The following is a 144,179-nucleotide window of genomic DNA, read 5'->3' as shown; positions in this document are numbered from 1 at the left end:
CTTCTGCAAGTCCGTTTTCACCCCGTGGAACTGCTGTTATCGCTCCCTCACAGGCTTTGTTTATTTTGTGCCCTAGCATTAAAATAGCTTTATAGAAATAAAGGCTGTTCTTCTGCAACAATTCAAATTAAGATCTATGTTGGAGCATGTAATTATCCTACATGTGTCTGAAATCAAGGAGAGTCAGTCAGATGCCTATCTGTAACAGTATGTTATTTTTACAGCATGTAATTTTCAGATCACGCACATCAATATTATAATTGGGTTATGGAAGCAGAGGGTATATTTATTTACATACATTTCTTTTAACTCAGAGAAGTGCTATAATTTCTCTTCTCCTTAGTAAATATTTTTCTCTTAAAACCTGCGTCACGTTAATGACTGTATGGCTGCATTTTGTGTTGGAGATGGATGGTCCATGGCTGTGAAAGCCCTGCTTGCTACAGAGGTGATTTCATTTGGTAAATTAATCCTAACTGCAGGCGTATTACCTGCGAACCTTGTTGGATGGAAACCTTGGTAGATTGAAATAATTTTGTGATTTTAATCAGAAAACATTCCAAACTTAAACATTCACAATTCCCAGAAATATAATGAGATTACCTACTTTAAAAAAAATAGGGGAAAAAAAAAGGAAAAAACTACAAGACTTGCAAAACAGTAACACATACTGTTTTCAGGACCACACAGTTTCAAGACCCAATAAAGTTTTGTTTCGTATTGATTTGTATCTTGTGGTGGACTGAGAGAGATACCATTGGAGCCTTTTCCCCAGCTACATTGATCAAGCTTGTCAAAATAGGATTTTTGGTGTCTAGTAAAAATCCTTACTGAAGTCTTGTATTTGGGTTGGACTTTTCTAGCAGGTTACGTACTTCCATCTGCTTAATTTCATGCAGTATGTACCAACACAATCATTTGTGAGACTTCTGCTCTTCTTCCTTGTAAACTTTGGTTGGAATCAGCCAATGAGTTTTAAATTTATAAACCTATGGAGGAGCAGGAGAGAGGCAAAAAGAGTTTTCTTTAGAGAAAAGGTGACTAAGATAAATGCACACTATGACTTCTTTGTCCTCCAGGTACAGAGCTGTTAGAAAGTACTCTAGTCATGTTATCAATTTGTTTTCAACATCAAGACTTGTTATTTTTTTTCTTGTAAAAAATGCCACCTTAGATTCAAAAGCCTCTGGAGCAGGATTTCAAGGAAAACACACAAGAAGCTACAAAACAATTGACCTCATTATTAACACTAAAATAAGTGTCATACTGGTAGCAGTTGTGCATACCTAATACAGTAGCCACAAGCTTGCTCAGCTAAAAGGTGAGCTTTATTTCTGGTTTTGTTCATGTCTTAGTGCTGTGGAGTCTGAGACTGTTAATGTCAGTGTCAGCAGAAAGCATGTGCTGTTTTGGTACAAGGAATAGTCATTTATTGGGAACTGGTTTAAAATTGTTTTAAACTGCCCAAGAAAGCAAAATAATACAAAATAGGACAAAAAGTAAAGATGAGCAGGATGTGATATCTTTTTTTTCTTGGCAAACCAGCTATACTGAGATTTCTGTGTGATTAACTTCAAATATAGAGGGGTTTACAGGCTTGTCTTCATGTTTTCATTCCAGCACCTATGAAAACCACATGTGCAAAGGAAAACATAATAAATGTGAAGTTGGGGTTCTTTTACTGAGTACCAGAACAATCATTACTTGCAATTCCAGATGAATCCATTATGGAAGATTTCCTCACTATTTTTTTTTTTGGTTTTCAACTATTCTGCTGATATTTCATTGAAGTTCGCCCCTGACTTTTCTGCAATATGTTCCTTGCCTAAAGAGCTTTCGGCTCACTAAGTTTTCTAGACTGACCTTGCTGCTGTCCTTGCCACAACGTCCGTCTCTCACAGAGGAGCCCGTTGCTCTGATAATGCCATTAAGTAGATCGCTGGGCTCAGTAAACGCGTGTGTGTCTCGCGATGGGGCAACTCCATGGAAACTTTGCCTAAACAAAGTCTTCAAGATTCAACCTATGCAGAGCACCTATCCATCCACAAATGCAACTGTTTCATTTCAAGAAGTAATGACTAATAATAATAAAGTGAATCAGTGATCTCTGCTAGACTTTGGGAAACATTATCTTTGAGAAACAACATCTTTTGGCAAGTTGTCTGGTTTGTGAAGAATAAAGGTACTTCAAATCATGTCACAGAAGCGTGCCTATAGTGCCAAGTCCCATGCTGAAAATAAGAGCAAAAACCTCTTTTGAGTAGTCTAAACACCTCCACCAATGTTCTTAAATAGACTTGGATTTGTCTTTCAATTTCATGTGGCTTTTCACTTACAATTGTCCATTTTGTTTTCTTTTTAAAAAATGTTCTTGCACTCAAACTGAGACCTTCCATTTTAGTTTGACTTGAAGCTGGTTTTGAAAATTTTTTAAATTATTATTATGACATTCATAACTGCCAGTGAGCTGAAAAATAAGTTTCCAAACAGTTCTGAATCACTTATTGTTATTCTGCAAGTCTGGCTATTACAGATGTTTCAGAATTTTCCGCTGGGAGTCTCTGATCACCAGAATGAAATGATCAATTGCTCTAATTTAGCTGTTAAACTGAACTGAATCAGATTCTCTATGATGTCCTTGTTCATGGGTTTTCAAAACCCAGCCTCTTAGAAGAGGAGGGGGAAGGTACTTATAATAAGAGGTGGCTGCAACACAGCAGGCCAATTTCCTGCCATTTAACATCACAATAGTGGAGTCACTGCTAATAACAAATTCAATTTATAAATCCATTAAAACAACAAAACAGCCTGATTTGCTATATAAAAAGTAATGGGTTTGCCCTGGAAGGAAAGATGTTTGTTTCAATAAGGCAGGGAAGAGAGTTGCTCTTGTGATCACTGTCCTTTTTGCCCCCTCTACTTACACAATACACAAGTAAACGTTCTTACTTCCAGCAGCTTTCCAGGGCCAGTTTCTGCCCTCAGCTGTTCTCATGAAAACCTGCTTAAAACAAGAATTGAACCAACATCTAATTGAGGGCAGAAGCTGACCCAGATGTGTCCAACCAAAAAGACTCAGGGGCTCAGCAGGAATTCAAGCAAAAACGGGAATGAGAAGTAGCAAAGGAGGGACCCCATATTGCCAAAGCTTTGCGCTTCCTTGCTTGCCTTGCCCAAACCCAGAGGGGTTTTGCCCCATCTGAGCTGCCAATGCCACGGGCTGCAACCAGTGCTGGATGCACACAGCTCCTGCAGGCATCTCATCACCAGATCTTCTCTACGGTGCATAACATAGTAGTCCCCATAGGTAGGGCATGTAAATGTTTCTGTAATGCCGATAGCAGTACTAATAGTGCAACTGTTTAGAGCCAATTACGGTTATAGATTTTGACTGCAGAGATTCTGTATTCAAAACATCGCAGTAAAGATTTTGAAGGCAAATATAAAAAACCTAGATCATTTTACATGTATTTCAGCAGAAATCTTTGAGCCTTGCAAACCAAATTACAGGAATGATGTCTGAATCACACAGACATTTGATCAGGTAATTATTCTTAATTAGATTTTGACACAATCTTTGGGAGACAGGCATTTGAGTCATAAGAAGAGATGTTCTCATATCAAAATTCACAAGAATGACAAAGTTACTGTGTTGAAAAGCCCAATACAGCAGTGTAATGCTAAGAGAGATGATTGCACACAAGTCTTGCTCGGTGTCTGGCACCTAATGACTGGCGAATATTACCAGAACAGGACAAGCATATTTTTATTCAGTAAATCTTTTTAGTGCCCAGAAATCCATAGTATAACAACTCCCTATGCACCTACATCTTTTTTTATGGAATTGTTCTTGATGGCCTTTTTGCCATAATTTTTTTCTAATTGTTTTTTTAATGCATTTATACTTTTTGAGTTGGGAGATTGCATTCAGCATCAGATTGCCAGCTGCAGTTGGTGGCACTCTGGCATGCCAGTTTCTACCAAATAAGAATCCATCCCTTAGAAAAGTCAACATTAATATCACAACTGCTTCAACTTCATAAACTTTTTAACTGACTCATCTTTCAATGTAAGCATTTTTTCGTAATGGAAAAATAATTGTGTGCTGAAATCTGGCATTTTGATAGAGTTTTCCACAGTGATTCGACAAATTTTTGGAAAAATAAATCATCTTGAAAATAACTTTGAAGCTTTCTAAACCAAATGGTAGATTTTCTAGATCTATATATTGCAGTATATAGGAGTCCTGAAGTAAGGAGTAAGGAGTCCTGACGCCACCTCAGCTCTTTCCATCCCCGGGAAGCCTCTTCTGGCCCCCAAGGAGTGCGTGTCCAGTGCAGCAGCAGCGCTGCCTTCCAGACTCCTCCCTCCATCCCCTCTGCCAAACACCCTATGGATATTTCAGAGTCACTTTCCCATTTTTCTCACAGTTCCATTTCCTGCTATATGGCCTCCTCATCACGGTTTTGGTATCAGTCTGTACCTTACCCCACCTTAAAAATGGCCTACTTCCTGACACCTGCAATAAACCAACCCAAGCGCTCAATAACAAGGACGATAAGAAGAAATTCCAGGTGGGTGCCATGTCTTGTGCTGCCTGTCCCACAGACTGTAAGCTACCTGCAAGAAGGGCCATTGCCACCTTTTCTTATAAACAGCAGAGAAAAGACCGTTAGCATATAACAGAAAGCCAGCAGGTACTCATTTCTTGGACTGGACAAACAGACAGGGAAAAACAGAGGAGGAAAAGGCAGATTTTAGTCAGAAAATTAGAAGTAAGAGAGAAAGGTTTGAGCTTTCCTTCATCCCTGCCTGATGGCGAGGAGGAGTTTACCACTTTTTCTTCCACTAAATAGAACCATAATTCTACAGAAACTAAAAATAGATTTGACCTGTTCTTTGCTCTTTATGACTGCATATTCTAATTTTCATTTTCCTTCCTTTATGCCTTTTGCTTGAATAAATTGCACAGAGTGGTTGGCTTAATGTGTAGTACAGAGATGTTTTCCCTTCTTCATGAAGATCCCTCCCCAGGGAATACAGCCTCCTCATCTATTGCTTTTTTGGCTTTGAATAGCTGAGAGCCACATTAGCATCCCCTTGACTGGAGCGTGGACTGGGGCATTGCTTTGCTGGTTCTCACTTTCTTTTATCTGCCTCCTGAACAGCCTTTGGTAATCCTTCTACTTGAAACTTCCTTTTCAAGTGGTTGAATTTCCCTTTAACTCATTCACGCTATCTGAGGAAGATTAGCACCCAGGAATCAGCCACGTTCCCTCTGTCTCTCTTTTTTCTCCTGTCTCCCTTTAGCACTCCTGAGTCTTAAATACATGTCACTGTTTTTTCACTTCTGAGTATCCCAATGGTGTCCATCAGCTTCCTCCCACTTTCCACACTAAGGAGCTGATGGGTACCTCATAAACAGCACTTGTACCATGGTTTTTTTATTCCATTAAATGTGCTTTGACCAGACCAGAAGCACCAAATTGTAACCTCACGGTAAAGGCACCTCTGACTGAAAGGCTCCTTCATGTTGGAGAAGTCCTGCAGGCAAAGCACACATCCAAAGCTGGGTTTCCCCCAGATCTGAAAGCGATACAAGCTGTATGTTCAGAAGCCAGTTAGATCAATAATGTGTGATTATTTAGTTCTTCATTTAATGAGAATATATCTGTGTGCGTGTGTGAATATATATGTATTTGTTACCAAATAATTCTCTAGTGACTCCTGTGAGAGGCAAGCGCGCCAAACACACAGAAATAGGAAAGAGAAAAGCAGGTCCCTTTGCTCCGCACTTGGTATGTAACAGAGCAAGCAAAACTGAAATACTTGGAAATCTAGACCTTCACCAAGGCCGCCTCTGGTTTCAGACTGGATTTCCAGAACAAACAGGCTGCTTTCCAGAACCATCTTCAGGCCTCTACCATGCAACAGATGCAAATATCCTACTTGTAGGAAGCATCTGGAAAATAAAGTATCATCTATGTACATACACTTAAACCTTGAAACAAATGAGCCAGTAATCTTTCCACATGCTGCAGTGAAATAGGAGAAATTTTATCTCCTGTGATTAAATTAGTGCTTCACCTGCAAAAAAGTTGTAGCGTATGATTTCCCTGGCTTACTTCTGTGTAAAACACTTTTCTTATTTTCTCGCTAATTCCTCAGTTGCAACTAGACTCCCATTTTGGGAGATGACCATTTACACATTTCACTCTGCAGATTACATCATCTCCAAGAGTTCTTAATTCATTGCAGCTCTCACTTGTATTTTTGTTTTCTAATACATTTTGCTGCTGCTACCTTAACATATTGGGAACCAAATTATCAAAGGTAAGTAGCAATGGGGACAGATTCAGGTGTGTGCATTTTCTCAGATTTCCTCATTTCACAGTAGGAGGTCCAGTAGATAAACACATACATTTTTCAAGAGATCAATAGTCCTATATTATTGTTTGCTTGCATCCTCAGCACAGTATTTCCATCTTATTCCCATAGCATACACAAGGCTCAATTCTTATTTAGGTACCGCAGAGCAACAGGTGAATGTTTATGCACAGGCTTTGAGGAGGTTTAAAATAAGACAAAACAAACTCTTCTCTGACAGTAAACATGGAAACAATAAATGGTCTTAACACAGACCAGTGGTCATGGCCAGTGGAAAATAATGAGCATCTCTGGTTTTGAGGGATTCCCTAGGGATGCTATGTAACCAGCAAACGCTTTTTTGTCTAACCGAGAAAAATCAAGCTGCGGCCCTGTCAGCCTTTCTTGTAGAATAAATGAGACAGAAATACTGAAATAGCAATTATCAGTAGACCCATGAATTATTTAAAAAGCAGAATGTTGGCAGGTCCCCCATTCACTGAAGTGGACTGTTTTGAATGCACTACCTACCATAGCTGCTCCTGCATGTAACACATAGGACAAGCACCTCGATAGTCAGCCTAAACCGCACCCTCCACTGCTGCAAAGGCAACCTGTCCCCCGGATCAAATGTGCCCGATAGCTGTAGCTGAAAATCTGGCCCATCGTATTTAATGGGATTACACATCTGTCTCCCTGCTACGTCCCAGTGCCAGGCAGGAAAAATGACAGATTCAGTGGAGAGCTAGAAAAATTATTGGGTCTGCTCTTTGAAACTCTGAAATGCAATTGCCCAGTTTAGCAGCAGACTGTCAGAAAAGGGCATGATTTAGCCCTTTCTGCCCCATGGGTAAATCTACTGAAGTCACGGCAAGTTCATTAAAAGGGAGTAGCTTGAGAGCAGAGCAATATCTTGAGCGAATGGGGCTTGGAAGGAGTTTCGTGCTCCTCGTTTACAAAGACCGTTACGGAGCCAGTCCCGTTAGCTGAGAGCACCCCTGAAGCAGGGGCAATGCGAGCCTGAAGAGGATACCTGCCAGCACGAGCCTGCCCCCGGAAACAACACACTTTTCTTACAAAGCTTAGTCACTGCTTTATTCTAATGAGTTTCAGACACCAAAAAAAAAAAAAAACACCCCACCCCCAAAAAACAAACCCAAAACCAAAAAAACCCCCACCAAACCAAAACCCACAACATTTTCCACCTTTGTCATCATGAAAAAGGAGATTCCGGGTGCAATGGATTCAGATTCAATAAATTGGTATAGGACTTTCAGCATAATGCAGGATAAGCGTGGCTGCAACGACACGGCACGAGCTTTGCCTCATTTCTACGTCCCAAAACTCAGTGCTATGTCTTCCTGACTGTGCTGGCAAACCCCTGGCATGGCACACGATGCCAGCGGCTGCCTTTTGCTGCGTGACTGGCAGTTCAAAGGAGTAAAGAGCTATTTCTGCACTAACCTGATTTGGGGCTGGGATGAATTATATAAGGTTTGCAGATAGATATTCATCAGTGCAGGCTGACAACATTTGATCTTGCACAATTCTATAGCAGAACTAATGAGAAATTTAAGAAAGAAGATGAAAAAGAAGAAAGGAGATAGAAGAGACAGATGTATTGTTTCTGAAAAAAAAACCCAAAACAAAAACAAACAAAAAACCAAACAATAAGCAGAAGAACTAGAAAGTAAAAGAACGAACATTTTTCTGAAACCCTTCGGCTCTTTTGTTCCCAAGGTATATGTGCTGGTGTTTGTCTCCCCTGAGTTTTCTTACCCTTCTCACCAACTCTGCATTATCAATGCCTCTAACTGCAAAGAGCAAAAAAACAGAGTACATTAAATCTGATTTCTCCTTTCAGTCCATTTTCCCAGTATACCTTTGCAGACTGTGTTATTTACCATCAAACAATTTTATATTCAACACTTCAGGAGGCGTTTTCTTCAGTAACAGTTTTGTTTGTCACTCTTAAGATGCAGCTGCTGACTTTAAAGCATAGGGGATTTTAACAGCAGTCAGCAGAAATGTCACTAGGTATAAGTAACTCTTCCATAATAAATACAGAAAAGTCTATTTAATTGGCACAGCTGTGGTAGAATCGGAGAGGTGGCAGCTAAGGTGTAATAGAGGGACAGGGGAACACGTGGCAGCCAGTGGGAAGTGACAGGAGGCTGTAAAGTCCACGTCACACTGTTCATCTGTTACCCTATCGCACCTGTTACAGAGATGGGGGGTAAAGGGCTTTATTGAGTTCTTTTTCCTCTATGTCCTGAAGCCATTGTTGACCAGGGAGGAGAGAGGCCATGAAGTCTTTCAGGTACGTTTCTTATGGTTAGAAGCTCAAGTTAATGATGTCAAATAATAATACATCAATAACTTCTGCAAATGCATCTCTAATACCCTTGGCTGAACCTGTTTTGCCTTTAGTAACCTTCTCTCATGCTGACTTCGAGATGCAAAATGCTGCGCAGTTTTGGGTCCCAGAGGACCAGAATGACAACAGTATTGTAGAAAGGAGAGCAGGAAGAGATCCTGCAAGGTCAGTTACTCCCTTCCCTTCCCCAAGGCAGGATCAGCTCTGCTAAATCAATCCTGACAATATTTGTTTAAAGTGTTCTGAAAAACCAAACAGCAGACCTTAAATTTGCGATGCCAGAGCCTGATCTTTAATACCTCTCCCGTGAGTAACTCTTTTTCCCCCTACCACTCACTGTGTGCAGCCTTAGCGTTAGCTGAGGAGGACAGCAGTGGACCCCCCCTGCAGCAGTAATTTTCAGGTATTTGAGACTTCAAAGCAGGATAACCACATGGTTCCTCTAAATACAGGCTCCCAAACGAGGCTAGGCATTTAGGACTTACAATTTGCATTCTGTAATTTTCTTTCCATACTCTTACAATGATTTTATCATTTCTCTGCGAAACAAGGAAATGCTTAATCCTTGGGTTAACCTTCTTTTGATATTCCTGGATTCTCATTTATTTCGGTCCCTCGCAGCTCAAAGGCAACAGTGAATAAAGCCCCATGGAATACTCTTAATGAAAGCCTAATGAATTTAAACTAGCCTCCATCCTACGAATGCAATATAAACCACAGGATTTACGTAAAATATCACTGGGCATATTCATGCAAACGAAGGTTTTGATTCATGCAACACTTTCACACTGCAACAAACTGTGTTCACGTTGCAAAGCTGAAGGCAGGGGCTGATGTGCGGGAGCTGGAGAGTGAGAAGAGTGTGTGCCAACCTCTCCCCTCTCCCACTTCTTGGTTTTCTTATCACAGCTACTAACTTGATTTGGAAAGAACCGAAAAACTCTTTTTTCCACCACACCAGAGCAATGGCTTCTCCCAGTGGCTGCACACATGGAAGGTTTTCAGAGATGCTTAAGTCCCAAGAAGACTTAAAGTGATAGTAAAAACAGAGAGAAGGGTTCAAGTCAAGTCATATTTTTCCACTGCTGTGTTATGGCAGTAATAACTATGTCTTCAAGGCTGCTAAAATAAGAGCACTGATTTTTCTTGAAAAAGAGCGGTGCTGAAATTTCATCTAAAATCACCCAAAACACACTCAGTTAGAGGTGATAAGAAGGTTAAAAAGTTAAAGCAGTAAGAAAAAAGCTGATGAAAAATGGAAAATTCGACCAGCTGTTGCTAAAACAAGTCATTCGTGGTATATCCATGGACAGAGGAGAAACCTTGTGTACTTTTGAGAGAAATCATAATGTCCAAACGTTTGTGGACTATTTTCAATGCTTTCCATTGCCCCTTTTCAAAGTGACTTTGAACCGATGCCTGCCAGGGAACAGGGTTAACTATGTTCCTTTGGTCAACAGGGGGAAAAAAGCAAGTACCAAACAGATTTGTGCTCCCAAGTGCTTATGCATTAAGCTCTTCAGTCACTTGGACATTCACGAATATGTTATCCCACTCTTCTGTAACAGTATCTGTTACATTATCCTGCCTGTCCTTGTAAGGGAGTGAGCTTGGACAGAGGCCAGCCACCAGCTGAGAGCTCTCCTGGGCTAACTCTGTCAAGTAAATTGATTTTCCTCCAAGACCCTGGGCCCCTTGGAGCAAAAAGAAGCCATTTTTCATCTCCTTTTTGCTCAAAGGTCTTGGAGCAAAAATCTCAAATCTGGAACAGAGGACACAAAGCGCCACCCAGGGACCGCTGGTCACCTACAAAACTTCTGGACGTGGCCTAAGTTTAGGCCATCTTGACAGCACAAGCCACTCGCCCAGACAGTTGCACTGGCCTCTGCAGCTGTGCTGGGCCGTGGTAAGTTGTCCGGTCACCTGGGGGCCCAGAGATGTCAATCAAAGTCCAAAAAGCCTCCTATTCCTCAAAAGTATAGTCAAAATCCAAAGTACAGCATATTGCACAGCAGCAAGTCAGGAGCGAGGTGAATCCTCATGAATATGTCTCCCCACGCTGAAGACGAACTTTGCTATAGAGCCCCATGTCTGCTGTCCCAGCTGCTATCGAGCCCATGGTAAGCAGCATTTTGGGAATGTCTAGCATCTTTGCTCCTAGAGCTGAAAGCTCGTGTGGACAGCATTGCTGTCCGGTACCAGTGGCAGCCGATGAAGGATCGGCTGTGAAGGATCTCACTCACTTCTGAGATACAAATGCATCAGTCTGTCTGCTTGTTCTGTGCAGATACTTTTAAGGTACTGTGCTTGAGGGTTTTTTTTATTTTCCTTTCCATCATACAGCTGTTCCTCAGTTCATAAACAGTTCTGGAAATCCATAAAAATTAGTAGACTTGTAAAAAAGTAAATTGAGGATACTTGTTGCACCAGGATAAGCTATAACATATCACTCCAGTGCATCGTTGCCTCAAGTGACAATAACTAGGGAAGATTTATTGTGTACCCTCAAGAGCAGTGGAGGAAATAAAATCTGAAGCCAAAGGTTTTCCACTGAACATACCTACGTTTCTGCCTTTGTACAGGCAGCTCTTGTGACTGAGTTTTGCAAGAAGGGAAGCATGATAAAGACAAAAGCTTTCATAACATTAGAGACATCACATTTCTGGTTTAAGAACATATTACACACCAGCACTTCCATACAAGCTGTGGGGAGCTAATTAATGTAATTTCTTTCATGCAGTGGCTATCAGTCCCATGTTTGCAATCACTCCTCACCCTGGCCAGGGAGCGACCCCGTTCCCCAGGTCCTCAGCAAAATCCTCGCCCCACCACAGCCCTTTGCTCAGCAGCACCAAATGGGTAAATAATAAATGAGAAGCAGCCTCGTAGCAATCATGTTATTTTTACCATTTCAAAAGGTGTTGTGTGCCTAGTCCTGGCACTGCTCAAACTTTGGAATAACCTTTTCAGTCCTGATATTTCACATACAGCTCTTCTTAGCGATTGATTGCTGGGAAAAAAATCTTCCTATAGTCTTAATGTCTTTTTAATGGAAGTCAATGCTAAACACATAACGTTTTAGCAGAAATGTATCTGCCATGTAAGAAAGGAAGAAAACTAACCTCTGCAAACTGTGTTTGAACTCTAAATGGTCTTGTTTAAAACCTAAATGGTTTTGTTTTAATTACAATTACTGTTGCCAATTTCATTAGGACAATCCCTCTGCCTTCCCTGACTTTCATCTAGATTTCCAGAAATGGAAGAAACAAATACGTATTCCAGTGAACCGCAGCATTTCTGTGGAGCTTTCTTCACTTTACACTGAGTTCTGTCTGAGAACTTCACTTCACCTCATTCATGCCAGACAGGAGAATAAGCTATGATATAATTTACTGCACTTTGAACACCGCCAAGCTTTGGATCCAAGATTTTGGTTTAGTCTACGCTAAAAACCAGCTGTGAAATCTAGGTTTGCATCAGGGCTTAAATGTAAATCATCTATAGGGAGAGAGAGGGGAAGGTCATTTCATCTCAGCATTTTATCTTGGATTTCCTACCCCCTCAGCTGGAACAGCAACCTGCTAGGTGTGATCAAAATCTTGTTTGGAAGCACTCAGATAAGAAGAATCCATCGCTGTTTATGTTACAGACTTAAAATATGATAAAGTATATTGTACCTTAACTCTCTATGGCTTAACAGAAGCTCTGATATTTCCCTTACTGAGTGTAAATCCAATCCCTCTGATTTTGCCTTGCCAGGGATAGTTCAGAGTGCTCCAGGTCAAACAGTGTAATCGACCTCAGTAACACGGTTGCTCCTGAACTCCAGCAAGTCCCTCAAAAGTGGCGGTGGCAATGGTCAGGAAGGATTAGGGACCCATGCCTAGGCTCTACCCTTGCACGAGTACTGAGGAGAGCCAGTCATGCTTTGCTCATGTGTAATTTAGTGCATCGGCTCCCCAGGACGCACACACTAAAGAGAGTGTCATACAGACACAATATTTTCAGCTTTTCTATGTAAGAGCCAGGCTGATTCTTTACCCCATCAAATTTACATGTCTGTCCATGGTGGCCATGGGGTAGAGGAGTAATTGGGAATGGTGAGAAATGAAGATCTTTTTCTCAGCTGCAGAAGGGAAAAATTCCAGCATGAAGGATGGACATAATGTTTCTCACAGCCAGTGAGCAAAAGCACTTACAAACAGCCCTGCTCGTCCTTTCTGTACAGGCCCACAGCTCCACCCAGAAAGTCACCACTGGCCTTGGACCAGGAATGAAGCAAACTTCTTCGAAGCCCTGTTCTCCTTCCTGGCCCAGGACAGACCCCAGCAGTGAGCAGAAGAGCTTGCACGCAGCACCACTGAATCCATCCTCTGTAATATTGTAATTTTTTGTTTCACCTCTCCTGTTTTCAAAAGCCTTCATCAGAAAGGCTTGTTCGCATTAATATGAAAATACAAGGGCAAAGGCAAGCAGGTTGTTGGTGCAGAGTAACACTGCCTGCTGCCTGCAGAAGCTCTCCTTATGAGAATATGCAGCAGGAGATGGATTTGTGGTGCTCGATCACCGCATAGAGGCTAAGCTCAATTACCAAAGTGCACAAGCACGTAAACAAAACCAATCACCTGGTGGACAAAGCAACTCCAACCCTTCCTCCCACACTTGTACACCACTGCCACTGTTCCCAGTCATCTGCAGACCCCCAGATCGAAGTAAGGACCGTCTAAATCTATTGCAAGCATTCAGCTACGAACAAGATGCTTCCCTATGGCATGGTAACAAAGAGTTGGATACTGCCAACACAGCACAACATCTCCAATCTTTCTCCTTGGAGAAAAGACTGCTAATAAAAGCAGGAAAGCGCCATGAATTTTGTCTGCCTGAGAGCAAGAGGCACTACAAGTGTAGTGCATCCAAGAGGGATGAGAAGAAAACAAACTTAGACAAATGGTCAAAAATCCATGGGCCGGATCTGCTGTTAGCAGACGTGGACAAGTTTGTTTCCACCCGTGTATGTCAATGCACTATTACAACCTCGACAAGAGATGGGATGCACATGAGGTTGTCTTCATTTCGGGAAACTAGTTGTGGACATAAAGAAACACCAGCACAGATGGAGTTCTGCCACGGCTGAGTTCCGCAAAAGTGCCTTTGGGTAAGATTCATTGTGGCTTTCTGTAAACCAAAGGGGCAGGGATTGCACGCAGGGGTTGTGGCTGCTGCTGGCCCCGTGTGATGAGCTGGTCACCCATATGATGAGCTGGCCACCTACATGATGAGCTGGCCAGTGTCCCTCCCATCAGGGCAGCCCTGCGGCGCAGCAGCGCAGGTCTCGCATCACGCTCCAGTCTCCTGGTTTGCATTTTCTGGCACGAGTCCGCTCTGCTGCTGAATCCAGCCAAAACACTGCCTCCAACACGTGTGTTGCCAAGTGTGTGGGGATCAAATAGTTTTTGCGATATGCTCTGTAAAATTAGGTTACATTGTCGGGTGCATTTGATCATCTCTTACTTGAAAACAGCCATAGCTTTCACAGACTGTGGTGTATTCCTTGGCCTGGGAATCACCAGCTTTCTGTGCTCGTCTCAGGTAAGAAAGCGCTATTTCCATAACCACAGGAGTGTCAAAGCAGCAGGAAAAGCAGAGCACTTACACGTAAAATACAATCATCTGCAGGAAGAACAAGTATCAATGGGTGTATCGAGTGATTTCAGCCATAAAGGTGACGCTCTTTGCTCCCCGGCATGGCCCTTCCCTCAGAGCAGCAGGCGCCTAGCCCCCTCCAAGACCGTCACTTCAAAGCCACGCATCTTGTGCAAGCACCGCATCACTTCCTAAAACCCACCACACCGCCTGCCACCAGCTCCGGAGGGTTAAAAGCCATTTACAAAATGTGCTTTTTCATGTGTAGCATCCTAAAGCTCTTAGGTCAGATACATTCCTGGCTTGTATGTGGGGGCAGTTGACGCTCCCCGCCTGAAGACTGCAAAAATCCCCAAATCACCTCTAATCTTATTTTCCCATTGCATTGGTCATAGCTACCTGAGCGCACACATTAATTTAAATGCAAGGCTGATAGCATTAGTTTGCCTTAAAAAAAGAGAACTGCTATAACACGTCATTAAAAACGGCCGTCTGAACTGCGAGAAAAAATTGGCAGAGATGTGGAAAGCTTGGCAGAGCAGACTTGCACTCCTCACAGCTGGAAACTGGGTGTGCTGCTAGCCCCAAATCCACTGGGACTGCAGGTCAGAGCACTGCAAAGAGATTTCCTTGAGACATCCTCTTTTCACTTGCAAAGGGAGAACATTTCTGCTGAGAAATAGGAGTGGCATGATCCAACCGGTCAGGAGTAAGCAGCATCCCTCTCCTAGTGCCCCTCGCAGACACAGATCCAAGCAGAAAGTTGATAATCATAGAATCGTTTAGGTTGGAAAAGACCTTGAAGATCATCCAGTCCAACCATTAACCTAACATTACCAAGTCCACCACTAAACCAATTAAGGGTAGAGTAGCAATTTCATCAAAGATTATTTCCTTGACACAGCAACGCAAACACAGTATATGACCCTGGTGCAGAGAACCCCGTTACGTACACATTGCCCTGCTATCTGCTGTTTGCGGTGCCCAAATCCTGCAAGCGCGCCAATGACAGCAAGAGTCACAGCAGGGCAAATGGTGAGAAAGCCGGAGCAGAGGATGATCCAAAGCCACAGAAGTCTGTGGGAAAATCTCTGCTGCCTTCGGTGCACGTTGGGTACTCCAAAGCGGAGTGTGCAGGTAACACCTCGGCGTAATTCAACCAGCCCCTTCACAGCACCTTCGCTCTAAAAATGCAACTTCTAATGGGCAAAAATGCATCTGACATTTTAACCAGCAATCCATAACAACAGGAAAGATTGAGGCAAACAGACCTATTTTATGCTTGCATTTGAGTAAACACACACAATTTTAAAAGCATCCCTTTGCTGTTCTCTAGTGCAAATGTTATTTAGCCATTTGGTGGAATATCATACAAATTTCCTTTGCTCTTCGTCTTCAGAAGGACCCTATAGCATACAAAGGAGGAGGTAAAATATTTATAAAACACCACTGGTTTAACACTATCCAACAGGGATCTGATTTGATGCAGTTTGTAGTGTGCCTCATACTTATTAAATATGAATACAAATAAAAGTTCTTTATTTTCTGTTAGATAACAGCCTCTCCAGAGATAACCTTCATGAACCAAGGCACAGTTTACCATACCCGACACCTCAGTAAATAATGAGATTTTGGTTCAAGGTGATAGCTGTGTGTTTGCTCTCAGGAGGGCAGGAGCCAGCCCAGACCCGCTCCCACCAGCCGACACCACGCCACTGACAAGCGCAGCAGATCCAAGTCTGCCTGGTGCTGGTTTACAAAGCAAAGCAAAACTCCATCCAAGTTTGCCAGCATGAAACACCAACTCATGGAGAATTCAAACCAGCCCAAAGCAAACTTTTCTTTCACCGCAGAACCTCATTGATCTCTGAAAATCAACTCCCCAAGATGGCAGAGGTCAGCAGCTGGTAGAAACAAGAAGGCATTTCATCTGAGAGCAGCATCACACATGGACCAAAGCTGCTGCCCTGCGGCACAGCACTTCTCCCCTAGAGATAAAGAGCGTACGTATTTAACAAGTGGCCTCGCAGCCTGGGGTTCAAAGTGCCTGCTTGCTGCCATCCAGGGAGGCTGCGAGCAGCACTTTCACCCTCATTTGGAGCCAAAAGGCGTATGAGGGAATCAGGCATGGAGGCGCAGAGCAGGGTATGATTATGTTGTTTGCCTGGCTGCTATGAATCTGTACATGGGCCTCAGGTCTCCTACAGGCACCTCCAGCTCAACGTCTTTTCTGCCTTTTGGGAATTATGCAGTCCCATTCGGCAATACAAGGTTGTCATGGTTTAGCCCCAGCCAGCAGCTCAGCACCACGCAGCCGCTCGCTCACTCCCCCTACCCCGATGGGATGGGGGAGAGAATCGGAGGAGTGAGAATGAGAAACACTCCTGAGTTGAGATAGGAACAGTTTAATAATTGAAATAAAGTAAAATAGTAATGATAATAATAACAATATAATAATGATAATAGTAATAATAATAAACAAAGCAAGTGATGCCCAATGCAATTGCTCACCACCCGCCAACCGATGCCCAGCCAGTTCCCAGCAGCGATCGCTGCTCCCCGGCCAACCCCCCCAGTTTCCATACTGCCCATGACGCCGTATGGGATGGAACAGCCCTTGGGGCAGTTGAGATCGACTCTCCTGGCTGTGCCCCCTCCCAGCTTCTTGTGCCCCTGGCAGAGCATGGGAAGCTGAAAAGTCCTTGACTGGCATAAGCAGTACTGAGCAACAACTAAACCATCAGCGTGTTACCAGCATTATCCTCATCCTAAACCCAAAACACAGCACTACGTACACCAGCTACTAGGAAGAAAATTAACTCTATCCCAGCTGAAACCAGGACAAAGGTACAGTACAGAAAAGGATTAAACCCCAGAGCCAGGCAGCTGCTACCTATCTGTACTGATGACATTTCTCATACTGGCAAGTTGCAACATGAGTGTTTGTGGCCAAGTTTTACAGAGCTTTCTCTGAAGCACCAGGTATGGCTGGTTCTGGATGGATGCACCAGTCTGGGATCTGAGGAGGAGGAGCAAGCAGGAAGCATCCCAGAGCAGCTGCTGTCAGGATGACAGCCCCTTTTTCTAACCCAGGCTCAGAAACCAGCCCATCCTTTAGGCCACCCATTTGCCTGGGAAAGGCATCCCAACTGCAGGCAGCAATGCTTGCAATATGCATTATTCAATGGACAACACAGAGGGCAGTTGTCCAAACCCAAGTGCTCTCTGTCCAGCGCCTGTTAACAGAAGGACATTCAGGTTGGGGTAAAACAAGGCAATTCCTGTGCTTCCCAGGTAATGACAAAAGTCACATGTAAAAATCACCTGTAAAAATAGGAGGGGAATGGAATTGCTGACAGAAGTATGGAGCCCAGGCACTGCAGATTCGATGTTTGGGGTGGGGGGGGGAATCACTGTACAGCATTTTTCTTTTTTGCTTCTCAAAAATGTCAAGACCTTTCTTCCCAAAGTATTCTCCAAGAGTTTTTTGTTTCCAAAAAAGAAAAAAAAAGATTTCCACAGACAATTCTGTAGAAAGCTCATCACTGTCTCACCCAGCAGAACTGATTGCATATGCAATTAGTATTTTTTCCTTTCTTCAGTGACTGCAAAGGACTCAATTTCTTACAAGCCTCATGCCATATCAATGGCTGTGCTGCAGGAAAGGCTTTGCTGAAGCCCACAATCAACTATGAGTATAGATCCATGAGCAATCAGGCTTCGTTACTTCCCGGCTCAGGTAACCGCTCCTCATTTAGCTGCCTTTGCAAAGCTGAGCCGAGCCCAGTGCAGTTGAAGCTGTCTTTTGAACATCCCAAAGCTTCACTGATCTGCCATCCTGACAGCCCAGCATATTGTTCCCACTGTGGTGCTCAACAGTGCAGTTTCTACCATAGGCTGTCAGCATAAGGGAAAAAGTCAGGAACTCAACAGATTTTTAAGAGGTATATATTTGGCTCAAAATTATTGTTTTATTAATGCACTTAATTTTGCATATCTGTGCGTGCCTAATGCATGTAACCTTTTGCTTTGAACAGTGAGAAAATAAAGAACATAATATCCTGAGCTTTGAGAATTCACTAAAAAAAAAAGTCAATTGTCAAAACTCTACTCTTAGGGAAAGGTTTATTTTCATAGTCTGTTGTTATAATCAGATCAGCGTGTTCATCTCACTGCACTATGCCTACATTTTGCCTTGACAGTAGACAGTAGTCACAATAACAACACGAGTCAGAAAGACATCAAAGATGACTCAGCGGTACAGCGCAGAGTCTGTCCCCAGCGTATGGCGGTGCCCATCTGCTGCGACTTCAAACAAGCTTCCCTGGGAACTCCCTGCGGAGGAGCGGCTACACTACCAAGGCACACAGATGTATTTTAAAAATCTGAGCTTCATCCTGAAGACCAATATCCCTAGCTTTTGTGGGTTTAGACCACTGGTATTATCTTAACGTGCTTACTGGTCTTGAAAACTTGTGGGAACATTCTGAAAGTGCGGCGCAATTGATTTGATCTCCTTCAGGTGGATCGTGCCCAGTCTATTCACCTTCTCTTTGGAACATACTGGCTTTCAGTGGTTGCTAATATGCCCATTGCTGCCAGGCCTGAAGTACCACAACACAAGAAAACCAGCACAGGAGACTCTTAGAAGATCAATTTCTGTGCACTTCCCTCATACATTGATTACCTTCTGCCTTCCAGGATAGCCAGGGCACCCAGCATCTCTTTATACACCCTGGGGCAGCTGCAGAATGTGACTCGAGCAGCCTGTAAATTTATTTTCTTGTTTCTATGAGGATCTTCCAAGAGAAAAAACCCCATCCATTTGGTTTTCTTATAAACCCCCCACCATTATAGTAGCTGCTGGCACCCAGCCATCCTCACAGCATGCCTACGAGAGGTGAAATCCCTAGGGACAAGTCTGGAGCCAAGCCAGTGAATTCCCCCAGTGCAGGCTCACCGTGCCTGCCAGCTGTAGGAGCCCATGTATTTCAGCAAGGTCTATCCTTATTTTTCAAAGTGCAATAGAAGAATTAGGCCTATTGTTCACAACTTATTGCTATTTTTTCGCGCTCTGTGAGATATGCCTTCCTCTAGAAAGCATCTTCTTTTAAACAAAGACTATTCTTTAGCAGAGTTTCCCTCCGATTCATCATTTTCACCACCACTTGTGGGTTTATAAAACTCGTACCACCCTTTAAACAATCCTTTTGCCACCAGATCCTGAGAGGCTCAATCAATATTCCTCTCAGTCCCTTACACAGCTCGCTCTCTTTTTTTAAAGCATAGACCTCCAGAAAAGATATTAGCTTAATGCCAGAATGGCTTGACCTTTCCTCTAGCCTGGAGCCAGCTGATTTCCAGTGGCAGCTGGAGGATGCTGGGGAGGAGATCAGCTATCCCTGCACTGAAATGAAGCTAACAGAGGCAGAGGTGCAACTCTCATTAAATCTGGCCTCCTTTCATCAGAGGTATTAAGGATTCATCTTCAAGCACTTATGCTCTTTTATTTAATCTTCCCTTTTCTCCCAAGTGGTCCTAGAGCAGCTTCTTTGAATTAATAGGGCCCAGTGCTAATAAGCTCGGGAATAGCTCTGGAGCACACTGTTTTGGAAAGGCCGTGCAAGAGGCTCCTCGGCCTTCTCCCAAAGCACCTAATGAAATTGCTTCCCTTCACAATGCAATATCCACAGATTCATCTGCTATGCACTCAGCAATCAGTTAATCAGTTGAAAGCAGAGGACAAACCAACTTTCAGAGGGTGCGAGTCAGGGGATACTAGTCCCATGGTTGGCCACCACGCTGGATGGGAGCGAGGGCAGCACAGTCCGGTGCCACAGGCTTGCAGGGAGCGAAGAGGCTGGGTGATCACTCACAAGCTCGTGCCTTAAATTACGTAGTTACTGGAGATCTTCAGCTGATGCTTTTACTTCCTTCTGTTGGGAGGTGGAGGTGGGGCTGATTTTTTTTTTTTTAGCTCTACGCTTTTTTTAGGCTGCAAGGCTGCAACGTTTCTCTGCACTCGCACTGGGACTCAGAAGGAGATTTCCTGGAGCCAAAGCTCTAGTGAAACCAGTAAATCTCTTGTGCTGGTTTCTTGCCTCTATTATTACAAGCTGCCTCTCTTACAGCTTGAGCGGGAGATCCTTGCGGTATTACTAAAGCAATAAAGAGTTGGAAGAGAAAGATGAGAAAGGACAATGTGGATTTCTGCACGGGGAGAGAACAGGACGGCAGTGCTGTCCTGGCAGTGGAATGAGACATGGGAGAGTGTCAGGAGAGCCACAGCGGGACATTTCGGGTATGTCCTCACTGTGCAGGCAGCCCAGGCTGTGAGCCAAGTTTCATCCCAGTCCTTCTCCCGTCCACCTGGATGCTCCTTACTGTGGTTTTGGAAGTGCCTCGTTAATGTACAAATATTAGAGCCAGGTCTGACACTCTCCTTTTTCTCAGGAAAGGGGAACTCATGTTTTTTTGCAAGTTAATGCAGCTGAGTTGGGGAGGGTCCTGGATCCTTCCCCAGCGAGACACCATCGTACCCTCCACCAATGCGACTGACCAACAAAAATCGTACATCACAATCACGATATACACACCAAAAACTCTCAGGCAGCTGCTGAAATAGAGAGGACATGATAATTTAGGAAGGGTGTTAGTACATCTACACTCACACCCAGGCTACCTTCAGCAGTTAATCAGAGCGCATCACAGATAACTGGAAGGGAGCCCTACCCACAAGCAGTAAAATATATTTATTCTTGGTTTATCTTTCTACAAAACCTAGCACAAGAGAGTTGTGTTTCATGGTGAGGGTTATTCTGTACTGTTGCAAAAGAAATACTTTAAAATAGATTTAAAACTCACCATCTACAAATCAAAGGCACGCCAAAGGTGTGCAGAGCTGAGATTCCCAAGCAACGTGGCCTTGTGCTCTTAAGAGAGCCTCGTTCTTCCCCTGAATGTAAATGGTAAAGAGATCATATAACATGGAAAAGAATGAAAAAAACCCTTCATAACACAAAAAAAACTTCCAGTGACTTACTGGCAGGCTTAAGAGATAAGAAACAGAAGATAAGTGAAGGCAAGCATCACAATAGTGTTTTCCAAGTGTCAGATGCTATACCCAGACTAAAAGAAGAAAATCTATTACTCTTAGGAAAAAGAGTCACAGGTTCTCTATTCTCTCCAAGCATGAAAACAATGAACAATATCTCAAGACAGAGTTCATACTGCTTCGGAGACAGATGGGATAGATGTTTTGCCATTTTTTGGTTGAACTTTTCTCAGCAAAAATCACTATTTTACCAACAATTCTCCTTTTTCCTAGCATTCGTGTTCTGACCTAATATAGAAAAAGGATTTGTAGAAAATGTGAGAACACAGAGAGTCCTTTCAGAAGTAATCATGCAGCATTTGACTGGGCATTGCATCTCTGCAAAGATTGCAGTAATAATAAAAATGAACATACCCAATGCTTTCTTCAGTGCCTTCCAAATATGTTCCTACACATACTCATGCTACATGAATATCCCATCTGAGACAAGGTATAACTGGTTTAGTAAGTAAAGGTGCTAGGTAGTTGTGAAGGGTGTCTGAATTCACTGCTAACCTGAACCACCCAGAAGCAGGGCTGTTCACAAGCCAGTTTGACAGGAAAAGGACAGAAACAGCCATCCAAATCCCCATTTCTAGACAAAAGCAGTAAGTCACGTGGCAGAAATCCACAGGCTAGGATGGAGTGGTCTCTGAACGTGCAAAAATATACAATTTAACTAAACCAAACCTTCTCCAGAAAAATGTCCTACTCCATGCCACATGGATTTTCTTAAGCAGAAATGGAAATAAACAGTTGACTAACCCCAGATTTTGTACAGCTTTAGTAGGGCTTCTCAGCCAAATTCCAAGAAAGAGGATGCTGAATTAAATGCCAGAAAAAGCAATGGAAAAATTCCTGTTACATTGAAAGGGTTTTAGATGTGGGCCATCTACTGCGTTCTCTTGGCAGAGCTACTCATATTTACACCACTAAAAATGCCCACAGTTTGGGAAATACCCTTTTTGTGCCTGTCATAACGTTATGTTATCCCAGGTACACTCTAGAAATACCCCACATTGACCACAAAGCATGTCACTGAAATTGGAGTCATTTAGGCAAGTTGTGCCATCACCAGTGCATCTGGAGTCCAGAATAACTTCCTTTATCAGCTCATCATCTACTCAGTAAAGCAATTAACTCTCCAGCAAGTACATCATCACCTGCATTTCCACATACACTCCTGGGCATTTGAATAGAAACCAATGCTGTTCTGGAATTCACTCGCCTACGGTGCAGCTCATAAATTGGTTGTTTATTTTACAAGTATTCAAAACACAAGCACCTAACATTTACTAACAAGGATATTATAGCCAACAAAAAATAAGCCCTACTATCTCCACACAAAAACCCTGAAAGCTGGCTCCTTCGGTTGTTCCCATAATTTTTGACGACCTGATTTTATTACCAAGCAGTTGAAATCATCGTCCTCACTGGTATTTATCTCCAAAGTGGAGCCACCAGCTCACCCCATGGCCAGCTCGTACACCTGGGACTGTACCTGGGGCTAGGAGCAAAGGCTGGTCTCGCACTGGTAAATATAAGCAAGGTCCTGAGGTTTGGGAAAAGATCTTTTCAACTCTGATTAGACTGAGATACTTCCAAATGAGAGACAACAGTGAAACAGTGCCAAAAATACATGATGGTTGCAAAATAGGAATTCAAGCAGAGGGTTGTGAAGAATTCCATTTTCAATCTATGAAAGGGAATTTATTTCACAAGCTAGTTGCTAGTTATGGCCAAATCAGCACTTTAAACACTGAAGAGATGGCAGGAGGGGAGGTGGAGCAACAGACACATTTGATTTTCATGACATTTTAGCCTCATTTTTTGTTAGGCTTCAAAATATTGATGAAAGTGTCTATACATTTAATTTTAAGTATGGGAGTAGCCCAATATAATTCAGTCTTGTGTAAAGTTAAGCACATATATGCAGGATCAGTTTATCTTTATTTCGAAATAAAGTAATTGTCCATTTTTTAACCCAATATTAGACCTTCTCAGAAGATGCTTTCCTTAATGTTCACTACTAGAAAGCATAATATATCTTTTTTTTTCCCTTTTCCCTGAAGAGATTAAATGCAATTATTGCTGGAACTTGTCCTACTTCTCTACTGAACTGTTACAGGAGACAAATAACATTTTCACTAGACTTAATTAAAACTCATGTTAATAAGCTAAAGTGTAGTGAACCAAATATAGCAAATCTTTTACTATAAGAGAAGTTATGTTATATGTTTTACTATATTATCTATATTTATTACATATTCACTATATGTTTTTATTTACTATAAATAAGAATGTGTGGTTATTAAATATAAACATTAGGTGTGTATATATACATATAATAAATATATGTGTTTAAATGTAAGCAAATGCAACTAACAGCAATACTTTCTAAGTTACATTGCTTTCCCTTATGGTAGGTAAAGAAATTACTTACTGATTCATCATATGGCTAAAACCAATGTGTGGAGGCTCCGAGCTTGTAAATGCGTATTTCTGAAGTCCCTGTGCTATCACTGGGCACCCAGTGCAGCCTGCGCTATGCTCTGTCCAACCACTGATTATTTCTTGCAGCACCTGGAAGGCAATTAAGGCAGATTTATTTGAACCCCCTGAAATGCAAGGCTGTACAGAAGTACCACGAATTACTAAAAGTACAGCAAATTATTCTTGCTGAGTATATACCTGCTTTGATCGGGAGACGTACAGGCTTCTCATAATTTGGCCCAGTTTTCACCATGTGTACAACAAACGTATTGACAGCTGGCAAAACTCTGCCTGGGTTGCAAACATATTTGCTTTTGAAGTCAGTACCTCACGCAGATACCATCTGCTCTGCAGCGAGGAGTAAGCAGCACACAATAAGCAGGTCTGGGATAACCAGCCAACCTCCTTCCCCGTACCTATTAGCTGCAGCTTGAATTACTCCTAGAAGGAATATTGTCTCTGGCTTTAAAACCTGGTTTTTGGAGTTAGCGTGGTGTCAGAAGGAGCAATCACTCCTCAGTCTGGTTTGTCAGCTCACCCTCCTCTTCTGGCCCAGGCAGAGAACTGCACATGACTTTTCTTTTTTTGCATTTGTTTGCATTTGCCATCCTTGTTTTTCTCCAGGTTCATTCATTCCACAATATCAAGATGTAGTTCCCCCCAGTAAAGGAAAAAAGGTACAAAACTTCATTTGCAGCAGAGATCTATTTTCCTGGTCAAGCACAACCCACAGGAAGCCAGGTTTGGTCTCAGTCCAATTAAACACCACAGGAAAGCATGGATTACATGATCTTTTTACCGTTTTGCTGATTTGACATCACTATCCATCAAGTTTGTAAAGCTCGTTCCAACTTCTGCCCATCACATGGACCAGTAAAACAAACTAAAGCAAACACAGCCTCGTGGTATTATGGTTTGAGGGAATATAATGATATGACAGAGGTGTATTGTCAAGAAAATCTATATTGTTTTATTGGACATAAAGGAGAAAATGTGCTGTAATAAATTGTAAAAGTTACGCCTTTTAGCATCTAGATGGCCACTTTAGAAATTTAAGACCTCACCTTTAAAAAGAGAAACAACTAAGCTATAATTCATATTTATTTCACTCTTCCACTTCCCCATCAAAGATTTTCACTGCACGTACACTTTTTTCAAAAAGCTGTCAAGAATGTAAGAAATTTTGCCTTGAAGACAAACACACAACCGTCTCTTAGTGTCCTAAGATATAAAAGCGTATGTTTCAATCCAGACAGGGTTGCAGCAATTACATGTATGCAGATTATATTTCATGAGATTCCATCAAGGCAGGGAATGATTGTTTTAGAAGAGAAAGGCTAAAGCTCCAGAAAGGATTCTGGAACCTAAATGTTCCAGGAAGGACCCAAAGAGCCATCCCATCCTGTAGGCTCATCTCCTCCATGAGGCTGAAGCAGCCTCAGGGCTAAGCTTATCCGCTTCAGCCTTTCCAAAAGCGTAATTTCATGGTTACAGAGTGCAAACATGTAATATCTTGTTCAACTAATTTCTGAGCACTTTGCACTTCGGTTCAACATTGTGGTTATTTTGCCATTTCTTTGCTCACATTTTTGGTTCTCCAGGCAGAGGAGCACCTGAATCACGGACACCTCGAACAAGCAAAGTCACACCTCTCTTGGACCAGCCCCAGCGCTTTTCATTTCTGCAACAGCCCATTTTTATTGCTGGCTGCGTGAAATGTGTTTTTGACAACTCTTGAGTATCTCCATTTCCCTACAGAGCTTATACAGAGATTTTTACTAATGCAAAGCAAAACAACAGCAAAAGTACAGGTCCTTCACTCTTCTTTTTTTTGGGAAAGCAGAACAACTTTGCAGCTCCTTCACCTCGGATGATGCAATGAATGTCTCTCCTGCTTCACCCAGTTTAACCCTGCAGAAGTTTATTGTGGTGTATAACACAGGTTTATTCCTGTGAGCCTGCAAACTCCTGTGAAACGCTGAGTGGTACCTATTTCTCTTGACCTCAAATTAATCCAGGGTCATGCATATCTTTAAAGGGGAATTAAAGCTTTTTAGGACCCCAGCCCTTTGGGTTCAGTTTTGCCTTGGGTAATGGAAACTGCCACAGAGGATATGAGCTTATGCAGTATTTTATGCTTCCTCTAGCAATCAATACACTATAAAATACATGCTGAGGTATATGCTGAGAGACAAAGTTTACAAAAAGTTACAGCTGCACAACCCCAATCAGCCTCACAGCATCGAAGCAGAGGCTTTCAGCAGTACTTCAGCTTCCTTCATGCCTTTTGCCTGCAGAGTCGGTTCCTATTGGAACCTTCCTTTGTCCTATGGAGGACAAAGCTAAGTCATTGCAGAGGGTTGCAAACAGGCGGCTGATTATAATGCACAATTAAGAAGCAGCACGCAGGCCCCTGCAGATTGGTGCATCACGTAACTTTCCATGCTCAAAAAGTCAAAGAAAATGAACGAGTTGGGAAGTTGGATTCCTGTCACCTGGGAAGCTCACTGCAAGCAGATTCTTGTCTTTTGGGGAATGCATGTATATACATTTAGATTTAATTGCAAATGGCAAACCAGTGTGCCAACAAGATGACAGCGAGCTAGCCTACTGCAAGCATGTGAGCTTCAGTCACCAGCCCAACCCAGGAAAAAAAAAAAACAAACCAACAAACCCAACATTATGAGCCTGGGAAGGTGATAAACTTTTCTACAGGGGTATAAGAATGTTCCTTAGGTGCAAGTGTGACTTGCATATATTCACTGTCTTTGAGACATCTGTCTCATAAACACAGCCTTTACACCATGAGTCTGACGTGGCTTTCACTTACACTACATTTGCAACACTTTTCTGCTGAGTTTAATGATATTCTAGTTTGGAGAAGCAAACCTCCATGTGAGTTTTCAGATCTATGCAATTTAGGCATGCTCTTCCATATTTTAGATCACTACCTGAAATAGAGGCTTACCAGATTACAGCCCTATGTGAGCAAACACAACCAAAGAAAAGAGAAGTGAAATGGTGAACACACAGTTCTCCCTAAGACAAGCCCAAGTGTTTTTCATTCTACCTGCACACCCCTGGTTCCAGCTGCTACTATAAGAATGAAAACTGAGGCTGACGCTACAAACCTCACAGGTTAAATTTTGTCTCCGTAAATAAAGCCAGTGGTATTTTTTCTCCGAACAACCTTTAGCAGTTTGATCCTACCTCTGGGAATGATATTTCCCTTCCAGAAACCAGTCTGAAGGATAATTCACACAGAGCCACTAAATGCTGAGGAAAACCACCAGAGAGAGCAGACCTTCTTGCTCTGAGTCTGCCCCGGGAGGTGAGTGCCACTCACTTTGATCTGCAAATCCTTTGGCTACTGGTGTGATCCAGCGTAACCTAACATTTTTGCTCCATTTCTGCAAACTTCTCATGCCAGCATCTGACCTTTGCTAGAATCACTGTACGTTCATTTAGACTATTCAATGAATAAAGTTATATACAATTTCTTTTCATCCCTGTGTCTTCAAGGGGTGATTTTCCTGGGTTTGACAGAGTCTGTGCTGGTATTTGGGCCATCTGTTGCCAGATGCTTAAAACTGCAGAGTAGCCCAAAAATCAAACTAGAAGTTGGTGGGTTTGCACAGTCTCACCAGAGAAAGACAGACTGATGCTCTTCAAAATATTTCCACTGACACTTTCTTTTCTGTCTCAGAGGAATAAAGCATTTTTCAGTGAGGTTGAATTTCCCGTTTCACAATGCCTTCGCTGGAGAGGGAGCGCTCTCTTAGGCTCCAGAGACAAAAGATTAAAAAAATCTTTCACGTCTAATTTCAGTTTAACTTCTGTTATGACTCCCTGTCTCTGGCTCTATACCAGGATTTCCTTTGCCATCTGAAGCAAGAGTAAACTCAAGTATTAAACAAAACCTTCTCTTTAGAAAGAAAACAATTGAAACTTTTCACATGTAAATGTACACATTTGTTCCAGAAATTTAAACTTAATCCATCATCTCAACATCTCTATCAAAAAATCACGCTAAATAAACCTGGGATTTTTCTCCTTTTGTTGTCCTTACAGTGAATAAATTCAAAACAAGAGACAACTATGCACACACAATATAATAGAGTTATAGCAACTGAAGAGTTAATACTGAAAAGCTGATTTTCTATTCATTTTCTGGGCCCAAGTTCTTCTCTCATGCTTAAATATCTGTATTGCACTATAATTGCACACAGACCAGAAAAGCACTCGCGAACACCAATCTCTACGTGGCAGTTAGGCAGGTCGTGTACGAGCACGACATGCTGAGAGACCCTCTGGCACAAACCGTACGAAGACAGTTATAAAGTCAACCTTCAGATCTAACAATGAGAAAATAGGGACCTGAAACAAAAATGAGAAGATTTAGAATGAAAAGATAAGCTGAGGACACAGCACAGCCTTGATCTAGAGCTGATCTCATGCCCTCAACACTGCTGGAAGCTCTGACTGGAGCACAGCAGGCATACATATACCAGTCCCAATTTTATTTACTTTGGCTCCACTGGTAGCAGAGGCGTAATACAGAGCAAAAAAACCTTAGGAGTATGTTCAAGCCAGCTGAGGTACCCCAGGGCGAGGGGGATGTCCCCTTACATACACTGAGATGTGGAAACTGAGCTGCTTCCAGCCATGCTGAGAGCACTCCATGCCCATGGCAGGGATGTGGGCATAAAAATAGCAGATCGTAGAGGAACAGATCAGGCCAGTGAGACGTGCAACCACCATCAGTCACTGCAGCTGCATTGCTGCTAAGTTTGTTTAAAGGAGATCAAAAACCATACCCCATTAATTATTTTTTTTTCTGGAAGTTGCAATAATTGTCGTGTGTGTTATGTAAAAATCATAACGATACACTCCCCTGACATGCATGGGGGGGGGGGGGGGGGGGGGAATCTTTTCTACTACCTAGGACCAGAAGTATACAGAAAGAAGTTTTAAATGCAGAAGCAGATGACCAGTAAAACTTGCCCTATTCGTTCTTGCCAGAATGATGCTCCAAACTCCCCGAGAAACACATTTCCTTACAAAGCACAAGTGTTATTTTCAAATGAGCTTAAGACCCCACAGGGGCTCAACAGACACACATATGCTCACAGACACAAAGCCACATAACGCCAGGGGAAACTCCAGGAAGATTTCCAGTGTATTTTTGCTCACATTTTTGCTCATCATATGCAAAGCCCACAGCCCGTTTCCGACAACACTTGTACAAGTGTTGAGCCCCACTCTCCCATTGTTATCCACAATGTGGCAAGTCTGGCTTCAATGGGGTACTTAAGTTACTGTGGAAGCAAAAGCCCAACACCCCTAACACGTTTCCTTCCGGGGCAGAAATCTGGTGTTATTCCATAAACCACCTTAATCGTTTAGGTAATAACGGTCCAGAGCCAAGCCCCCAGCGGTGCATAGCCCCAAGAGCAAGGGCGTTGCAGGTACTGAATACAGGGATATGGCATAAAAAAGTAGTAACTTCTGGCTGTGTAATTATAAGCTGCATCATTATGCATGTGCACGACGGAAGGAGAGGACAATCTGAGGTCACCCAGCAAACTTTGATGCTGGCGTTATTTCACCTCCAAGCCTCTGACTTTGCAGCTTTAATAATATTCTTGTCATGAAGGGGTTTTGTTTAATTTATATATAGATTATGGGTTGCTGTCTATTGGCAGACACCCGCAGTATTGGCCGAATGCAGTTTAAACCAGCAAACCTTCCCTCTGTTGAAAACACCTGCTTTAGCTGGAAGACGATTTCATTGCAGGTGTTACTTACACTTCGAATGAAATAAGAGCCTCGTTTTGATTCTGTGATATGCCCAGCATTAAATGATGACACCATCATTTAATGTATCCATCAAAAGTTACTAACTTGATCGTAATGGAATGGGGAACAGTGCATCTGACCTTTCTTTTAAATTACCCTCACAGACTTTTAATGGGTTTCTCAAAAGTTATTGTTATTAATATGAATATTACAGGAATGAAATCAGCCTGTTTAAGCCAGTAATCGCAATGCTTAAACAAAACTGACACCTGCAAATAATCTGCTGCGGTATCAAGAACTGTCTTGTCCCTAAACAAAGCCTAGATTGAGACAAATATATTGACTGGTAAAGATAATGATAACGATATCAACAGAGTTAATCAATTGTTTTACTGAAAGTAATAGAGATAGTGAATTAAATGGGACAGAATTGAAGTGGTGCTATGAAGTTGCTTTACAGCATGTCCTGTGGTTAATAGGCATAAGCTGATCTTTTGCATCTTCCACACTTGGTTTGTTCATGATGGATATTAGCTGTACAGTGCAGGGTAGTGACCTGTTACGTATGCTGTGAACCGGCAGCTATTATCATGTGAGATCCTGCAGCCACGTATTATTATTAATGTCAGATTTGCAGGCAAGGTTAGTGGGCAACACAAAGGAACAAATTCCTAAGCCACTGTTAAGGTCAGTGGTAACTGAATCTTTTTGAAGATGCTGCCTTTTTATTCTTCTTTCTGAATTAGGAGGAATAAACTGTTCAGTCATTTAGGAGGAAGGAAAGAAACCTCAGTCATAGCTAACTCTATTAGTTTGTTATTAATCTTTCTTTAGTACTCCCAACCACCAGGATCAGTGCTCCAATGGGTCTCAGCATCTGCTCTGTATAGATCACTTTTTTTCTCACTGGAGGAAAAACTACAGTAGTGGGTCTGGAAGATGTCTACTTATTCATGGAAGAGGTGCAATACACACAGCAGTGATAAATACCTTCCTAACAATCTCCTCTATAAGCACATCTCAGTCCCAGGCTGAAGGGACTATCTCTAGGTTCAAGACAAGTGTTTGTGCTTTGGCCTTTTCTGCTAAGAAAACGGACAGGTTTTATGGTGTGCAGATTTTTTTATTATTTCTCTCATTTCTCATGGTCCTAGTAAAGAGTTATCAGATCACTGCCAGTAATACCTAAGCAGGAACAGAGCCCTGACTGCCCCATGTGGTCCTTTGTCCAATATTCCTCTGTACTTGCTTTAAAATGCTAAATGCCATCTTGTGAGCTAAAGTACCATTTACAGAAATCAATGTATAACTAAGTTACTAAGCATATGAAATTGGCTACAAATAGCAAAGGCATTCTTCCAGTGAGGATTCAAATTTTTTCTACCATGCCATAGTTTCCAGCTATTATTGCCATTTCTTAACTATAATTATATATAGCTGGTGCTCAACTGAGTTTACAACCTTCTGAAATTCCCTGTTCTCATTTATTTTTCTGCCCCAACAAGTCTAACTGCCAATAACAGGAAATATCCACCCCATTTACAAAAAGAAAAACATTATACTTAATTCCACAGATATATCAACTTAAATACCATAAATTTTAATACTGGACGTTGGAAAAAGACACTTAGCTATGTACTATGCTATCTACTCTGACTCAGTACATGCGATGGCTATGTAATACAAGTCACCAAAGACACCGAAAGCTATTGGAAATGGAGCATACAGGGCCCTGCAAAGCACCGTGCCAACAGCTATGCATTATCTGCCTTAGCATCCAGCCTTTTACCTGGCGTTTGGCCAAACCTGATAATACTAATTACCACGAGATGGTTTTTTACAAATGGAAATACTGCAGTTAGCTACAATCCGAGTGCTCCACACTGAGCACCGTGCATGAGGCGAACAAATGACTGCCAACTTTTTTTTCCTGTGGAGAAAGCGGCTATTTGCTCCCACTCGCTCCAACAGAGAAAGTCATAGCTCTGCTCTCTGGATCTGCTGTGCCTGGGAGACGGCAGCAGAGAGGATCTGCCTTTTACCATTATGAAAAAGGAGATTGTCACAGTGGTCTTTATTGAAACACTTACCTGCAGATCCCCTTTCATTATATGCCATTTCTGGTTGCTTTTTGCAGATCACATATTCACACATCCTTAATAATGTTACCACTGCTGAGTTTCATCTAGTCAGGTCCAACATGGAGACACAAAATTCCCTGTTATAGAGAACCCCACAGACTCCTTCAACGCAGCATTTATATAAAAGCTTTCTGATAATCATACATCCTCTACAAGAGCTATCAGGTTTCACATCATAGCTGATCATACGGCTTACAGCCTCGCTGCAACTTGCTTTCGGCACATGGCAGGGGGCCACTAGCGTGACGCAGGGTTCCTGGCAGGGGGAGCAGAGGCACAAGCAAAGCTGCTAAGCAGCTCCAGTGCCTCCAGCCATTGCCCAGGATCTGCAGCCACCACCACAGCTCAACCCGGTCTCACAGCCAGGACTGTGTTGGCACCACACGCCAACTGTGTTGGCGCTGCTGCTATTTGCCCTGACCCTCTGAAAAATTAGTGGCAAAGGAAATGAAATACCAACAAGAAATAAGAGTCTGTTTACTCAGGATGACAAAACCAGGCAGGTTACTTGACTAGGAGACAGGACATTGACCTGTCTCCTTTGCAGCTGGTGATATTTTAGATGACACTGAGAAGCCATTTTCACTATTCCAGAGCTGCTCTGCTCTCTTTGGTCTGTGACTACAGACAACACCTTCAGGGCTATCAGATACAGCTATCCCATCCCAAGTTCCTATACAACTCACCTCGACACCATCCAAAACTGTATGTATGACAGCAAAGTGGCTGCATCAACTCTAGTCTGCTACGTCACCCAGTGCCTGAATCCAGCCACGTGCTTCAGAGCCTCCTGGGTTTGGACTGGGGCTGCCCACTGCTCTTACTTGAGAATATTTACTGGAAGGTGCCAACACAAGAAATTTCAGTTTTTTTGCTTCTTTTCCTTAGTCATTTCCCACATCCTAAGGGTCCTGCCCTGAGCCCTCCTGGGGATCCATCAGAGACGCATGCTCTCCTGTCAAGACTAGCCCAGGAAAAAGTGGCTGGTAAAAGGCAAAAGCGATCACACAAAGTAAATGGCAAATTAATAGCAGTGTTTAGCATAAGAAAAACAGTGAAGGTTCTTCTCCTTGAATGAGAGGATCTGCATCTGAAAACGTGTATCTGGCTGTAGGGAGACAAAAAATATTATGGTATAAGGAAGGACACACAGAAAGGCTCTCAGGGATGTTTTTGCCCAAGAAGGAATCTTTTCCCGGGAGTCTACAAAAAACATTTTTTGCCTCGCCTGCTGCCCCGTTTACTATGCTGCTGTACAGGTCAAGAGAAGTCAGCTCAGAGTGTTCAGGTACAATTGAGCACATTTTTCAATCACCAGTCTCCAAAGGAGCGCAGGCACCATGCTGCCATGGACACCTTCGGACCCAGAGGCTCGGACCAGGATCTGTCGCTTCTGCAAGATTTCAAGGGCGTTCCCTTCCTCTCCCTGCATGGTACAAACAAGGTTGCCTGAGCAGATGACTGCACCATTTTGGAGCACTTTTTCCACTGCTGCGGGCATCTCTGCAGGCTGTGAGTACTTGGTCCAGAGTTTTCACCAAAGTCATACGAATTTTGAAACACAGTGACTCTGCAGCCTTGGCCAAGGATTTCAACTGCATGCCCCAAGCGTTATGCCCACTGTGCTAAAAAGCACCTGCAAAGCATTTCTTTGTGATATTTACTTTATAAATTAAAGCACAGGGAGAAAAAAAAAAAAAAATCAGTTTCTTTCTGCTATTCCTTAGTTTGCATAAGCAGTCGATTGTAAATGTCGAACACCAGTGCTGCATTAGAAAAGCATCGCACCGAAAAATTCTCTCTTGAAGGCCAGAGCCCGAACTCCTCGCCAGCCCCAAGACTGCTCTAATTTCACATGCAACATCCTACATTAGGACCATGTACGGTAATGCCCGATTTAGCCGTCACAACTCCAGTAGTGTGGGAGTTAAAGAGACTCCGACAGCACGTGTGCAGAGGGTTCACCCTATGCTGAATTTTAGGCAGTGCCCCTCTTCTTCAGATAGCTCTGTCCAGGTTTGAAGGGGTGAACAGGGAATATTGCGAGATCTGAGCTCATTAGAGGAGCAGGTGGGGATGTCTGCAGCTGAATAAGCAGGTTGCTTTGGGAATAACATGAAACAGATGTCCTGTCTTTGCACTCCCTGAACATTTTCTTCAAATAAATTGCAAGCACAGGGTTTAAGGCTGAGGCTGTCATTTATCTCTAGCAACTCCTCTTCTGTTTTCTCCTGCCTGTCTTCTTTCAGGGTAGCAAACCTTTTCTGTAAAAGGATGACTTTGGAAGCTAGGGAGCAAAAAATACTTTTTGATTGCGCAAGGGAAATGAAGCGCTCCCTGCTAAATGAGTTTACTGCAGTTTCAGGTAGAGAATACCGGGAGGTGCTCAGCACGTGTTACAAGATAGGCACATAAACAGTGTCAAAGCTCATTGAGGAAAACCACATACTAGGCTTTACTAAGGGGATTTCCCTTCAAGATATTTTCCCAGCAACATTTATTGTTCAGGTTGGGGAGGGAGTTGGGTTTTTACATATGCTAAGTATAGCTTGTGGTTTGTTCTTTCGGCACAGCAATGCACTTACTTGTATCAAATGTCTGAAATAGATGAAGGGGCACTGGTTCCAATCACATACCTGAGTCCAAGGTCTAGAACCACTAGGCAGGTCTAGAACCACTCAGAGAGAGTTACCAAAAACGTGCTCACCAATGTGCTTACCAAAAATGTGCTTTAAGTAAGAGACTACTTAAAGCACATACAAAAGCAAAGGAGACTCGATTCTTCATGCATGAAGATTTTACTCTGAAAGACCAAAGCATCCAGCCTTCTACAAACACGCAATGATTTGGGACATCTTCTTTTTGGAGACACCACCCCAGTCTCTACCAGAAGGCATCTATTGATCATCAGAACATCCCTACCACTCACCATCTAGAAGTGCCTCAGTGACATTCCTTCAGGTTAGGCAACAAGCCCCCTTTGTCAAGGTCCAGGATTTATATTTAAAAACACATTGTGCAGGTAATGTGCAAGGGACTAAAACAGGCAACAAACTTCGAAGACATATTAGTGGGAAAAAAATGGGATTTACAGGTCCACTGTCTTTGATTATGATTGACAACTTAACCCACAGCAACACAGGAATGCCATTTACTGTCTACTCCACTGCCTATGCTGCTGGGATAAGCTTTCCTATGTGCAATGCTCTTCATAATGTGCATAACTCAGAATTGTGGAAAAGAAACTTCCAAAAATCTGCACAAGGAATTAGTTCAAGTCTCAAGACAAGGAGGCAATAATTCTCCAATTCCATGAGTGCTACCACAAGTTAATGCAAAATAAATTCCATGGGAGTCTGCAAAAATGTCAGATGACAATAATACCTGAGTGAGGCAGAGCATATTTTATGCATCCTGCTCATTAGCTGTAAAGCCTGCCTGCATGACTGTTTTTTCTCATTTGAATTAATCACACTGTATATTATGAAGAGACCCGCTGAGCCCTTTAGTACATAAAGCATTTAAAAGAAGTTATTAAAAAAGTTATTTTGGAAATTTGCAATTACGGATCTGTTTGTACACTTGCATTTATTGCTTCTCTTACTGTCAGTCTGCGTCAAGCTAAAGACATAGGAGTCTGTTTACAGATGGACATTTGGAGCCATTATAGGCACACTTACAAGAAAGTAACAGTATTATTCTTCTGAAAGGCTATAGATTTCAAAACACAAAGTACAGAGCAGCTGTTTGGCACAAGTCCATTTGTCAAACTATTCCATATTAAGTTTATACAGCATCTCAACTTTGATATGCAACCCAGTTCCAAAATCAGGGACCCAGAAAATCCACGTTCAATCTTGGCCATGAATAGTGCCAACAACCTCGAAACAATGCCATGTCCTGAAGCTCCTCTATGTGCAGTATCTCGGTTAGTCTGGAGCCTTAAACATTTAAGGCACAGAAAAAGCCCTTTGCAAGTCAATGAACCCAACCGTCTGTCTACCGATGTACACCTCCTCACATGAACTGTCAATCTAAAAAGAAACTCAACTTTTTGCTTCACCCTTTATAGTAAGACACTTTCGCTAGCTTGAAGCTCTCTTCCAATTGATAAAATAAATGCAGCCACTGCTAGTTTATCCCCATTTGCTCCTGCACCAGACACCTCTTCTCCCTCTCCGCTGTTCACCCTCAATCTATTTATAGACAGCAGCATAAAATGGCCAGCCAGCCCTGAAAGTGAGACTTGGGCACTGATTTTTGGGCTACAGGCTTCAGTTTTGTGTGCTAGTCAGACAAGAATCATTTCTGTATACAGGGGTCTTCACTCTGCTAACATTATTAAAAGCAGGAGAATAACAGAGTATGAATTTCACAGCCGTAACAATCTTACGACATTTGTGAAATACAACAGACAAACAGGTTTCCCTCAGCACCCACAGACCATGATGGTAAAGGTTGACGCAAGGGCATCGGACCCCAGCGCTAAATGGACAAAATGGCATCCCCAGCAGCTTTTCTCCTCATTCATTATCAGTGCATTTTTAGAGTCACCACATAACCCTTCCCACCATTCCCCACAGGGATATCAGTACTGAGTCATTCGTCAGCAGAATATTGTCACATTTTACAATATCACCCTTAAATACAAAAGCCCTCAACAGGACAGTGCTGGAGGTTATTGATTTTGAACCACTGACGCAGCAGACAGCATCCCCCCAGCAGGAGAGATGCCCAAGGTCAAACACCTTCTTAAAATATACATTTGGCTACCAGGAATTTCATTAAGTTCAATAAACCATCAGGTATTGACTGGCAGCACTATTTATAAATAATCAGCCTGTACAGTGCTGATCCCTTTTTTATTTAATGAAATTTGTTTTCTCAGTGTCAGGTATTTTGAGTTAGCGAAATGCTGTGACCTCTCCCACGCTAAAAATGGAACTGTATATAAAGACTGTCATAAAAGCCCAGCAGTAGCAACAGCTCCCGGAAATAGCATATATCTATTTAGGTAATACAAACAAGATGTCAAGTCTTTAAAAGCGTAAGCTGTTAAACTAAGCGCCAAACCATCCATAAACGTTTGCATACCACAGAGCGCGAGCGAGCTCTCTCCTTCATTCAGCCTCTGTAAAATAAATAATATATTATGCACGAGCAAAATTGGTGTTATTGAAGCAGTGACAAGAAGTCATCCTGAATCAAGACATTCAAGAATTAAAGCTCTCCCTTGCTGTGCGTTTCCTAAAGGGAAAGCATTTCCTAAAGGCAATATTTCTTGCGCAGGAGCTGCGATGTCCCGGAGCGCTGTGGGCCCAGCCGGAGGGCACTCGCCGGGGCTGAGCTTCAGCAGAGCCACCCCGCTCCAAGCTCCCAGTGCGGAGCCAATGTCCTGCTGTGCTCAAGCCTCAGCTCCTTCTTAGTTCAGCATTGCTTTCTCCTCCTTATCCCAGAACTGGCAGGAGCTTTATCTACCCTAGGCTAGCCAAAAACTCATTTTGAATTAATGGTCCTTTACTTCCTTACGGACTTTCCTTATTTCTAGTCTTTATGCTGCAGTGGTAGAGGTAGGGACCCCTCTTCCTCCTCCTGCTCCTGAGCTAGTTTGCTCACCTGACCTTTAAATTCTCCTGCACCATCCACAAGGGTGCGTGTGGAAGGGAAAGAACAACAAAAAAATCCAGGAAACATAAGCTTGTAACTTCAGGCCATACTATATTTAGCAGTTCCCTGGTGTGCTGTTGGTTTTAATTGCTGTTGTCAGACTATATGCGGAAGAGATAGCTGCTGTTTTATGAAATAAGAACCCTTTATACCCGGGTGTTAAGTGCCTGACTGTCATCCGACCGGTTAACAGGAGCACGAACTGTCAGGGTCAAACACAGCACCCAAGCCGCCTTATTTGCCTAAGGCACGGCTCTGTTGTTCTTGCCATGAAAGTTGGTTGCTTTTGTTTCTGTGCACATGCACACCCATTCGCACAGGAAGGGGTGCATTTTTGAGGTATGTATACATATTTATACATACTCTACTGCATCATGATATTTTGATTTGCAAGCGAGCCATGTTCAATGATGCAACACTTGTAATGTATATGGGGGATGGACAGATACAGAGTTATTATAAGACAAGATTAAAACTCTTCGGTTGATCTGTATCGATTTTATTTTTGCAGTACTGTCTGCCTGATCATACATCTTCCCATTTCCATCCCGCTGCTGGGTGGGAGGGCGTGCACGATTCGGCTGAGACTACAGAGCATGGCATATATCTATGTAGCAGAGAAAAAGCCACCAGCATCCCTGAGTGGTTACAAATTACAGACCTCTCACTAGGGGACCAGACTGGAGCCAGGATCCAGCTTTTAGTGTGCCAAAGCCAAATACAGCTAAATTACACTCTCATCTGCTTTACCAAACAGCCACTGTGGCAGACACAGTCTCCAGCAGGTCCTCACCCCGTGGCCGGGGCCACCTTGAGCGGCCACCGTGCTGCCACACGCACAAAGCATGGAGGGGCCGTGCTGCAGGGGGGAGACCCCATTCACCGTCTGTCATGCTCAGATCAAGTTTAGCCCTTGTACCAGTGCATGCACGCATTTAACAGCCAAAATCACCTCGGGAAGCAAAAGACAAGCATTGCGCAACACAAGAGCACCGGCACCTCCATACCCAGCAGCCACGACTTGCGGCAGTGGTGCCTTTGCCACTGCACCAGCACAGAAGTCCCTCCCTCCCTTTGCAACCCAATAAAACTGATCCAGCAGCATCTCCTGCGTGACCAACCATTCCCCCCCCTCCTTACTGACTGAAAAGCAGCAGATTATTTGAAAGCAGGAAGCAAACACACCCACACCGCCTTTTAAACCTTGTTAGCATTTGCCAAGCGTCATTTCAACCCTAACATTATAGATGTTTAACAGGTCCATACTGAAAGCCTTTGAAGCGTGCAATCAATACGACTGAGCCACTGCACAAAATTTACCATTGATCCATGTTTCACTTCATTAAATGTTAGTTTTACAAGGTTCAAAACAGGTCTGCTTAAAATTGTTTAACAACCTGTAGTTGCATCATCAGCTCTAAATGGCCACGCAAAGACTGACTGCAGGCAAACCTGCCAGTTATTTATTTCTTGCCCTACAACACTATCAGTTTGGCAAGCTCACTTTTAGAAGTTTGTAACCTGTTCAGCAATATTCACTGTAAGCTCAAGTATGCTGACAATACCGCTTAACGATACTCCTTTGGGATTCAGACAATGCAACATCACATCCAGCTGTCCCCCATGCACACTCGACTCTAAGTGCTGCAAAAGCGATGCTGCAATTACAGATGCTTTACACCCCAAGAAGCCGCTGTCATACCACCTGCACTTCAGCTGTCTCCCCCATATTAAGGAAGGAAAAGTCAGTACAAAAATGGGAACAGGATGGTACCAGGGTATGTCCCTAGCTCAAGCATCGCACAGGGGCAGGACCGTCCATCTGACGCAGAAAAGAGTTGCAGGATTTGTGGGTGTGTTGCAGCTCGCCATGGGTGATGCAAGCTTCAAGGCAGCAGCACGGAGAGAGAGACAGCATAAATGATAAAACTTAAACAGTGGGCCCACCTTCTTCTTTGAACACCGTTGCTGCCCGAGATCTGCTGCTGCCGAGGTGCCCGCCCTGTGGGCCCCAAGGAGGCACTCTCTTTAAAATTCTTCAAACTTTCGATTTTTTAAAAACATACCAGCTCCTCTGAAGTGGGCTGTGGCACATGCCATTAATCACTTAAAGACCATATGATCCTGAAGTGGACTGAGCCATACAGATTTGCAGCAGTATTAACATGCATATGCAGCAAATTAATAATCAATTCTGCTTTTTGGCAGAATTTTGTGTGAAACACAAAATCTTAATCTATTCCTACTACACCAGGATGGCTGAGAGCATCTATCAAGCCCTTAGTCCACAGGCAACATGCTGCACGGGATAAACTATGAGGGCTGATAGCAAACCATCGCTCTCCTCCCGCCACTAATAAACACCTTTATTTATCTTCTGGACAAGTTTAATATTTTAGTGCAAATGGTTTTATGTACTAGCATTTCCTCATTTCTATGGCCTTGGGTCACCAGCCTCTGTATTTTTCAGTTCCACAGCCAACAGCTAGCACTGGAGAAAAATATTGTACATTCATTACAGAGGGGAAAAAAAAAAAAGTTCCACGTCAACGTGATTCCTTTATGCTCTGGTTAAAGGTTGGACCTTCCTCTTTATTCTTGTCTCCTGTAATTTATTAAAACCTCTGCCACGATAAAACTAATAGTGAATGTTGGAGTAGGTGAAAATCTACTTATGCAAACAATTCATATATTGCACAAACAGTCAGGTAAGAACCAGCATTCTTTAAAAGTAAAATATATGTATTTTTAAAGCATATCAGCTGCTGAGGAACTTCGCCACCTACCACTTGCAGATGTGCCAGGGCAGTCAGCCCCAGGCAGGGGCCTCCTTGCTGCCCCCCAGCTGGGAGCTGCTTTTGCAAATGGAAATGCAAATGGAAATCCAAACCCAAGTGTTTTGGCAATTGCTACTCACTTTTGCTTGTGCTGAGAGCCAAGGTGGCAGTCCAGCAACCCGGAGCCGCGACAACGCCTGGGTGCATTGCTCCTCTCGGCGCAGCGCTGTGGCCTCCAGAGGAAGCATTCCTGTTTAAGAATGCGGTGTCAGAGAATTAGGCCAGGTTTACCGCCCAGAAATAGCAGCTCTCCAGTTCACAAGGCAAGTAATTAGACACTGCAAAAACCATAGAAAGTGTCGGGTTTACACTGGTACTCCGTATTACAGAGCTGTGAACTGCCCGATACCAAAATCTCCCAGGTGCCGTTTCTGAGGTGTTACACTTCACTCGTCATTCGTTCCCCCTGTCAACAAATGGGCACTGCTAAGTTTTGAGGGAAATCTCTTTTGGTTGCTACAAGCTCCATGGCCAGGAGGGGGACACACGTATGCATGTTCAGATTTGGAGGGCTGCACGGCACACAGGGATCAAAACCACCCCTGCAATTACAGCACGAGGAGTTTCACAGCGCCCGCTAAAGTGGCATTAGCAAAGGCGTTCAGAAAACTTGCGTTATTTCTCTCCAGTTTTGCTTTGAGCGGAGAAGCCCCACCAACGGCAGAGATGGAAAGCGGTCCCTTTGACTTACAGCTAAAGCATCATGCAAGACAATGTTTTTATTGCCACCGTCTGCAGGATAAATGGTATTTCTCTGAAAGACTGAAATTTATACACAAAATAAACAGATACTCCTACAGGATAAAAGGAGTGAAGAGCCGCTGTGGTCACAGATCAGCATAATTTTGCAAGGCCAAATTGGCTTGGCACAGCCACAAACCCAACTCCAGCATCAAGGCAGGAAAGGAGAAGGACTGAAATCGGCTCTCATCTGCAAAGTTTTATTCCTCTGAGCATCAGCAAGATGCAGATGGCCTTTTCTCGGAGTGAAGACGATTCTGCACCTGGAAAACTCAAGTCGGGAAAAAAGACCAGAAGGCGAAGGGGAGAAATCCATTTGTACGAGCACTTTGCTTTGCAAACTGAGCCGTACCCCTCTAATCAGCAGCAAATGTTCCTGTGCACGGCAGCACTATGTGCAAACCAAATGTGTCTCTCAAATAGATGAAAGCATTTCTTAACATGTAAGTAAATATTTTGCATTGACTTAAAAAAACCCAAAACAACAGGTGCCTGTTGGAATTTTTAAAACAGAGGGAAAAAGTGTTAATAATAACGGTGTTAATAAGGCTGATTGAGATCTGCCTTTCTTTTCTGAAATTATTTTGAAGGCACAGGGGTTAAGTCAGAAGCGCATTGGAGGGACCTTCCCCCAGAAGCGGAGTTCAAAAAGCAGTATTTGTCTGAGCGGCGTTCCCAAGGAAGGGCCATCAGGCACTCGCACGTATCTCCCAGTGCTACCACAGAAAACGATGCCACGCCACATACTAAGATAAACACTAAGCTAAGACCAAATAAACTAAGCGTGCGTTTTAGCACCAGGTTCCACAAACCCGGAGTAAACCCCACACAGACTCACCTGTCTCTACCAACAGCTTACTAAGCGCCGCCGCTGAGCATGTTCACAGGGTTATCCTTCAAGGCGTAACACATCCCATCTGACAAGAAGCTAACAAGAAGCTCTAGCAAAGCATCCAGTGAATCACGGACCAACATGAAAAGAACTTAAGTTCTCAGGAACACCTTGTCCTGGCTGGTGCCTTATTCATGTAAAACCACCCCTGTTATATCTCCGCTCCCTCATCAAGTTGTTCTGAGATGCATAAATTAGTTACACAGGAGCAAACAGGAATGGGAGATATCTGATAGATCCTGTAAATTCCCTGAAGCCCTTTGAAAATCTAAGCTTCAAAATGAGGAAAACATCTTTCAGAACTCCTTTAAGCTGTTTTTTAATTGCAAAGTATAGATCACTGCACTTCACCCAGCAGATTTTTTTTTCTTTGTTAGAACATGGCTGTATTTTGTTGTAATTCACCTAGAATTGTAGTTTGTCAAGTACCATAGCCCTGTCCTTTTGAGAAATACCTAATTGTTCTACTAGAGCTCTACTGTAGTTATTTACGAGAGCAAGAGCACCTGCAAAGTACAACCATTTTTGATCACAACAATTAGATTTCTACTGTTTCTGGACCAAATTTTCCTAGGAGGTACAGAGGGGGAAAATCCACTTACAGCTGAGGTATATCAAATAGCATTAGTTCGGGAGCTTACCTAGTGTATTTATCTTTTATTGGAATACCTTTGTCACTTCCTTTCAACACGCTTTATCATTTTTACCATAGTTACAGGTTTACAATCTCTGGTTCCCTTCCTGGGCCTTAGGCCATTCCCAGCAGCCGCTAAGGATGGTGATTACCAATGGTCACAAATGATGGACATGTCGTTTCCACCAATTGTGTAACTATTGCTTCAAGATGAAAGCTGCTTAAGGTGTTTTCACCACAAGAAAGGACCTGCAAGGTTAAATTGAATTTTATACCTTTTTAATTACTAAATTTGACAGTTTCCACGTAGCTTATCTGCTCCTCAGGAAATCACAACAGAGGCACCAAGACAAGAAGGGAAGATGCATCATTTTGAGATAATTTTCCAGTCATTTATACCCATGAAATCCCAGTTAACAGGACTGTGTCTATAAAGCAGCAATAGAAACATGAAGGGAATCAGGTCCTTTCTTTTAAGTGAATATCCGCTAAACCAGCGCTACCTTTCCTGGTGAGTTTAAAGACTGCATGGATCGCTCAAGTAATTGAATACAGAATTAAAAAACTGGATTTGGGTGCAGTTATAGTTCAGCTAAGACTCCAGCACTGCAGTCATACTTTTTCTGCCCTTTGGTCATCTTTATTTCCCTGTAAAGGAGGGAAACTTACAGGACACATCTGAACAGAGCGTTATTTTTGGATCTGTTATACAGCTCTCTTCTAATACCATCCCTTAACTTATATAATTCTAGCTCGTCTTGTTCAGGCCACCAGAAGTCAGAGCCTAATAACGTGTGAAATAGGGATTACAAATGTGGTTAATAGGCAGTTTAGTCAGAAATCTTTTAGGGAATATATTTAATTATTCCTAGGGGAAAAAAAAAATCAAAACCAGTCTGCCTAATATTTCCTCCCCATCCGAACGAAGAGCATGGGATAATTAGACTAAATATCTTTTCCTCTTGCAATCGCTCTGATTTATGGACTTTGCCATTTATAGTTTCTATGATGACAGAAAACTAAAATGCAGCAAATGTGACTTAGAACACATTTTTTTATAATGCGCATTCAAAAAGTTTTCCTCAGTCTTTGACACCGACAGCTGCTGGGAATGCAGTTAACCACGGGCACCAAGCGGAGGAACAAGTTATTTATGTAGCTGCTGTTGTGCCCAAGGAAATAGCCCTTTCCCTCTGACACAAAATGGCGGCAAATCTCCAAATTCAAACCCATTTTTCCCCCTTCAGACTCGCACAGCTCGGTTGGCGGGGGGGACGGGGTCATGCCCTTGCACGCACAGTTACAGGGGTCTCAGCACTTCTCAAATCTTAGCACCACCTTGGAAAAACACTCGCCAAGGGGGACAGTTTGGGGAGGGAGCAGCTGGCCCTGCCCACGGCCCAGGCTGGGTGCCGCAGGGCCGGGCACCGTGTCCTCCATGCCTGCCTTCGGGGGGACGGGGAGGCAGTTCAGCCCCCCCGGAGAATGCAGAGCGTGTTGTGAGACTTTATCTACCCCTCAATGTGAAAATAAAAGCGCGATTTTTTAATATATATCACGAGTACCTGCATTGGGTGCGGGCGCCCGGGCATCGGCTGCTCTGTGAGGAGAGGCGGGGGCTGCCCCCTGCTGGGCGCAGCTGGTTCTGGCCGGTTCCGGCCGGTTCTGGCCGGTTCCGGCTGGTTCTGGCCGCCTCAGCCTGGCCACAGGCACCTCAGGGGAAGCGGGTTTAAAACCAGGCAAAATCCCAGCTGGCAGTGTGAAGTAAAAAAATATGAAAACCAGCCCCGTGAGACCAGAGCGGAGGGGACCCCCAGCTGTGCTGCCCTGCCCAGTTCTGAGGTACAGAGCGCAAGAGAGAAACGTGGCCGGAGCAGAGCTGGCACGTCCCATGGCAACAGGCAACGAGACACGGCCACCAGCCGCGCAGACCTCCCAAAACCACAAAACCTCCGCCCCGCAGGACTCCCCCTTCTCAGGGTCAGTGCTCAGGGCCTGCTGACGGCTCCCTGGGACGGAGCTGCGGGCAGGAACAAGCCCCTCAGTAACAGCACAGAACCAAAACCGAGGCGGACATTTTTACCTGACACGTGAGCATCGCTGAAGGATGCTGAGCATCAATTATTTCATCAAGATCAAAGATAAAACCTTGTCTGCGCTAGTCTTGGCACGGCTCAGTAGCGGAGCGGCTCACTGTCTGAACGTTATCAAAAGCTATCTTCTCTATTGTTCCCTCTTCCTGCTAAGGCAGGGATATTAGCAGGGAAAAAGTCAAGTATATGGTCACACGGATCTTTCATCTGAGAAAAGGAAGAGCTTCAAAGGGCCGAGGGAAGCTACTCAGATAGCCTGAAGTAGTCACCTTTTTTTTATTATTATTTTGTTGAGGCAACCGCCTTTTTTTTTTTTTAATCTGAAAATTTCTCCAGAATAACTTTAGAGCAGCACATTTATTGCACGCTGCTGGCACATACCTGCCTTGACATCAATGTCAATTTTCCATTAACACTTGCAGAAACATTTTGCTGGACACAGCGACGACATTACTTAACATAGGGATTATGGATGCTATATATGAATATTCCTGCAGTTTCCATTCTGTCAGGGTACCAACATAGCCTTTGTCGCCACGGTATGATAGGGTTTATAAATAGGGCTGAGGGAGGCAATCCTTCCCCCCTGCTTAGCCCTGCTGAGACATCTGGAGCGCTGGGTCCAGTTTTGGGCTCCCCAGATGGGCGTGGACATACTGGAATGCATGTACGGAGGCCACCAGGACGGCCAGAGGCTGGAGCACAAGGCGTGTGCCTCTCCCCAGAGATGAAAGGATGAGAGAGCCAAATGGGAACGCAGGAAATTCTGGGCAGATATACGGAAAACTTTTTCACGACGAGGATGACCCAACAGGATCCAACGCAGAGCAAGGCTGCGGGTGGTAAGGGGTGACCAACGCATGGGGATGAACCCTGCACATCTGGCACAGTCTAGCCCAGGAGCCTGGTCCAAGCAGCTGGCACTCAGCCGCCGGGGCATGCCAGGGCCAGCGGCAACAGCTTCCCCTGCAGATGATTGCAGGCCACTCCTATCCTGTTTACTTGTTATGAATTGTTTCGGCACGTTTTCCGAAGCCTGATTAAATTGTGGTAACAGCTCGTCTGTTCGCAAGCGGCTTGTCGAGGTCCTCAGGTGCCTGACCCCTTTCCTCTGCTGTCACACACAGTCAGGCCCTGATGTGTAATCACCGGGCAGACCCGCTCTGGCAGACAGCTTAATTACAGCCACATGCTATTGGGGTCAATGCAGAATTTAGAGACTGAACTCCAGATAACATATGGCATAATTTACAATTACAGAAATATACCGGTGCCTTCCTGCCTTTCTCCCTGTCTGCCCAGTTATGCACACGGCTGCAAACCGCGTGCGGTGCATCAAGCCCAAACAGCCCTTTCCAAGTGGGAAAAGGATGGTGGCAGCTCTGCTTTGCCACATCAAGCCCTCGGTCTGGGGACAAGCTGGCCAGGCTCTCGCCATGGGACGCAGCAAGGGCACACCTGAACTATGGGGACTTCTGGATGGTCTGTGGCACCTTCGGATACAGAGTGGACATTTTCCTCTACAGAAACAAACAGTAAGGTGCTAATTCTGTAGCTTTGCTCTTCTAGTGAAGCCATCTCGGAGTATAACACCTTCAACATCTATTTCATTTTTCCCCTCATGTTATTTAATGGGATTTATGGAGACAAGGTTCAATCATTCAGCATTATTTTACCTTTTCTCCCCCCTTTTAAAGTTGCTAGCAAAACAATTAAGATTAATGTTTTAACAAAAATTTCTAGCTATAGATAATCTCTGGGAGGCAAAATCTTTTGGGTTTTTTAACATGTAGACATAATTTATTTACTGTGATTAAATGAAGAAGCTTTAGAGTCCTCTTAGCTACAGGTCACCTCGTCTGGATGTGAGGTGCTCTACCTGTCCGCGGGGAGCAGACCATCCCAAAGGAGCATGTTTTACTTCAAAACCACTCATTCAGATGACACTGAATGCCAAGATACAAACAAGCAGTTTGGCTACAAACCTTTTAAGCCTTTGATTTTACTTTGGGTGCTCATTTTAACTGTTTGGTACCAGTACACTGATCAGGAAAGCTAAGAAACTGTGCTGGGAGCCCTACCAACAGAAATACACTGCCTTTTGGGCATTATAGCAGAGAGCAGATTTTGCTCGGAAGAGCACAACATCCCATCTGCAACACCCTCTAACCGCACCACGCACCAGACCATAAGCTAACCTAAGTCCTGTTTGTTTCCACGACCTTCAAATAAAGCCTGGCATGCACGCATGCGTACCTGTGTGCAGACCCACAGAGCACGTGTGAGCACCTGAGCAAAAGGGAGGCTGTACCATGCTACATATTGACCCTGACAACTAGGAAACTAATAATATCTACTATTCTCTTACTATACTGTGCATAAGATCAGTGCCAGTTCTTTATTCATGCATCATTTTGAGAGGCTCAATGGGTATGATGTGCCTTTTTTTTTTTTTCTTTCAGCATTAAAAGGCATCTAACATATGCTCTCCTCCCAGCCCTGGAGACGTGTTGGCCATTTAAGGCTGCCAGCAGTCCTGCCAGCGAGGCGCGGTGCCCAGGCACGGAAGGGTGACACAGTGTGCACCAAGAGACTAATGTTTCTGCAGGGAGCTGACGGATGGTGGTGCCGGGAGGCAGCTAAGCAAGGACAGAGGGGTTCGTGGTTCAGTGAGACGGAAACTAAACTGCAAAGCCTGAGATTTAGAGGTCCTCATGCTATTTGTGACATCTTGTTCCCTTGGAGAAAAGATTTCTTCCCATGCTGCGGAAGATTTGTCTTTCTAGATGGCACCACCCCGAGCAGAAGGCTCCCAAGAAGCAGTTTTTGCAGTTATGCATATTCAAAGCTTGATGCAAAAGCAAGCAAAACCAGAGCAATCTCTAGGGCCCGTTACACAACGGTAAGAAGCAGCCTTCAACCCCAGCCAATTCCTACTTCATCTTTTCACCCACTTCCTACAAACTTGGCCACACACACTTCTAAGTTCCTCATTGCTCGCCTTTTCTGAGGGGCCATGCGGCCACCTGGTCTGAACATCAGCGGCTCCAGTCCAGCTGCCCAAGCATGGAAGGTGGTTAACCAAGCCTGAGGACAACTCGTATTCAGTATCACAACTTCTTCCTGCCACTTTGGTTTTTATTTGTCCATGGCTACAAATGCTAATATTCAGGTAAGCTGCTCTGAGACACCTGCATGCTGCAGGAGAAAAGCATAGGAGGAAAATAAAACCTCCAGCCAACGTTTGGTAGGCTATTGGCAGCACAAAGCGAGAGTGCCCAAGTGACGCATCCAAGCCCCAAAATACCCGGTGCAAAACTCCAGAATCTTTAGTGAGAAGCCAAAGGGATGATGCTGCAAAATGGCCATTAACAACAGGCTTAAAAAATACAAAATGAGAGGAAGCGTGAAAGTCACAATGGAAAGAAAAGAATGCACTGCTTTAACATCAGCGTAAGGTGAGAACATACAAGACTGTTTGTAAAGAAGCCTTTGAAATTAGTTTCATCATCTGCTGTGATTGAAGGAAAGGCCTTATTCAAGACATCATTCATGTTAATTGTAAGCACATGTTGGGGTTCCAGCCTGAAGCAAGGGGTTAATCCTCCAATTATTCCACAGGATTAGAACTACATTTTTTTTTCCCCAGGAAATGTAGTGTTATTGTGAAGCCCATCCAGACATGGTATTTCATAATTAATACTAAATAAAAAGTGAATTCTCTCCTTTGTCTAAATAGTTTGCTTTGGCTCAGCTAGGAGCGGCAATTAGCAAGACAGCCTCCCTGAACCTATTTGATCTGCTACAGAGTTTCCTGCTGCGTATCAGAAGAACAAACCTGATTTCACACAATCCATGGGGTTTATGTTGGCTGGATGTGCTATAATTAAAATGATCTTCCCCCCCACCCCCCCAAGGGCTTTGTTTATATGCTTGTGGTTTTTTGTGGGGAGGCACGCATGTACCTAATTTAGCAGTTTTGTTGATTTACACTTCTGCTCTTTACTGGTTCCCTTTGTAGCAGTCACTGTTTGTAGTTTGGTGCAGAAATTGGGACCTGTTATCATTTGTGTTATAGGTCCATTTTATTAGCAGAGGTAGAGGAACAGTTCCCATGGAAACGCTTCCGTGTTTCATGGTGCGCTTTTCCTGGGATTTTCAAGGTTGTGCAGGGTGGGCGCTGGGGTGCTCTGGGGCTTTCTAAATGGGCACATGCAGCGGTCTGTCAACACTTCCCCTGCAGCAGGGGGAGAAAAATAACGTGTCTTTAGATTGCGTATTTCCTCCCTTACGAAGTCTAACGCTTGTGAAAACAGCGGCTCGACAGCCCCACGCCACAGATTGATGTTCAGGCCAGTTCCCACCACTTTGACAACAAAACAGATCCTGTTTTGAAAGGCCACCTCAAACCTAGAGTATTTTCCTTTCACTCTCTGACCTTTACGCTTAAGCTGTGAGTGATGCTACGGTTTAGCAGGGCTCAGCGCGCTCGCCCGAGCCAAGATGTCCTTGTGTCACTAGGGACTTTCAGAGCTTCTTGAAAAAAGCCATGCCATCAACGCCCTCCTGCTCTGCAGGTGAGGTGTTCAGGCCCAGGGAACACTACTGCTCATGGGCCAACCCTGTCCCCTGGCATTTATCAAGACTGATACTATAAAAAATAAAAATTATCACATGTGAAAATGTTAAACCACCTTATTTCTCACACAGCCTTTCTCTGAGTCCCTTATGATGGCCATAGGCACAGGTGAGCTGCATAGCAAATGGGCTGTACCGCTAGTCACGTAAACACCGCAGCAGATTCACCTGCAGCCTGGATCATGCCAGGACAGGTCCCCATCCCCCTGCACTTTGTCCTCTTTCTTTCCAGAGTCTGGGGATGGGTTCACAATGTTATTCTTCCCTTTACTTTTTCATCTGAAGACTTGTAAATAAATTATTTTAAATATTTGCTTCAACCTATTCACAGTAGTGGGGAAAAACCCACCAAAGAAACTTCAAACTTCGGGGCAATGGCCACTGCACTGAGGAGAGAATTATAACAAATTCTTACTCAAGTGGAGAGTAATTATCATCATCTAACAAACACATTAAATAATTCATTATTATTATTTTGGCACTTCTTTGTGAACCAGGTGTTTAGGAAGCTGTTTCAAATGGAAGCATGTAATGAAGTCCCTGGGGTCCTTCCCCACCAGCCAGGAGCATGAGAAGAACCACAAATGCTTGGACAGGGCTGGAGCTACCCAGAGCTTGGCTCCAGCATGGCCAGCAAAGACCACATATCAATATCAGAAGGTGCTATGGTTTTATTTATTTTTCATTATTTCCCATGAATATTTCTCAGTTTTCTAATTACTCCCAGGGAAATGTTTCAGCTTTCTCAGTTAAGAAAGATTCAAGTAAGGTTTATGTCTCTGGTCCATGTTTTCTCTTAAGTTTTTAAAACACAACGATATTTTTATTTATGTTCGACTCTTAAGAACTCTATTTTCATTCACAGTACCATTTCGACCAAAGTCAGCAGGAGTGCCCAGGAGCATCCCATGTAGTCTCATGTTCCTTCAGCAATTACTAAGCCTTCCCCTCCTCTCGGATCTTTTTGTGAACCAGCCTTCACAAAAGCATTTGGCTTTTCGTAACAACTCAAGTTTCTCTTGCACATATTGAAAATCTCAGCCACACCATACTACTTCTGGTATAAAAAAAAAAAACATAAAGAGTCTGGAGTCACCAAGGAGGAGGGGAGAGAGGTTCTTTTTTTAAAAAAAAAAAAAGTCATTACCAGCAAGATGATTATTCTGCATGTGCTAGAAAGTACCATAATCATGAGGCAGCCCAGCAAATGCCTGTTCGCCAGTTGATTAAATAATGCAGCACCTCTATTTATTAAATCCAGGCAGAGCTGCTATTGAGTCAGCTGTTCTTACCTTCAGGTTTTTGGACAACTCGGAGTCGCAGAGCTAACTGCTGGCTGGAGGACATTCACAGCTGGGGTCCCTGTGTACGTGGTGTACCCGAGCCTGGAAAACACAAGTGTGGAGATATAAGGAGGTCTTGGCCTTATATAGCTGGCAGCTGCATTTGCTACTCTGTTCTGCAGGAATTCACAATAAAGGCCAGTCTCATCGAGATTTTTCCTCCCTGAAAGCAGGGAAAAAAGTGGCTGAGCCACTTTCTTTTGTATCAAACGGGTGAGATCAGTATAAAGAATTCACAGCACCCTGGGACTTCAAAAACGTATAAAGAACTCAATGAACCGGTGCCCTGGCAAGAGTAGTATTTGTTGGGGAGGTACTCGACAGCAACACGGAAAGCCTGTGGGGCATTTGGTGTTTGAGAGGTTCGGAGAGCACAAAGGAGCGTGGGGCCAGGTGCTGTCCCCACGCCGCAGAGGCTGTTTGGGCTGGCTGTGCTCCAAACGTTAAAAAGGGCACACTGGCTTCGTGCAGTGTTCATAAACATGTCCATCAACTGCAACCTTTGGGGAATGGGCTCTACTCAAACCATTCACTTGCTGAAAAACAAACTGCCATTCTTTACCTTCCAGCCCTTCAGCCAAGCAGCTTTTCTCCACCCCAGACTGTAAAATCCACTCACCACATCCGCTACGTGAGTGCTGTTTAAAATTCACTCGCAAAGTGAATTTTATAGGTCATTAATGCTCAGCTCAGAAGCTGGGAATGGCCCTGTAACAACACGTGCAAATTTTCGACTGAAGCAGAATTATGCTAAAAACAACTGAACGAGGAGTCCATGAGGCTTGGCGTGATTACATTTTACTGAAAAACGCCTAAGCGTGCGGGCAGAGAGCAAGAGAGATGAGGTGAAGGTCCGTAACTACTACAGCAATTTTTATTCATTAGCACAGACGTATCAGCAGGCTACAGGACCCCTCAAGAGCACTGACCCTCTTGTCCACGCACTGCACGCTTTGTCCTCTTAGTAAGCTGTATTTTGAGGAGCCCCCACAGGACTTATTAGCTTCAAGATACTGACTGTACCAAGTATTTTTTTTCCTAGAAAATTTAGTGCAAGTTTTCTGCTCACTGGCACAAGCAGAAACAGGCAGCCCTTTTGCTGCACTTCCCCCAACGCACGCAGCCCGGTCCCGGGGCAGAGATGCAGTGGGCACAGGAGGCCACAACCAGCCCCCCCCAGTACCACCAACATGCCCGCAGCTCTTACCTGAGCGAAACGGCTCCAGGAGCTCCATGTTGCCCTGTCCTCGCCTCAAAGCCACACTGTGCAAGAAGAGGGGAGGAAGGGCCCCGCACAGGTGCCCTGGGGCTGCCCTTGCAGCAGGGCTGGGGACTTAATGCATCGCACCTGGGGCACGCAGCTGGTGGCAACCGGGAGCTGCCGCAGGGGCCCCCCGCTGCCTACGCAGGATACATACAGTAGCTACCGCAGCATAAAAGATATAAGCAAGCCCACGTATCTGGGATTTTTTTGAAGACACCTGGAGAGAAAGCGAACAAAAATCCACAACATGCATCTGATTTCTCAACCTAGCAGGAAAAGTTTCAAACCGCTCCTTCAAAGCAAACTGCATGTGAGCCCAAGCACCTCGCGGCTTTGGTCATTAAAGGAGAGCAAACAATGGTGGGATTCTATAATTTATTACCTTTGCTAAGATGAACACAGATACTTGATACCCAATCGTATGCAGAACTGTAAAAAAATAGTTTTAATACAGTATCAAAATTTACACAAGTGTTGTGTCAAAAGACCAGTGTCCCTCAAATTAGCCCCTGCACATACGTACTGCAGGCACAAGTACATGTTTTACATTTTTTCATACATATATATAGATATATAGGAATACAACAATTGAAGTTTAACTACGCAAACAATATGTGTGGGAGAAAACAACATGTAAAGGCAAGAGACAACTGTTTGGGCTGGGTAATATATAAGAAAGTACGCAAGAGTGCAACGCTTCAAAATGGAAGGCCCGATTCTGCATTTCCAACTCAAGGAGACGGAGCGAACAGGAGTTTTGCCCAAGAAAGCAATGCTGGATCAGAGGCCTTACGTCAAATGGTACCAAGTAAAAATAACAACAGAAACCAATATAATTACTGCTGCAAATTAACACATTTTTTTCTGAAGACAGTTAGTAGATTTACATCATACTCCTATATAACAAAAGATTGTACAGCAACCGAGCTACATTCCACTGCAAATAGCCCACGAACACAGCACGTTGCAAGCTCAGAGAAAACAGAGGTTCTGACTTTGGCTCAAATCTTAGTAACCAAGAACAAACCAGAAATCCAGGAATTGTTGCATTCCTATTTTTTTGTTGTTTTTAATTTTATTAATCTTCTTGATGCTCAGCTATGGTAAAAAGTTAAGCAACAGCATTCAGTCACAAGCCTGTTGCACATTCATACATGAAACTATCATTGCTTTTAGATATACACAAAATACCTATCATTGCAGTTCAATACACACAACTAGGATCATACACATAGATAAAAATAAACTAAGCACATCTAGGGCGCCGTCTGGTCAAATCTCAGGCAATCTGAACAAGAGCTTTCTGCCTCATAATAATGAAAGACATGCTCCGAGTATAATAAAACCTTTTTCTTTGAAAGAATGCTACAGTGGCAAGAAAAGCTTTTTTATAATGCAGTGCAATCTTTTAGATCCCTACAGACTCTCGTTAAATAAACCAGCATGTCTCTAAATTAAACAGTAGAAATTAGTATCCTGACAATTGGAAAATACTTTCCAAAAAAAACCTCTGATGGAAATTCTGATTTGAGACCTGTAATAGCGATACCTAAGTATTCCGTTCATTAAAGGGCTGCAAACATCGTACACGTCTTCAGAAGATGTGCATCAAAGAGAATCGAAAAGAAAGCTATCTTTACTTTCATTTAGAAAGAAATTGTGTTTCACTACAAGTACTGTAGTTATGCTACACTACTGGCTGGTTAGGAGACTTTATGGTCTTTTAGCACCTCCAAAGGCAGGTATTCTACCAAAGCAAAAAAATCATCTGGAAATTGCCTAAGCACCATTAACCAATATTTTACAGACTGAACTGTGAGTTACTAAGAAGTGACTTTCTCAAAACTGTGGAGACCAAAGGCACAGTTTATCAACGTCTTTCCAGTCGGGTGAAAAACCTCTGTTAAATCCAGTGGAAAATTCGCTCAGACTTACTAGAGATTGACTGTTACTAACCAAAATAAAACTTATTTCACGTAACTCCTGCAGAATCCCAATTATCTTTTAGTTAGGATGGAAATACCTCAGTGCTTCTAAATGTGGTGTGTTGAAGTGGCGATGCGGCGGCAGCGTTTCACTAGCCAGTATACCGAAAGAGCAGTAGTAGGGGGACACTGACAACACGGCTCCTCTGAAAGACCTCTGCGCAGAATCTCTACTGGTTTCCAACGAAGTCTCTTGTAGTGCATACAGACACCCTGTCGTCAGCTGGGAAGTCACTGTGGACGCAGTCAGTTCTTTCTCTCTTATCAGCAGTTCAAACTCTTTCTCTTCAGAGAGAGGATTTGCTCGGGGCCTTTTACATAGGTCCTTTATACTGATTTCCTGACAAATGTTGTCTAATTCCAGGGCACGACCCTGCAGCATCTCCAAGTTTCCTCCACACAACCTAAAGGGAGGGATGGAAAGAGATCTCATTACAACCAGTTAAGACGTCCTGGTGTTCATACAGACATGCATCTGGAAACGCCATACGTTCATTAAGCAGACCATGCAGCACACGTAAGGACAGAGGGGAGAGACACACAAAAGGAGAAGAGAACGTTTCTCCAGGGATACAACATTCCTTCTGAACACAGAAAGCACATGCTTCTAGGTAAAAATGATCAAAAACAGAGACAAATGAGCTAGCACGTGCATCACCAGGATATTTTGTGCTTCAGATACAAGACTGAGAACATTTACAGGCCTCAACTGAAACTTTGTTCCAAACTATTTCCCAAACCGCATCTCTGGCAGAACGCGATTCAGAAGCACGAAGCTCAGTCCAGAGGATTCTAAACATTTCTAGTTTGAAAAGCACAGAGCAGTTCTCCCCTTTTTTCAAAGAATTTATTTGTTCTCTTAAAATCAAGCAAGGCATTACAAGTGTGTGTTTTATTTCACTTGTTCTTCCTTGAGATCAGAGGAATCGAGCATGTAGTCACTGTCTGTACGTGCTTGTGTGTTGTGTGGAACCAGAGCAAGATCTACAATTTAGTAGAAGTTAGCATTTTTTTTTTCTTAGTGCAGACTATAGGTTATAAAGGTTTCCTTCCTCATACTCACATCTACTCCCATTCATGATTATGTAACATCCGTGTTACAATTATGGAATTAAAAATGCACAGAAGTTATAAAAAAAAGAATTAGGAAGGTATTTTATAATGATTTATAAAAAGATTGACCGATTGTAAGCAGGAGAATCGGTAGCTTGTGTTGTATCAGGCATCTCTTCCAGGGGCCACTGGAAACAAGAGTGGTGATTACCACCATACTGTATATTGCAATTTAAGATTATTTCTGTTTAATAATAATCAACTAGCAATCAACTAAAGTATAACTGATACTAAACCACTCATTACTCTCTGGAGCAACAGTAATATGACTGTCGAGAAAGGCAAAAACTGTTTTCCATTGTCATTATTTATTATTTGTATTTTAACAGTGCCTAAAGCCCAGGAGTGAACAGAGATTGCATCAGCTGGAACTGAAGAAACACAAAGCAGCTGGATCCCGGGAAGCTGACACCCTGAAAAGACACCACCAGCCCCGGGTCCTACAGCTGATGAGCAAAGGCAGAACAACCCCAAGTTCCTGCTGTTACTCTGTGCAAGAGGTGGGGAAATAATCCAGTTCCTCTGAGCCTTTGCTGAAGAAAACGTGAGTATAAGCATGAAAAACTGGAAGCAATAAGACTACAGTCTTACTACACAGGGCCAAACAAATTAAAGTCCTTTAAAGGGAACTGTCTTTAATACTCATGGGTGGGCAAACCAAACCCTGCAAACTTTCCATATGACCAGAATCTTGCAGCCTGAAATCAGAAGGAAAACGGCTGGAATCATGTTATCATCATAAAAATGTGCACGTGTTTTAGCTATGTCTGCTGTATTGTGAAACACTGTGCCATGGTGAAAGCATGAAAAATGGGTTTGCAGTGAAACCTCCCAAAGCAGCTGTCTATGGCTGAGCCATCAGAAACAGTGGAGGGCTGGATTTGAAGAGACGGGTGTTTCTTGCCAACGTTTGGTTGCTGATGTTAACTTCATATTGTCAAGAAGTAAGACCTCTTGGATAGCTTTTGTGAGAAGGCACATTGTACCTACAATTTCAACATTTTTTCTGGTCAATAAACATTAGACAATATTTACCAAGCAGCTAATGCTGACACAATAATAAACTAAAAGGTGACGCTTCCCAGAGTCCTTTATTTCCAGGTGAACAAATGACCCCTGATTGCTAGGAACGGACAAACGCACACAAGACAACCCTGGAAAGCCAACATCCTCAGCAGAATTGACAAGGTGGGGTCAAAAGGAATACTCATGCCATTTTTATGGGTGGGAAATCGAGAAAATCTTCATCAGCAACCACTTTTGCTTGTGCATACAGGGCAACAGATACCTGGGTCTTGAAGGCATCACAGTAATTTTATTTGCCTCCTTTTCACAAACACGGGATGATGTAGGCTAAATTTCTGCAGCTTCATCACCAAACTCCTTTTGTCCTGGCAGTTGTTTGCACAGTGATGATAGCTGTATGTATCTGTGTGTACATAACGCTGCGTTCTGCGCACATGTGCATTGTATGCGCCTTTTGGATTTGCATATAGGGTTGTTTTCTTCTCAATTCTCTAGTTCAACACTAACTTGTCATAAGAAGCGCTAATGGAATTACTTTGCGTTTACAAGCACTCAAGAGAAAATGTAATACTTAGGCATTCCTGAATGTGTTTTAAATAGTTATGACAGAGTAAAAACCCCAGTACCAAAAAACTTCACTCAAAATTTCAGCAGAAACCTTGACTGAATAACGGACAGCTATCAGGTTCACCATACAGCCGTGGTGATTCATTTCTAGCTTACTTCCAACACACCGGAGTGAAAGGATGGAGAAATCTCCCTGGAAGCCAGGCAGAAACCTGCACCCTAACTGCAGATGACAGCAGCTACATCACCTGCTGGCTGTGGTAGCGTTCAAGGCCCGTGGTACTTCATGTGCAGCATGAAATACGGAGATCTCTGGGCTTCCTGACCCCTCCTGCCCAGCTACCCCACCAGTCCCACACGGCACATCCCATCTTCCCTTTGGCTCCCAGCCCCAGAGAGCGTGCTGCGGGCCTGCGAACAAAACTTACCAGTTGCCTGAGGAAAATCATGAAGAACAAACCTCCAGACTTAATCCAAACATTCCTGTGCTTTGAAATTACCTCCATGCTCACTAATAGGTGATAAACTACCTCTAAACCCGCTGCTACGTATTGCCTCCTTCTCCTAAGACAATGCAAGTACATAAACACAAAGCAAAAACATTCCCAAATATGTTGGTGATGAGGTGGTACCAATACCATATGCACATCCCAAGGAGAGAATTTCCACATCCGTTACCTTGATAAAATATCAACCTGAGCATACAACACCGTAAAGTTCATACGACATGAGCTATACATCCAAATTGCATTTCAGTACCAATTAAGACTATGCACCAAAATTATAGTGCCCAAAGTGAAACTTGTCATCATTCCACTGTTTTCAAAGGCAAAACGATGCCGTGGCAAATGTTTCAAGTAAAACACCCACAGCGCACAAAGCTGCAGCAAAACAGTGAGCTACAAACTGGAAGGAACTGCAATGAGAATGCAAAAGAAAAGAAACATTGTAATTAGTTCATCACACATCCACTGCGCTTTTAACATGGACTAGATGAATACAAGAAAAAGTAAAACCGGAAAGGAAATAACCAACTATTATAAAAGCATAATATGTATCAATAGTCAAACCAGACATAGATCATAGAAGTCAGAAGAAAAGGGAGCATTTCAATGCCAGCGGCAGAGCTGTGAATGGCTGGGGAACAAAGAGACAAGGCAGAATACAAGTATATATTTGGGATTTACAAAAATTGATAATGTCAAATTTAGTATTTGTAGTATTTGTAGTATTTAGCATTGTAGAAGTAGCATTAGTTACGTCATGAGAACTTTTATGGATTACTATTAAATATGTATTACTTAGAAACCACTTTTTTATCCATAAATTGCAACGCAATAGTGTAGGCAAGAAAACACACAGGTGCCATTGTACTGATGGGGAAACTGAGGCTGCCAGACTTCATCATACTTGCCAAATTTTATTCTTATGAAGGATAAATTCAGGCCAGCTGAGTCATGCAGTGCTTTATCCCAGATATATTATCACACATAGATTTTTCTAATCAATACTGACCAACATGTTAAAATTATAGTGTTCCTAATAGAACAGTAATTGCATTACAGAAACAGTAATTGACTTAATTTCCATATAAAATCTTCAAGGGCATATTGTCAGCATTTAAACAAAAAATATTTTGCGTCTTCAGGTGTTTCCAGGCTCAATATGGAATATAAAATTAAACACCTTAAGCTTACACTGCACATTTCTCCAGCCACAGTTTTTTCTGTCTCATTAAGGTACTGGTAAGAGTCATTAACAGCCTGCTGATTTATATTTTCCTGAGCTTCCAAGACAAGGGTATATTTAAAAAAAAAGGGGGGGGGGGGTGGATTTTATTTATTTTACAAAAAAATCTGTTTTGCGGCCACAAATAAGTGCAGGAGTACATTTAAGCTTTCGTGGGTCCTTCCTGAGTATGAGCATACACATATATCTGACCAATTGCATTTAAAGACAGACTGATGACAGTGCTCTGGATTTCAGGGCAGGAGGGATCATTAAATCTTCTTGCCTGACCTCCTGGGTACCAGAGAACACTTACTTTTCTGCAGCAGCTCCTATACTTAGCCTCAGACCTTGTCTTTGATTAAAGCACACCTCACTTTAATTTGTAGGTGGCAAAGTGGAGCTTCCAGTAGGTGATGCTGAAGTCAGAATAGGAAAAACCGATGCAAGTTTCGCAGGTAAGCCTGTGCCCTTGGTTATTGAGGCAGCTGGACTAGGTAACGATCATCATTCCGTAAATATAAACCCTGGTCTGCAAAGCAAGCCTGGGTGGAATACGCGCATCTCCATGCACAAGCACGCGGTTTGGTCCTATACAGCTTGCAAAAAGAAATAAACACATCCTGCCATATGAAATAACTGCTTCTGTATCCCTAGTGATACCACTTGCACGTAGGGAATGATCCCATAACCCCCGGCAGGGTGGGGAAGATCGCCAGGTCCTGGGCACGGGGACACACACAGGGCAATTTCTTCTTTCAGCCACCCTGCGTGACCGATCAGGCCATGGAAGAGCCTCTATCAGACCAGCTCTTCCCTCTCTTTCACCGCTGTCTCCACTGGTGGGAGAATCACAGGTGATTTTTTTTTTTCTTTTTTTTAAAAAACTCTCCTCATAACTCAGGAAAACAGCAGCACTATTTTTAGCAATGATCTCCCTCTGTTTTCTTATGGCTCTGTCCTTTTAAAATACATTCCTCTCTTTAGATTTCTTGCTGTGCAGAAGGGGATTGCACTAGCAATGAGGTTTTGTAACAAAGACTGTTACTTTTTGGCAGGAATTCCAAATTGCCAAATTTGTAAAGAAAAGCAGGCTCCTTACTTTGGCTTGTTCTTCCTCCTGCATCTGATTCCGCTAAGTGATGCAAGCGGGAGCTTTGCATTCCCCAGAAAGGCAGGAGCAAACCCATATGCTTCCCTCTGGGAAACAGCAGGGTCTCCTCCTTGGCTGGGGATGGGGAAGGTTGGGCAGTCTGTTTAGCTGACAGCTCACTTTCCTCATTTCGAATATGACAGTATCATTTATATCTATTTCTGCCTGCTGCAATACCTCCTAGCAAACTAAAAGCTGAGCTTTCACATCATATTGAACTAAATTCCGTGTATTTCTTATCAATCCATTTCAGCTATCGGCCATTGTTCAAATATTTCACTTACACCAACCAGCTAAAAAGCACGGCGTTAAATGTCCCATTCAGGGAAGTGTCTTTGCCAATGGGTATTTTAAGAGAACTACAAAAAGCTTTTTTCGATAATTACGCATGATCTCTTGACAAATTTACTCAGCATAGCTTTATTTTCTTGGCAACAGCAGGTGAAATATCTGGAAGGTGCGCAGAGGACCTTGAGCCCTGCTGAACCAGGCACTGCTCAGGAGCCGGGAACGGTGGGTCATCGTACCTCTCCTGTACGAGGGCGAGACCAGCGCGCTCACGGGCACAGTGCTGCCGATGGGGACGTGGTCAGGGTGGTCATTAGAGAAGGGACCTGAAACTGTGTGCCCGTGGAGAGGGGCTCAAGCATTCTGCTGCTGCTTCTGCCGTTCGGAAGTCAGAAAAACAGGCGAGGTGGCTGCGGTGAAGCCCTGCGCCTGGGTTTTATGTTACAGGAAGGGATGTGATTGCTGTAAATTTGTGCACAGTTCACTTGCATAAACCTATTTCCTCAGGCTTCATGGAAGAGAAGTCAATGTCACCCAGCCATGCGGAAGACAATCACCCTGCGCGTAAACGCAGATATCCAGGCAAGTCAACAGCACTACTGAGCTCTTACTGTGCATCTCCACAAAGCTCAAAAACAGAGCAAATGTCTACAAAAGTCCCTTCCAGTTCTCCCCTGAAGGAGTGCAACCCTACCCACTCCAAGTAACCAGTAGGTCCCTGCACCATCTCTGTAGGTGGGGAATAAACACCCACTTAGCCGAATGAATATTAAAGCAGTTTAGCTAATGAGTGAAGTAGAGGAGAGAAGACGTGCACTAAGCACCAGAAAACAGTCATGTCAGAGCCGGCGTTAGGAGGCAGGAATACAGGGTCCCTGCTCCCTGCTCAGCTCACCATTGGTTTTGAATCCTCTCCACCACACAGCTGGTGCCCATGCTGCAGTGGGACTCAGCCACTTGTTGATTCAGCTCACCTGATAAACTATTGCATCTTGTAACAGCTTTCTAAGTTTCATTAACTGCAACAGTTTGACTGTTGACATAGGTAAGAACTGGCAAATTTGCCCCTCTGATTGCTTGTGTCAATTGCTGTTTATCAATGCAACACAGGTCTTTGCAATCCAACCCTGACTTCAGAGTAAATCACATCTGCTCTCAAAGCAGTGTCAACACTGACCTTGGGATCATGATGCATGGTCTTCAGCCCAAAGTTCTGCTATTTTTATTGTGAATATGTCATGTGCATTGGCTTTATTTTTGCATTAAGGTATTTCTCTCTGCATGGGTTACAGGAATCCATTATATTCCACTGGAGAACAAATATGTATCCTAGATGAAGTAGAAAGACTTCCTTATTTAGAAAAACACCGCTTTCAGCTTCAAAGAAAACCTGTGCAAGTGTAAGTAACTTGGAGAGCAGCCGCGGCTGGCATCACCCCCATCGTAAGGGCCGGATCTCTGCCCCGAGAAACACACAGTCCACAGATGCAATGAGTGACAAACAGAAAAACAATCCCGCCCACAACAGTAACATCCCAGTGGTGTCCACAGGAATGTTGCCAGGACAATACGACACGTGTTGAGTAACAGACATGACGTTTTGCATGGACTGTACCGGAGGAGCGTTACCTTCAGAGCATTTACCACTGAGTCAGACTGCTGAGAGGCTGAGCCATGTCCACTGACGCTAGCTGGCTCGTTTGCAGAGCAGTAACTCCCCTCCGCCCCTCCTGGCATCCTAATGGGATCCTTCACAAAAAATTAAAAACTATTTAATAAAGAAACGGGTTGGTAACTAATTAAAACAGATGTCAATTTTTTAAAAAAAAAGCTGAGAAGCACTGAAGGCATGTTTCACTCCAAAGTCGCCCCCTCTTTCTGTGCCACAGTAACCGAGATCCACGTGAGGTAGCTCAAGCGCTACCGTTGAGTGTCATCCAAACACTCTGGCCCTCAAGGGTGTCTATCTGGAAAATCAGGACATAGTAATAAAATTTCTTATGTATGTACCTTGCCTCACAAAAGCGCTGCGAGGTTCAGAGAGATGATTTCAACTCCAGAGGAACGTCTGGCAAATTTCTAATTTTATCCCAATAATTCTGGAGGTTGTTTCTTCAACAAAACTCACGTTTTTAAAAGTTGCCGCAAGGTTTGCAACGCAAGCTCAGATGCAGCTGACCAGGGAAGAAGCCAGGAGCTCCGGGCTACCAGCTCACTCCTTCCCTGCCTCTGGCTGCTCCGGTGCAAGGGCACGTCCCCCCGCTTGCCTGCGAGATGTCAGTTTATACCCAACAGGGACAACCTGGGGGGCTTTTTCCTCCCAGTGAACACCTGGAAGGGGTCTTCAGGACACTGCCAAACAAATGCAAGCTACCTAAACTCTTACAGCTCAGTCACCTCAAACTTTGCAGGATGTAAAGCATCTCCTGGAGCAACTGCAGTGCCGTGGTAACCTGAGCAAGCAGCCTGCTTGGGAGGAGTGCTAAAAATACCCCGGCTGCATTCGTGGACAGCAATGTGATAGCTGCAGCGCCAGGAACGGCACAAGTAAACGCTTCCGAGGTGCTTTCCACCTGCCCTGCTCTTCACTGTCGTTCCTCATGCAGAATTTTGTTTAAAAAAAAATGAGAAATATAAAGAAAAACATTTCAAGGATTGAGATGAAAAGTTCCTTTCTTACAGAGTAAGAAACACTGTAGGAAACATTAAGAAACAATGTAGCAGTAATTCCTGCTAGATTGTGTGGGAAATGCATTGCTGAAGGAAAAATAATGACAGTGGAAAGAGCCTCTGATCAGAATCAGTGCCCCGATGTGCCGTAATTTACCCCGCTGAGCGAGCACATAGCACATGGCAGTCTTTTTGGGGGCGTCTATAATCTAAACAATAGGAAAGATGAAGGTGGGTGTGGGAGGAAAAGGGCACAGAGGGATGACATGAGGCTGCACTTCACAGACCTGGTCTGCCCGAAACCATTTAATTGAGAAGTACCCCAGTGCACAGCAAGTTTATACGCCGTGCATGACTCTGTCAGGATATGCCCAGGATATGTCAGGATATTCGTAACCAGCGCTGCACAGCTCACAGCAGGGCCCAAGGGGCACATCACAGCGAGAACCCTCGCGACTACCGAACACGTTAGACTTGAGCCCAGCAATCGCCTGCAGGACTGAACCTCACATATTAAAAAAAACCCCTAAAAACAACAACAAAAAAAGAGAATGCTGCGTACGCTAAGCCCACGGAAAAGGTACCTTGAGCCTGAATATGAAACCCCGCTTGGTACACGAGCTCGCCTCCCAGCGCCGCCCTCCTGCCAAGCAATGGATGCAGTGTAAACCGCAATAGCAGGCACTAATGGGTCTCATAACCAGGCTGACAATACCGGCGCGCACTTAGGGCAGCGCGCGGTGTATCATCCTGCAATTCTCCGCAGCAATGACTATTATCAATTTGCTGTGATGTATGGAGGGAGGTTTAGGACTTATTTTTCTCTGAGAAGGATTTATAGATCTTTCTGTGACTGGGCAGACTTAATGCTATACTTTGGGAAAGGAAATGAAAGAGGAAGGAAAAGGGGTAATAAAGCAGATTGGAGCAATTCTGGTTTAGGATAAATTCCCTCAGTCAGCTTTGGTTTTTTTTATAAGTCAAAGTATCCTGTTTCTTTACTGACTCCAGCACCAGCAAAGATTTTGGTCAGTTTTGAATGGTAAAATATAAATATCGCTATTAAAAGGCTGGGAAAATTAGTACAGATTGTAAATCTAAAGCCTCCTGAATATGAGAAAATTAAAAAAAATAAAAAAGTCCTGCAAATTGTGCTGCTGTCAGAGTTCAGGCCTTCCTCCAGGCAGCTGTCCTCCACAGCCACTTCTGTGCCATATGCAGCACGTTTTTGTCTCCCTTCACAAGAATGAGAAACTTGTGAACACGCTGCTTTAAGCAAACAGCGTTCTCAACGCATGTTGGTAGGAGATTGAAAATCACTATTTCCCCTGTGGACATTCTTCTCCCTCCTCCCTCTCTCCTTGGTAAGAGACATAAGCTTTTCTTAAAAAATAAGGCAGGTTTTGCAGCCCTGAAGCCCCATCCTCCAGCTCCGGGACTTCTCATCTCAGGTGAGGCCACTCTACAGAGGCAGTACAGCCTCTGCCTTCTTTGGAGGAAGCTCATTCCAGCAGATGATGGGGATGGGACCAGCCTGAACGTGGGTCTCCTGTTCCTCGGCAAGTCCTGCGAGCCTGAAGAGACTTCAGCACTACCGACTGCATTATGAGTTTCTGAGGCAGTGAAGCAAAACAAGAGGAAAAGGCACTTTGCCAAAGTGGCAGTGTCTGAAAACAAGGTGCCTTAGGAGACTAGAAAAGCGTGCTTTTCAGACCTATCATCACAGCTGCTGCTTGCCCACGTTTAACCTTCCACCAAAACTCGACCTGAGTTGCCTTGCACTCCATCCCTTCTCTGCCACTGCCCAACGCAGATGACAACTGGATCCTGAGCAGAACCTTGAGGACAGGAGGAGAAATCCTGTTCCCTTCCTCCTCTTCTCTAGCTCCACACACAGCACTTGCATTCAGCTACTCAAAGTAGAATTCCCATGTGTCCACATGTTTTGGACAGATCTTTTAATTTATTATCCAGTAACAAAGTTGCAGAAGTGGAACTAAATCACACAGAAGGGATGAAGTTGTGGCTCTGTAGTGCTGAAATCTGTATCGACTTTGAAAATCTTCAGGCTTGAGAGGTGGGCCTGCGCGAACCTCATGAAGTTCAACAAGGCCAAGTGCAAGGTCCTGCACATGGGTCGGGGCAATTCCAAGCACAAATACAGGCTGAGTGGAGAATGGATTGAGAACAGCCCTGAGGAGAAGGACTTGGGGGTGTTGGTTGGTGAGAAGCTCAACATGACCCGGCAATGTGTGCTCGCAGCCCAGAAAGCCAACCATATCCTGGGCTGCATCGAAAGCAGCGTGGCCAGCAGGTTGAGGGAGGGGATTCTGCCCCTCTGCTCTGCTCTCATGAGTCCCCACCTGGAGCACTGCGTCCAGCTCTGGGGCCCCCAACACGAGAAGGACACGGACCTGTTGGAGCGGGTCCAGAGGAGGCCACGAAGATGATCTGAGGGCTGGAGCACCTCTCCTACGAGGACAGGCTGAGAGAGTTGGGGCTGTTCAGCCTGGGGAAGAGAAGGCTGCGGAGAGACCTTATAGCAGCCTTCCAGTACCCAAAGGGGGCCTACAAGAAAACTGGAGAGGGACTTTTTACAAGGGCATGTAGTGACAGGATGAGGGGTAATGGCTTTAAACTGAAAGGGGGCAGATTTACATTGGATATAAGGAAGAAATTCTTCACTGTGAGGGTGGTGAGGCACTGGAACAGGTTGCCCAGAGAAGTTGTGGGTGCCCCATCCCTGGAAGTGTTCAAGGCCAGGTTGGATGGGGCTTTGAGCAACCTGGTCTAGCGGAAGGTGTCCCTGCCTATGGCAGGGGGTTGGAACTAGATGGTCTTTAAAGGTCCTCTCCAACCCAAACCATTCTATGATTCTATGATCTTGAGTAATTTTGAATAAACAGTGCTGCACAATGTTGATGTCCAAGAAAGAATTGGTTTTTTTGCTCATCCTACGCTGCTAACCTTCCCTACTGCCCCCGTCCAGCCCTTGTACCCAAGGTAAAGCCTGGTTTGCATGTTGCCTCCTCTGAGTCTAATGTGTACTGTGTGCAGATTGTACTGCTGCAGAAAGCAGTGTCTGAAGCAAGTAAAACCGACATAATATCTCCTGTACATTTTGCCACAAAGATGATAGAGGGAACTGCAATCACTAAACGTGCAGATCCATTTTCTGTTGCAAGTAAATCTACAAAATATCTAATGCCAACATGCGACTCCAGTGAATAGAAAGCACAGGAAATCTGACTCAACCCCATAATATCACATAACAAAAAAAAAAAAAATCAGATGAATGGAAATTTAGCATCTCCCTCACATTGACTGCAAAATGTTAAGGATACTCAGGCTGTTATCCCATAGCGCCCGAGGCAAACCCTGCACTGTACTCTGGTCACGGTCAGAATAAAGACCCCTGTGTAGAACAGGATGCTCTTTGATGGAGAGAGCTAATCATGAGCCTTTCTACTTGAGCCAGGAGAAAACATCATTTTTTCAATCCATACTGTTGATAAGGACAGTCATGAATGAAAACCACTGTAGTGCAAAGCACACTATGTAGCTCGAGTCAGTGGCAGTTTATCTGCCAGCCCCTCTGGAGGAAGTGTGCTGCTTGCTGCCTGACTCGCAGCCTCCCCACGGCACGCAGGGATAGCCGAGGAGGAAAAAATGAGTCCATCTCTGCCCCAAGGACACTTGCAGTCACCTCACCAAAGCTTCTGAGAGAACATGATTTGCCTGTTCACTGGGCACTGCTCTGTTCACTCACCATCAGAGACCTACCTCAGCAAACGCACAAGACCTCCTTCTCCAACTGCCTTTTATCCCGGGGCAAGTGGTTTACTGGGAAGCGTATCCTTCCTGCTGGGTAACTGCCATGCCAGTTCAATCACTACCTGATTTTCAAAGCTTTTTTCTGATTTCCCCAGCCCTAAATTTCCCCGTTAGCTCAAAAGAAAACACAGGCAGCGTTTGTCAGCTTGTTTCAAACAGGCAGGAGAAAGGAAAAACAGAAGGCAAGAAGCTGCAGTCTGCTGCTCTGCTGGATTAATAATGCACTAAACAAAGCGGCAACAATTTTTTTAGGGAACATTCCTGTCAATTAAAATACACAATTTTAAAAAGCTGCAGTTATTCTCCGTAATTCCTGTTCTCAAAGACTTCAGTAGAAACCTCTACTTCTGCATATTGCTCCCGAAATCCACATACCCTCCTAGCATATTTGAAGCATACTCAGATTTCCAAGTGGCCAAAACCACTGCTGGCTACACATGTCTAGAAACAACCATTTTCAGCAGGCCCTTCATAAACCTCTTTTGCTAATGAACCTGTAAGAGAAAAAGGCTCTGGGCTGTAGCACCTCCAAATCTTGGAGGCCCCACATATAAAGACCACCACTATTTTAAATCTGGAAGATTCAGTGGACTCTACTAGAAAATCCTGAGTACAAAGTAATTCCAGACTTTTCAAAATTACTCTGGAAAAATAATAATCTGCCCTTCTCTCTGAACTGCAACTCTTTTTGTACACTAGTTTTTTCTTGAATTTGTATCTTTGTAACATCAAGCCCATAAGCTCTTGCCACCCAGCCTGCCCATGCCAACCAAGATGGAAGCGCTACGCGCAGGGCACCCCGAGACAAAGACTCTGGCCAGAACCTCAGCTGTTGTAAACTGAGGTCGCTCCATTAATGACCTATTAATTTAAACTGAGGATGAGAGCACATGAAAGAACAGGGTGGGTGGGTGGATGCTGTTGATCTACTTGCAGCAAATATTTGATGACATGATTAGGTAACATGGGTTTGTTCAATCAGTTTTAATTACATTTTGGTTGAAGGATTCCCTATTCTTCTGCACGCTAGGGAAGGGAGGAGACAATCGTTATCGGACTGTGAGTGACACAGATTTTAGAAAAAGAAAAAAAATACTAACCAAACAGTTCCCATCTTCTAATTAGATTTATAACTCAAACCATGCCATGCAGAGGGAAAAGACACAGATCTCAGCAAAAAGGTTTTTGAAACATTTGGAAATGGGTTGAAATAAAATGTGATAATCTAACGGAAGGGGGAAGAAAGAGGGAAATGGAAGGTGTTGGAAGTGTTTAAAAATATAGGGTGTGCCTAAGGGTCACACCTGCCACTTCACACTTAAACCTACCAGGAGTGGAAAAGGCTAGCAAGGATGCAAAACCCCAAAAAAGTGCCTGAAGTAAGAGTGGAATTGAAAGAGAAACAACAAAAAGAGATGGAAAAGGACCAAACGACTTGTAAAGCAAAGAATGAGGAAATGGAGGCAGAAAAGCCCTCATGAGAGGGAGCAGCTCCGGTTCAGCCCTGCTCTGCTCCACACCTGCCTCATGGCTTTGGTGCTGCAATGCTCTGGAAGTGGGGAGCCCATCTCCCTGCATCCAGCCTCCGGCCCCGCTGGCCCATGCACTTTGTTCGCTCAGAAAGCGGCGTCCTGGCAGTATTTCCCTTCCCCTTCATTAAAAGGTAAAGCTAAATTACAAGGACAAGAGTTAGAAGGGGGAAATGTCTGACAATTCTCCATCTCTGCCTCTTGCTCCCTCCTCCCATGAAACAAATAAAAACCAAAGCAATTTAAATTGGGTGGCTTGCCAAGCATATCTTTTGCAAATGCATTCACTGTCGTTATATGACAGATACCCACATTTCCATAGCGTTTCAGCTACGCTTATCAGCCCTGAAAAAAATACCCCTATGAAAATTCAGGGATATCTTCAGTTAATTGACATGTGCGTGCCAGATCCTGATCTCGCTTCCCGCAGCATAAGGCACGGATAGCAGTTACGCACCACATCAAGCCTGGGAGGACACTCCTGTTTTCAGTTAGCTGAAGTTACTCGCTGGCGTAACAGACCTGTCACAGCCCAGGAAGCTGCAACTGGGGTCTGAATCCATTGTTTGGTCCCTACACGTTTTCTTAATTATTGCTGAGTATCCTCATTACAATATGCACAGACACTATGTTCTGGCTAGAGCACCGACCATACTATCATGGGGGTTTTTAATTTTTTTTTAATGTCAGTGGCAAAACTCAATCCACAGTGATGCTGTAGTTTCACGTACTTTTTGAGGCAGCAGAAGGCAGCGGCACTGCCAGAGCCCGTGTGCTGCAGAGAGCTTTCCTGCCCCAGCCCCACCGGGGAACTACTCTGGCCTGAAATCCATCCAGCAAAACAGAAATGTTCTCGCTCAAATCCTTTCGCCTCTACGCACTGCTGTCACGCACCCTTACTTACAGGAGCATTTGAGAAGCACCAGCACAAGCGGCACACCCCTTGTCTCGGGCCCAGCCGGCACTGTTTGGCATTCTCAACAGAAGACCCAGCTGCATACCATAAATCTTGGAAAGTATCTGCTTTCTTGCACAAAAAAAACCTATTTGTGGCCAGAAACTGAAAGGGTCTGGATCATATCTTGTTACATGCTATCTGAGAGAAGGAAAAAAAGAACAGCGAAAAAAAGAACAGCTAATTACAGCTCTCACCAACACAGCAAACCTACAACCTGTCTATGGCTTCTCATAACTCTTAAACCCACTACTATGCTATAAACCACCACCAGAACAACCGTGCCGCACAGGAAGACACTAACAGGCTTAAGTGAATATGCGCATTTTTATACCTTTTCTATTACCTGATCAAACTAAAGTATTGACTCAGTGGTGGTAGTGCATTTCCCCTGACAAAGAAGCCCTTCAGTACAGCAGAGTGAACTAAAACTCAGATTCCATTTGAACAGTGATGGCAGCACTTAAAACCATTTTCTCTGGAAACTTCCTCACCACTAAATATTAATAAAAGCTTTACATTAGAGATCTGTGGGGTTTTGAAAAGAAAACTAATATGTATGGAGGGAGACAAGCAAAGCAAAAGAAATTGGAAAAGAACCACACCTAAGTGGTAGTTGAAAGGAGTGATTTATCTGAAGAGGGTTCCAACAAATGTGCCGGTGCATTTTTATGAGTGACACATAAGCAGAAAAGGCGAAAAGAAAGGTTATTGAAAGCAGAGAGGAAAAAAGAAGAAAAGCGTGGCAGGAGGAGAGAAAAAGGCCTCAGAAAGCAAGGCAAGGACTCTCCAGTAAAGACCTAGCAAAGGTGTCACACTCACGAGTGCGAGTCGTCACCTCTCATACCAAGTGCAGTCCTGCAACTCCCCAGCCCTCCCAGTGCTCCAGTACGCCATCGATGAGGTGCTAGGCAAAAGGCACTCGACTGCTGAAGCACTGGTGAAATTTTGAGGCACCACACTGCACCTGAACAAGAGCTGTGCCAAAAACATTCATCAGTTGTGGAGCTCATCGTGTATTTTCAGCCGATTTGTCAAAGCACTCAGTTTGGCTTAACGTCCAACAAACTCCCATTCCTCCCATTAAATGGGCTCGAACCAGTGCCAGGAGCTCGTGCATTTCCATCCCACATCCTTGTCTTTGTGATGGGGCCTGATCACCGCTGATAGCATGGTCAGGGTGTTGCACACAGGAACTACCACCCCCAAAACGAACTCATGCAAATGTAATGCCAAGGTGATCGAATGCAAAGTCGGAATAAGTTGGTGTCTACATTTCCTTCCTCTCCCCAAAGCAACGACTTTCTTCAGGAGGAAAGGTGAGTGAGACATGCCAGGAAACGTGAACCCTTGTCAGTCATTATTTCTTAAAATAAAGTATCCAGAAATATTAGGAGATTTTTCAGAACTTTACTACAGATCCTTGTGCCAACAAAACAAACATAAGACAAACTCTGACCTGTGTATTTAAAAACAAAAAGCAGTTTGCAGGCTTGCTCACCTAGTTCTTCCCCTTCAAAACCCCACAATCAGCATATTTCGTTACAATTACTTTTGCAACAGCTATGGGCTTAGGTGCTACTTTCACAAGCACTATTTTCTGGTTTTGGCAGCCCATTTAAGATCCTCTCAATGAACTCAACGCCCACAATGTGGGTGCTCCAGTCTTTGGCAAGATCTGGTAATGCATTTCATGGGACTCCACCTGAGCACCTCAAACCCCAGACAAATAAAACATATGGCCACTTCTAAAGATTTTGCCCACAAAGAATGTTGTGCAGAATTTATCCCCCAGTATTGTTCCAGACCCAAGACAAACCACAACAGTGTTTTTCAGGCAGGTTTATTAACATTTGCCCTGAACACTGTTCTTGACAAGAAAATAATATTCTTTATCACCAAAGATCAACCTTTGTCTTTCCTATTGAAGACCGTATACGTGTTAATGGACGGACATTTAACCATTCTTGCCGTCCTCCTTTTGCAGATCAACAAATTAGGGTACAGAGCAGTTACATAAATTGCTCAAGGTCACTTAGCAAGTCAAGAGCTAAACAAGAGCTAGAGAGGCCCTTCCAACTGTCATATTGTAGGTGAGGAAAAAACCACCACACTTTACTTAAAATCTGCCTTAAGAAAGGAAGTTGTTAACCCGGGGCTGAGATCTTCTAGCTCATCTTGGCTTATACAAATGAATAAATCGGAGCCAGTGGATTTTACTTCTTACTACATTTCACTGCTATCTTGGCTTTTACATTCAAATAACAGTACTGTGTTCAATAAAAAGCATTTTTCTTCTTCAGACCAATGTCTTCATTTAAACTAGTGTTTGTTTTAAACAAAATGCAACTTCTTCTTTCTTCCTGTGGGCAACTTCATTTGGAGACTTTATGGATTTTCCTAAGGATTACTTAACGAAATATAATAGAAATATGGGCTGGTCTGTATGTGTATATATCAAAAAAATACAAATGTCTGATTCATTCTTAATGACCTTCAGAATTTTTCACTCTTAAAAACATATTGGGAAAACTTTCAACTTCATGTTTGCTTATTTATTCAATTTAATTTCAGTCTTGCATGTATGTATCAAATATACTCCTCAAAATAGTAAAAATAATATAACCCAATTATTATTACTGAAAACATTTGTATTTTTAAAGCAAAATATTTTGGTTCACTATAAAAAGTACTTGATATTTTAATAACAAGAAGCTCTTGGAATAAAACCAGAATGCAAAGGGTCAGTTCACTGTGATTTTCAACCCTTGAATTAATTAACTATAAGTAGCAGCTCCCAGTGAATTTTTCTTAGCAAGGTATCAACACCTGCAAAGGAGAAAAATTAATGAAAGCATTGTCATAGTCTTAAATAAATACCCCACTCAATCACGAGCAAGATGAACAAACAGATGTGAGTGCCTCTGATTATCCGAACGATCAGCCTGAGTGTTCAAATGCAGTAACGTCAAATGTCAAGTAATACTGGTTTTATCTCAAGCACGAAGACTCGAGCATTGCTGTCTAGCTGCCGGCTACTGTTCCCACCAACAGAAGTCACCCACCTGGGGCAGCATGCGATTTTCCTCCTCCAGCTGTCTTACTCTTGCCTCCAGCTGCCTAACATAGGACAAGGTTGATTCTAAAAATCAAAAAGAAAAAAAAAACTCGTATTATCCACAGAGATCTGCTTGTGTATACTAGTGCGAGAGCCTGTGCCACATTCTGACTCGTACTCACAGCAGATTGCCTCTCTCAAATGTCGATTAAACATTCAGCTCTGCTCCTCTTGAGGGCAGTGCAAATAATGCTGATACTAGAATTAATCCAATTGCTTGTTGCTTGTGATTCTAAACCGCTGCGCTTTAAGGTGGTCCCTTTCTCAGACACGAGGTATCTTACAGAAAGGCAACACAGACTTGAGTTCCTCCAACCCATTCCCCAAGCTCTGTGAGCTTGTACTGTATTTTGGAAATACTCCATGAAGGTAACGCATTATCCCACCAAGTCACCACTGAAGAGCCCAGAGAATGAAGATAGTCTTCTGCAGGAAGACGCAAAGAGGCCCCTCTACCGTGGAGGTCCGGTGGTGTGCACACAGCCTCCCCCCGCAAGCCGTGCTCTCGCCTGCGGGCAATACAGCAGCTTGCTGGCACGAAGGCTCAAGCCTCAGCCCCTGCTAGCAATCAGACGCGTTGTCATGCCTTGAGCCTGTGCTAGAAAGCAGATGTGTGCCCCCAGGGCCCTGAGAGGGTTTGGAGCCTGGTCGATAGCACGACAGCCCGGGGCACAGCGCTGCTCACAGCGAGCGCTGCTCACAGCGAGCGCTCCTCGCCCCACGCACACCAGGGCAGTACCGCACTAGACACGCTCTCACAGCGCTGCTTTGCTATGTGGGCTTGGTTGAAAAGCAAAATCCTGCCCACTCTATCCACGAGTAATCTCACTGACCTTCATAAGATAATTTGGTTGATTATGGACAATTATGAGTCACTCCTAGTCTGCTCTGTTCCCAAGAACTTCGTGTAAGACGAGTAAATCCATGACCCACCCCTAAAAGCATCCGAGAGCTTTCTTATCACACATTTCTCGGGTCGCACAGAATTTCTGCTACTGAAGTCCTCTACCTAAGAGAAATACATGCCTGAGAAAGTAGCACTCAACTGCAAGAGAAAAAGATATCTTCTCAGTCCAGAAACACTGCTGTGACTCTTGTACCTCCTCGTATGTAGATGGAGGTCCACCACATACTCACTCCTGACCCAACGATCCACCCTCAAGTTTCTCCAAGATGTCAATTCCAGTAACATACTGGTACTCATACTACCACGTAACTAGTAAAATTACATCTCTGATGATTAATGGTACGGAATCCATGGGTATCACGGCAGTACTGTCAGTTGATATAACCCTGCAAAGCTGCATTGGCAACAGAGCTGTTCACTGGTTTAAATTGACAGATGAATTTGCGCACCAGTTTCCTCTGACACCTGATCACCATGCCAGCCTGCCCATAAAATAAAGGTGATTGGAAAATTAGGTGTCACTTACTCTCTAATGAGACCGCAATAGCCTCAAATATACACACACAGATAGTGCATGGGAATTTACACAACACAAAGTAATTTGTCAAAAATTATTAATACACAGCAAGGCACTGGATTAAAAATAGCATTGTACAATAAAAGGGAAAGAGGTGATCTGAGGTTCTGCACGCTCTGCTGCGTAAGGATTTTCATAGCTAGTGATGGGTGCATCTCTGGAGAGTCGCTAAGCCTAGCTCAAATGAGCACTTAGAAGATGAACAGCTTATTCAATTAACTACAGACGACAGGGTCCCTCCCATCAAATCAGCTTCCTTCCCAGCAGCAGCACTTTTGGGAGGAGCCGCAGAAGCTCCCCTCACCATTACAGGCATTACCAGAGCCAATAGCTCCCAGCACATCCCATCTCTTCTCTTTGTTGTTTTCTACATAAGATGGTTTATGCGGAGCCATCATTTTGGAGGGACTGAAGCAGGCGGTCTCTTTGGCACTAGCCATCTCTAAATTCACTGGTTACAAGTCCACTGTTGTCTTAGCTTGGGCTCGGACTTCACGCTCGAGTCTGACTTCCCAGCTGTGCCCACCAGCCCACTTCATGCAAGCTCCTTTCTGGATTCTCTTCAACTCTGGGTCTCCTGTAATTTTCTGTTTCACCATTTATTAGCTCCTCATGCAGTGTATAGCTCTTGGCAAAGTTTGCCTCTCAGTTTTATTTCTTCACTTGTATGTTGGGAGTCCAGAGCTGAGATCTCTGCTTCTTCAAAACACACGACTCTGCTGTCAGTTCACACCTTCCCAATGCCAGTTCACACCAGCTGAGGATTCGGTCCAAAATGTCTGTGCCTGTTAACCCTTCTAAAGCATGAAACATTATTTAAATCTCCTTTTGTAATCTGATTAAAAGGGAAAATTAGGTCATCTACCAAAGGCTTGATCTAGCAAATCCTTATTTATGTGAGTCTGCTTGACACATAGACTAGAGATGCATATATATTTCAGTATCTGTTAATATATTTATGCTGTGATGCTATGAGCTTAGAGGAAAAAATGAGCAGAAAGGCTAGTCAAGGACGTAAGAGATGGAGGAATTGAAAATACAGAAAGTGAAACACTGTCACCAGCGACACCAACAGCAAACTTCAAAAAAAAAAAAAAAAAAAGTTGCATCTGACAAGTATTTATGAGAAGAACCATATGATCCATCTATTCTTAATCAGCCTGGAGACCAGTAAAGAGCTCTAAATAAAGAGCCAATCTTAAAATTGCCACCCAGAAAATGGTTACCTGATACCACTCCCATTGTCATTCCAGGCAAATTTTCACAAGACAATCAAGCAATTTAAAACTGAAGCAGAATGAACTTATGATAGTAATGCTTCAGCTTCAGTATCTGAGCTGAAAACAAATGTCTCCCAAAGGGAAAGCAGTAGAGAGCCTTAGCATTGCTTCCCTAACATTACTGTTGTCTTATAATAAAGCATTTAATAAGATGCTACAGTGTGTCAGCAACCACTGCTCTGAAACATAACCTGCGCAAAGGTGATCCTTAGCTGATGGCGCTAGTCATAAAACCTTTTTGTGTTTTATCCTTCCCCAAACAGATTTATCTAACTTTGCTCATTTTCACAGAGCTGCAAGTACACAGAAAAGCCCTCCCTTATTTGCAGAATCTTAAACTTGAGCCGTAGACTGCTTACAGATAAACTTCCAAACACAAATCTGCCAAGCTTCCTCTGCCCAGAACACAACCGGGGAAAACCAGCATCTGTATTAACACCAAAAAACCTCAACTACTATGTTCTGGGTAATAGCTCAGAAACCGTTAACTACGTTAAGATCAAATGCGTACTCAAATGAAAACAGCAGTAGCCAAACTACCAGTTTCATCACCTGTGGGCTTCTTGGTTACTTTATTTCCACTCCTTCCCATCTTCCTTCGCTAGGCACTTCTATGGGAGTAACAATTTTGACCAACTCCCATTCTCAGGGATGGATTCCTACCAAATGCGTTTCCCTACCTGAGCGTCCCGTGCTCTTAGCATCATTAAAAATGTCATCACCATGTGGTGCTTCCTTCCAGGGCTGAAACTAAAATTCTTTTCCAAATTATTAGAGGCACATTAATATCTTGCTTTTAGGGAAATTCAGTGATAATCCACCATATCTCCACATCCGTCACTCTAAGACGCTATTAGAGAACATCAATATTTACGTAGCTGATCTCTTTTTCTTTTGACATCCACAGTTGAAGCTAGTAGAAATTTTGGGGTTATGTCAAACTTTAGCAGATGCTTACATTGCTGCCAAAGGCATATTCATGCCTTAGCTTTATCCGTTTTTGTGTCACTGCGCCTGATCTCAGTCTACCAAGTAATTCATAATGTTCTTTAAGCCAGATTATCCTCTGCTATTTTAGAATGGTTGAGGATGTCACATTAAATTCTGATACTTTCCTTTTTTCCTGGGTTTGTTTTTTTGCAGAGACTAGAGGGTTACAACTCACAGGCAACTGGGGTATCACACTGGAGAACTTCTTAAAGACTGAGGTCCTCTACCTGCCTACTGGCTCCCTGCAAAGCAAATAGATCAGAACCCCACAGAAAGCAAAAACTCAAGGGTTCAACCTACACGTCTACTTATTCAAGCTTGAGCTTGAGTAGCAAGCACAATATGTCAGGTGGAAGGGATTTTATCTAACAACCAGAGGAGTATTTGAGGTAAAGAAAGAGTAGGAGATGCAACACCTCTAGTACTGATATAAACTCAGGAAGTAATGCACAAGAAGTGCTTTAACTCAGTGACTAAAATTCCATTTTTCCGTATTTTTAAAAAATGCTGATTGCAAATTATAATAGTTATCTGCAAAAACTGAGCACAGGGATTCCACAGACCTCCTTTCGACTGACTTAAACCCATCAGTGCAAAAGATGCTGCTTGCTTCATGGAAGTTAAAAAAAATGTATAGAATCTTTTAACTTTGGAGAAAACGGGTAATACAGTGGATGAGCAAAGCAGACATCCCAGAGGAAGCAGAGCAAAATCCTCCAGGATGAAAATACTTAGAAGGCTGGAGGTATTAGGAGGAAAGAGTATTACTGTTTGCCTCAATCCCTAGCCATTAACTTATGGCCAGCATGAAGAGAAGATGCTACCCTGGACAGAAGGCTGCTCTGAAGCAGCAACAGCCAGTCCTTACATCCTCACGGCCAGCAAATGGAAAAACACGGTTTCATCATAATGCAAGCATCACCTTGGCTCTGTTAACATCAACATTTTCTGCTTCCACTGGCTCCACTCTATTTGGCATTCATGTTCCTAAAGGAGGTCACCAGAATCTGGAGAGCTGTCACATCCCAATACGCATAGTTTAAACGCTTACGGTATAAATGAGGGAAACTGCCAACGATTTACCTCAGCAAAGAATTTAGCATGTTATGTGTAGTGATACTTTGATGTATGGCAATGAAGGGTCGCTTAACGTATATTCATCTTCAACGCGGAAAGTTATTTGTTATGCTGCTCTTCCCACACTGTGTTGGCAGGAATATAATAACTGCAGATCAGATCAGATTTCGGTCATTCAAATCCACACCCAGCATCCCGCAATGAACACTAAATAATCTTTCAATAAATGGAAGATGAAAAACAAGGCTGTGCAAGGGCTACTTTAAACCCTCCTGTAATTAACTGACAGCTCCATACGTTTATGAAAGGGTTTCTATGCTAACTGGGGAGCAGATTCAATGACACGCAAAGTATCTCCCTGTCCTATAATTCCTAGTCATCTGATTTAATTACTTCAATATTAATATTCATGACTAAAACATGTTATTACTGCAATCCATCCCCTTTCAGCTACCTTGTTTGAATATAAGGAAAAAAAAAAAAATCAGGCTGCTGGATTTACACTAACGTAAATTTACACCACCCACACCTCCAAATTGGTGAAGCTGCTCAGTGTTTACACTGGCAGCGTCCAGCCTCCCTGCAGCAGGATCAGACGACCTCCAAAGGGCATTTTTAGCCCTGTCTTCTATGATTTTCTATTATGGTTGCACATCTTGCATAATGCTCCTATTGAGTAAGTGCTGGGGAACTTCTTATTAAAGTGCAGGCGAATTCCCCTGCAACGCAGTGACATTAGGATTAGTGCTATCATGTAGACAGAAAGATGTTTGCCTAAGGCAAAATTTTATTAAGCTCACGAGAATGTTTAGGAGCTGTTTACCACTAAGGTACATATTCTCAGAAAGTTGTGGGACAGCGAACACCGTAGCATTAGCATTAAGATAGGGTTTGCATTTCTCAATATTGCTGTTGTCTGAAATTCTCCCACCCCAAGCTGAGATCAGATCCAGCACTTCTTGACTTCTTCCTGTAATTAAAAATATAATTAACTAAGCTTAGCTAGTTCACCGAGTATTTCAAAACTGAATCCTAGCAAAGGGAAAAGCGTACATATGCTAATTCAAACATCCAGAATGCAATGTTACCCCTGCCACTTAGCTTTATTTGTCAGTCAACATGTGCCATGTTTCCCCTTTTCCACACACATTACACACAGACATGTGCTAATTACGTTATCTCTGTAATCAGACGTTTTTACACAGATTTCATACAAAAATAGTGCTTTCTCAGTTGCAGCAGCTTTTAATCACAAATTATGTATTTATTACAAGAAAAAAACACTTCTCATTGTCTCGAGGCAGCCCTAGCCATGCCTTTAATGATTCACGGATGCTGCCTGACTCAGATTGCCAATGTGTTTGCATTTGTCTGGATTTAAGTGCCACTGTGACGCTGTGGATTATGCAGTTGTAGTGAGCAGGTCTGCGCTGACCAGGCTGCCGCGCACACGCTTGCCCATGGTGAGGCGCAGGCATCGCTCTGCTGCGGCAGCACCCGGGGCTTTCACTCTGGCTGAGGCCACCCAAGGAATGCCCGAGGTCACCCCAATGCTGCCTGTGACACAACCTACTAAAAATATAGCGTTGGCTTCCACTTAAGAACTTCACTGATTTAGGCTTGCATTTGTTGGAGGGTTTGTTGCATGTTTATGGTGCAGCAAAATTTCTAGTTGAATTAATCCACAAAAAAGCTTAAAAAAAGTTTAAAAAACTCTCATAGAGAAAGAAGATTCGACTACAGGCATACCTAAAAATGATATCAGATATCAGACGAGGTAAGCTTTTGTTTCCTACTTCTCTGAAAGCTATCCATAACACTCTTGCTAACAGCTGGGTAACACTGTCACGCTAATGGTCTGCTGTAACACTAACCCTGGTTCGTTTGGGGTTTTTTTGGTGCTAGAGGTGACAACGGCAAAGCTTTTCTTGCTGGCCTGTTTGATATCCTGTTAGCTCCATTCAGCCTGTGCTAAATGCATTTGCCACGTTATTGATGAAAACTGAGAAAATCAAATCCATTATGCTATTGCTAAAACCTTTCCCACTGGCTGTTAGCTTGTTCTGGTATTGATTTCGTGTGTTTCATGATTGGTAAAACCCTTATTGGCTCCACTTACTTAACTGCGTGGGTTTGTCCCCATGCCACCGCACTCTCATTTGCTCATTAGGAGTGTCCCCCAACCGCAGGCACGCCCCCCCAGACTGAGCGCAGCAGAAGGAGAGGACGGGCGTTCAGCAGGCTCCTGGGCAAAATCAAACGGAAGACTGGAAAAGGCAAGCCTAAGAATAGCTCTGCTTAGGGAAGGAAGGTAGATGAGGGCACTGGCTTGGAGAGATAAGTAAGGGAGGGTTTCGCTACCGGTCCATAGAAAGAAATCTACAAAAAGACATTTCGACCTTACGCCAGTGCCTCCTGATCACGTTGATTTGCATCTGTTAAGCGGTCCCTTGCTGAAAAGGCCCTGGGTCCCCTGCAAACACACGGCCAGTGTGAAACCACGCACGTCTTCGTGGCCCCATGCATCCACACAGCCACCTCCAGCTTCTCCCACTTCTGCTGTGCCCATGTTAAATGGCCATTTGCGGTAGAATGAAATGAAAACAACAATAAATGAAAATATAAAGCTTCCCAGCACGGTGGTATTAGGGCAAAAAGCAGAGGACCAGAGGGTCAAACTGACTGGGATGGCAAATACACGCACTCAGGGTCCCTTAGCATCCCCACAACTCCCCACAGATACTCACGGCCACTTTTCTTATCACATAGAATTGTATTTTTCAGGCTCATGTTGAAGAGACATAATGTAGAGAAGTAATTTGGTTGAGAATTTTAGTATTTTAGATATTTTAGTACAGCAGGCTCTGGTTAATAACAATATTGGCTTCCACTTGGAAGTCTGCAATGTAGGCCAAAACTGAAAACTACATCTCCAGGAATTCTGCATCAGATCAAACCTATGAATCATTTTTATGCTCGTCTACTGCCTCGTTAGGAGGCAGTTATCCAACCCGTAAATTCCCTTTTCATGGGTTACTATTTGTGTGACTCAAAACCAAATTCAAATGATGCTCCTGAGAGAGCAGAAATAGAAGCTTTCACATTACTTAAGCCACTGAACAACAGCGCACACAGTTTTTCCTGCTACAACTACAACATAGATGCCAAAACTCAAAACAACGATCGATAGCCACGTGAGTATGTGGAGGTCTAACCAACCTATGCTCTTCCTCCTCGGTAAGGCATCTCCTTGCTCAAGTGAAACCAACAGTTCAAATTCTGGGTTTATGTGGGGCAAATGTGGATGGAGAGGAAAGGTCTGGGAAGGATCCTCTGCACCATTAAATGAATCGGCCACCACGGACTGCAAGTATACGGCAGCAGGCTGCATCCTACTGCCTACAGGCTGCAGACCACAGCACATAGCAAGTTGTGTCAGGGAGTCCTTTCCTCACCCCTTACATCTTACATCATTACATGAGGGAACTGGGGTTGTTTAGCCTGGAGAAGAGGAGGCTGAGGGGAGACCTTATCACTCTCTACAACTACCTGAAAGGAGGGTGTAGTGAGGTGGGTGTTGGGCTCTTCTCCCATGTAGTTAGCGATAGGACGAGAGGAAATGGGCTCAAGCTGCGCCAGGGGAGGTTTAGGTTGGAAATTAGGAAAAATTTCTTTACGGAAAGGGTGGTCAAGAATTGGAAGAGGCTGCCCAGAGAGGTGGTGGAGTCCCCATCCCTGGAAGTATTTAAAAAACGGGTAGATGTGGCACTTTGGGACATGGTTTAGTCTAGTCTACCCTTGATTGGCTTAGAGTAGACTTGGTAGTGTGGGTTAATGGTTGGACTGGATGATCTTAAAGGTCTTTTCCAACCTAAACGATTCTATGATTCTATGATCTCTCCTTGCTCAGAGAGGCCTCCAGTGAGGTAGTCTCACCTGGGAGAACCTGGACAACCACCCGATCGCAGCTTCAAGAGATATTTGGGCAGCAGGCAGTGCCACAAAGCAAGAGGGGCAGTAAGGCCACTCTCTCAGGCTCTGTTTCTAGCTCCTTGGCTCACTTCTGATCCTGCCGCCGCTCCATTTCCCGCAATAGAAGCATCCCGCGGTGAACCGTGGTGTGCAGACAGCGACACGGAGCCTTGCGTAAGCCCTGCCGGAGAGCCAGCGCAGCGACGGCATCTCCCACGCGCAGAACAATGCCGGCACATCCGGTCTTCAGGGGAAAAGAATCACGTAATAACAATCCGAGAAAAGAGCAGGATTTAATACAGCTATTATCTGTGAGACTGCTGTCTCAGGGGTACAGGAAAAGCTGCTGAGAGGGTCAGCAGTCTTTTACATTCACTCTTAAACTTACACGTGCAAAATGACACCTGTCACGTCAAAGATCAGGAAAAAGCAACCGACCACTTACAACGCTGTTTGGGAAACAACTTCTTAACTGCATTATACAGCCCTAATACAACCATTTTTTCAAACTTTTTGTGGTTTCCCTTACTTCCGACTGTTCTAAACTATTCCCGCGACACAGCAATCCAGACGGCAGAGAGGCTTTCGGAATGCAGCATGCTGGACAAAAAGAGTAGCTTTTACATTTAGCAAACACAGGAGGGATAACAACTGTCTCAACCAAATGAAGAAATCAATTCCTTAACCAATGTCAGAGAGGAGAAGGAAGAAGAAGGAAAAAGCAAGCCGAATGCCAAGATGCTAAATTTAGACCAGCTCTTATTCCCACTCGGCAAGTATCCACAGACAAAGAACCTTCTTTGTATTGAGTTGCCATTGCAGCTCATGCAACCTAAACCTCAGAATTAAAGCACGCATCCCACATACCGAGTAAAGTTACAGTGGCAATCAGTTCTGCACAAACACACCAAAATACATTGAGCTACGTGAATTAACCAGGTAAATTAAGAGACTAATATCCCAGATGTTCTTACATCGTCTCCCAACTACATGCAAAAGTAAAAATATGAGAAATTTTAAATGGTTCTGCCACTTGAGCTCAATCAGCGCTCAGGCGGCAGAATAGAAATTCTCCTACATCCAGCCATCTCTCTCACACACACATCTTGCAGCCAGCCACTAGAAAGATTATGATCCTTCATTGAGAAAACCAAGTCAGTACACAGCCTGTATGCCATAAAGGAGAGAAGAAATTTAACGTATTTATAGAAAGCTTTCACTTTATTTGTAATAGGAGACCTCAGAGTCTTTTCACAATATTGTGGTTATGAAATAAGCATATCCCAGTATTTCATGAATGATGAGAGGTCGGTAAGGGACCTCATGATTCAAATACACACACAAGATAAATGTATTTGATAAATAGTGATGAACTGCAGAGATGTTTCTCTGTGATGCTTTGAGTCCTTACTTCAATTCTCAACCACAGAATGGAAAAGAAAAAGGAAAAAACTGTGGGGGGTTTGTTGCCAGAGCTGTAAACATTTCCAAGAACATCTTACTAGCTGTGTTAAAAGCTCTGCCAATATACAATTTCTTATTGAAATAAGGAGTTGTGCTTTCTAATGAGCACGAGATCTGATTTTGAGTTTCAGACCTGTCCATCAGCCTTCTCCCAGCTACACCCCCTGCCTGGGGCACGAGACGGACGTGCCAGGTAGCACTCCGAGGGAACGCATCGCTTGCTAAGTGGCAAGAGAAGGCAAAGGAGGACCACGCCTCTAGAAACAAAGGCATCAAAACACCCAGCACTTCCACACGGCTGCAGGCATCCTCTGGCCCAGGGCAGGCTGTCTGCGTGACCGAGATAGCCGTCCGAGCGGCCGGTCCCTGCAGCAATGAGCACTTGGCAGCAGCGCGGCATCTCCTCCGCAGGCAGAGCATCAGCAGGTCACCGCCGCAGCACCGGGACACTCCGCCCACCCAAAAACAAGCGGGAGAACGTGCTCCCCAAAATCCTGAGTGTGTTATTACAGGATGGATATTCACTGGGAAACACAACAGGGGACTATGAAAACAGCAGGACTCAGAAGGAAAGAGAAGCTAGATTTATACAATTATCCATCTCTATGGATGAGCAATGAGGAGCATTCCTGCATCAGGCAAGAGCAGAAGCTGAGGAGCTGCCAAAGGAAGACAGGCTAACGTGGGCAAACACAGCACAGATTCAAAATTATCAGGATAAAAGGTGTTTTAGGATTAATTTCTCTACACAGAGCGATTTAAGACGTAGGACAGGCTATTGAATGTAGTAAAAGATGTTGCAAGATTAAGTATGTCCTCTGGACCGAAACCGCCCTCTTGCTTCCCACAGCCCATTACAAAGCCACCATATAACAACTCCGTCCTGTCCCTACTGAGCCTGGTCATATCTGAAGCAGGAAAAATGACCATTTTGTAAAATCACTCCACCAGCAATCTCAGCACAGAACCTAATTCTGAGGAAAAATTAACTATCCATTTCATGCTGGCAGCTACATGATAGCAGAGGAGAAGGCTGGCTGTACAGCCTCCATCTCTTCTGTAAGACTTTTTTTGGGAAGGGAGCAATAAAAAGTCGTATTCAAATAACATGGCTTTTAAGCCAAAATCTGTCAGTGCAAGTCTGTCGCTACCTATAGGTACTCCATCTCCAGCAGTCTGTCAGGCCACGTAACACGAGAGCCGGGGCTGCTTCCTCCTCAGCTAAAGCATCCATGTCTCCAGACAAAACCCCTGGCAGGGGAAAGCACCAAGCAGCATCTCTGGGATCAGGAATCAGTCTAAATATCCAGCTCCGACTGAAATCAGCACCTTACCAAACTACTTCAGCACTTTGGGAAACTCTGCAGACGTCTCCTGCATCTTCTCGGTACCTCAAACAAACCTGACCTCAGGGGCACAGAGACGCCTGTACCAGAGCAGACCAGGCACCCACCCAACGCAGGATCCTGCCCCAGCTTCACCTCTTTATTTCCTTAATTTCTGGAGATCTGACCCGCTACCCCTGGGGTCCTGACCTGATGCCGAGATCATACGATTATTCCAGTGAGAGTCTCAGCAGCCATTGCTTCTTCAGAAGCACAGCAGGGGCAGTGACTGCCAGGCAGGGGGACTCGGGTGCTGCATGCCGAACCCGGCCACATTGCATTTTTAGGTATCCAAGCTCTCCCAGGGACAGGGTTTAGGCACCTTTTACACATTTCCCTATTCATGTTGTCAGACCTAAGATTCTCTCCACCCTGAGCCCACATTTTTCCCTGCCCCGCTGCCTCTCCTGCCTTCCCCAAGACCTCTGTGGCTGTATCCTATACTGCTGCTGGGCCTTAGAACTAATCAAAGTGCTTTTTTTTTTTTCTTTTGTAAAATACACAGACACAAACCCACATCACGAAGTGATTCAGAATAACAACACTTGTGAGAGGCATAAAACATGGGAGCCTGTGTTTTATCAGGGCTTCAGAGGAAACCAACTGCACCACATAGACACAGTTTTCTGGTTTTTCAGTCCCTTTCCACAGTTATTTCCCTGCGATCACAATATGCTGCTATTATATTAACATGATGCTGATTAAGACATTACTAATTTAAAAGTAATCTCAAACGCAGGTAACAAAGCACAGCATATATCATTACTGATCGGCTGCACTATACCCATTTATCTGCTTTAAAGCTATCAACTTAATGACTGTATAAAGATACATCTCCCAGACCCAGCAAATGGCGGCTGAGCCCCTTGTGCTCTCTTTCCCTTTTAGCTAGCTGTGCATCTGCAATGCCTTCGTGGCAAAACCAGCCGAGATTTCCTAAGTCAGCATGTTCAATAACCAGCTGCCCAACTCCTGGCCAGCGTAAGCGGTTTCTTCGGTGATCCCGTATCGGCTGCGTAGGTCCCAGGACAGCAGACGTGGCAGTTCCCTTTTAGGATGCTACTGCCTGTCCTGTTGGCAGCCCCTGCACTGATGTGGCTTTTCACCCGTATTAGTGAAGTTAATCCTTGGGCTTTAACATCATGTGATCACCTTCCTAATCGAAGAGGTTAATGAAGTGCTTTCACTTTACTACACTCCCAAAGCATTTAGGAGAAAGATCCAAATATATCTCCAAGCAGCCCTAAATAAAGGGCAGTAAGTCTCCCGCAGAACTGCCCGCACGCCTTTGCTGTTAGTGTTGCCACCAACCGCCCAGCAAGGCCATTTTGGATCTGCGCTTCTCACCCTGAGCTGTCTCAAACACATGAAACGATGCCACGTTGCCAGCCGCCCTTGCACCTTCTCCTTCTACGTTTCAAGTACCATTTAATTCAACAGGGATGAAATCAGTCAAATACAGGACGTACTCTAGAACCTGAAAACGGTAAACAGTTGCAATAATTCTGCAAGTTTTGAAATCATCTGCATTCATCTGCAGGGATATAGTACTTTGGTTGGTTGCACAAGGGGCTTCGATATCCAGACAAAGCTTAAAATGATTCACCGAGCAGTCAAACTTGAGAGCTCTCACAGCTGCTTATCTACACCATCGGAACAAAACAAATATTTTAAACAAGGTCTCCTCTGTTTATTTCCTGGTTACTTCACTAATGGGAAAGCAATTTACGTATTTCCTCTCCCTAAATATATAAATAATTGAGAAAGGCTTTTGGTTACAAAGGCTACTGGAAACCGCCGTGTCGGTCACGCTGGGATTTCCAGCGCCATTGGTTACGAGCGCTTCTTACGGCAGCGGGCGAGGGGCTGCTCCCGAGGGCCCTTCCTGCCCTGCTCAGCACCGGCTCCCTCTTAGGCTGCAGGGTGCACGCAGAACAAGGAGACAGACCCCAAAACCAAGACTGCTCCTGTTTCTGTGCGCACGTGCATGTGAGGCGAGAGTCTTTTTATTCGCTACCTGCCTTAGAGTTATTAGGATTTCATTCCGGCCACATTCTGAAGGCTTTTTTATAGGATTACAAGGACTAAAAATTTGCTTCTTCAGCAGGCAAAAAGACAAGAGAGATTTTTGCTCCTTAGCTGAGCGTTTCCTGAGGAGGTACTACGGTACAGTCACAGTTATCCTATCTGATTAATACTAAAACTGAAATATAATAACGTTGTGAAATATAATAAATTATAGAAAAATAAAAAAACCCAACATTTTACTCTCCTAGCAGCTGCAAACTAGGACCGTATCTCCTGAGACTTTCTAGAATGAAAACAAAAAGACCTAATTATTCCCTGAGTTCTGAGCAATAAAAGATGTACGTAACTATAACTACAAACTGAAGGAAAACTAGAAGTAAAACAGACGGGGGAAATTACAAATCAGATTATATTACGTACATATGACCACTGCAATTCATGTTAAAAAGACAACAAAACCAGACTACCTGCTATTTTATTACACAGGGATGAGCTCAGATACTATAGCGCTGAGGGCAAGGAAGGTAGAATAAGTGTATAAATGAGCTGTCAGGGTAGCTGCCGTAACAAAACGCAGACAGCATCCTGAAATTTCTTAAGAAAATTGAGAAATATAGAGAGCCTCAGAGGCTTAAGGCTAGAAAAATGCCATTAAAACAATGCAGCCTGGCTTCCTGCCCTGCAGAGACAAAGGAATTTTGAGAATAATTCCAGGAATGCCTGGTTTCCTTTTCACTGCTGGAAGGGGATACCATCAAAAGAAGTCTGTGGGCTTTTTCCTCTACAGAAAATTTTGGCAAAAACGGAAAAACAGCTGGACCAAAATTAAGTTTACGAACATTTTTCACATGACGGAGGTCATAGCGATAAATTATTGCAGGAGGGTTATATTCTCCATTTCTGTGGGTTTTGTGAAGCCTGACAATCAGTTCCAATCCATCTGCATCGCTTCCTGCCATTCACAGGGACAACCCTGCTCTCACGTTCACCTACGGAAACAGCAGGAGAAAACCTGTATTGCTTACCCTCCGTCGCTTCATTTACACCACGTTGCGTAGGAGAAGGAAAGCCGTCCACCGCAGCTGGCAAACCACCCGCCGGAGAACATCCCACGATGCTTCCTCCATCCTCCTGCTTCTACAGGAGTACCGGAATAGGGACCGCAGCACCAAGATTCGTCATGCTACAGCTCAGTGTTCCCAAAGTCCCTAAATACAGTGAGCAATCTTACACAGAAGATGACCCCCAGCAACCCACGGCTATTTCCTAGATGGTAACAACTATCTGGCCTCCACCGGAGTTTACCAGACCCGTCCTTAGCTCCTCCCTGGCAGAACCCAGGCCTTGCAGCGCAGGGGCAGGCGTTGGGCAGGGCTTGTGCCACTGGCCATGGAGAAGGCAAGGTTTCCCAAAAAGACCGCTGCTCACAAACTCCACAGAAACCCCCAGTCTCAACGAAGACCAAAAGAAAAATCTCAAAGCACGGGATTGGAGAGTATAAGGAATCTCCTTTCCTCCCATTCTTCTAATAGCGGCAATTACGACATAGTGACTCCAGAAACAGTTGACACACAAAACAACTTCTTCCTGGAAGCGTGCCAGGAGCTCAGGAAAATTATAAGCTTGCCTTTCCTGTAGCATAAACACATTTCAATGAGGCTCCGTAACAACAGCAGCAGCAGCAGAATTATCAAGCAGCGCAGCAGCTAAACGCTACACGCCTCTCTGCTGACAGCCGCCAGCGCAGCCGGGCCAGCCGGCACTTCCCAAGGAAAATGGCATTTTCTCAGACAGTTGAGATAACCTTTTCCTGAGCACTCAGGATCCAACGCTGGCGGGAACTGAACTCTTCCAGCGGAGTGGCAAGTTCCATCATTTCTCATCAGAGCAAACAGAATTTGGTAGACCAAAACACTTGGGCAGCAAACGGAGCTAGAGAAGTAGTCATGGGAACTGCCTGCTTTCTTTGCTACATTTTGGGTTGGGTTTGGGTTTTTTTTTTTGGGGGGGGAGGGGTCCCCCCACTGTTACAAACAGGGAGAAGGAAAAAAGGCATTTAACACATCCAAATCACTTCATAGGCTAGAAAGTGGTAGTGAGCTGACACTTCTTCTACCTGTGTCTCCTCCTGTTCCCACACCTGCTTGTTACAAGCAGGTCTGTGGATAAAGTCATTCCACCCCAATGACTCGCCATAGTCCTAGGTTTCATTTTCACCCTTCATTAAGGGAATGCTTGCAGGGGCAGCCGACATAGTTGGCTGAGTTTTGCTGAGAGTATTTGTTGTATCATGACCAGAGGCCTGGCTCCACAGACCGCACGCAGGAACAATTTACACTGTACAGGACAGCAAAAAAAGTGCTACTGTCGCAGAATACGCGCGGTGACTAGAGGGGGTTACTAAAAGGCCACGGGCTTTTTCTGGTTTGAATGAAGTACTGCAGTAAATGATACAAGGATGCTGTGAAGGGTTAACTTTGCTGAACAGAGTGCCAAGCTAGCATTTGATACTGGAGATGGGCAGAAGGATTTGGTTTCTGTATTTCCCATGGAGGGAATTGTTACCTACTCTTACGACAAGCAGAGAGTGCTCTTGTGTTTTCGTTTTCTATAAATTAACTCAAATTGCTCTAAGAGGCAAACTCTGGATTTCTCAGTAATAGCCACACTCCCAGGAACCCTGACTCCAAGGGCTGCTTCCCATGCTCGGAGAAAAAGGAAAAGCCCAAGATTCAACAACAGTGCTATACCAGGCTTACCCAGGTATACGGCTTTGGTAACCATGGTGGAGTCCGTAAGTAAAAAAGAATTAGAGCTGCCTGGCCCACATTTTAATGAAACATTTATCATTGTCACTTAAACATCAAGAATGTTATCTAAAATGTCATCTAAACATGACCAAGTGCTGTTGCAGTGGAGGGCACCGCTTGCAGCTGGACGGAGAAGAGGCACAACATGGAGCAACGCCGTTTCCTCTAAGACTGATCTGCCCCTGGTTTTGCCCTGACACAAAAACTTCAACCACAGACACCAAAACCAGTGATGATCTCATGACCAGGGCAATAAATGATCAACCACCACCCTTTTATTTCAGACTCGTCACTGAACAGACACCAGCTTTCTGTACAAGAAGTACCAGTAACGAAAAGAGCCTTTTGTCACCTTCCAGATTTGCTTGTCGATTACCATCCCTACTGAGGACATTTTATATTTGATGAAAATGCTTCTACTTGTGCTAAGCACAAACATGCAAGTCATTGCTCTGTCTTAGAAGAATACAAGATTAAAGGGTCAGGTCTCAAAAGGATCGGATTTTTTGGTTAGAAAAAGATTACAGGATAGACTCACACTTAGATTTGAAGCTTTCAGAATAGAAAAGAGAAGGAGAGGGAGGCAGAGTCAGAGAAAGGAAATTTGACCTCAATTTGAACTAACAAGTGAGACAAATCTCTTATTGTGGAAGTCAGAGGAACACAGACCTGTTTGGAAAAGTAAAATCAGAGGAAGTAAGCAATAATCAGTAAACTTATTTGCAGAAAACCACCTTATCTTTACTGCCTTATTCTTAACATGAATGCAATGCTTCCTATGTTATGTTATGGTAAAGAATTCCCTGTAAATTTAAAAAGAAATTATTATTCCCCCCCCCCCCCAGACAGTTTTCTTCAAGTCATCCATTACCTCCAAAGAAAGTCTACAATGCCTTGAGCAGCATTCAAAGCATTTGCCACTGAACACGTTAAATGTTGGCAACAGCCCATTTGGTTTCAGAAACGCTCCCTATGCAATGTCAATTCCTACTTTTCTCTACTAGCTCTTGTCAAAGCCCAAATACTATCCACTGCTGGTGCCACCTAACCAGTTTCTTTCCTCAGCTGGCAACTAAGTACATTTCAGAACTGTAAAAAAAAAAAGTTGAAAGTGGTTTTTGTTGAAAGCTCTTATGACTGTACATTTGTTAAGTATCATACTTACTGCAACAATAGTTGCAGTACTGCCAAAAGTGACATTTTGCTCTGTTTTATCAAAAATATTTGTGTTAGCACATGAAGATATTTAACAACTCTAGTCAACAATGTCAAAACCAGAAGTCCGCAACTCTTCTATCATAACTGCGTTCTCAAGATAACACAGAAAGCTGGGGGAAAAAAAAAAAAAAAGTATATACTCTGCAACTGCACAATGTGTTTCTACTAAGCACTAGCCAGATCTAATCTCTGGCATTTTGATCAATACAGAAATTTCATCTGCAAAGCATTTTCCCCCACTTCTACATAAATGCTACACAGATAGGTAAAACTGCCAGCAGAACTAAGGGTTCTAACTGCAAACAAACTCTGTTTCCCTCCAAAGCACATCAGCAAGCGTTCCTGCTCAACTGTACAGTAGTACAGGCAGGGTAAGTGAACATGCTGTAAGGCTACCTGGAGTGACTGTGCCTAGAGCTGACTTTTGGACATGCAGAAATGTTCATTTTATGAACTTTGTAAAGGTGCCTCAATCCACAACCCCCAGGTGTTCAGATCCTACCTGCTTCACAGGGATTTCCTAGGAACAGGAAGACCCAGCATAGACATGTACTGCTTTAAGATCCAAATCAGTTTTCCTAATCTTTAATCAGAGACACATCACTGTTTAAAAGTTTAACATACTGACCTAGGACTAATGCAGGACAGTTGCAATTTGACTTTCAATTTTAAAAATACTCATGAAGTCACAAGATGCTTTTCCCACATAGGCAAGACTAAAATTGGGCCCGTGCTTAACCTATTTACATAGTCTTTTATCTTCTTGTAACAACATTCAATCAAATCTGCTGATTCAGATAAAAGTCTTTACAGGAAAAAGGATATTTGTCCTTTGGATTTAGGTTTGAAAAATACCATGGAAAACACAAGTTTTCACATTTTATGTAGTTAAGTGCTGATATTCTAGGGAAATGTCTTTGCAAGTAATTTACTGCTTGGGGATCATATCTGAGGAAATTTCACATGTCACAGAAAAGCTTTCCCACACCAAAAAAAAAAAAAAAAAAAAAAAAAAAAATTCCCAGACTGTATATTGCAACCTTCTCCAATTAAATTCCTTCCCCCATTGTAACAATGGATCAAACCCATACAGCCTACAGTTCATTTAGTGCATTGAATAGATCACATATCAAGCCAAAGTCACTTTGATCCTAAAAAAAAAAAAAAACCAAACCACCACCAGTGTTGTATCAGCAGTGTCATACACTAGATTAAATTTGCCACTAATCCAATCAGATACACCACTTACTTTGTCCTACATGTTAAGCATGCACACCCCCAATCTATTAAAGACCACGTATTTCATTAAATAGTGCTGGTTCATAATTCACAGTTCATGTCTCAGCACAAATTAAAAGGGAGTTTAAATTCTACTTCCCCTTGCTGATGTGTATCTTTGTGAGCGACTCCTTTGCCACCCGGGCAGGGCGTACTGCCACTAATCGCTTCTGTTTTTACAGTGCAGTCAAATGGGTCATGGAACTTCAGAGATGACTGATATCGGAGCAGACACGAACTAAGACGCAGCGTAACTGGGCACAAACCACGAGTCTGGCCAGGGCCACCGCTCAGCTGGGCGTGGATGATGCCAAGGCAGAAAGGAAGGCGCTACCCTGTGTTGCAAGACACAACCATGTGAACACAGCGCAACTGGCAAAGGGGTGTGTGATCTGCTCAAAGTTTAGTTGTACTCCTGGGCAGAGATACAGGGATAAATAGTGTATTTATATACTTTTGATATTTTTATTTTTGATGTGTACTGATACATACGCTTCAGGCAGGCTGTTGCACCCCCTCTCTGCAACCTGGCAGAAGTTCAGCTGCACGCTCACTGCTCTCTGCAGCAACGCTGCCCGTAACTTGCTGGGTCGCATCAGACCCAGGGGAGGCATGACTCTTCATTTGCAGAACTTACATATCAGCCAATTTACATACCCAAAGTGGGGACCGAAACTAAGGACAAATTTGGACTCCCCCTCGCCTCCTGCCCGGTTGTAAAAAAAAAAGCTTCACAATGTTAAGCTGCAGCCTCAGAGCAGGGCTGGGGCCAGCGCTCCCAGGACAGTCTCCTTCCCTTCGCCAGCAACCTGGAATCACTATTATTGGACTGGTGTATATTCTCACCACGCTGAGAGTCACTTCCCAAACACCAGTCTTTCCCTACTAATTGTTCAGTGTACTTTTTCACCAGCAACTGGCTTTCACCGCCTGTTCTTGCTGCTACAGACTTTAAGAGACCTTAAACACTTCTTACCAAGAACTCGGTCTAACAGAGCACGGTGAGTTGCTTCACACTATAATTAAGTCCTCCTGGCCCTGCGAACCACAACAGAAAAGTTAATCAAGCATAAAAGAAATTAGGGATGTTGTTACTCAAAACACCCAAATTTTACAAGTCATATTTCTTAACTGTAAGATTATTTCATGTCTGTCATTCATTTGTTCTAGCTTCTCTGTGAAAAGACTGCAGAAAAATTATGTTTATTTGAAATGTCACCTTTAGCAATCTTCATACCAAGTTTAAGCTCAATAAGCTCGTACCACATTAAATTGAAAATCTGTTGAATGAAAGATGAGTTTGAACTGCAGTTTTCATAATGCAACAGCACATAATCAAAGGTAAGACTGCTATCCCCAGCAGAACGCTCTCTAGTATAAAATTTGTTTCATGGTAACAGGATAGGTTAATTACTGTTTCCCCCCCAATAAAATTACTTTTATATAGTTTTTGCTTATTACATTAGAACAAATCATGTATGCAGATTTTTAAATATAATTTCTCCCTTCATGAAGGCAATCGTAATTAGCAAACTCCTAAGTCCTTTCTCAGTTTTTACTGTGTTTACTTGACAAAACTCTCACTAAGGATCACAACAAAGTCTTCAGATTTTATCCCATTCTTACTGCTGTCATTGTCTGACAATTTCTGAGACTGAGAATTAATAAATAAGTATTTTCCTTAGGCTGCAACTTCCTTACATCTTCCTATCACCCGTCAACATAACTACTAGCTTGAACACTTAGAGATACACCAAGAAAAACACCTGAAAACCCATGGAAAGCAGTAAGAGTGGACATACGCCTCCACGTCCTCAAAATTTTGCTTCCTATCTCCTTGTCAGACACGTCTCTTATATTTGACATGTTTATCAGCTGGATAAATATGCACATTGTCAAATTTCACACTCAGAAGCATCATTTTGACCCTGGAGCAGACATTCACATTGTGTATTTTTGCAGCTGGAGAACCCATAGAAGACAAAAATGCTTTGAAAAAGGCAAGATCAAGGCCATATGAATGAAGATTTAAGATTAAGATTTATTTAAGCAAAACAAATTTTTTAAATAATAATAAAAAAAACCCCAAAAAATAACATTCAAATGACGTTAGATCCTGTTGCAAAGAAAAGTCAGAGGACAAGTTTCAAAAGAGTGAAAAAAGGCCATTTGCAAGCGTGCTACTTAGGGCCTTTTTCAAAGCACTAGCAGGCACATAGAAACTTTTTGAATGTTTATATAGCTATATTTAACCTCTAAAAAATATGCACCATTTAATATTAGTATGCTGCAGATCTTGTATTTGCCGTGAGAATAGCTCTACCGCCAATTCCCACAAATTAATTCAGCATTTTACAAAAGTATTGAAGGATGAAATATTTGACACTGAATACAAACAGAGATTTCATCAGAGTATTCTGAAGATCTGCACAAGATGTTCTTTTATGCCAACCTCAGTCTCAGAACACGCGGCTTACCAAGAGGGGCAGCGCGTACGAGAGCGCTTACGGGTAAGTAACACCCATCTGCACACCAGTATTTCCATCCCAGTGTTTTCACAGCACTTTCACTTTCAACCAACAGTTTTCTCTCACATGTAGAACTTGCCACATAGCTGTAAATTTAGGACATTCACGGGTGGATGGATGATTTTAGTAAAACTAACATAATCTGAGCCAAGATGGATTTAAAGATCTCCCGTGCATGCCTTTTCATTCTGAAGGCTTAATTTTGCTGCTATTTTTTCAGATTAACACTAGCATAAGAAGGGCCTGCACTTGGCCATAACGTGGTTTTGTCACTTCTTTTACCTGTCTGACCTGTCATTTGTACTTTTGCCGGTTTGACTGTTGCTCTGCATCGCCCTTTGCAGCCAGCCATGAACCCAAGAGTCGTTTCTCAGAGACTGAAGTTCTGCCTAGCTCAGAAGCTTTAGCCTGGGAAGTCCATCACCGAGCACCGGGCACGCGCGCCGTTCAAACACCAACGTCCGTGAGCTTTGCAGGGGTATTTTCAGCGATGTCCTCACACGTATCTGCTCCTACCATGCCTGTTTTGTTACAGGAGCAAGCAACAACCCTTCCAAAAGGGAGTTACAAGAACTCATTGCACTTGGTGTTACATAGCATGGAAGGAATAAAAGGAGAATAAAGTCATGAAGGGCCTCCTTTACTGCAGTTCGAGGAGTTGGTAATATCTGCCCAGCATGCCCCCTGTCCCACACACATCACGGAGGTTGCCAGAGCCGCAGGCACGGGACCAGGACAGATCCTCTCCTTCAAATGCTCCTTTCAGAACAGGAATGGCCCATGTTTATCCCTGGGGCCTCTTCCCACCTCCAGAGAGAAAACGTCTCGTTCCTCAGCTCGTGTCAAAGATTATTCACTCACTGACTTACCTCCCCAGGAAGAAAGTACTTTTGGCATTTTCTTTTAAAGGCTTGTAATTCTGAAAGTATCATAAATGTAATGAACATTATGATAGATATGCTTATGACATATATTTCCTGTAATAAAACAGTTCAAACAAACAATGTTTCCGTCATAAAGAGCCACAATGGGAAGCTGAATGGATAAGATTATTAATGTGCAGGGGCCGAGTGAAAATTTGGTCCCAATTTGTTCACTTGAATTATTCAATGCAAGCAGGTGTGAAGAGAAGCAATTTTCCCTAAAAATACAGGACACGCTCCGTATTCTTTAGTCTCTCTCTGGCTTCTGTGTCAGAAAATCGTAAAAGCTTTCTAGCTACCCTTTTAGGAAAAAAACCCATAAAAGCTGCTTTAAATTACAGCAGATGTGAAGTCAGTGACTGAAATGATGGGAGACTGTCCACAAAGCCGTCCTAGAGGACGTGCTGTCAGTTAAGGATTTGGTTGCAGCTGCACCAAAGTTGTCACCGATCTGAAAACACGTCGTGCCCATGGCCACCGGGCCCCGACAAACGGGAACGCGCGGAGCCGCAGCTCTTCCTGAGGGTCTGGACCTGACACATTCGCCCTTGAAGCGCCAAGAGATGCTTTTTAAGAGAGACATGCGTACGCCTGCCACAGTGTGCCTCTACCACCTACGTGTGCCCATGGTTTCAAGTAAGATTTAAAACATTGGATTAAAACAAGATTTAGACACTACAGCAGGATTTAGGGGTGTTGCGGTTTAACCTGGCAGGCAGCTAAACACCACACAGCCGTTTGCTCACTCCCCTGCCTCCCCAATGGGATGGGGGAGAGAATCAGGGGGCAAAAAAAAATAGTAATAAAATTTGTGGGTTGAGATAAAGACAGTTTAATAGGGCAGAAAATGAAGGGAAAAATAACATAGTAATAATAATAATAATATACAAAGCAAGTGATGCACAATGCAATTGCTCCCCACCCGCCGACCGATGCCCAGCCCGTCCCCGAGCAGCGATCGCTGCTCCCCGGCCAACCCCCCCAGTTTCCATACTGCCCATGATGCCGTATGGTATGGAACGGCCCTTGGGGCAGTTGGGGTCAGCTCTCCTGGCTGTGCCCCCTCCCAGCTTCTTGTGCCCCTGGCAGAGCATGGGAAGCTGAAAAGTCCTTGCCTGGCATAAGCAGTGCTGAGCAACAACTAAACCATCAGGGTGTCACCAGCATTATCCTCATCCTAAACCCAAAACACAGCACTACGTACACCAGCTACTAGGAAGAAAATTAACTCTATCCCAGCTGAAACCAGGACATCGTGGAACTCGGACTGCTATATCCAAAACTGTACTCTTTTCTTTAAATGCACTGACTCGGGCTCCCCGAATAGACAGAATGCCAAGAAGTGAATTCCACCAGCACAGAACAGTAACTGTTTTACACAGCAGCACGTTTTGTGCTTTTCTCTGTGGTTCTTCCCCCTGTCAGAACACCTGCACTCAGCTCAGTGAAAGCTTAATGATTTGATTTCCACTTTCTGTAGATACCATACATATATGTACATGTATTTGCATCTTCCTATACAACTACTGTATTAATATCTGCTCCAGGCACTATAAGAGGAACTCTAGCTTGCGTCGAGAAGCACCGCCCCACTGAAGTGGCAGGGGAGTCGGCCCCAAGAACGGACCATAAACTGCCACCGGCATCAGGGAACACGGGTGCTAACCCCGGGCTGCGACACAGCTTGCTTTGTAAAATCACAGGACCTCTTCATTTCTCTTTCCCTCTTTCAGAGGCAACCCCGTCAGTGGAAGGGACTGCCTCGTACCACGTGTTTGCACGCTGCCTGTTCCAGCAGAGCTGCCGTACCGTCTGGCCTGATATACAGACACTGCGCAAACCACACGCCGTCGAGACGCATTTTCCCTAAGAAAGAGGCTGCTGCAACTAGCCAAAACCCAACAGCCGGGCCTCGGCTGGCAGCCAAGCGGCGTCCCAGCTGAAGCTAACAGTAACTCTTCCACTTCTGTAATGATGAATCTAATGGGTACATTTATAGTGTAAATGTTGTATAGGCCCACTGTAAATGCTGACATCCGCTGTAAATCCACTGTAAATGCCGACAGTGATTTGTTGTTTAATAAATTATGGGTCTGATTCTCACAGGCAGCCCAGTGCCAGCTCTGTTCCCATTGAAGCAACTAGGAAAAAAGCTCTCTTGATTTCAGTGGAGTCTGATGAAAACTCAAAACTTTTAAAAATTATTAATTATAGGGAGATGTAAAAGCTCACTGAAACAAACAGAGTATATAAAAACATAAACTGCTTAAACAAGTCTTTAAATTTACATCAGACCGAATTTTGCAGTTTGCGGGTATTTCACATCAAAGCCGTAACAGATGTGAAAGCCAAAAGGAGCAAGAGAATTAATTGAGATTCATGACTCTTCTGTTTCTTAAATCGATATAATGCATAATGACGGAGTCTTAACCTTGCCCTGAGGTATAATACATGACGGTACAATGTTTCTTACAGAAAAGGTAACTATATCTTGTGGCAGTAACATGTAAAATTTAAATGGCATGAATAATTAAGAAGAGATTAATAGATACCTTAAATAAATAATAAGTTTCGTGAAAATAGCATCACATACATGTTTTAAAACCCTTAACTGAAAGTGTAGTAAACTATAAAGCACTTGCAGGAAATAATTTTTACTTTGACAAAACAGTCTATCAGTTTATAATGTGTTTACAGCAGTAGCTACCACACATCCAGAGTTGCAATATCAGGTTTTCTTAAGGGCAACTTGAAGTAGCTGGTTTTTATTAAATGTAAGTAAGGATCAGATCTGCTACCTTTACTCACACGGAGCTCATTTTACTCAGGACCCGATCCTGCACGTATGTTCGAAGCTGGCATTAAGAGTTTAAAGGCTTCGCCATGTATCGCAGCTCCCAGGACAAAGCCCATTTCCTCAAGAAATCCCAATTTATTTAAAAAATATCTCCCATCCAATCACCAGCACATGTAATCCTCGGTACATAGATACTTAGGTACATCCAAGAAGCTAGATCCCATAACATCTGGGTTGATGAAAAAGGTGTTTCCAAAAGAAGTGCCGGTGAGAAGAGCAGCCTCTGCCGGGTTCCCGAACCCTTTCAGCACTTAAAAGAAAAAAGAGCAGAAATCAGCAGCTGCAATTCATACAGAACTAGCAGGACTTCCCTGCCCTTGAGGCAAAGGTAACAGTTATAAGAATCTAATAAATAATTATTACTACAGTAACTTCTTGCATGAGGTTCTACAAAGGTATTAGGTAAATGAGGGGCACTCCAAGCGCAGTGAAACGCTTGCTCATTCAGAGTGATCCGGGTGCAATAGCTCTCGGCAACTGCTGTCCACTGTAAATCACAACAACAGCCTACATTGCAAAATATAGCGGGGAAGGGATGACATCGGAAACGAGCCACAGCTTTCAAGTGCACAAGGTGGAGAGAGATCTCTGCGTTTCAGAAATCATTCTTCAGACCTGAATACTGAGCCCTCAACAATCAGAGCAATTCCCATCTGTAACTGTGTTCTCAGCTGAGATCTTAAGGGTGAAAAAAGCCTGAAAAAGCAACAGTATTGCTGGTATGCATTCGATCGCCCTCCCCTACTGTTGTCCCACCCAAAGATGAATTCAGAAAAGCCACCTCTGAGGAGCTCATACAGCCCCAAGAGCAGCTAATGGAATAGCCAACTTCCCTGCCAGGACACCAGAGACCTCACGCAGCAGATTTCACCCGAGAGTAAATGTTTCAATGTTTGAGTTATAAACCTCCAGAAATAGGACTTCAGGATTATAACTTTCACATTCCCTTGGCTGAGGTGTTACTCTAAAAAGAAACTGCTAAAGAGAGATCTATTACCTGAGGTAAGATTAAAAATAAGGTTTCAGGGCAAGTAAGTTCAATGCAGAATGTGTATGTATTTAAGAGACCCATTTATTCCATGCAGTTACATTTCTCCCTGATCCTCCTTTTCTTTTCATGCAATTATACTTAGAATTAATAGGATTTAGAACTATATTTAGAATACATAGTCAAAACTGTAGAGCTGTGTCCATCTTTTTAAGATGCTTTCTAAACAAATTTTCTCAAAGATTTCTCAGCCATCTGAACGAGGTATGGATTTTTTTTTCCCATTTCACAATTTTACAGATATTTGGATTTAAAAAAAAAAACAAACAATGCTTAAACAAAATTAAGTTAAAAAAAAAAGTACCCGCTAAGAACAACGTTTGCTTAGTGGTAGTTGTACAGGCACTGCAGTAAGAGATTGTTTACATCTGCAAACAGAAACCATTTATAAAAATTAGTCTTATAAACCACCACACATAAATCTATGGGAAATCAATGCCCATGGTTTCTCTTAGGAAGTAGTAATGAATTATTACTTACCCAAGAAGTAAAATAAGCTCTTTTTTTCTTTTCCGCCCCTGTAAAATTCTGAAGGCCAGATCCAAAGCCCCTACCAGTCAAGTGAAACTCCTCGCTGACTTCTGTGGGCTTTGGATGACACCCTTCGCCTGTCCTTAATCTTGTCAACAAATTCTATCATATCCTTCAGAGAAAATCCTGGAGTTGTTTTAAGTATGTCTAATCCATAAGGACGCAGCTTTAATGAGTTTCTAAATTAGTATCTTAAGTAGTAAAATAAAATAAAATAAAACCCCCCTGTGACCTAGAATCTCTTCCAAAGCACTGCTCATCTTTTCACGGGCTCCGTGCGCTCTCCCGCAGTGAAGTCTCTAGATCAGATTTCTCCCACGTACATGAGCTAGTAGACAGAAAGCAGGAAAGAACTCTCGTGCTACACAGAAATATGTTTTTCACCATACCTTTCAAAAGAGAGCGAAGGGGCCACGCTCTGCATCCCCACTGTCACCCCAGAGAAGCTCCCACCTCATCCACCTGCAGGTGTGCGTCGGTGAAAAGCTACGCGCATTAATCGTGGTTATACCACTTGGCGTACAACTCGCTAACGGCGCGTGCACACGCGTGTGCATATAAACGTGTGTGTTAGATCTAGAAAGCGTATATGTTAAAGAAGAGATAACGTAAAATTTATATGCAAAAAAAAAAAAAATCTTCACTACGATCACTTTCCAGCGCAGCGGCAAAGACAGATTTCACCTTTCAATGAATAAACAATTTCTTACTCATTTAGGCAAGCGTTGGAACGGTTTACCATTCACCAGAGCTTCCCAAGGATAATCGCGAAGCAACGGTATTGACAGGCTGGGGAGATGGTGAAATGTTCCTCACTGGGGGTTTGAAGAAAAAATTAGAGAAACGTTGGTCAGGGAGGGCTGAGACGGAGCTGCCTCTGCCTCGGGAAGCAGGTGAGTTAGCTGCCCCATGGAGTCCCTTCCCCATGAGTTTTCTCTGTGTGAGAGAGAGAGTCCGACAGCATGACATCATTTCTAGATGAGAGATACTAGTTTTAGTTAAAACGAGAAGTCAAATAAATGAAGGATGGAGTAGGCCCCTGGGAACAGTAACAGGCTTCTTGATTCTCACTGTCCATCCCTTAGGTGGTTTAATAAAGAGCAGGATATTGTGCATCATAAAATGAAAGAGATAAAATTCATAAGAACTTCTTGTGTTCCACTGAGTTTGTTTATAATTTGGCAGTTCTGTAATTTAGAAGAATTGAACAGTACTTTCCATGCAGACTTTATCAACTTGAGAACAATAACATCCTAGTCCGTTACCCAGGGTTTATTACACTTCTAGCAAAATGACAAATGAAAGCAAACACCAACCTTTCCCTTGTTTCTATTCAAGGATTTAAATTCCTTCAAATTACCCAATTCTGTACCCTACAGGAAACTGCAAATCAAAATAATTTACTTAGTCCTTTTTTAATTTAATTTTTCATTTAAATTTATTCGCTTTAAGGTAAATAAAATAAACCAAAGCCGGTAAGCAGCTAGGGGAGTGGAAGATGAGTGGGTGAATTCATGGGAAAAGGAAGGGAATTTACTGTGTTTAGTCATGCATGCAGAATGTAAGAAAAAAAAAATGCAAACATATAAACACTAAACAATGTCTTTATCACCACACCGATCATTACAGCTGCCTGGTGTAGCGCTCTTTGCAGCCCTTTTTCCTAGCGTATATAGTCTTTGTGGAAAAGACAACATGCTTTCACATTGCTAGGCACATCTGGGATGCTGCTGCAATGTAGCCCACATGAAGCTACAAGGCTACGTTGGTAAGATACAGCAGGGATGGCCAAGACAGAAAGCGCCAGAAGGGCAACAACCAACATCTGCTGCAGCGGACGAAAGTGCAAACCAACTCACTTAGTCTTCTCTGTCCTTGAACAGGTTTGGGTATTGCTCTTAAGGCTTGACCCAGAATAAGGCGCGACCACATCAGAAAAAGAGGGCCAGGACAGCAGAGGGCACAGACCAAGACGACATAACTTGAAGTTATCGCACCTTTTGACTCCTAATGGTGATAAAATAGTCCCTATGGATGTTTGGACCTTCTCCCACCTGGGGCCGGGCAGAATCCTAGAAAAAGACCCGCCTTTCGTAAAAATAGATGGGGTTGTAGACAAGCTATAGAGGGGAGCTGCCAGGCACACAGCAACGCAGAGTGCTCCCCATCACACCGCTGGTGTGCAGAACTGAGGGGCGGGAGCGGGGAAAACCCCAAACCAAACACCTCTTGTACCATGCACCTCTTCCTTTTTGGTCCTGCGGCTTCTTCCCTGCTCGATCCTGCTGAATATGTAATAAGGAATGAATGCCTTTTCTCTCATTTGCAGATACTGTTGGAGGGCTCCTCCCTTGTTTCATGTTTATATCTATCCAAACCCGTTTCCTAACTGTTCAGCCACATTTTCATATAGAAGTTTGTGTTTATCTTCAGAATTCAATCCGTATGGTGCTATTTCCGCACATACAGCCTAAACAAAGCTTCTACTTGCAAATTCCTTTAATTATAACCAGCCACTCGCACTAAAATAAGCTACAGTATTTAATGCTCACAGGCTTCAGAATCCCAGCATCCTCAGGATGAGCTCACTTGGAGCGCAAGCCAAACGATGCATACGAGCTCTATCTAGACTGCAAATACAGACAGACTCCTCACGGAAGGATCCCCGCCAAACAAGCACGTCCCTGTGCACAGACGTGATCTATTAAAAAAAAAAAAAAAGTAATGCAAACAATTGATGGAATAGGACTTCAGTATGAAATGAAGCTTCAGCATAAAAGGGTAAATAGAGCCTTTAAGTGGACAAATCCACTTGCTGTTTCAGCAGCACAGGAATTGCCACACCGATCTGCAGTCAGACTAGTCTCCCAGCCATTAGTTCAAGATGCTGCAGAGCAACAGGCAAACACCCCGCCACAGGCTGACGCAGGTTCATTTGTCCCTCCTAGAACTAAAGAACACACCCTGTTCTTTAGCAGGCAGGAGTAAACAGAATCTTGAAATGTCATTATTGTGGAACACCATTTGTTCCAGTCAATTACAATGACCCTGAACATTTCCAATATCCACGTTTCAGTCTTTTTTCAATTATAAATACCTTTTAAGTATCATCCACCTCTTTTGGTTGCAAATTTTATGTATATATATTTAAGCAACATGTTTATTTCACTGATTTTGAATTTCCTGCTATCGTGTTTCATAGAGTATCTCCGTTTTCTAGAAGTAAAACAAAGCTTCAATCTGTCTTCTGCAGTTACTCATTGGTTATATATTTTCAATTTTTTTCTCCTCCTCTTCTCAGAGATTAAGAAGTCTTTTCCAATTGTCCTTCACCAATTAATTCTTTTTGGTCCCCAAGATAAAGATGACAAGAACATCACTTATTATTTACAATAAAGCTTATACAACATATACATGCAATACCATGTTCTCTGTAGCGTTCACAACCCCCTGTAACCTAGCACTGTCTTTGCTTTTTCTAACCAATGCTGCCTGGGCACAGGACTTCCTTTCAGCCGCAGTGCCCAGGTTCAATACCAATATTGATAACGCCATCATTTTAGCACTGGGAAAAGTGCCTTAGCTATTTCACATCCCTATTACAGTTATCCTAGCTGGACAGTACAGTGGTCATATCAGGTCTTTAGCCTCACAAATCTAAGTAACAGGAAATGACTCACACCACCAAGGAAAGGATTATATAAAAATGAAGAGGGTTGCTAGCACTAGCAAGACAGATAATAAGACTAATATCTTTTTTTAAAATATTTAGGTTGATACAAGACAATGACTTTACATCAAATTTTAGTGGAACTGGACAAATTTACGATATTCAAGTTGAACTTCAATAAATTTGTTTTGCTATGGAACGCATCTTGACTAAGTTTGTTTTTCCAGGCATGACTCACACATTAAGCAAACACTATCCACAATGTGGCTTTACTCCCAAAGACATTTGAATCTTTTCCTAAAAGAAGTGATGGAAGGACAAATATTTGAGACCTCCTCTAGGGAAAATCTTTGTTCGATTGCTACTTTAGCTGGGATTTTCTTCTTGTACTCACTCACACCTTGGTTGTGAATTCTGCAGATGCTCCCTTTGTTCTCCCTCAAATGTCACTCTCTTTTCATGCCCCAACCATTTATTTAAAGGCAGTTTTTCTTAGTTGGCAAAAGGGCATTTGAAGGCATAGCAGTAGTCTAACATTTTCAGATCCAGCCCTAAACTGTGTCAGTTCAATCTCATCACTTGCCTGAAAGTCCTTTTACTCTTCTTGTTTAAGAACCTACAGACATATGGCAGCAGTCATCTAGAGGCAGAAAGAAGTGACATGTGGCGCGAGCTTAGAGCAAGCTAAGAAAAATTAACAAGCAAAAGGTAAGGTTTTTCACTAGAGGTAACAGCGTTAAATATAGTACTAAAGTGTCCCAAATACAATAGCAGCACTTCCTGCATGGGTGCATACACTATAAATACCTGATTTTCAGGTGGCAGACTTTGGTGGAGTCCAGGCGAGGAGTAGCATTTCTCCTCAGCTGAAAGCCAGCGCTTTCTGTAGTTTCACAGTCAAGTTCACAAAAGGCAACTGATCGCCAGGAGCATGCACCAGCAACGAATCAAGCAGCTCCCATTCACCTGCAAGGTCAATACTTTGTCGATAGCCAAAAGCATTTTCTGTGTGAATTTGTAGGTATGTATTTCCCTGGTTGCTCCTGCACTGGGGAGCAGTGGCAAGAGCCAGTGACCCTGAGGAACATACGCAGGGGCCAGCTGGGAGACCTGCCCTTGCAGTTCACAGACCAACTTTATGTTAGGGGGTAGCAACATGTAGAATGATGGAATTAAAGGAAAGGAAGTTTACTCTATATAGATATGAAGGTATTTGCCTCCTTTTCTTTAACCTAACACGTTCCAAGAGGATAATAAGGACCATCCCGCCAGCAAAGGTATATAAAAGTTCACTACCCATACTTGTTAGACATACTTTCAGGTGCAAATCAAATGCAGTGTCATACAGATGCTGTTTTAAGTAAGAGATGGGTCCTGCTGTTTACCCCCACTACAGCATCTGCATCATGCCCTCTCCTGTTTTGAAGTTAACAGGTAACTGGTCTTCCCACCCAGAGCCCTATGAAGTCCGAGCTGCAGCTGAGAGACAGGCTCCAATATAAGCAACACAACTAGCCCGCTAGCTGCAAAATGCTGGATATTGTGTTTTAACCCTGTACTGATGCTTCTGCACTGAAATTTTCCTTTGTCATTCCCAGGAAATACTGAAAAATCTATCCCCTTTTAGTAAGCTTTAGTTTTAAACCTTTAAGGAACAAAACTGAAAATTAATGTTGTTAACGTATAAGCGCAATAAAAATAGCGGCTGATAAAAATCCCTGTAAAAATGAAATACAGCTTATTCTTCTTGCAACTTTACATGCAGCTGGCATTTCTTCCTAAAGCTTCAGAAAAGGCCAGGAGACAGACTATTTATCAGAAAACCATCAAGCTAGAATTCCAAGTCAGGCTAAAAAGATCCCAGCTGAGCTGCTCACTTATAAATAAAAGAACCCATGAACTCTGGTATGGAGCTTGATTTCCTTAGCTTTGAACCCCAAAGCAGAATGGTCAAACCCAGAAAGCTCTATCCACAGTTTAATTCATCTTACTTTTAAAGTTCTGCTGCAGCATCAATCATCTTTGGATTTGCTATCAGGCCTTCCTTGTGCATTGAACTATAAAAACCACACATGGCCCTGCTTAAGCTGTCAGCTCATTAAAGACAGCGCATTCAAAGCTACAGCACTACTGAGACACACACAAAACTGCACCTTTTGCACAGGCTTCTACAGAGGAGGCAGAAAAGCAAGGGTTTGGGGCCAACACCAGGTGCCATGGTAATGGAATGAAGCCATTAAAAAAAAAAAAAAAAAAAAAGAGCATTGGAAATTTAGCAAGATCCATGCTACATACATGGGATTCCTTAAAGAAAAAGTTCAGCTCTGGTCTGCTTTCAGAGAGAGGTTAAGGGAGTTACGCTTTTGACGACAGCGACAGAAGAGTTATGGACACATAACGCCTCACCTTGCTGTATAACACAGCTTTAGTGAAGTCTGTATCATGAATTACATAAAATATACTGGCTGAGCTTACCAGTTAAAATTGACTTTTTTATTTTATTAAACACTAAGTCAGGGTACGGAAGATGTAAAAGAAAAGCTTATGCATCACTGGGATTGGCCACTACCCAAACCTTTGCAGCTTTCGTAAGAGCTGCCATTATTTGATGTAATGTATGAAATGGCTTGAAGATCTGAAAATCTAAGCCAAATTCTCAGTCAGAAGTCTGGTGCACTATGCCACCTTACATTAGCTAAGGATTTGGCATCTCATCCCTTAAAATTGTAAACTTTTATTTGGTGATCTGGATCGCCAACACAAACTGGTACTCATTCCCTATGGCTGCAGGGGGCTGCTTGGATGGAGTCACCTTCACAGGGTCTTTCTCTTACCACTTCTAAAGGAAATGAGAGATTTAATTTTCACAGCTCTTTAGTCAGGAATCATTTTCTTCCCTCCTCACTACAAAGTCTTTCTGTTTGTTAAAACTCTTTTGGGAACAAAAGAGAAAGAAAGTGAAAGCAGCAAGACGTATTAAGATGTATAACTAAGTAAACAAAAAAATCTCTGCTTTCCAGCTATTACTAAATTACATTGAACTAGCTCCTGTCATCAGACCCACCTCTTATCGGAGAAAGAGGTGAAGAAATGGCTGTGAGATAAGAACTGGCCTCAAGAAAAACATCATCATTATTCCCTTTCCAGTCCAAAACCTTCAGCATATTCAGTCTTACTTGATTTCATCAAGATACTGCCTAGGCAAGTGAAAAGATTCCAAAAATAGCATCAGCACCAAGACTACTTACACTGCAACATATTCTCGGACACTTTCCTTCTGATCTATCCCTTCTGACATGACATCCAGAACATCACTAAAGCTTAGCATCAGGCTGTGGCATTCAGCATCTGACATTGCAGCAATTACCGAGTTACTGTGATTGAACGTCTCCTCCCCGAGTAATCCCCACAGACTGGTACTCCGCAGGAGAATTTGACTTTTGAAGAGAACACTGATCTTCTACACTCTGACCCAGGACGTGTTTCCAGGTCCTGCACATTCAGCATAACTCAAAGCAGCCCTGATATGAATTGCAACCAGCAGATTCAAGTTCTGGTGTTCTGCAACCTCTATTTACCTTTGAAACAGCTATTATTTATGTCTTCTACCTAGACAAAAATCACCCTCAGCACACCCCTGCGCTTCCTGGCTTTCTCCCCTTTTCTTGGCTCTAGTAGAGTATCTTCAAAACTTGACACCGAATCTGCTCATTGTTTTAACTACTCATTGCATTATGTGTAAGGAATACTGCCTATAAACTACATCTTGCACTTCTTCACTATCCTTCCGCCCTTCAGAGGTTTTTATGATTCCTGCTGACACTGCCTACCTGGGAAACCTCAGCTCTGGGAAAGGATTTTGTTTTGGTTTCTCTAAGGAAAAGAATATGCAAGGAAAAAAACCCAACTCCATCAAATCAATTGCCTTACTCTTTTAGTCCGGCAAACATTTTGGGGCACTTCATGCACAGGAGCTCTATTTCTGTTCCCTCCAGACTAAGAACCAAAACTTCCACTACAGCATGTGTCAGCAGCAGGTGCAGAGGTAGTATGACTTCACGCACACTAATCGAGTTGTTCCGAATTTGTTTTGGCTTTCCAAGGCACGACAGACGTCTATTCATTCCTTCTTTACTACATTTTGCCATTCCTTTGTCATTCAACTGGGCAAAGCTAAATTGAAGCATATAGTGCAAAAGGGACATGCCATACAAAGTGCAGTATATCCTCAGGTAGGCATCAAATCCAAATTCTGCCTTGGGATCCAAGCATAAAGCTTCTGCAAGTATCTAAGAGAGAGAGGATTGCGTCAAGATTTAATCCAGATCACGAAGTATAGGTGTAATGCTCAAGTTGTCTGAATTGCCAGAACCAGAAGCTGGAACGATGCCTGTGCCTTTTGGAAATGCAACACTTCATATGATCCAATGCACGGCTCCAGTCAACCTCCTTTCCCTGCTCTCACAGGCATCTAAAGACCAGGCTATTAGCCTTGCATTGGTTTCTATTCCAAAGTTTCATCCTGGTTCAACATCTTCTCTCATTCCTTGCTGTCTGACACCACTTTCAGGTTTTTAGAAATTTTAATTCTACTAATTATTTATATTCCCAAAAGTAACACATTTTTGATGCATCTGCTGTTCTTCGCCAAAGGCTTTTTTACCCCTTTTTCTACCGATGGGGCCTGTGGAACCATTTTTGGTTTGCTAAAATGTCCAAAGGGACACTTTTACCAGCATTGAAACATATAGCATCTTTCCTGTCTTATATAAAAATTAAGCCTAACCTGCCATCTGTTCAATTTGTCACATCTAACACTTCTTGCAAAAGAGAGCTAGTTTGATCATCACCCATCTAGACTTTGATAGAGTGATCACAGGATCCTGTCTGAAGGATAGTAACAAATCTTAGTGTCTCTTCTGTTAGCAACCATAAGGTATTTTAAACTCACAATGAGATTCGGAACTATGCAAAATTTCCCCTACTATTCATAATAATAATAAATAATTAAACCTTTTATTATTATTATTACTTATGTTGCAAAGAAAGTGAGGAGTACACCACGGAGACAGGAGAGAAACTGAATAGTATTTGCAAAAGAAAACAGTAAAACATATTCTACCATTGAGAGCAAAGCCAAGGCTGAGTGGTTCCGAAAGAGTTTGTGCCTTGAGCATCCTGAACAATAAGGCAGAACACCTACAGGAAGTGTGGGAAGGCTGTAGCGGGGGGAACAGCAAACAGATCTCAGATTTGGCCAGGTTTGTTCTGCTATGTCCAGACAGTAACAGTACAGCCAAGTTAAGATCATTTCTGAGAGCTGGTAAAGAGCCCACAGAGGTTTGGCTGCCGAGGAAGACAAATAAAACTATTTTTGACCTAAGATACATTTCTCTAATATAAAAAGATTTTTCCATAACAGAAGTTTGATGACTTCACATTCCAGAAGTCAGTAAGTTGAAATCACTGTTTTACGACTACACTGAGCATAAGGCTTAGTCCTTGAAAACAAACCCATGTCTACTGCAACTTCAACATTCATTCACCTTTTACAATTTTTCCAAGGGTGAAGACTGAGATGCCAACAGCCCTTTCAGGAAACTGTCTCTCTCATACGTCCAGTTGCTCATCAGACACTCAAGGCAGACGTAAGTATGAAAGCCCAAACACTGATCATTCGGATAAATCCAAGATGACAGATAACAAAACAGGGAGATGTAGAAAGAATAACAGTGATTGATTTTTACCAAACAGAATATTCACTGGTTTGTTGCACTGCAGGGCTTAGTATCTCTAATGTAGAGCAATCAGTTGTGAGCAGCTCAGAGTCAGAGGGCACCACAGTTGTTCTCACCTAATCAGAGTGTCGGGGATTGCAGTCACCTGATAGTTATTTACTTCACCAGCCATGAAACGCAGAAATCTCGCTTATATATTTTAAAATTCTTTAGCACTCAATTTTCTGAAGATGTGTAGGGAAACATAAGGGAAACAGCATTTCCAAGAGAGAAAACAGGTCAGAGAAGGGAGTTTTTCCCAAGAACAGGAATGATCTCTTCTTGACGTAGTCCTGGACCATTTCCATCCTCAGCAGGCATTTATGCTTATAATTAATCTATTTTATCTTCCAAAAAAATGTAACACTGAAGAGTGGCAGGGACAATGGGCAAAGAGACGATATAAGACAAAAGATGGTCGTGACAAAGGGAATAAATAGGTGCTGCGATTAGAGAAGAGAAAGTGAATCTGCTTCAGGACTCGAAGCAGACGGGCATACAGGGCTGTGTTTGCTTAGAAGCACATCACAGCATTGTACAGCAGTTTCTGACAAGGAAAACGATGTTTGCAGAGAGCCTGGGAAAAAACTTTAAAGCTCTTGGTCTTTGGGACTTCAAATAACAAGTAGAAAGAATCTCAGCTTAATATTTCAACCTTTACCCTCACAGTATTTATGACCGACTCAAAAGATAATGGTTTTTCCATCCCTGTCTGACATACCTGGGTTCTTTCCAGAGGTTAAAAATCCAGGTAACGACCTAGACTGACCCTGCTCAGCTTACAAATGCTGAGAAGAGCCTTGCTTGCAAAAGTACAGCTTCATTTCTTTTAAATAAATAAAGAATTAAATACAACACTGAGTCTTTGCTTTTGTTAGCTAAGACACTGCTGAGCTCTTCTGCCACTCTGGAACTGCACGAGAGCCTATGTATAAAGGAGGATTATGAAACAACCTCTCAACAAAGCAAAGTCATCGCCTCACCTGATCTCTGTAGGGTAAGGACCAAAACCACTAAGCACCTGTAAAATTTCACCTAAGCCCAACATTGACGTGTTACTGAGACTGCCAGAGCATATATCCCGTGTTGCCTAACTCCATGGATTTATGAAGTGCGGTCCACACTGACGCTTCCACCAGCAGACACGTACAACCCTGAAGCCTGATGCTGCTGAGCCGTGCAGCAGCTGAGCTGCTCTTTACTCCAGCAAGACTCTCAAATATGCACTGCTCACCTACAGGATCCAATGCACATCAGCAGCTCAGTTTATATATTCGAGATTACTAAAATGAGAGTTCCAATACAGGCTAGCTGTATGTACGTATGCATTTACGTAGCTATGAGTTCAAGGAACCCACTCAGGAAGCAGTACGGGTATTTTCAAATCCCCACAGTGCCAAAGTCAAACCCAAGTCTCGTCTGCACCAGGAGAAACCCCTAAACTCTGTACCACCAGCTGTTTGCCCTCCAGAAAGTTAATATCCGTATCACAGCTGATGATTTTCTTCAAGAGAGGACGCCTTTAACACACCTCTCTCCTCTGCATCCTCTGCTGGATGGATTCTCCTCTCAGTTTTCCAGTTTTTGCTAATCCCATGCCTAAATGGGTTATTCTCCCCAGAAGTGAAAGGGTCAATCCAGGTACACAACTTAGAGCTGAAGATTCCCCTCGCTGAGCAAGCCCCGATGCAGACATTTCACGATGACGGGTCTCCTGCTGCCTGGGGTTTCAAAGGGAGCCTTGCCAGCTGAGATCAGCCCAGAACCTGCCGTGGGTAACAAAGGCCCATGCAGAGAGGGAGGATCTCGACACTTCAGCTTCAGTCCATCCCCTGAGAGCTTTAAAGAATAAGACCAATGGTTTGATCAGGAACCAGAATAAAGTGAACTATAAACATCTTTTGCAGCATAAACTGCTGCTAGATTAGGTTTGTAAAACATCTCATGAGGAAAAGGGGGGTATTGTTGTGAAAAGCACAATTTTAAAATCTCTCCTATTTTATTTTTTGACTTTTTTTTTTTTTTAAATTATGTTTATCAATCACATAAGGTTCCAGGGGGTACAAACAAGTGATAACATGAATAATCCACTGAAAATTAATTCTGTGTGTTGGTTCTACGGTTTTAAAGGCAATAAATCATCAATCACCAGCACAGGACCACAGCATCTATTTCATGCATGAAGCAGCACTTTATCATGGTAAATTTAGCTGTGTCTTATTAAACAGACTGCAGTCTCTGGCCAGCTAGTAGAACCTGAATAGGTTTTCACATTGTATTCCTCAGAGCTCAAAATAAATCAAAAAGTCTCAGCTTCACATATCTACGTGATTTTTAGAAAATGACTTAACCATTTCAACTGCTGAACTACACAGCAAGCATGCGGTTAGTCTGAGGACTACAAGTTCAAGGAAAATCACTCCTCAACCCCCATGGCTCTGGCATAACAATCATATTAAAGATTTAAAAGTTAATTTAGTCTCCATACAGTCAAGTAGGTTTTGTTTATTCATTTTTTGGTTTGGGGGATTTTTTGAGTGTTAGTGAATTAGTCTATACCAACAGAAAAGCACAGAATCACAGGCAAACAATGTGGCTGTACCCTGTGTTCCTCTGGAAATCAATGGCAATATTTCTACAAGAGGATCAAGCCGTGTATGATCAATTTCTCATTCAAATTCATTTCTTCTTCCCACCAAAAATGAAATTAAAGCAATTTAAGCATTTTCCAAATCCCTCTGTCCCTTCTCCCCATGGTTCTACTAGCCATTCTTTTCTGCAGGAAGAGAAATTTTCTCCTCTGTTTATGTTCTAAAGGATGTAAAACGTGTGGCTGACTGTGCCAAGGTTTTATTCCAACCCCACCTGTTTCCTTCACTATATACATATCGATTTTGCATACTTTAACTACTGTGGGAAGCAAAGATTTAGGGAAAGAGTTGACTATCAAGTATGAAACATATGTTCCTGTGAAAATAAAAATCAAAAGAGAATTCTTGTGTGACCAGTTCTTTGCAGCAAGATAAATTTCCTCTCTCCTTCTGACATCCCAGTTTTCTTAAAAACCAAAATGGGGTTGAACAGGCTGGAAACAGTACTTTGGAACTACCCATGTCATCTGCTAACCTACAGCACCCCAAGCATTGCGAGGTCAATTGTTGCTCCTGGCACTCCTAATTCTTATTCCTGCTTCAAGGACTCCGCTGTTTGGCAAGAACACAAGCCCAGCAATCCTGGTTCAGTATTTTCTTGATTTTACTTTGAATCTCCCTCCTGTGTGCTTATAAGAAATAACACAGGATCTACTTTTCTATGAATCTCTCTTCTTTTTCGCATCTTTAGCAAAGGGGGTGACTGAAAAAGCATATTATGCTCTTTTTCATTCAAGATACTTAACGACCAGAACATCTAATGTTAAGATATGTTCAATGAATTCACAGAGTTCTGCTGATTTACCCTCAAGATTCTCGGCTTATCGTTTCAACATGTCTGTTACTGTGACGAACACAGGGTCACAGCACTGGGATCGAAACGCTCATCACGCTGACAGTCAGAAGCTACCAAAGCATACCCAAGGCAACTCTCTTGGCTTTTTTTAATCTGAGATATTAAGAAAACCACAGTTTTCAGAAGAAAAGTCTCTGATAAATTTAGAAACACCTTTTTCATCTATATGGAGTTAGAAAGCTTTGCACCTACCACAAATTTCTGTTTGTCTGTCTTTTTACTCTGCACTGCTAGGCAAGTCCCGCTCATATGGCTTTCTTCATATGCCTATTCACGGGCCAACTGTTCAGAAACAGGAGTCAGTGTATTTCCACTGACTTTAACCTCACCTGAAGTGATGACAGAAGTGCAGCACAGCTGAACCTCATCTAAAGGCTGCACAATCCTGTACTTCTCTCCGCAGCTTCAACAGCGACCATCACCATCGCATTGCCCCATCTAGTTCTATGGTCCTGAAAAGCAGTGAAATATTTCATGCAATTCCTTGACTTAAGAGGAAAAAGCTCTAAACCACACAGCCAAAATCGCATTCACAGTAATTGTGACTTTTAATGTATCAGTGACTAAAATCTGCATTTCCTCAAGGAGAGCCATCTTAGCAGTCTACCATTATCTATTTAGCAAGCAAACACTGCTGGCACTTAGTTGTCACCAAAGCAATGTCAAAAGCAAACAGGCAAAAAATTATTCCAATCTCCAGAAATGTAATCACAGTTCATGACATGACAGCTTGAGTGCTACTCACATCTAGTTCTTCTTTTGAAGCATTAGATATAGCCTGGCACACAGCAAGGACGTCTCATAGACTTTCATAATATTAATTTATTGCAGAGAGCAGGTCTAATTTCCTGCCGTCAGTACAGTAACAGATTGGCAACTCTTTTGTATTAATGCTATTTTCTCTCTTATTGTTGAATCTCAGACAGCCTATATATTTGACTATTGAGCTTATTTGTATAGCTATAATATAACCTATACATTACCACACTGTGGACCTTCTTGCGCTTGACCTATCCTTTTGAAACAAATTTAGAATTTCCCATAAATAGGTTCACGTCCTACCTGGAGTTTTGTACAAAAGCATATATACTGCACAGAAGGGAGGGGGGATGCGGTGTGTGTGAATGTAGCCCACATCTATTATTTTCCCCGAGAAGCACGTATTACCTTACAACAAAGTTAGAAATATAAAAATCCTCTCTGATAAACATTTTAACTTTTCACCAAATACCCTGGCAGTGGGACGGCAGTCGCCAGGCACCTGCATTGGATTGCTCTCTGCTCTCTCTGCCTCAGAGAGGTGTTACACTTTTTTTAAACAGAAAGGCAATTTCAATGTTAGCTCTGTGCAATTTAAAGAAAAAAAAAAAAATCTATTCTCAGTGACCTTCCAGGAAACTTTTCAATCCCACAGTACCTTTGGTTCATGTTAAATTTATCAGAATTACCATTTAGACAAACTGAGAGATTAAAGATACTTAATCTTATACTTAGACGCAGTCATAAGGCTAAAACTAAGCATTACAAATCATTCAAGAAAGCTTTCAAACCTACTATCTTTGTAAGACTATTTAGCTAAGTTTCTTCATAATCTCGAAAACAAAACAAAACCCTCATAATGACTGACCAAAAATTTGTAGTTTAACATGTTAGTTATATGGTGCCTTATATCTATGTAACATATAGGTCAATGATTACCAAGCAATGCATGGCAGCCTTTGTAACTGAAGGTAATTCACCGCTTTTACTTTAATCTGATTTGATAACAGGTATACAGATGGATAGTCCTATTTGTGTAGTTGAGTGAACATTTTGTATTTGATTTAAAATGAGATGAGTGGCCCCCTAAATTAATAAATGCCACCATGTTTGGATACACGTAAAATTAATCACCGGATTCTTCCCCCATTCTGTTAATCTGAGATTTTTTTTTTCCAAGTGCTAAAGCACAGGCATTTATAGGAACTTCATACTGCAGTAAACGTCACGCCGCCAAATTAATCAGGCGGCACGCTGTCATTTAAACATCTGCTAGACAAGGACTAACAAGAGGAACCAGGCGGAATCCCTACATTCCTGTCTTACTCTGAATAATACATCACCCACTATCAAAAATAAATCAAGGAAAAACCAATGTTTTAGAAGGGTCTCATCTTTTCAGTCACTGACAGATTTGCAGTGATACATCTCAGCGCTGGTACGGGTGAAAGTCAGCCTGCATGGGAACAGGCACAGGGCTGTTGAAACTACAAAAGTCATGGTAGGTCAGGATATACAGCTTGTCAGACAAACTTGGGATCATTACAGAGAGGTAGAAAACACACGCACTAAGCTTGTCAGATAAACTTGGGATCATTACAGAGAGGAAGAAAACACACGCACTAATCTTTTACCAATAAGCGAAAGAAATCAAGCCTATTTCTTCCTACACTGCACCCGATGTACAAAAGGCAACAAAACATAGCCCAAACAGAAAACATTAATTAAGTGCTGCATTAAAGCAGCGCTCGGAGGACGACAGTGTTTTACATGCGCAGATAGTACTCTCACACCCAACTCGCAGCTGGGTTTGTGCTGGGTAAGAAAACAAGGGCAGACCATTCTCCTTTTCGAAGATTCTGGTCAACGGTATCTATGACTTTGGTCTACAGAATGTTTCTTTTGCAAGGCCCAAAGCATAGTTTCCAAACCCAGATTTAATTAAAGTTTACTTATCGACACGGTCTGAACTTTAAGTGTGCATCAGACTCTCCCTGAACCACATGATTTCTTGCGCTGCCAAGTTTAACGCAGAATACTCTCAAAGACCAAGTCCTCAAATCAGCAAATGCTGCTTTTGTACTTAAAATGAGGAACACAGAGAAGAGCTTACAGAAGACAACAGCGTCACTTTAGTACATTAGGTTAGAGCCGATTGTAAATGACCACAATTCAGGGCCAGAGCTATAAGGCTACACACATTGAAACTGCAACTTCAACGCATTAAGACAACTGCAACCAAACCTATCTACCGAGCTGGTTTTTTTTTTTTTATTTCAGAGTAACACGCATTGTCCCTGGCCTGATGGATCATTCTGATTATGCTTACATGCACATCACTAAGCTTTTAAGCAGCTCTACGATGCCGAAAGAGCAAGGCAGTGAAAGCCATCTGGATCTGCCACTGAAAATCCTTATTAAACCCTTCTGTACTGCTGGACTCGACTTCTTTTGCCACATTGCTGAATCTGTCCAATTTCGCCACTGAATCTTCAGTCAAATCCCACCAGATTAAAGCAGGTGCAATGGATTTTGCACTTTGAAGAGATGGCTGACAAATTAGTTTTTAAGAATATATATTGTTGCTGCAACAAATTATAAAAAGAGAAGAACTTCGCTATTTAATAGCAAAACTGAGAATCCATATAATTGGATTGCCACCGTTCTTGTCTGCAAATAGTCTAAACTGCATTTATAAAAGGCAGCAAGAGACCGTCTCTGCCCCATATAACTGATAGAGAAACTGACACTGTAAAGTTTTTAATCTCACATTAGACTTTTAGTTGGTCTTCTAATGTAATTGCTTTTTCAAGAGCAATAATCATCAAAGCACTCATAGTAATGACTTTCACAAAACGTTCAGATTTATTTAGTAAAAAGTGGATAGAAAACATATTTTGCTTTCTCCTTCTTAAATAGGAAAGTTCAGATTTAGTAGCAGAGTTCATCAGCTAACACAGACTTTTCACCGATGCTGTGGCAGCAATTGTTTGAAAAATTAAATATTTAATAATGAAAGACTTCTGCCTTCCAATACACAGGGGAAGAGCCCTGCTTTCCAGAAAGCTCTGGTAGAAGAGTAGAGGGTATCTAAAAAGAAATTTCCGTTTCTACACTATTAACTGCGCAAATTGCTAAAGCAGCTGCAGTCGTACTTCTCCATTCTCACCCACGAGAGAAGACTTGCAGTAGGTACCTTCAAGCACTCAAGACACCAAAAGCCATGGGGAGCTCCAAGATGAGACAGAAGTAAAAATCCTGAGAGCCCACCACGATCAGTCAGGACCAGCACTACTACGGTGGCAGCTACACTGTGGCTGGCAGATACTGTAATAAATGTCCTATTTTTCATCTGATAGCAGAATGAGGGGGGAAGGATATGAAACCGGTATCTGTGACTGACTAAAAAGCTGCATAGTCATTAAATTGAATGTAATTGAAGGGTTTTGTTATCACCCACAAAAAAGTGTTACGTAAGCGGTCATTACCTACATCATTTCCTACCATTTCAAGTTTGGAAACGCTCTGGTTGCCCCTATAATTCTGCTCTCTCGCACCTCTGTTTTCTGGAAGGAGGGATGCTGTTAAAAAAAACAGTGCAAATTCATCATAATCCAACTTTGAGTAACTGGATTATGACAGTTTCCCTTCTTCAGAGTCCTTCACTTTACAACCTATGCACTCCTTAATATAACTCTCAATCTGTCTAGCCTCATCTACTTTCTTTTTCTCAAAAAACCCTCAGAAACTACAAATTCTCTTCTGAGCAACTTTATCATCTCTGCTCGCTAGGGCGCAACTCAAACCTTCAGCATCAAACACAGCCTGCTCCCCTTACAGCTACAACACTACCTTCACATCCGAGTGACATTTCCCTAGAGATAGCAATCAGCTGCTGAACCCAGTTTCAGGAGGAGAAAGGAGATCCTGTTCAGTTCGTCCTTCTCTTTCTTTTCCGCTTCCAGCAATTGTGCTGCTCCATCTGTAACCCTTCTGGGGAAGGGAGCTCTCTGCCTCCGTGCTCCAGCTCCCCCAGCATGGCCGGTGGAGCTGCTCTCTCTCTGTTCCGGGAGACCCAAGCTGCTTCATCCCTTGTCATGTTTTACAGGGTCTACGGGTTGTCCAGAGCTCTGTACTTCATTCACTGTTTCCAGCAAAGCGGAGAGGGAGCCAGACGCGCTTCCCCTGCTACTCAAAGCTGCAGAGGCAGCTCCCATGGCAACTTCAGCGTGGGCAAGAGCCCAGCCCTGGGGCGATCAATGAAGGCAGCACCCCGGGGAGAGAAAAGCCACAACGATTTTCTTTTACTGTCTTCAAACCTGGACTGAGGGTCTCCATGTCCAATATCAATCTTAGTGAAAGCAGACAGTGGAAGAACAGAACTTCTTGAAAGAAAAGTTGCAAGATTTCCTTCAGATCTGAACATTATGGGCAAAAAGGGATTGCTGCCTGCTTCCCCTGGAACATATTTCTAAGTCCCAGCTCATATTTCCATGACACCACTTTAAAAAAAAAAAAAAAAAGCCAACAACAAAACAAAAAAAACCCACCTGCTTCTAAAAGCCTGTGAACTCAGTGGGAACGTGCAAGTGTATAAAGTCAGCCACCTGCATAAACAAAAGCAGCATCAAACCCTACATGATTTCATTAGCTAGATCAGTAGCTCCAACATGACAACACAGCGAGTCATTTTGTTTGCAGAAGCAGCAAGATTACAGCACACGTTATCTGCGCACGCATGCGTTTCAATAGCATGGCACGTGAGAGTCTAAAACAGGCGAGCGGTCATTTATTCCAAGTAGCAAGAGGTGCTTCAGGCGTTGGTTTAATACAACCTGCCCATATTCCCAGAAGACATGCTAGGATATTTCCTGGCAGCTTGCCTTTCGAAGTCTGCCCAATTCCATCCTTGCGTGCACTCCAGCTGCTGGCTCCTGGACAACATAGCTGCGGGGAAGCGACAGGGCAGCACAAGACCCCGTCGTCAGTCCGGCACCAGTCCTACACCTTCGAGCATTTCCTGGAGTGGCAGGTAATATGGGTGACGCTCATCACATACCCGTATCTCGGCAACTTACTTTACTTCAGGAGGACCACATTAACCGGAATCCTTGCTTTCCCACCGCTGTGTAAGAGTAGTAGATATGTGTCATTCCCCGACAGAAGTATTTTTGCTCATTTCTAAAGATGTTTGTTTAACAGGCCAATCAGCCTCCTGCTAATCATCTCTCATGCTGGGTAACAGTCTAGCAACGTACAAAAGTATTCTGGTTACTCTATTGCTCTAACTTTTCCAGCTATGCCAAAGTCTTCAGTCTCAGAAACATTTTCAGTTTCCTTTCATTGTATGTAGACGAACGTGTTGCTGTTTTACGTTTTTTAATGCATGTTCATGACTCAAGCTTCACACGGCTCGGGCAGAAGAAATGCCATCACTTGGAAAGTGTGTTTGCTGGACTGAACACAAAACTTAAGACGTAACCAATTACCGTGTGAGTATTGTGGACACGGTATTAGAGGATTCCCTGTCTACTGACTGCCAGTGATATCTCAAGAGTTCAGCTTCAAAACAAAATTACTACTTTGACCCTTTCAAAATATCTGGGAAATGTTTTGATAAACTATTTTATTTTTAATGCAGTTATCACTATTATATTTCTTACCAGTCTCTTTGAATTTCTAACTACTTACTGTTCATTTTTCTTATTTGGGGTTCGCAGTTTCATTTCTTGACTGTAAAAGTTTGCAATGACAAAAACATGATAATCCCGTCCCCTAGTTATAAAATTGGTTAAATACATTAGGAATGTTTTTACAGGAGAAAATTATATGGCTCTGCAGAAAATTTTACAAGCAAAGATATTTAGACAAGTGCTACATCAGAACTAGCACCATATGTTCCCATACTTCAGCACGAAAGACAAAATGCCTCTAAAATGAAAAGCGATGATTTTTTTTCCAAAAGCCGCTGCCCTGAGAACTTAAAAAAATGCACTTATTTCAAGTACCATATAATCAGACCAATCTAATCAGGAAGGAGGTAATTAAAAGACTAACAGGTTGCTAAATCATGCTCAGGACACACAACCTGGTGTTTGCTCTAGTTTGTAACTAAGATTAAAATAGTAACAGTACCAATGTCTCTTTAATCTCTGCACAGGTTTGAAACATTAAATTGCACTCAGACCACATTTCATCGTAAGTGCCATTAAAATCTCACTACTTAGCATGGCAGGAAGCTGCTGTAATTGCAGTAACTTTCTACTCATAACAAGAATTGTTACTGTAGTCCTGTCATCACATATCACTGACTGGAAATGTTTAGGCTGTCATTTTTGAACGTCAAAGCCTGATTCCCCACTGAGCGTACATTACTACGAAGCTTTAAAATCCTGGATTGAATTCTGATCGGTGCCATTCACACACATTTTTAGAAATTACTCTGCTACAGTTACTTTGGACGGGAAACCTCCCTCTTTTGGCAGACAGCGAGAACCTTTACCCAGTCTCCCCTCAAACGCAGCCACTGCTTCACATGGCTCTAAATAAACATTTCAGCCTGCAGGACTTGATAGATAGCAGCAGCAACCACCTACCTGCTAGAAATGAGCCTACTGGCATTCAGCCAAAAAGCCTCAACGCAGACTAGTTCACCAAGTTCCTAGCTTTCACATCTGCCAACTCACACAGATGTTCCGACAGACTCATGGAGATTTATATCTGCTCAGCACCACCCCCCCGTTCCCTGGCATACTCACAAGATGCCACGCTATTGATTGACACTACGGGCCAAATGACCATCCTGCCAAAACACTGCGTTCTCATTTTTTTAGCGTCTGAGAGCTTTCCTTTTCAAATTTGATTCTGATGAAAGACGAATACTCCTTTTGATTGTACCAGGTAGCAACGTGAAATCCCCAGCTGATAGCCGACCATGCCTCCGATTCGTATCAGCATCTTGATTTCCCAAATGAAGACAACTGCAGTTACACAACTATACTGCAAGGTTAAAAACAAGCCACAAGAAACAAGGCAGGAAAATATAGCTTCCTCTAGTAAAGCTATTACAGGACTTCATTTTTACTCAAAGTTTGGATTCATTGTAAATCACTTTCTCTATGTGCAAAGACACTTTTAAGCAGCCCTGTAAATGCAAAAGGTACATTAACAACTTCTAATATGCCTGCTGCACACACACACACGATATACAATTAAAAATAGCTTTGTTCCCCACTGGCTTGGTGAGCATCATTCAGGAAATTCAGGAAGGAAGGAAACATTGCCTTAAAAGTGGATTTTGAAAGGAAACACATTGAAAATGTTTGTATCAAGCTAATTGTTCACAAAGGTGTTTTCTAGACATGTGAGTAACCTCAGCCCCAATTTTTACACCACGCTCGAAAAAGACTTATCTAAGAAAAAAGCTGTTAGAAAAGTGCTATGATGCAATGGAATAATCAGTAGCTAAGACTCAGGAAACCTGGATTTAAGGTTTAGTTGGTAGCTGATTAATCCTGTCTTGTCATCTGTTTAGCCCATTGTTCTTCATACACAAGACGATGACCGCAACATTCACTTCCTTGGTAAATTGTTTTGAGAACTACTGATAAAAAGTTCTAAGTAATGACCGGGCACTACTAATGGGTAGTTAGTTTACTCAGGTTAACGGCGCATCCATAGCTCCCTATGCACATCAAGGTCTCAACTTCATAAAGCCGTTTTTCTGACTTTGCGCAACCGATATCTTGGCTGCATTCACACACATAAATCAATGCGTGTTCCACACACTGATGCTATCTTGGTCAACGCAACAGACATCTCCAGGGCTAGAACTGCCATGAGTTAATCCATCTCCAGCTGAAAAGCCAAGGCTCTCTAGTCAGAGCTGCTTTATCTCCTAGAAGTCAAGCAAGGCTCGTCCGCAAGCCTCTGCAGGCTCAAGCTCCGCAGGTAGAAGCTGGAGCAAGGAGAGGACTTTCTGACAGCTTTTCACAGCAACCAAGTGAGCAAAGAAAAAGAGCAACGTCCTCCCCACCTCTAGTTCCCCTGACTGGTACCACAGTCCCCACCTCTGAGATCACAGACTTGCTTTGGACCTTTCAGAAGCTCACAGGACTCACTGAAACGCAGAAGCAAGCTTACACAGCATGAAAGTTTTGGCTTAACAGATCGGGCCTGAGAAGAGCGGATGTACTGCAATGGCCATTTCCAGAAGATGCATAAATGTCAGTCTGATGACCAACATGCTGGAGATTTTCAGTCTTTCCCTCTGCCAGGTGTTCATGAATTCAGCAAAAGTTAAACATACTACAGACACACAAAATAGATATCACTGAACGTTTAGTTTGGTGGCTTTCAGATCCGATATATCCTTGGGTTTGGGTTTTTCGGAGTTCGGCTTTGTGGCTTTGAGGGTTAAGTTTTCCGCACAATACACAGTTAAAAACATGCTTTTACAAAACCAGAACAAGGTAACAGGCTACAAGATCCGATGACCCCGCTGCAGTGATGCCACACCGGAAGGTGAAGGGAGCCATCTGAGCAATGAGGAGCTGACCTTGGCTTTGAGGAGGGCAGAGGGTGCTCGGATCTCTCAGAGTACTCCCCACCCCACAGGCATAAGCAAACTTGCACGCAATGAAATTGATACCAAGCCTTATCCAACTAGCTGTCACTAAAATCTCACGCCTCCATGCAGCCAGCCTCTAGCCCAGCTGACTGGTTTGTAGCTACCAGGCCACATCTTGCATGGCGTGGAGGATAAACACCGACGGAGTTGAAAGCAAACAGGCTCACAGATGACAGCTTAGTCAGCATTGTGCCAAGCCAAGATCTACAATCTCATCCATCCCTGGACCTCCACAGATTTGCAGCTGGCTTGAGCCCTGAATTAGAAACACATTTGGATTGCTAAAGGGATGGTGTTCACATGCAGAAGAGAACTGGGCCTGCAACCTGTAGGTCAAAGAGCTACTTCGATTTACACCATTAAAATACAGAAATCTATGCTTGTTGAAATATGTTTCTTTATGTATGCAACAAATGTCTCTGGATGTGGCTAAAATTGAGAATGTTCTCAGCTTTATCCTCTCCAGATTCCTGCTCAGATGTCTGGAGCAGCGAAGGAACTGTCTCTCAAAGAACCTTTCCCACTGTGCTTCACCAGATACAATGGGACACATTTAGTACTTAGTAAGCGCTGTATCAACAGTCACGCTAGCTAGATGAGTAAACCAACTGGCTGCTTTATTCATCATCTAACTAGCACGACTCTTCACACTCCTGAGGCACCTGAATACTACGCTGATGGGTAAAAACACAGACACAGTGAGACTCGGTGTTTGGAATTAAGATGCTCCTGGTTCCCTGGGAAACAGCATTTCCTAATGAACAGAATACAAATATTATCTAGATCTTTCTCACTCCGAGCAGTGAAAGTCTACTAATCACTTTCATCTTCCATGACCAATCTTCTCCCATGTGTTTCAAGAGCCCCTTGCTCCCTATGCATCATGATGTATTTCTGAGCAGCACTGCAAGAAGAAATCAATTAAAATCTAACCAAAATTTTGGGTGTATTAAAAGCACTTAATGAAAAATGTTAAATTTGAAAGCAAGCATCACTCAACTGCATCTTCAGAGTCAACACCCTGTTTCTCCTGTAACAAGGACAATGAATATCCAAAAATCCCACATTAGGTTTAAGTGACATACAGGATTGATATCTAACATCAATTAGCTGAAAAATACATCTGCTAAGTGCACCTCTGCCAAACACAAAGCAGACAGTAGCAGTAGCAGTTTGCTACATTTAAAGTATAGATCTTTTCATACTGAAAAATTCAACAGATATTTTGCTCTCAAAGGAAACAAATTATTTCTCATTCAAACATTCTTCACTAATCCTTCAAATATCCATTTTCCGAACTGGTATCAGAATCAACTCCGTCAATTTTGTTTAAAAAAAAAATAATAATAAAATAAAAACACCATCAAGCAACAGAGGTGGAACAGAATATGTTGCCCAGGAAACTGACTCCTAGCTTCAGTGCCCGAAGTACACATTTCCAGGTGGCAGCTGATAAGCGTTGACTTGTCATTTAAGTACAATACACTTTGTTTAATTTGGATTGTTGTGGAGTTATCATGAAAGAGGGTCAAGCAAGTCCTTTTGTGCTAAATCTTTTTGGACTTCCCCAAGTATCTTTTTGGTATTCCATGGGTCTGCAACTGGATGTAATTGCAGTAGTGTGATCGATGCAAGGAGTTAGCACTATCCAACTCATTCTTGACAAAACCAGGGTGATGGAGTGACTTGAGAGGATAAAACTCTGAGATGCAAGCTTCCAAGATAGTCTGATCAGTCACTTCCATGCTGTCAGGCAATCCAGCAATTCATTTTTATCAGCCTGAATACAATTTTTCAGTACACTCTAACAGACTAAGAAATCTTTCCATTTTATTACTTTTATAGAGAAGGCAAAATATGCAAATACCAATGCCTCAATGCTGAAATTAGGATTTCTTTTAATATGCTCAGGATGCTTTTAGTCCTCCTAAATATTTGCACATGCTATGGTTGCAAGCAGTCAAAATGTAGCATTCAGCATTATTGATTGGAGTGTAGATCAGGTGTCAAGTTCCAACAAGAAGGAATAAATCAAAAAGTTCTTAGCACCCGTACCTGGAGGAGACAGATTCTGGTATCTTCTGCTGTTTAAGTTAAGACTACAGAGCCTTTGGTCTTGGTGGTTGGAGAGCTGGTTAGGAAAAAAACATTGTTGGAACGCTTTGCTGTCATGTTTTCTTTATGGACCTAATGATATTGCAAAAACTTAAAATTCAAAATTTAACTTCAGGTTACAAAAAATCCTAAAACAGAGGCAAGCAAGCAAGATGAATGACAGTAACAGACAAGTGACTTCATCAAAGCACTGCAAGAGCACGGATATTTAAGCATCCTGCCTCTGCCTGGGCATCCAATTTCAGTGCAAGTCAGGTGCCTAATGAGGAGTGAAGCGCTCAACTACTTTGAAGGATCTAACCCAATTTTCAGACTCTTACCTCACAGCATTCATATGCTTGTGCTTGATGTATTCAGCTGTCTTCAGTGAAATGTTTTTTTTCTCTCTCATCATCAAACAGTATTTTTAGAGACCCATCTTAATGTCATCAGTAGTATTTTCAGACCACAAAAATCCTAAGATGGATTTTTAACATCATTAAGATTTGTTTGTAAAACAAAAATAGACTCAGCAACCAAGAAGGGATGTGGATCACCAATCAATGCTTTTCTCCAGGCTTATCTGAACTTCACATAAATGTGAGCTACCTAGTGATGAATCGGCTCTGTAACCTTTGTAAAAAGCATATACATTTTTTTCTTTGAATCCAAGTTACAAGTACATGTTTGAAAAGCCTACAGCAAATGTTGATCAAGGCCATTTTCACAATTCATGGGAACATAAAGAGATGCAGTGAAAGAAATCTTGCGAGTTTTGAGCCCAAACATTTGAAGGAGGTATCTCACTATTGATCAAATTAGAGAAGTTTGATATTACAGGCATAAAAGCTCTGGAATAATTTGGGTAACCCTGAGGAAATACCAAAATGGAGACCTTTTGAAGACTTTCAGTATCATTGCTGACTTGTGCTCATTTTGGCTGGGGTAAAGTTAATTTTCTTCGTAGTAGCTGGTATGGGGTTTGGATTTGTGCTGCAAACAGCGTTGATGATATTGGGATGTTTTCATTCCTGCTGAGCAGTGCTTGCACGGAGCCAAGGCCTTTTCTGCCTCTCTCCCCACCCCAGCAGTGAGCAGGCTGGGGGGCACAAGGAGTTGGGGGGGGCACGGCCAGGACAGCTGACCCCACTGACCCAAGGGATGTCCCGCACCGTATGGCGTCGTGCTCAGCATATAGAGCTGGGGGGAGAAGGAGGAAGGGGAGGACGTTTGGAGCGATGGCGTTTGTCTTCCCGAGTCACCGTTATGAGGTGATGGAGCCCGGCTTTCCTGGAGGTGGCTGAGCACCCGCCTGCCCATGGGAAGTGGTGAATGAATTCCTTTCTTTGCTTTGCTTGGCATGCGTGGCTTTTGCTTTACCTATTAAAGTGTCTTCATCTCAACCCCCGAGTTTTCCCACTTTGACCCTTCCGATTCTCTCCCCCATCCTACCGGGGGGGAGTGGGCGAGCGGCTGGGTGGGGCTTGGTTGCCGGCTGGGGTTAAACCACGACATGACCACATGGCTCCCCGTGCTCTTTCAGCTACAACATCTCTCTTACTCTTGACAGCGCTTGAACAGCACTGCGTTCGATTAGTCTAAATACCCGCTTAAATTATTCTATGGACTTTTACAAATCAGTATTACAAACCTTGTCACCATTTTTTCCCCTCTGTAACCCGACATAATACGTGTAATAATTCAGTGCAAAGTTCACACAAATCATGCAAATAAAAAATAAAGGGTTGAAAAAACATGTACTTGCTGAAGTATAAAGGCGCAAAACTGCTGGTTCCTTCCTCTCCCCAAGAATGTACAGAAACAATGCAAATATGCCAGAAGTTTTATAGCAGAACTGACAAGTTGAACTAAGACTCGTTATTATTCATGGCCTTCACATAACTGTTCATCTTTTAAGACAGCCTAGCTCAGATAGCAGCTTTCCCATTCACAATCAATAAGTTTGCAAACATTTTCATGCTGTGTACCAAATGCTCATGGACAGATCCCAAATCATGATCCTGACTCCTTTTTGTGTATCTTGCAAAATTATAAGTTCAAAAAAAAAAAAAAAAAACAACTTACAAAAAAGGTATTACAAAACCACTAAATGTGCACAGACTAGTATCAATAGCATATTTCTTTTTTTAAAGACAACTTTAGTAGATATCCTTCCCCCACACACGTTATACTTGTACTAATTAATTAATTTCCTCCAAAAGAGATTACTGTTATTACTAGTATATCTGTCTGTCTTTCAGTCCCACTGTCCAAGTCTTCTTCCTTGCTAATCCTGCCTTTTTCTTATTTTGTTTGGTATCTTTCTGTTATGATACTGTCTGAAAATCCCATCAGAAGTGATCTATTTCAAAAGAAGCACAAAGAGGGGAAAGACAGAAGCGTAAATTTTTCTCCTCGTTTATGCTTTTACATTTCTTGATTGTGAACGCCCCGAAGATTACAGAAGATTCTTAATTCATATATAAAAAGGAACCGAAGAACACTACTAAAACCCTTCACAGTACTTCAAGTTTGCACTAACGGTGAAGACCATATTATTAAGTCCTTGAGGAATATTATACGTCACAGCTGGAGAACGAGTGTGTGGAAAAATTGCATCCCCATACAAAGGAACAATAACCAAAAGAACCACCTTACAGAAATTAGAAATTGCCACGCTGGATCAGACCAATGCAATCAGTATTTTATCTTCCCCTCCCAACAGGGACCAGGACCAGCTGTTTTAGATAATGGCAAAAGTTTTTGTGTGCCTCTAACAGCAATGGAACAACACACCAGAGTGAAATTCACCCTCTTCCTATTACTTAGAAGCTGATGTTCACCTTAGACCAGATGAATCAGACCTCTTCTCCCAAACACCAAGGATTCCCACATCATCTTTCATTTTGTATTATCCAAAGGAACATACGATACTTCTCAGGACTTTAACTGTTGTTGGGCTCTGCGCCATCTCACAGCCATGAGGGGCTGACTAAATCTGCTGGAGTGGCTTAAGAGTTCAGTTACAAGTGAGCATCCTGTTCAAATGTTTCTCCAAATTCCATGGTACAGTGCTCTATCCCTTTTTCTTTACTAAGGCTTAATGCTGCAGTTATCTTCAGACAGACAACAACACTGATGGTTACAGTGGACTCTTCTACAGATTCAAGTATACGGTTGTGGTAAAACCGATCATAACACAAGCACTGTCTCATTTTTTATCTTTTCACAAGTATGAATGTGGTATATTAAGATGTACTTCTTTTTGCATTAAGCAAAATTCAAAGCTCAGTGTTTCAGTCCTAGCTGATTCTCTTAACAGAGCTCACCCTATAGCTATTCAAGAAGTACGTGCAGGCAAGATTTATATCAAGATCATGACTTGAAGATAATTCTCAATGCTCTCTCAGAAACAGTCTATCTGTGTATATGACAATAAGACCTGAGATAAGTTGTGCTTCAGTTTACTAATTAAGACATGACTTACTGGCTCAGAAGCCAATGAATTTTCATTGCTAGTCATCTTCTTATGTACACAAAGCTTTATTATACCTCATTAAATACCCTGTAATTTGGAATGCCTCACTGTCCTTGACACCCGTCAACGTCTATGCACTCTGTGTGCGAATGGTAGTACAAAATTTTAACCCCACGCTATACTGACTGCTACGCTCTTCCCTAACTGTTAACCCTTTCATCTCCAATCCCTGCACAACCTGTGGCAACTCTCCGTTATTAACTTCCTAATAAAATTTAAAAAAACTCAGAAAAAAATCCATTAATAGATAGAACAGAAAAGACAGGACACCGTTTAGATTAACACACATAATATACCCTACAAGGCTGAAGTTCTTAAGCAAGCAGCACCTACCCAGAGTTATTATAATATTCTAACTCTGCATTATGACTGCCAGAGTTCAGAAAATTTGACAATTTAATCACTGTAATAATTCTAAAAACGTATTTTACGATTATAAAATCATAACACTGTAGCTCATAAAGCTGTGCAAAGGACTACGTTACACAAGGTCCTGTCCTCAGGTTAAAGGTATTCTCTCCAAGCAAGGACTCAGACAAGGCTTTAATGTGAGGACTCTCCATTCTGGCACTAAACAAATAAAATAAAATAAAAATCTGCCCACGTATCTCAGGCAGACAACACTAAGGCCGTGCAAGCTCCTGATGAGCTCTCAGAGGTAAAGGCAAATGTCTTGCATCTTGACCCAATCGCCTTGAAAAATAAATAAGCTTTTCTGTTGTCTTCAGTACATACCAAAACAAACTCCCACTCACTACTCAGAAAATACATTATTTTTAAAAACATACAATGAAATAAACAAAACAAACACACAAACAAAATTAGTAGGTCAGATCCATCCTAGGTGCAGCACTAGCAACATCAAGGTGTACACACAAGCGCTGGCTTGCAGAGTGTTCGTCGAGACACAGTCAATAACAGCACTGTGATTTATTGTTCGCCTTTCACTTCTGGAGGTCTGTGGCCAAATGTCAGTGAAGTTCCAACCGACACTCAAAACAAGAGATACGGCCACACATCTCAAATTAATCAGCCAGCCAGCACAGCCGCTAACCTCCACTTCGTACTGGTTAAATGCTTGGAAGATAAGGGCACTATTCACAGGCCTGAAGGGAGAGTTGCTGAATGGGCTCCATCAGCGCTTCCGTGGAACCGTGGTATGCCACGTGAGCTGGCCAAAATGAGTAAGGAACTCACTGGCAGAAGCCGTGTAGTTGTCACCAGTTCCCTCCCACCTTATTAACACACAGAAAGCCATCAGGGCCTAACACAGACCTTGTTCTAAAAGACAAGTGGTACACTGGTGATGGGTTAAAGAGAATATATCTATATTCCCTGCTCTGATTCTTGCAGTGAAAGTGTCATTGCTTCCATCAAAGAAAGACTGAACGAGCATCAAGTCCTTACCGCAAAACAAAGTCACCGGCGTAGCAGGATATGCAACCTAAGGGAAAAAGTATAAAACTTGGGAGTAGTGACTTCACAGAACGTGCTGTGTATCACACGTGGCTGTGGCGTATTCATAGTCCTGGAACAAGAGAGGTTGTTCAGCTGAATCCTTCCTGTACTTCCCACTGTAACGTGGGGTGCCACTGCCCAGCTAGCGTCAAACAGACGGGGACAGAAGCAAACCTCGGCGGTCAGCACCAGTCTGTTTGCCGCTCTGATCATCCACTCAACTTTTCAGTAACCCAAGCGCTGAACATCCACGTAACTGAAACAAGGCCAAGTTTTGTTATAAGGGGAGGCATCAGTCTTCCCATTAACATATCGATAGTTTTGTTGGATGATCCACCTTATACTAAAACATTCAAACCAAAAACTAGTTTTGTCAGTGAAGTTAAGGATATGTAAGCATAAACTTCTCCCAAAAGCCCTACAACATGAGTTTCTAGTAGGTTCATTGTTTTGATATTACAAGCCACGCTTTCAACTTGATAAATTACTCCACAAAAAATGAGTTTGGTAATAAATGCAGTATGCTCTAGTTACACACATATTCACATATCATGCCCCAGTTCTCTTACAGTGTGTAGTAACTAATTTACAAATTTGACATAAAACCTGTGGAATTCAATTGAAAGACTTGGATTGACAAAGTTTCAGAGCTCTACACTCAGTAATAAACTTCTGAAATAAACAGTAGGTTACTTCATACTTGCAAGAAAAAAAAAAAAAAAAAATCCATCAATCCTGTAGCCTTTGTTTATAAAACAGGTTACTCTCAAGAGTAAGTAATGTTGTATCGGGCTCCCAATGGCCAATGTACAGTGGTGGGTGCCATCAGGAAAGCTCAAGTCACACACCCAAGTTTTTTCTCTCTGAAGTCATACTGCAGTTTCCCCTTTTTACTCAGCGCAGTATTTTCTGACTTTATTTTCCTTACAAGAAGCACATTTATAGCAGAAACTGTTCAAAATCTAAGCTGAGTCTCCATTTAGCCCACACACACCTTTGCTCAAGGAGAGGTGCTGTTGCATTTGCTCTGTAAGAATCCTCACACCTCCAGCAGTACACGCAGTCCTACTCAGCAGTTTTACTTCTCTTCATTAGTAACCTCAGCAGGAAGCGAAAAGCACACATGAAAGCCTTCTGATACTTTCCTTTCACACAAAAGTCAAAGCTCAGAGCAAAACAAAGGACTTCTTAAAATAGAAAGTTTACAATAAATTGCTTAGAATAAAAAACACCACTTAGATTGCAAATGCTGAAAGCACATTAATTTATAGAGAGGCACTTATACCCCACATATTTGTGTCAGAGCTAACTGTCAGGTATTATTCTAGGTTGCATAAAAATGTTCTCCTTAAAAAGTGTTTACCGCTGGTATTTTCTAATTTCAGCAATCTTTCTATCCCAAATACCTCTGTGCTCATTACCCAGAATGTTTAGGTGTGATCACCGCAAAAGATTGTTATCATGTTTTATTTGGTTAGAGCCTTTAAAATGAAATACATATGTTTTCAATTAGCAAACATGAAGCCAAATTTAGTTCTCACATCCCATTTTCTGTCACTCCAAAGGCTGAGGACACCCATTTCAGAAAAATAAGTAGGAGAACCCTGAAGTAATTATTTTTTAAAGCTTTATAAATCTTATCAATGACAGCTGACATGTCATTCAAGAAAAAAATACCAAGATCAAGCCTTTGATCATAGAAAATTAGAAGAATTATGAAAGGGAATGTTATCACCTCATCCTTTATTCCTCCAGCTGTGCCTATGGACCAAAGACAGCTTCAGACTGAAGTAACTTCCCACATACCTCATGACAGCTTAAAATATGCATGAAGCCTAAATGATTAATGCATATACCATATCCTGTAAAGCAGACTACAGCTACATGTCGTATTTCTGATAGCACTGCAATATTACATTGCAACTGCTTTAGCTTAAGAGTTTGTCAGAAACGTTTAAATACTCTAACTCCCTTCCCCGCGTCTTTGCATCCAGCCAAGGTTCTGGTACAGATAAGTGTACGCTACTGCGTACATCGCTTCCCTGTGGTCACCCAAGTGCTGACAAGACCAGAACTCTGGGTAGATGGGAGCCATTAGCAGCATACGGAAGGTCTCATTTCAACAGGAACAGCTAGGCTGTTTGCAAACATGCTTCCCAATTAGGAAGAGCAATTTCAGGTAGACAGTATAGTACTTTTTAGACCGAGGTTTGACATGCCAAAGAATACCTTCTCCTCTCAGCCCAGACTCAGAGTCAGGACCGACGAAGATGGGACAGGCCTGTACTGAGTCTGGTATCTTCTGATTACACAGTTAAAAGGCGTTGGTTTATTCCTTTATTTATAAAAGGAGTCAAAAGATGTTAGTGTCTGCTACTCCTCATTTAGGATCACAAACGCTTCACTCCTGCTGCTCAAATGACAGCCCACAAGTACTGCAATAAGATTAGAAGTGCCCTGCAAAATAATCACACAGATGTGCCATCAAACATCTACTAGCTAGATACACTCCAAACCTGAAAACAAACTAGGTTCCACCAACATGACATAGTATACGTACTACATGATTTTGGGATAAGAACCGAAAATTGTATCCTTTTATATTGCTCATCAGAGTTTAGGGCCAGGTTTCCATGCCACTTTCTAACTCACATTTTCACAATTTCACCATTCCTTACAACAGATGCAAAAGACAAGGATTTTCATTACAGCTCAATGCACAGTTCCCCATCTATACTCGACTGGCAGGTTCACGTACACAGGCATACACAGACCATGCGAATTAAGATTTAGAAGTTGCTTTCACAACAATAACAAGTGATAATGTCAGCACTTTTACTGCGGCCATATTAACTGTTCTTCTCCACAACTTTACAGTAGCTGACAAAATCAAAACAGAAAAAACCCAAAACGATTCAGCTTTGCTGTGAAGACCAAGTAATTTCCTCAAGTTTAAGGCCTCTTCCTCAGAGCAAAGCTGTCAAGAGTTTTACTGCTGACCCAGGTCAGACAAATGTCAGAATTAAACCTCACACTTGCATCAAATTATATAAATACAAAAGAAGAGAGGTTTGACAACTTACTGGTGAGAGAAGTCCTCTGCAAAAACGATTATATGAAGCATAGGACAGGCAAGGCTCTGATTAAAGTCAATAAACAGACTCCCAAATCAACAGCTGCCCCCCTCCAGCATCTTGTGGCCCGAGTCCAAATTGTAGATAGTTGAATACTCTGCACAAAGGACGCCAGTCAACTGAGCTTTAAAGTAACAACTGCTTTCATTGCACTGTTAATAATACAGCCAAATTCTTAACAAGACTGTTTGGACAAAAAAAAAAAAAAAAAAAAAATCAGAAAGCCCATCATGTTGGGAGCAGAAAAAAAACCACCAAACAAAAAAACCATATCTTTGTCTGTGCCTGAGTTTTAAAAATATATACTTAAAACCTTAGATCACCTTTCTACATAACGAGTGACTGGATTGATGAACGTCATGAGTGCAAGTAAGAAGCCACATTCATGCAGTCTGGTTCCATACTTCACGCTACTTACAGCCAGGTCAATTTTAAACAGAAACAAACAGAGAAGGAAATACAGTATTTAATGGAAGTTTTGTAAGACCAACTTCTATAACTTACGTATTACGCATCTTCACACAGATGTCACACACTGATCTTATTGATCATTTTAAAATCATTAAAAAGAGAAGTCTCTACACTTACCACTCTGGGGTTCCTCAGCCCTGCCAAGTATATGCATTTCACTGAAAGTAATCTGGATTTACCCCTAGAGAGCAGGTTATCTTAACTGAAGGCATTCTGTAAGTTAATCACGATAGGTAAATGGACCAATGTGAGGGCGCGGCGTGATAAATGATGAGGACGGCACCCAGCACAGAGCTCCCTGTCTCCTCCATCTCACAAGCAGATCCAACAACAAGTGGTAAGTTCCACCGATGTCAATGCAACTTCTCACAGCTGCTTATAAAATGGAAACACATGAACTCCATCCAAGACAATTTACCAAAGCAAAATCCTCACTTTCTTCAGTGCTTGACTTCAAATCTAAGTGTAAAGGTCTGAGAAATGGGGTTTCAACTATGATGCTAATTTCCTTCATGAAAACATCTCAAAACACATAGCAGAAACAAAATGGAGCAGACTACAGAAATTCTGCTAAGTCTATAAAAAGTTATTTCTACAGCACAGTAGGATGTTTGAACTTTGTTTTTAATAATTTCATTTGCTGTATTTCATTCATTTCAATACTGTTGCAACGGCTTGTCTTTCAAAAGAGCAAAATACTTAAATTGTGACTATCTTAAAAAAGGAATTAATTTCAATCAGTGAGGGTATACAGCTCTTAAAGGCTAGGCATGTTTATTCAGTATCTTTCTAAAATGCAGCAATAACAATGCAAAAAAACCAAAACTCTTAAGATCTTCCTTAATTTTTAATTTGTTATAATTAAAGACATGTAAACTCAAGGCTTTGAAAAGCTTTAGGAGCTATCAGATCCACTTATATTGAGCCCAGCTCTTCATCTGGGGTCTTTTCCAAAGTTTATGGAAAAGGATAAAAGAAGCCTTCCATCAATAAACAGGAAATTTAAAAATCTTTAAAGCTACAGACAGGGTAGGTTAGGAACACGGAAATGAAATTGGAGACATTCACCTCCATTCTGCCCACTCAAATACAGGCAGGACAAGAAACATATGCAATTCCTCTCCGATGTAAACAGAAATCCACCTAGGGACAAACAGTTTACATCTACCAACCACAGAGCGGGATCAAGGCCAAGAGCTGCTTCTTGATACCTTACGCCAACACTCAAGATGCACTTTTCCTCTACTTTTTCAATCCACCCAACACCTGCTGGATGGAGAAACAGGTATATTCCGGTTAATTCACTTGCTAAAGGAATAATGCTTACACCAGACTTGTTACCTTTCATTTCCCATAAAACGTTATTCCTTTTCCAGAAATAGTTGAAATAGCACTGACTCTACCTTAGTCATTTTCAAAGGGAGTTTTCCCCAAAGGTATTGACCCACCGTTCATTCCATTGTATATACTTCTGTGGTGAGGTGACAGGTCGTCCGTTACTTGTCTCCTGAGGGTACCTTCTCTGCTGCCTCCACCGAGATGTTTGAGATGCTCCGGGCTCCCTCCGTAGTGTTGTTTGAGATGCTCAGGGCTCGTACCCCTCACTTTGTGGAGATGTTCTGTACTTCCGCTCGGCGTGTGCTTTTGAAGGTGATCTGGGCTGCCACTGCTGTGCTTTTGATGCTCAGGGCTACTACCAGGCCTCTGCTTTTGAAAGTGTTCGGGGCTACTACTCAGAACGTGCTTTGGGATAGTTTCTGGACTGCCACTGCTGTGCTTTTGTTGTTCAGGTGCTTTGACCATGGTTTTGTGATGTTCCGGACTTGGTCCTTTCAGGTGATGGTCAGGACTGCCAGAACTCCTGGGCTTCTGGAGGTGCTCTGGGCTGATACTCCTGTGTTTCTGATGCTCAGGGCTTCCTTCACCCCGAGTTTTTTGAAGATGTTCTGGACTAGTACTTGGATGATGTTTATGATGGTCTGGACTGTCTGTACTGCCCGTGCTAGAAGTGCTACTCCCGTCACCGACGTCTCGTATGTAAGTACTCGTTGCGGTTAACTGGCACAGGCTGATTTGGCTGTCGATAGAGCTCCGGCTGCCTGCTCCACCACTCTTCTCCTCATCCAGCAACACACACAATTCTTTCAGCTCCAGGTTTTCCTTAACCACTTCTTCTTGCCTCACTTCCAATTCTTTCAGCTTCTGTAAGTATAAGGCAACCTCTTTGTGCATAACACTAGCACTGTATCTGCCCAGTCTCTGCCATTCACGGGACACCTTCTTGCCTTTCTGCCTGTCATCATCCAGAAAGCAGCAAAGGTCTCTCAGTTCTTGGTTATCTTCTTGCAGCTTCTGGTTGATATCCTTTAAAAGAAAGATAATCATGACAGAGAAGTGTCTTAAAGAATTAACGCTACACCATTACCGCTATACAAGCCAGTGAACAGCACTGTTATAAACCCATCGTCTAAGCACTCAGGTGAGGCATAAATAATTACGTGTGTAGATCTGGCATACGATAACGGCATCATGCTTCAAACAAACAAAGCTGTTGTCCACTAAAGAGGGACTACAATGTGGAGCTAATCTTGAAGGGTTCAAAGACTAACTTCTGATACAGCATAAAAGTTGCAGGTGCTTAAATAATTTTCATGCTAAGTACCAGAATAATTTACCTCCCAAACTGGGCAAAGACTGTAAGCACTCTCATGATGATCTCACTCCCTTTAGAAATATTCACCTGCAAGTTACTGCTGAATAAAACTGCAAGGCACATCAGAAATTGTAATCTCAAATAATGAATTACTAACATTTATACTCTCTGTTCCCTAAAATGTATTCACATATAAAGATGAACTTTTCAGAGACTTAAAACATTTGGGTTTTGTTTGGCTTTGTTTCAGATTTGCGTAAAAGAACCTTGTCAGTCATCACTTAATCAGAATTGCTTCAACCACTCTGAAATGAAATAACCTGCTTTAAAGGATTTTTCACTCCTAACAGAATGAAATACATGATTCCATACCCTTCTTTAAGTGAGGAACAGTCTGAAGCAAAAGTGTTCAAGCTATTACTATAGCAGAATAATATGCCAAAGAAAACATTCAGTATTTTATCCTCCTAGTTTTACTAAACTGGCTTGGGGCCATATTTATCTTTCTCCCATCTAAATATCCATTCCTTCTTACGTATGATATTAGAAGTAGAGATTAGCCACAACTGTTAAAAATTTAGCCTTATGGAAAGACAATTTTAGCACTGTTTCTGAAGAAAAGGAAGCTTTTGTAACTCTACCGGATTTGTGTGCACGCATGCACGTGTTTGTCTGATCTTTGCCTGAAAATAGCTTTGAACTTGACCAGTTTCAACCCATATTTGACAAAGGAGAAATCTCAATGAGGCTACAATGCACCCTTAAAAATCCGTGCTGGTGAGAGATATTTAAAATGACCCCATGGTGGAGTGAGGAAAAAAGTTGGGAGTGGAAGCCCACAATTCAACAGTCAGAAGCAGGAGGCATCCATCCACCAAAACCAGGCGCGGCTGGTCACTGGTACTCGTGGACCAGTCATTTCACGCAGGACAAAGGAGGTGGATGTGCAGGCACCAGCGGAGGCCTCAAAACCTCCTTCTGCCAAATTCCTTCAAAAAGTTCCAGCTGAGGCCTCTGAACAAAAGGCGGAAGATAAACGTCACTTAAGGAGTTCAGAATTGAGAGAGGAATTTGTCACTCCTTCCTACACATCTTGGTGGGTTTTGTTACTTATCGGGATGATGCATAAATCCATATGATGTCACAACACCTTTGCATGTAACTGCGAGAAAGATACTACTCTTGTAATTTAACTTACATTTAAAACATAAGCTTTATTTTTACTAAAGAACTATCACTAATGGGTCTTTTTGACAATATATGGTGTCTGGGGGTAAAAAAAGAGGACAGGGGACACACACACACCCTCATACTTCACAGAACAGGAAAACTCGGGAGACGGGAACAGTCTTCCCCCACATGCTATTTCTTCTATGCCATGCTATTATCAAAGACACTTTCTCAATAATTTGGTTGCTTAAAGCCATGCCACAAGTCAAGAACTCTCTTCTAACATCCTCTCATGTAATAATTGAAAAGCCCACACTGCATCTCTGTCTCTCCTCTCCTTCCCTCCAATCTCAGCTCACTGAAGGAATTTCCTAAAAACAATGTCCTTTCTTAAAGCAACAAGACAGAAAGTGTTTTGTAGTTGTGCCTACTTTAAGATAACTTTCTAGGTCTCTAATACACATGTACATGCTACATCAGGGTAATTACCTGCAAGCAGTCAAGCTAGCTTCCCAATCCTCAGAACTGGGAAGGAAACGTTAGGGACTATGCTTCTCATCCAACAAAAAGTTAAATTAAGAAGGGATAAGTCATTACAGACTTGGTCTGCCTCTCACTGTAGTCTGCAGAAGTATGCAATCAAAAATGGTTTGATCAGAGATGCGTTATCAGCCGTCTTTTTCAGACAATAAACGAGGGATCGGTTCTGATCATCCCGAAACTGAGTCCAAGGGTTTGCCACCACCTGCCACACACTGCATGCACCCTAGAAACGACCGGCTCTCTCCAGCAGCCTACCAGGCTGCCCAATGGACGAGAAAGTCGTCTTAAAATAGTGACAGAAAACAGCATAAGCTGCACAAAACCTTTTGAACGCCTACAGCTCCGCACACTATCCTTTCGTGTGCACTTCAGACAGGATCGTTTAACCTTCCTAAAAAGCAGTGAAGCCTAACACAAAAGTGACAAGACAAGCGTTTTCATCAACCCGAAGCGTACTGGGGCAGAGCGTACAACAGCTGCGCTCCACAGCCTGCCGAATAGTTGGTCACCTCTTAACCGGACACTAAATTTTTAAGCGGGATCAAACGCTATTCACTGCAGCCCTTGTTGGCTTTTCACGCGGTTCTCGGTGACGGCTCCTCCCGGACCATCCACCTGGTGAGATCGCTGCGGCGGGACAGTCGGGGGGGGCGCGGGGACACCGGGGAAACTTCGGGGGTCCCACCCTGCCCACCCCGCTACCTTCAAGCCGCGGATCTCGCCGAGGTGGAGCTGGAGGCGGCGGTTCACCTCCCGGATGAGGTTGCTGTGGTCCAGCATCGCGCTCATCTTCTCGGCCTCGGCGCGGCGGAGGCTGCGGATGAGCTCCTCCTTGCTCCACTTGAGCAGCTCCTCGTCCGACACCTTGGACAAGTCCTCGCCCGGCGCCGGGCAACTTTCCGCCGCCACTTTGGCCATGCTGGCGGCCCGGCAGCCCGGGGGCACCCCTCCAACAAGGGGCTGCGGCCCTCCCGGGGCCGCCCCGCCGCCGCGGGGGAAAGGGCGAGCCCGGCGCCCGGGGGCCGCTCCTGCGCCGGGCTGGGCGTAACGAGGGAAACCGCTCCTGGCCCCAGGCAGCGGATCCTGGAAAAAAGGAGGAAGAGGAGGAGGAAAGGGTGTGGAGGAAGCCCGGCCACAGTCTGGGGAGCAAACTTTCCCCGGCGAGATGGGGAGGAAAGGAAAAAAAAAAAAAAAAAAAAAAGGAGGAAAAAAATAAAAGACCAAGACAAAGGAAGCCCCGACGAGCCCGGCTCTTTCAACAGGTCAGCGGCAGCGGCGTGCGCCTCGCCCTGCCCGCCCGGCGCGCCGGGGCTGCCGGGCCCTGGAAGCGGTGCCCCTCACGGCCAGGGCCGCCCTGCGCTGCCGGCGCGCCGGGCGGGGAGGGCGCCAAGCGCCGAGCCCGCTGCGCGGCGGCGGAGGCCGGGTCGGGGCGGGATGCGCGGCGGGCGGAGCCGAGCCGAGCCCCGCCGAGCCGAGCGGGCGCTGCCGGCGCCAGTGGCGGGCGCGGGGCGGCTCGCGGCTTTTCACCGGGGCGCGCGCCACGTGCGGGCCCGCGCGAGCGGGCGGGGGGGGGGGGCGGCGCTGTCCCCGCGCGGCTCGCGGGCGCCACCTGCCGGGCGCTGCCCCCCCCCCCCGGGACGGGGAGCGGGGCCGGGGTGCGGGGGGACCGGACCGGACCCGGCTCCCGGGCACCCGCGGCCCTTCCCGGGTACCCCTGGCTGCTCCGCCGCCGCGGGCGGCCTGGCGAGGGTGCGCGGCGCTGCTCGGAGGGAGCCCGCAGGGACGGAGCTGCCGCCGGCGCCGGGGCTGCCCCGCAGCTCCCCCGAGGAGAGCGGCAGCGGCCCCGCGGCTGCAGCCCGGCCTTCGGGCGGCCCCGGGGAGCAGCCGCGCAGGTGGCGCCGCACCAGTCCGATCCCTGCGGCGGGCGGCTCGCTCCGCTCCGCTCCGCTCCGCCCCGCCGCGGCCAGGGCCCGGGGGCCCGGCGCAGCCGCCGCCCGGAACGGGTCGCGGTGCCCGGCGCCGCTCGCGCCTGCAGCTGAAGGGCGCGTGCCGAGACGCCAGCTCCCCGCAGGGATTAAGATCGCGATAGTGGAATCTCGGCCTTCGCAACCTTCAGTCGCGGCGCTGCGAGGGGCTCGCGGTTCCCCGTTTGCTTGGAGATAGAAAGACTCCACGTTAATCTGCCTTGCAGGTGAGTTGGGAAGGAAACGGGATAATCCATTCATGCCGCTCACAAAGATCGGATCCTACGATATATCCCAGCTTCAGTTCGTGCACTTCTGCCGCTATTAGGTAAATAATTGAATTCCCATTTTTAAATCGCAGAATCATCGAATCGTTTAGGTTGGAAAAGACCTTTAAGATGATCCAGTCCAACCATTAACCCAACGCTACCAAGTCCAAACTAAACCAGTTAAGGGGAGAGTAGCAACCCCACCTCGTTCCCCCTGAAAAAACCTCTGCACGCAGAGGAGGGTGCCTCACTGAACAAGCCCTTACTACCTCCAGTCTTGCAATTTTATAATTACTAAGCGTTAAAGAAGATTTCTGATTCTTGAAGGGAATTTCAAGTACCTGATAGCAGCACTGGCAGATGACGAGGTCGTAGCCCCACAAGCAGGGCCGCCCCAGCTGGCTCCCCGGGCACCGTGAGCCGCGGCAGCCCTCTGCTCTGCCTGCTGGAAGACCAGCTAACGCCACGCCACCAGACTGGCCAAGGATCGTTTTCTGCTCTGGTCCTACTTAAAAGCTGCCACAGGAATGGTTAAATCGAACGCTATTCCTTTGTTCTTATTCCTAATCTTCTCCTCGAACTATCAGCTGCCACTTGATCACAACAGAAGTTCTTCTGCTCCTATCCCATCTCTTTGCGTTTTCACCGTGGCAAAAAGCCCTACGTGTTTTCCCTTCCCAGCGCCATTCAGAGACGTTTGTTCAGCTGATCCGTTCCCCACGCACCTCCACTTCCCAGTGACACGCCAGACCCCCTGGTTCCGTCCAGCTGGGTCCCAGGACGACCCAGCAAGGGCAGCCCCAGGAGCCCGTAGCAGCTCCCTCCCGTACCAGCCACTTGCCAAACTCCTGCCACGGGAACCACGCTTGAGCTGCCACCGTAGGCACAGGCTGCGCCTCAGGACGCAGGAGAATTATCTGCCACCCCTCCTGCCAATGGTACCTGTGCCGTGGGGTGAAGCCCAAAAGCATGGGCGCGTTTGCTGGGCTGCAGTATGACCCCTGAAGTCCATCGCCGTCAACAAGAGTTTCAACAAAGCACGGAGCTTTGCCATCGTGAAATCCCATTTCCCCATCGGCGCTAAGCATGGTGTGAAAATTTTATTTTCCCTGAAAACTCTATCACTCTCTTAAATCCTCGGAAATTTTTTCCACTGTAAAGAACAAAGGGTTAGATAAAAGCATCTGACCAGCTGCAGCAAAAATACAGTAAAAGGCCATGAAAAGGAGCTGTCATCTTTTATGCCCAAATATATTCCATTTTAATGCAACTAAAAAAAGAACAGCTTGGGGAAAAGGCAGCAATAAATAAAGGCTTTTCTTACTCTCCTAATTCAGCAGTATATTAGTTGAAAGGTCATATGATGTTAGATTTTTAAAAGTTCAAATGTCTGTCTTACCATGAAATAAACAGTTGACTGAAAAATGTCTGAAAATTTTTAATCCAAAAGCTCCAGGAAAGAACATCCACTTGCCTCAACCCAACGTTACCAGCGTTTGCCAGGAGTAGCACTTCATAGCTTTTGATCATGGGGTGCCATGGAAAGCGCGGATCCGAAATGAACAGCTTCAGGGAACGTTGTGTTCTCCACCAATATGAAACACCTCCATGTTTGGGCCTTCAGGAGGCACAGCTTTGTTGTACAGACATTAACGTGAAAGGCGATCTCAAAGTATGGCCATTAGAAAGAGTTTAATAAAGTCAAACCTCAAAAGTTTGGAATAAATGTAGCTCTAATAATGGAACCAAAACCATATCAAGTGAAACTAATCTGGAACATTCCTATAAGGAGAGGATCTAATTTCACATTCACTCACACTTCTGTAACAAGATCAAACGAGAGTGGGAAGTGCGGCATAATTATTCCCATCTCCTGGCAATTTTAAAACTTTACTTTCAGATAGTCCACCACCTTGCTCAAATGCCGAGTACTTTCCTACACCTGGGCTGTTATCATCAGCGCTGATGATCACAATTGCCCCGAAACAAACACCATTTTTCACATTAAAGCTATTTTTTTGCAATACTGTCTCACTCCCCTGAATAATTCTCATTCCCGGGCTGAAGTGGAGAGGCTAGACAAATGAGCCAGGGGATCGCAGGGCTGGGATCGCTGCAGCCTTTGTCCGGTGGCAAGGGGGACGGCAGTCCCCCGTCCTTTCAATTCTGTCACGCTGCACGCCAAACGCTAGCAGCAATGCGGACCCGCATCCAGTTACCTCACCGTAGCTGACCACGGCTTGCCAGCTCGGTAACATTTTCGCTGCTGTGTCCTGCTCGCCCCCGATACGCAGATATGCGGCCACTGCTGCCGGCAAATCCCCTTGCGAGTCCTTGAGGGCTAGCACTGGCTTTTCATTGCCACTTGCAGACTAGCTAGCGCTTCAACTCTCCGATTTCTGGGCGGAGTCTCTAAGCATTATTATAACCAATAATAATTAGACAATGTTTTTAAAACCACTTTTGGACATTTCCAATGAGGCCCTAAAGCTGTTCAATAGCTGTCTGCCAAAAATGTGTCATAGCAAATGAATACTTTCATAGCAGTCATTTTACACAAAGATGGCTAAACTGTTTTTGTTCAGACTTTCCAAAAATACTTTTGAGAAGAGTTCAGACTTGAAAAATGTCATTCCCAAATTGGAAGGAAGTGGAAAGAGCTTTAAAAATGAAAAGTTCAAGTAATTTTAGTTATAGTTGCTTCTAGATGTTCTACCCATCATTCGTGTGTCTGTAGCGGGCACCCAACACAGCATCACCCACGCTGGCCGCTCTCTAATCCTAGCCCGTTAGCTCTCCGCTGGCTCGTCACCCGTCCCCAGGCAGAGCTCCGGACCTTCCCGCTGCTAACAAAAAAGGTGACTCCCCCTCCTCGCCTTCCCCTCCTGCCCTCCCTAAAGAGCTTTGATCCACCCATGGCAGCACCCCAGTCACGTGAGCTATCCCACCCTGCCTCCATGATCCCAGTGAGATCATGGCCCTGCGACCGCACACAGCCCTCTAACTCCTCCTGTTTGTTCCCTGTGCTCTGCATTAGCGCACAGGCATTTCAAAGAGGCACACGGTTGTGCTGACTTCCCAGGAGAAGCGGTAGAGCTTCCCCTACAATGCTGTCCTCTCGGCACCTCCTCATTTAGGTGCATATCCTTTAGCTGGGCACCCTTCAGTCCCACGTGTCATTTCTGATGTCCCTCTTGTCCGCATCACCCCGCACCCCTTGCTTGCCAGTCTGACCCACAATTTCCTCGCTTGTCTGTTTGTCATCAGCTCTCTCCCATCCATTCCTAGGTTACAGTTCCCGTCACCAGGTTTGCCAGCGTGTTGGCAAAAATGCTTTTGCCCAATTTGGCCAGGTGGATCCCATCTCTTCCTAACAGTCCTTGACACGCAAAGAGGGTCCCACAGTCACAAAAGCCAAATCTCTGTTGCCAACACCAGCTGTGCAAGCGCTCATTGACCACAGGATCCATCCACTCCTCCTCAAGCCCTTTTGCCATCGTAGGAGTCTTCACTTTCCAACCTGACAAGCACAGACCCTGGCTACCCCTCCTTTATTCACTCGACCAGTATAAGTCAGATTAATGCGTTCACCTAAGAATATTTTACAATACCATATAGAAAAACTTTTCCTAACGGAGTCTCATACAGTGTTCACAGAGCGTTAGTACATATAAAAATTAATAGACTGATATTAGGCAGTCCATATAATATTTTCTACTTGATCGCATACCCACTCCATCACACAAGGGATATTAGGGATAATGCCATCTAGCTAAAGCTGGCCAGAAACAAAATCCTTCACTACAGACACCTTGGTATTCAAAACATTTACAGATGGAATCCTCATCTTTTGCTCCTGACTTTACGATAGGTAAAAGTAAACAGCCAGCGTTGAGCAAACCCAAACTTCATTATGTTCACAAGCCAGTGGGAACTATACTCACATCCTCTTGCTTGAACCCATTGCTTAGGCATGGTGTATCTCTTAATAAACCTGTAACAGGTACAGATACACTGGCACACTTTTCAGCTTTACATGAGATTAAAGACAGTAAGTTATGTGAAAGGGAAAAGCGACTCAAAACATCAGTTGGTTTTCCAAAGCTCTCATGCCCATGTGCCCTTGGCGTTTCAGAGTGCCCCTCGCCATTCTCTACTTCGACAGGGTTTCATTTGTGAACTCCCTCCCAAGCCACACTGGCCACCAACCGCAGCAAAGCCAACGCACCAGCAGCGGCTGCAGGAAGTGAAAAATGAGTGGAAATAGCAGAGAGTGCAGACCCCTAGGACAAGGCTGGCTGCATGAGGGCCTGCTGTGCGATTCGTAAACCCTTTTGCTGATGTTTCAGCTTTATTGCAACCTAGATGACAAACAATTCCACAAATACAATTTCCAGTGCAACTATAAGCATTTTTTTTTTAAAACTAGGCAACATGCAGGTTTCTCATCCCAGAAATATTTTTGAGAGAGAAAAAGGTTCATGTACTCCCAACTACAAGAAAATGTAAAAGAAATCTAGAAGAAAATGTTTTCAAATTAACAATCTGGAGAGGGGGAAAAAAGCTCAGCTTGAGTTAGTCATTGGGCTTTTTAAAACTTCTGAAAGTTTCAACTTTAAACCCTTTAATTAATTACCTATGATAAATAGTTTCTATTTATTCTGTAAGGAAAAAAAATAAAAACTTTTTCTCCTTGAAATTGTTGAAAAGTTTATCTCCTTTTTTCAAAATTAAGAATTTCTTACGAAACAAAGTTTGCCATGAACTTCCTCCTACTGCCACCTACACATTTCTCATGATCTAGCTATCATGCAACCGCGTGGTGAGCTGGATCAACTTCACGAGTCAATTAAAAAAAAAATTTAAAAAAAAAATCAGCCACTTAAAAATAATGACTGGTTTTCCAGTGGATGATTGCATTGATCTGGCTCACAGTACCTATATCGGATGCAAGGGAGGTGGAGAGAACACACAGCCCCAGGGGTGGAGGAGGAGCGAGACCTTTCCCGTCGATGGCAGCCTGCATTCAGAGCAGATTAAACACACTGTGACGGTGAGCCTTCAGGACAGCCACCAAAGATGCGCCAGATCAGAGTAGTAGAGAGCAATTAGCACTTCCTGCTCCAGTTTATGCGTGCAAAGCATGGAAGTGAACGTGCTTTATAACCGCTCAAGGTTAAACAAGTGGTTAGATGACTGGTCCTTAGAAACAAAATGAAATACAGAAACCGGCAGCTTTCCAACTCAGCAGAAAACATACCTGAAACAATAACTTAAAGGCATCCAAAGATGTTAGAATGAAATCATTAATTATAACGTTTTTATGGGGTTGATTTTATCGTGAAGAGCTTGGCAACTTTTCTGCGCAGCAAACAGTTTGTTCTGGCTGGGATCCAACATAGATGCATAACCAGAGCATCTGTGGGTTTGTTTTAATTGTACTCCTGTTCATCGTTTGGGTAACACTGGACTTCGTTTTGTGTTCATATTTGATTAGTGAGTTAATAAGGGGCCAGATGCTTCTTTCCACTATTGCTGATGGAAGTAAAGTAGATGACTATGTGGTGGGAAGCAAGAAAAAGTGCATGCCCTACAGCATAATCCTTTGCTTCTCCCAACCTTGTAAAAAGCGGCAAATACTGGCACTGTATCTACAGGGATGGAGATCTTCTGTCCTCCTCTA

The 144,179-nt window shown here is 43.3% G+C and overlaps 1 protein-coding gene across 1 annotated transcript; it reads right to left on the bottom strand.

The window, feature by feature from the left end:
• Positions 1-54,320: 54,320 nt before the first annotated feature.
• On the bottom strand, positions 54,321-137,338 carry CCDC85A (coiled-coil domain containing 85A). Its single transcript, XM_075708057.1, has 5 exons — positions 136,966-137,338; positions 133,346-134,261; positions 71,935-72,011; positions 61,511-61,630; positions 54,321-54,410 (listed from the first exon to the last, which is right to left on the bottom strand). Exons 1-5 carry the CDS (start codon positions 137,179-137,181, stop codon positions 54,321-54,323), a joined length of 1,419 nt encoding a protein of 472 aa, XP_075564172.1. The 5' UTR covers positions 137,182-137,338.
• Positions 137,339-144,179: the final 6,841 nt, after the last annotated feature.

Source organism: Pelecanus crispus, chromosome 3 (genome assembly GCF_030463565.1).
Source record: "Pelecanus crispus isolate bPelCri1 chromosome 3, bPelCri1.pri, whole genome shotgun sequence".
NCBI lineage: Eukaryota > Metazoa > Chordata > Aves > Pelecaniformes > Pelecanidae > Pelecanus > Pelecanus crispus.
The sequence above is the reverse complement of the archived record's forward strand: the minus strand, read 5'-3'. Positions and strand labels throughout refer to the sequence as shown.

Coding starts and splice junctions, on each gene's coding strand:
- CCDC85A (XM_075708057.1), bottom strand. CDS start 137,181: ATGGCCAAAGTGGCGGCGGAAAGTTGCCCGGCGCCGGGCGAGGACTTG. Junction 72,012..133,345: donor TATATACAATGGAATGAACG/GTGGGTCAATAC, acceptor TTTGATTTTTAG/AATCAACCTTGTCCTATGTT. Junction 61,631..71,934: donor AAAATCGCATGCTGCCCCAG/GTGGGTGACTTC, acceptor TTTTTTGTGAAG/GATCCCATTAGGATGCCAGG.